Source organism: Lathamus discolor, chromosome 3 (genome assembly GCF_037157495.1).
Source record: "Lathamus discolor isolate bLatDis1 chromosome 3, bLatDis1.hap1, whole genome shotgun sequence".
Taxonomy (NCBI): Eukaryota; Metazoa; Chordata; class Aves; order Psittaciformes; family Psittacidae; genus Lathamus; species Lathamus discolor.
Window position 1 is genome coordinate 20,566,996 of NC_088886.1, and position 135,615 is coordinate 20,702,610.

At 52.0% G+C, this 135,615-nt stretch overlaps 9 protein-coding genes and 1 pseudogene across 14 annotated transcripts; 4 read left to right on the forward strand and 6 right to left on the reverse strand.

Moving 5' to 3' along the window:
• Positions 1-2,589: 2,589 nt before the first annotated feature.
• Positions 2,590-32,146, forward strand: PDE4DIP (phosphodiesterase 4D interacting protein). Of its 2 annotated transcripts, XM_065673922.1 has the most exons (38): positions 5,738-7,213; positions 10,403-10,522; positions 12,251-12,370; positions 12,606-12,698; positions 12,809-13,024; positions 13,549-13,707; positions 14,078-14,191; positions 14,416-14,553; positions 14,868-15,047; positions 15,326-15,520; positions 16,410-16,553; positions 17,619-17,697; positions 18,232-18,320; positions 18,502-18,618; positions 19,052-19,189; positions 19,527-19,639; positions 20,399-20,526; positions 24,393-24,484; positions 24,607-24,764; positions 24,866-25,181; positions 25,278-25,446; positions 25,572-25,688; positions 25,773-26,229; positions 26,464-26,699; positions 26,923-26,974; positions 27,287-27,504; positions 27,882-28,076; positions 28,608-28,817; positions 28,995-29,126; positions 29,240-29,359; positions 29,450-29,627; positions 29,710-29,834; positions 30,059-30,160; positions 30,341-30,528; positions 30,775-30,912; positions 30,986-31,124; positions 31,247-31,293; positions 31,587-32,146. In XM_065673922.1, exons 1-38 carry the CDS (start codon positions 6,065-6,067, stop codon positions 31,617-31,619), a joined length of 6,714 nt encoding a protein of 2,237 aa, XP_065529994.1. In that variant the 5' UTR covers positions 5,738-6,064; the 3' UTR covers positions 31,620-32,146. The 2 variants fall into 2 exon arrangements, with proteins under 2 accessions (XP_065529993.1, XP_065529994.1); XM_065673921.1 differs by lacking the exons at positions 5,738-7,213; positions 27,882-28,076; positions 28,608-28,817; ... (8 more) ...; positions 31,247-31,293; positions 31,587-32,146 and adding exons at positions 2,590-2,850; positions 3,308-3,384; positions 4,018-4,159; positions 4,234-4,388; positions 4,665-4,782 and having other exon boundaries at positions 27,287-27,620.
• A 167-nt stretch (positions 32,147-32,313) lies between these two features.
• Positions 32,314-40,442, reverse strand: PRKAB2 (protein kinase AMP-activated non-catalytic subunit beta 2). Of its 3 annotated transcripts, none has more exons than XM_065673926.1 (9): positions 40,379-40,441; positions 38,891-39,107; positions 37,448-37,624; positions 37,077-37,243; positions 36,140-36,233; positions 35,438-35,552; positions 34,087-34,220; positions 33,708-33,776; positions 32,314-33,235 (listed from the first exon to the last, which is right to left on the reverse strand). In XM_065673926.1, exons 3-9 carry the CDS (start codon positions 37,607-37,609, stop codon positions 33,158-33,160), a joined length of 819 nt encoding a protein of 272 aa, XP_065529998.1. In that variant the 5' UTR covers positions 37,610-37,624; positions 38,891-39,107; positions 40,379-40,441; the 3' UTR covers positions 32,314-33,157. The 3 variants fall into 3 exon arrangements, with proteins under 3 accessions (XP_065529998.1, XP_065529996.1, XP_065529997.1); XM_065673924.1 differs by having other exon boundaries at positions 35,432-35,552; XM_065673925.1 differs by lacking the exon at positions 38,891-39,107 and having other exon boundaries at positions 35,432-35,552; positions 40,379-40,442.
• Positions 40,443-40,825: 383 nt separating this feature from the next.
• On the reverse strand, positions 40,826-44,365 carry LOC136011724 (flavin-containing monooxygenase 5-like; annotated as a pseudogene).
• Positions 44,366-46,102: 1,737 nt separating this feature from the next.
• LOC136011712 (flavin-containing monooxygenase 5-like) lies at positions 46,103-50,458 on the reverse strand. The gene is made up of 9 exons (XM_065673962.1): positions 50,312-50,458; positions 49,717-49,873; positions 49,315-49,503; positions 49,070-49,232; positions 48,683-48,825; positions 48,073-48,272; positions 47,372-47,721; positions 47,111-47,183; positions 46,103-46,867 (listed from the first exon to the last, which is right to left on the reverse strand). The coding sequence occupies exons 2-9, from the start codon at positions 49,846-49,848 to the stop codon at positions 46,522-46,524; spliced, it is 1,596 nt and encodes a 531-aa protein (XP_065530034.1). The 5' UTR covers positions 49,849-49,873; positions 50,312-50,458; the 3' UTR covers positions 46,103-46,521.
• Positions 50,459-52,170: 1,712 nt separating this feature from the next.
• Positions 52,171-57,377, reverse strand: LOC136011351 (flavin-containing monooxygenase 5-like). The gene is made up of 2 exons (XM_065672994.1): positions 53,552-57,377; positions 52,171-53,177 (listed from the first exon to the last, which is right to left on the reverse strand). Exons 1-2 carry the CDS (start codon positions 54,228-54,230, stop codon positions 52,594-52,596), a joined length of 1,263 nt encoding a protein of 420 aa, XP_065529066.1. The 5' UTR covers positions 54,231-57,377; the 3' UTR covers positions 52,171-52,593.
• Positions 57,378-57,513: 136 nt separating this feature from the next.
• Positions 57,514-60,917, reverse strand: PLPP6 (phospholipid phosphatase 6). Its single transcript, XM_065673970.1, has 2 exons — positions 60,198-60,917; positions 57,514-58,274 (listed from the first exon to the last, which is right to left on the reverse strand). Exons 1-2 carry the CDS (start codon positions 60,604-60,606, stop codon positions 57,904-57,906), a joined length of 780 nt encoding a protein of 259 aa, XP_065530042.1. The 5' UTR covers positions 60,607-60,917; the 3' UTR covers positions 57,514-57,903.
• Positions 60,918-61,151: 234 nt separating this feature from the next.
• On the forward strand, positions 61,152-67,376 carry FAM78B (family with sequence similarity 78 member B). Of its 2 annotated transcripts, none has more exons than XM_065673968.1 (2): positions 61,152-61,485; positions 62,908-67,376. In XM_065673968.1, exons 1-2 carry the CDS (start codon positions 61,223-61,225, stop codon positions 63,428-63,430), a joined length of 786 nt encoding a protein of 261 aa, XP_065530040.1. In that variant the 5' UTR covers positions 61,152-61,222; the 3' UTR covers positions 63,431-67,376. The 2 variants fall into 2 exon arrangements, with proteins under 2 accessions (XP_065530040.1, XP_065530041.1); XM_065673969.1 differs by lacking the exon at positions 61,152-61,485 and adding an exon at positions 61,492-61,706.
• On the reverse strand, positions 65,207-77,143 carry PRDX6 (peroxiredoxin 6). 2 transcript variants are annotated; one of them, XM_065673972.1, is made up of 6 exons: positions 76,981-77,143; positions 75,620-75,776; positions 71,084-71,230; positions 70,384-70,530; positions 69,465-69,600; positions 65,207-66,225 (listed from the first exon to the last, which is right to left on the reverse strand). In XM_065673972.1, the coding sequence occupies exons 1-5, from the start codon at positions 77,070-77,072 to the stop codon at positions 69,469-69,471; spliced, it is 675 nt and encodes a 224-aa protein (XP_065530044.1). In that variant the 5' UTR covers positions 77,073-77,143; the 3' UTR covers positions 65,207-66,225; positions 69,465-69,468. The 2 variants fall into 2 exon arrangements, with proteins under 2 accessions (XP_065530044.1, XP_065530045.1); XM_065673973.1 differs by lacking the exon at positions 65,207-66,225 and having other exon boundaries at positions 68,886-69,600; positions 76,981-77,133.
• A 101-nt stretch (positions 77,144-77,244) lies between these two features.
• On the forward strand, positions 77,245-93,865 carry TADA1 (transcriptional adaptor 1). The gene is made up of 8 exons (XM_065673965.1): positions 77,245-77,333; positions 77,539-77,630; positions 78,748-78,813; positions 84,919-85,016; positions 90,431-90,640; positions 91,681-91,832; positions 92,823-92,985; positions 93,363-93,865. The coding sequence occupies exons 1-8, from the start codon at positions 77,260-77,262 to the stop codon at positions 93,513-93,515; spliced, it is 1,008 nt and encodes a 335-aa protein (XP_065530037.1). The 5' UTR covers positions 77,245-77,259; the 3' UTR covers positions 93,516-93,865.
• A 28,069-nt stretch (positions 93,866-121,934) lies between these two features.
• On the forward strand, positions 121,935-127,990 carry TNFSF4 (TNF superfamily member 4). Its single transcript, XM_065673974.1, has 3 exons — positions 121,935-122,259; positions 126,085-126,139; positions 127,580-127,990. The coding sequence occupies exons 1-3, from the start codon at positions 122,062-122,064 to the stop codon at positions 127,948-127,950; spliced, it is 624 nt and encodes a 207-aa protein (XP_065530046.1). The 5' UTR covers positions 121,935-122,061; the 3' UTR covers positions 127,951-127,990.
• Positions 127,991-135,615: the final 7,625 nt, after the last annotated feature.

Sequence of the window (135,615 nt, forward strand, 5' to 3'; positions counted from 1 at the left end):
CTCAGATGTTGTACCTCCTTCGGTAATGCACTCCCTCAGGTGTTGCACCCTCAGGTATTGCACCTCCTTGGTATTGAACTGTGTCTTATGGGTCTTGTGCTTCTGGGTATTGCATCTCCTTGGGTGTCAGGCATTTGGCTGTCATGCCTCCTTGCTTGTTGTGTCTCCAGGTATTATGCTTCTGGGTGTCATGCCTCCTTGGATGTAATGTCACTGGATATTGTGCTGCTTTGGGTATTTTGCCTCCTGGGATATCATGCCTTGCGATATTGTGTCACTGGGTACTGTGCTTCCTTGAGTACTGTGCATCTTTGTGCATCTTAAGTCTGGGTATCTTGGCTCTAGAGATCATGCCTTCTTGGATATGGTGTGTCTGGGTGTTGAGTCTCCTCAAGCATCAAGCTTCTGGTTATTATACCTCTGGGTAACTTCGGGTATTATGCCTCTGTGTACTGCACCTCTGAATACTGTGTCTCTGGGTACTCTCCCGTTGGGTACCGTGCTGAGCACTGTGCTTCTGGGCACTGTGCTGGTTATGGTGCCTGCAGGGCCATGCCTGGCCAGTGCTGGCGTGTTTAAAGCCGTTACGCCTCAGTTTTCCCTTGCGATGGGTTGTTGCTGCAGCGGCCGTGGCACCTGGGAGCTGCCTCCTCTTGCTCCCTCCCAGGCAGAGAGTGCTGTGTCCCTTGCCTGCAGAGTGCTAGCGTGGCGTGCCTCGCTCTGGGGACATGGGCCTAGGACCCCTATTATGGGCTGTGCGCATGAATGTGCTGGGTCGGACAGTCCACTGGGGGTCAGCCTCATGCATATGGGCAGGGCACCATGGTGCTGGGGCCCTGCGGCTCATGGGGCCCCACCAAAAAACTGTCATGCTGAGATTAGAAAAAACATACTCTGATTTCTTTTCTTTTCTTTTCTTTTCTTTTCTTTTCTTTTCTTTTCTTTTCTTTTCTTTTCTTTTCTTTTCTTTTCTTTTCTTTTCTTTTCTTTTCTTTTCTTTTCTTTTCTTTCTTTTCTCTTCTCTTCTCTTCTCTTCTCTTCTCTTCTCTTCTCTTCTCTTCTCTTCTCTTCTCTTCTCTTTTTTCTTTCTTTTCTTTTTTAAGGACTTTATCTTTTAAATTATTATTTGTGATTTGGCGCTTTTTTTTCCTTCTGTTTCTTTAAAGTCATGAAATGACTCACACATCTCAGTTGAAATTAAACCTGATTGCGGCTGCGGTGGGGAGGTGGTGAGCTGTGATAGCATGGAGGTATGGGGCCTCTTGGAGAGCAGCCAGGCAACCTTAGACAGCTTTAAGCAGTCCCTGCTTGCTGCCAGCACCCAGATCCCCTCCCTTGGTTTCCCGGAGGCTGCTGCAGAGGCTCAGGTGGCCCTGCCAGAGCTGCTAATGGGGCTAAAGTGTTCCTAGGGGGGCTCTGCCATCTGCACGGCCCCCAGGGCCTTGTGCATTTACACTTAGAGAGGATGCCTCAAGGCTGCGGAGAGCACACACGTGCACCCCCACGTGTGTAGGGACACCAGTGTGCCCCTGTGCACACATGCACAGACACACACCCCTGTCCCCCACATGCACCCTCATGGATGCACAAGGGTGCATCCCTTGCCTGGAGTTCACCCAGCACCCTAGAAACGCTTTTGCATTACTGTGACCATTTGATGTCAGGAGCTCACCTCTGCTGACACCCCAGTGCCCACCACCTGCTTGCAAAGCCCCCAGGGTGGGGGAGATGCAGCAGCCTCCTTCCCCTACAGAGCTTTGGTAAAATCCCCTCCCTCCAACCCTCCTTGGCCTCTCTGGCACAACAGCTGAGTGGCGCATGGGGGGCCCTGGGGGCTGGACCCCTGATGCTGTGCGTGACATGGCCATGTGCTCCTCTCTGCAGGGACCCCTGCAGCAGTGACAGGCCAGCCATGCTCCCAGGAGCCAGCCGCACAGCGGGTAAGACACCCCGAGAGTCCCCACCGTACCCCACTCTCCCATGCCCTGCTGAGGGGGATGCTCCAGCACCCCGGCAGCATGCATCACCCCAGGGGACAGCCAGCAGCTGGCTGGGCCCTGAGGCGTCCCCTCGTCCCTCACGGTGACATCTCAGAGGCAGGTGGTGTGTGGAGCAGCCGCTTTGCTGGTCTAACCGCTGCTCGCCCTCGCTCCCTCCCAGCTTCCCAAGACGGGCCGTGGGGTGAGGGCGACGAGGACACTGCGCCAGCTGAGCCGGGGGGCTTCCATGGGCCCCCGGGTGCTCAGCCCCAGCCTGGCCCTTTGGTGCAAGCGTGTCTGCTCCGGGACCTGGAGATGGGTCCCCTCGCCCAGACGCAGACGCTGCGGGACTTTGAGCAGGTGAGACCGCGGGGTGCCGGGACCCCCCAGCACTGCCAGCACATGCGGGATACATGATGGGCGCGACGGTGGGGTGCGGAGGGCGGGAGGGGGCCGGGAGAGTGGTCATTGCCACCGGCCGCCGCGGCCCCCCACGGCCGCCCCCCGGCCGAGGAGCGCGGGGGCCGCCGGGGCTCGGGTTTCACCGCCCGTCCCCGTCGCGGCCCGTCCCGCTCCGGCGATTCCTCAAATAGCTCCGGGAGGCGAAAAAAGCCCCACGAGCGGGCCGGAGTCGGGGCCGGCGGTGGGAGCTGCGGGCGGGCACGGCCCCGGGCTGCGTCCCCGCGGCGCCATGTGAGGGGTGCCGGAATGCCCCCCCCATGGAGCGGCCATGGCTAACGGGTACCGCACGCTCTCCCAGCACCTCAACGACCTCAAGAAGGAGAATTTCAGCCTCAAGTTGCGCATCTACTTTCTGGAGGAGCGCGTCCAACAGAAAGGCGAGGAAAGCCGGGACGATGTCTACCGGCGGGTGAGAGCCCGAGGGGGACGCTCGGCGCGGGGTTCCCTCCCAGTGATCTTGCTTTGCCGAGAGGGAGTGGGGCAAGGGGAGTGCAGCTCTCCCAGCAGTGGGAATGCCGGGGGGACACTGGGCACAGCACTGGGGTGAGGGAGCTGCTGTGTGGGAGTTTGCCCCTTGCCTTTGACGGGGGCACAGAGAGGGTACAGGAGGGTCCCCCCAGCCCGGTGGGATGCCCAGGGTAGGTGGTGGTGCCAGTTTGGGTGCAGACATATGGAACAGGTACACCCCACAGTAGCACAGGTGGGCTAAAATACCGCACGTTCCACTCAGTGCCAGGAGCACCTGAAGCTTTGCCATGGGGTGGGGGACCTCCTTGCCACCTCTGATGCATTAGCACCGGCATGGGCACATGGGGTTGTCCAGGCAAGTACGGGGGCATCCTACCCACCTCCATCCCACCCTACAGAACATTGAGCTGAAGGTGGAGGTGGAAAGCCTGAAGCGAGAACTGCAGGAGAAACAACAAGCCCTCAACAACACATGGTGAGTGTGTCCAGCCAAGCCCCTCACCCTGGGACACAGCACGCACCCACTGTCAGCAGTGCTTGTGTGCATATGGGGTACAGGGGTTGTCTGCCTGCACCCTGCCCGCAGTGGACGGCGGAGGGGTTTGCAATGGGACTGGAGGGGGTTGCAACGGGACCAGGCACCTGCAGAGCTCCTCTTACAGCCCCAAGGCCAGCCAAAAATAAATGGCAGCACCTGTCTGGTGTGGGATAGCAGTGCTATACCCAGGGGCCATGGCATGGGTGTTCCACAGTGGGACACTGCTGGAAAGGGGAGCCAGGGGCATGGTGTCTGGGAAGCCCCTGGTTTGGGGAGTGTGGGGGGACTGCTTTGGTGGTTCAGAGCCTGAGCATGATCATGTGCCACCCGAGGAGCAGTGTCCCCAGGGCAGCACTGGGAGGTTATAGTACACCCTGCCCAGGGTCCTGCAGAAACAGCACCCACAGCATGGGGGAGGCTGGGCTGCCGGCACTCAGGGTGGCATGGTTCATCATGTGCCATGCCATGTCATAGCGTGCTGTGCCATACTGTGTAGTGCTGTGCCACATCATGTGAGATGCCATGTCATACCGTGCTGTGCCACATTGTTCTGTGCCGTGCCTTGCCAAGCCGTTCTGTGCCTGGCAGTGTGGCTGCGGAGAACCAGACGACCCGCAGCCAGGCAGCACTCCAGCAGCAGTATGAGGAGCAGCAGCGGGAGTCAGAGCATGTCTATGAGCTCCTGGAAAATAAGATCCAGCTCCTGCAAGAGGTGAGCCCAGGGATTGTAGGGGCTGGGGGGAGGCCAGGGGCCAGTGCCTGTGGGCTCACTCCACTGCCATGTAGGAGGCCAGACTGGCACGGAGTGAGGCTGAGCAGGCCACGGCACTGGCCAGAGCCGAGGCAGAGCGGTGCCAGGAGCTGGCAGGGAAGCTGAAGGAAGCTGCGAGGACAAAGGAGGTGGACAAGAGCAATGATGGCTGCGACACCATTGCCCAGAGGTGGGTGTTCAGGACCCATCCCCTCTATGCTGCCAGCCTGTGCTGTGTGCCTGGCCTTGGGAACTATCAAGAGGTTGCTGTTGTGTGGGACTGGAGAGCTGTGGGCATCTTGGGGGGTTGAATGGTCATCCTAAGGGGAGAGAGGGCTGTGGGGAAGAGGGAGCAGCCCCAAGGCTGCTCTGCTTTGCCCAAGAGATTGCGACCCCCAACTGTCTCCAGTGCCATCCTGGAGCCATCCCAGTCCCTGAGCATCCCCTGCCCTTCCATCATTTTCAGGAGGATCGAAGAGCTGACCCAAGAGCTGGCTGCCACCAACCGGCTTGTGGAAATGCTGTCAGCTGAGAAGCAGGACCTGCAGCAGCGCCTGGAGGAGCCCCCGGCCATGGTGGGGAAGGTCGGTGGCCAAAGCACGGGGGGGCCCCAGCTCGGCCTCCTGGGGAGGAGCGCACCAGCCCAGGGCTCGGCTGGCAGTTGTCATCCCTGTCCCTTTCTGGGGCTGTGGCCAGGGCTGGGCCACGTCCAGCGCGGCAGCATCGGGTGTTTGTACAGCTGTGCCGCGGTGCTGGGGCAGGGGGCCCGGAGGTCCTGGTGCGCGGTGTCAGGGGAGGGACCACCCCCTGGAGTCCTTCGGCGGGTGTTGGTGCTGCCTGCGCCTGTCTGCCATTTAAATCCCAGGTCTTAAAATACCCTCAGCAGCCTGGCACGGTGCCAGGCAGGATCGGGGGGCTGTGAGGGATCAGAGCAGCATGTTCCTGGCAGCCGCACAGCTCGTGTTTGTGCTGTGTCTTGGTGGCACAGCACTGTCCCCAGCAGCCATGGGACATCAGTGCGTGAGCTGCCTGCACAGTGGTCCTGCCAGAGGACACCGGTGTGTGCCCACTGCGTGGCACGGGCCGCCGTGCAGGTACTGGTGCGTGGGTGCGACACGTCCCCCTGCGCTGCCTGCTGGGGCTGGGCATTGGCACTGGCATTGGGACTGGAGCCCGGCTCTGATATTCGGGTGGGGACCCGGCGGTGGCACTGGGATAGACACTGGCACTGGGGCTGGGTCCCGGCAGTGGCCCTGCACTGTCGCCGGCACTGCCGCCGTCCCCAGCAGCGGCAACCTCACGCGTGCCCGGGGCTGGCCGCGGGCAGACGTGGCACATGAGCAACACCCGGGCCTGCCGCCTACAGATCCCGGCAGGCGCAGCGACTGCTGCGCACGCGTGGGGCTGTCATCCGCCGCCATCTTGAAATCTGAGCCAGAAGCTGGGCGCCGCCGTGGCAGGAGCATCGGCGGCTGCGGCGGGAGGAGCGGCGGGGCCTGTGGGGCAGGGGCAGCGGCAGCGGGGCAGCCCGGGGTGAGGGGCAGCCCCGGGGAAGGGGAGTCGTGAGGAGAGAGGGGCAGCCTCGGAGGGTGGGGAGCTGTGAGGAGAGGTAGGCAGCGAAGGGAGGGGCAGCCTGAAGAATGAGCAGCCGTGATGTGGCTGAGCTGAGATAGGAACGAGATGTCGCAGGGTGGGATGTGTCTGTGGCAGCAGGAGTCCCGGCCTGTCACCCACCCTAAAAGGGGGGGGTTGATGGGTTGAGGAAGGAGCTGTACCCTAGGAGATGCACTGAGTGATCAGTTAGAGGCCTTAGGAGGGTCTCTTGGGAGCCCCAGAAGTAGGTTTGAGTGCTGGGAAGGAGGGAGGATGAAGGAAACGTGCCGGATCTGTGCCCGGGAGCTGTGTGGCAACCAGCGGCGATGGATCTTCCACACGGCGGCCAAGCTGAACCTCCAGGTGCTGCTCTCCCACGTCCTGGGCAGGGAGCTGTGCCGGGATGGCAAATCCGAGTTCGCTTGCAGCAAGTGTGCCTTCATGCTGGACCGCATCTACAGGTTCGACACCGTCATTGCGCGCATCGAAGCCCTCTCCATCGAGCGGCTGCAGAAACTGCTGCTGGAGAAAGACCGCCTGAAGTTCTGCATCGCAAGCATGTACCGCAGGAACAATGAAGACTCTAGCACAGATGACAGAGCTGGGGATGGGACTGTGGACCTTTCTAACCTGCCTGATGCACGGTATGCTGCCCTCCTCCAGGAGGACTTTGCTTATTCTGGGTATGAATACTGGACGGATCAAGAAGAGCACAGCTTGGAGCCACACAGCTGCCATGCTTCAGAGGGAGTGAGCAGTCGCCCGCGGCGCTGCCGTGGCTGTGCTGCGCTACGGGTGGCTGATGCTGACTACGAAGCAATTTGCAAAGTGCCACGAAAGGTGGCCAGAAGCATCTCCTGCGGGCTGTCCAGCCGGTGGTCAGCCAGCATGGGCAACGAGGAGTCATCTGTGTGTGATGTGGCGGAATCTGCCAGTGCCAGAGTGCCCGTGGATGGGGAGAGCATGGAGGAAGGCACACCTGCATCCTCTGTTGAGTCCCTGGACACGACTGTGGAGGCAAGCCTTCCACAGCAGAAGGATGAAGATGTGGATAAGGGGGTGAAAGGGAATGGGAAGTGTGATGACTTCTCAGATGACCGCATGACCCCAAACTCCTCACAGAGTGGGAACAGGCTGGAGCTTGCCCTCAGTTTGATCAAGGCTTTGGACTACAAACCTCTTCAGAGTCCTCGAGGCAGCAGGCTACCTATTCCTGTGAAGTCCAGCTTGTCCTCTGCCAAGCTCAGCCGTGATTTGGCAGATGGCAGTGCTTCTGCTGGCTTAGCATGCACTGGATCTGCCTTCCTGAATGCAGACAGAAAATCCTTTTCCAGAGCTCCTTTGGGTGGTTCCCTGGAGATTTCTGAACTGCAGGAGCTGTGGGATGACCTCTGTGAGGATTATATGCCGCTGCGGGTACAGGTAGAGGTTATTGTGCTGCTGTTCTGTTGAGCAGCATCCATGTGGCCTGACACTGAGCCCACTGGGGATTGTTCTGTGCTGAGATAATACAGATAGCCACTTGTGGCTGAACCCAGGGCTAAGAATAGGCAGCTCCGTCCTTTTTAGGTGTGCTGCTCTCTGTCATTCTCCTGTCATCTGTTTCCTCCTTGTGTTCTGGGAAATTACACCCTCCCCTCTCCTATCAGCTCTCGCTGTCAGTACCACCTGCTCTAAGGTGGGTCTAAGGTCTTTGTGTGCTTTGTCATCTTTCTGCTGTGAAAACACCAGTTTCAGTTCAGCTTTCTCTTTAAGAAGTCAGTGTGACTTTTGCCCACAACCAGAGGGAGTGTTTTAAGCTCCTGGGCATGTGTTTTCCAGCAAATGTGTTTTCTTTGTGCCTGGGTAATGGTTCAGCGTGAGGAGTGCCTGCCTCCAGAGCCCTGTCTCTGCACATCAGGCCTCCAACCTGCCTAACGTGCAGATCCACACAGGGACCTGTGGCACATGCCCTGAGGAAAAGGTGTTTTCCCTGCAGGTGGATTTGTGCCAGAGGATTTGTGCCAGTCTGATAATGACTTTAGGGTTGGTATTCTAGATAATGGATTTATTTTCTCATCCTTTGAGAAGACTCATCAGTCGGTGGCAGGTGTTGCTGAGAGGCGATGAAAGCTCATGCTTCCAAGGGACTTCCTGGTGCTGTTATCCACCTTGATGCAGCTCCAGATTGCCTCTGCTTTGCTGGCTTTAATGAAATTTTCATTAGCATGCAGTCAAAAAGCTGAACTTGTAACTCCTTTTACCACTTTCCTTAATGAATAGAAGGCCTTAGTCAGCTTCAATTCAGGAATATCCATGTCAGCCTAATTGCATTCCCATTAGCAGCCTTAGTGCTATCTAATGCTGTAGGTAGCCTGGGGGATTAGAAAAATGCTTGTTTATTGCTATGGCAACTGTGGCTGTACTGAATTATGTTTCCTGTTCAGGCAGCACTGCTTGCTGTCCTGTCTGCCTGGGCGTTTCCCAGAGCTGTGTGCTGTTTCCACAAGCCTGCTCAAGAAATGATGCTGGGAGGCAATGTAGAAAACCTAATTTTCAGCTGGTACACAAAGGCGTGGTGCTGGCAGGTGGCGGCTGAGGATGTGGAGCAGGGTGTTGGTGCTGCTCCTGTGATCTGTGTCACCTGCTACTAATTTTCACTGCTAGGGATATATTTACAGCATAAAAATAGGTTTTCTCCTGGCAGCGTGGTGTGTTCATGGCTTAGCTCTGTGTCACGCACTGCCACCCTCACATGGGAATGGTGATGGAGGAGTTTCTGCAGTCTCTAGCCTCTTGCTATCGGACCATCCATGCCATGAATTCATCCTGCAGCATTTTGTACTGCCTGCTTCTTGCTGTGGCAGCAGCAACTGTGGTCTTCGGTGCAGGTTCTGGCTGAACGGTGAAAGGGCTTAATACTTTGGATGGCTTTAACAGCAAAAGTAAGAAGTCAGATGCAGCTACTAGACTCAATAGTTCTTGTATAAATGATTCTTCTTTCTCTCTGTACAAACAGCACTCTTTCTAAAAGTCAGGTCCTGCTGTCCAGTGATACATACGCATCAGCACCTTTTAATAGTGTGAAAGGAATATATAGGACTACAGTTCCCTTACTGCTTTTGAGAAACTGCAGTTCCTTAATCTTACTGCTGAAAGCTACAATGACTGAGAGCAGTCTGGTGTTGGGGAATCTGATCTTGTAGGTACTGTCATCTTGGGCATTTTCTTGAACCGATGGTTCTTCCCCATCTCCACTGCAGCTGCAGGAACATGCCACCAGACCAAGCCTTTGTCAGGCACACTCTTGCAGCTGCCTGCAATGCCATGTTGGCAGCAAGGGAGGCATTGTTGCACCGACAGCCAGCCTTTTACCCACTCTTCTGGGTAAACGGTGTTTGGCAAGCTTAGAAAATGCCATGAATATTATTTTTAAAGGGATGTTCTGTGTAGGTTAGTGTGTGCTTGCATTTGCTGGAGCTGTGCTGAGGAGACACTGCCAGTAAAATGCTGATGTAGGAGAAACCGCTGGGGAGCCGTGCTCCTGATATGGCTGCAGGGAAGCAAGGGAGGCAGCTTGTGCTTTAGAACTTTGGACTCTGGAGCTGGCTTTGCCTTTCTTTTCCGTGCTCTTAGTTTTTTGCAGGCTTTCTGCTTATTTTTCTTTGGAATGTGCAAATTGTGAGGGAAGGTGTATTTTCCTTTCTTCTTTTTTCCTTTCTTATTACTATTCTGTTTTCTTTTCATCAACCATTCGTGTGCCAGATTCCAGCAGCTCTCCCTGTCTCATCCAAAGCCTCCTGGGTGGGCATATTTGAAATTACCTGCTGTGACTGTTCAGGTTTTCACTAAAATCTTAACAAAACATCAGGGTAAAGAGAAGCATTGCTTCTGCATGAGAGGCTGTGCACAGCCCTGGGGGAGCTCCCCTGCACTGCCTTTCCTAGAGACAGTGTTTCTGTGGCTGCTAAAGATGAGGATTCAGTCTGATGGGGATAATCAGAGCTGGCTGTTGTTCTCCCTGTGCTCTGCTGCCTGGAGCTGGTGCTCCTGTGTGAGCTCTGAAAAGCTCTGCTGTGTTCTCATAGCCTCTGCACTGCAGCCCTGTGTTTGCTAGGACTCCCACTTATAAGAGACACCAGCACAATTGATCAGTTGATCTTGTGTGGCTAATGGTATTTGGCAGTATCGAGCCCTGTGAGATCTGGGGTGGGTGGCTGGGTTTGGATGTTGCTTTAAGGAGTTAACAGCAGGAGGGAGCAAAATAGTAAGAGGGGATGACAAGGGATTAGTGTGTGCTCAGCCAGCAGGGTCTGGCAGGCCACGCATCAGGAAGTAATCTGCTTCCATTTCCAATAAATGGGTATGTGTCATGAAACAAACCTCAGCTGTGGCACTGAAATGGCTATGATTTGTGGAGCTGCAGGGAATTGCACATGGTATGAGTGCTGCTCCCAGCTGCATGGGGAGATACAAAGGAAAGCCCAGCCTTCCACCCAGGTGAAGGGAGGTATGGGCATCATCACGTTTTGGAGACATTCAGAAAAGCACTGTGGGGTCTGTGAAGACTGGTATCTGAACAGAAGAAGCCAATGCAAGAATTGAGCCATTTCTTGCTCTTTTTCCTTTCAGAATTTGCAGGATGAACATCAGCAGCTGGCTCCAGGTGACCCTGCAGCAGGGGAGCACGTATCCCATCTGCGTGCTGCAGAGCTGCAGGGCAAGATCCAGCAAGTTGAAGCTGCCAACAAGGTATTTCTTCATGAACAGCAAATTCAGTGCCTAGTGAATCTGTTGTAGTTAGTATTGGAGGGTGCCTCCTAGCCTGGCCAGAGGCAGGCATCTGCACCTCTGTTACAGCAAGGGTGTGTGCTGACACATGATTCTCAGCGTTGTCTGCCTCCTTGAGTTAAGGGCATTTGCCTTTTTTCTGCAGCTGGGCTGTGTAAGTTTTCCATGTTTATTTTTGCAAACCATTATTTTGGTAGAACTTACCACTTGTCTGGTGAGCCTTCTGAAGGAGAGATACAGCTATTTCTCTGTCTCTTAGATTTGCATGGATTGAGCCTGGTGCAGGAGAGAAGGGCACCTGCCTTCTGAGACAGCTGCTGCCTTTTTTGAAGGAGTATGGGAGATCAATTGCAGGGGCAGGGGCGTGTTTTCATTTTGATTTAAAAGCTTTCTTGGGAAAGAAACATGAATCTGAGTTGTCTTGAGGCAAATCAGATTTAATGTGTTACAAGGCGTAGATGTTCTTAGTTATGCTCTTAAACTCTAAGGTAAGTTATACCGACTGGGAAAAGAGAGGGGTTAAATGGGGAAAAAAACCCATCAGGATGGGATTTTTATTTAAATCTGGAGATGGCTGTAAGCTGTTGGAGCTGTCTGGACCACAATGGTTAACAGGGAAATAGAAGCTCAAGACCCAGTAAATGCAGTTGGGAGTGTTTATACAGGTTAGGGGGAGCGTCTTGTAGAGAAGAGATAACAGGACAGGTGTGTAAACTAATGAGCTACAAGAGTAAATTATGTGGCAGCCCCAACTGCTTAAGAAATTGAGGCTTGAGTAACTTTTGAGGAGGATGTGTATCATGTAAGATTAAGAACAGATTTAGTAATGCTAACTAGGAGTTGTTTAAATGCACAACGTGTGCTGCTTCCTGAACATTATGGAGAGAGCAGAGAACTGTCCTAAACCTGCTTGAGGTGGTAGTCTCTTTAGGGTGAAAATGTCAAAGGCAGGAGTTTCTTGGGTTGTAAACCAGCCACAGAGACTAGTGAGATGTTCCCGTTTGCTTTGCAGCTGTGCTGTTGGCATTCTGGCACTGGCTAGATTCTGTTGTGCTGCAGCCAGAACTTGAGGCTAAACAAGCCACTGATCTGATCCAATGTCGAATTCCCTAGACTTGCAGGTGCTGCGAGAGTGCCTGAGTGGTCAAAGAAGGCAGTAAGAGAGGGGGGAGGAAGACTGTAAAGGGCCATCTGCAATGCTCAGGAGGACTTCAGAAGTAAAGGGGACAGTTTTTTAGCATGTGTAGCTTCTTCATGTTGAAGATCTCTTGGGAAGTTTTTGGGCTGAAGCAGTCCCTTTCCTTTTAAAGGAAAAGAAACAAATGACAGAAGCTGGGAAGGCTGCTGGGCAATCCCAGCAAGACTCCTGGAGTATGTGGGAGGCAGTATGGTACATGAACCTAAGCCTGGAACCTCTGCCCTGAATGGGGGAGCTGCCCTGGGGGGACCAGAGCACTGAAAAAGTCTTGTGGAGGGACTGAAGGCTTTGTGTTTGCTCCCTGGTCCCCACCCAGCTCGCACAATATTTACATACTCTAGAGGGAGCCACGTTAATCTTGATCTAGTGAACGCCTGGGCTGTATGGACTTGAGTAAGGAGTAGAAGCATGCCTAAGGGTATTTATGTGGAGCACTAGGCAGGATTAAAAAAACCCAAAGAACAAAACCCCAAACATATTTCTGTCTTCAGTTGTTACAGGAAAAGCTGAATGGATTGAATTTTCAATTAAAATCTGTCCAAGAAACATCGCAGAGGCAAGATCGTACAATCCAGAGTCTGAATGAGGCCCTGAAGAGCAAAGAGAGCAAGGTGATAGTTCTGGGTGGACATGGTGGTGCTCACTGAAAGAGGAAAGTGTGTTAGCCCTGTGGGTAGCGGCTGAAAAGGAATGCTTAAGCAACTGCTGGGTATCCTGGTGCTCATGAAATTATTTCTTGCAAAGCTCTTCTGTGTGATGCTCCTGTCAATCCCCATTGGAGGCTTGGGACAGGAGGGTTTGTGCTTGGTTTGCCAATGACTCTGCTTCCTATCCTTTCGTTTTTAGACAGAAGAACTTTACCAAATCATTGAAGGGCAGAATGAGACAATGGCCAAGCTGCAGGACATGTTACACAGAAGTCATCTGGGACAGTTGCAGGTATGTCCCTGGAAACCCTCAAATATATCAGGTTTTGTTCTGCAGGGATCCTGATTTTTAAATCCCTCTTGAGAAATGGACCTTTGAGTTTCTCTGCTTCTTCTTGTTAGATGTCGGAGAGCCCACTCTCACTGCAGGAGCAGCAAATGTCGCTGCTAGATCTTCAGAACATGCTTTTCTGCACCAAGTTGGAGGTGCAGAGACTGAAAAGAGCTCAGCGCCAGAAAGAGCATCAATTGGCTGAAGCCAAGAGAGCAGCCCAGCTCCTAGAGACCATGGTGCGTGAGGAAGAACAGCAGAAAGAGGCAACCTGGAAACACAACCAGGTAATAAGGCAAGCACTTAGCCTGGAAGTCTCTGGGCTTACATGACTTAAGAAGCACTAAAGTAGTCAGTACTCTGTTCTCATTCATCACTTCTACCTACAGCAGCCTGGGCAGACATGGCCAGCCCCTTGTGACATGTGGCAGAGAGAATTCTCCAGCCTTCTTAGCTACATATCTAGGGATTTAGAATTGGCAATGTATGGCAAATCTGAGTATGTTGTCACTTGTATGTCTTCAGCTGATGCAAATGTCCCATCTCTCTTTGTGATGTTGCAAATATCCACTGCTGCACAAGTTAGCTGTGATTGACTGTAAAGTTCTGCTGTGGCCTGAGCAAGGTGTTTAGATGGAGGGATATTCTGGGAAATGAAAAAAAAAAGAAATCAAACTTACTATGGATGCGTGTTTTGAGATGTGAAAGCTGCGATGTTGCAGAACAGCTTTGGCTATTTCAACAGCCCCTGTTGGCTGCTGTTTACAGGTTTGTGAGGGCTGACTGCAAGGTGTATGCTTTTCCCTTGCAGGAGCTGCGTGCTGTGGTACAGCAGCTGCAGGCAGAGCTTCAGAACAAGGCTCAGCAGCTCCAGACCATGGAGTGGGAGAAGTGCCGTGAGCTGCAGGCCCAGGAGCAGAGAGTTCAGCATTTGAGTCAGCGCCTGGCTCGCAAGGAACAGCTTCTCCAGGTGAGATGCAGAAAGATTCAAGTTGAGCATAACTAACCAGGGCCCCTGCTCCTCCTTTCATATTTGGTGATGCAAGAGTGAGTCTATAGTCTTCACATGTGCCCTTTGAAGATGGCAAGAGATACTTCTGGGCTCCTGATATGTGGAAAAAGGCACAAGTATCTGAGTACCTCAGCCCACAGTGATGCCTGGTGAGCCCTGGTAGGCACTAGTCAACCAGGCCCAGGTGCTGGGACTCTACCACCCCATAATGTGGGATTAGAGCAAGTGTAGGGTGGAGGTAGTTAGCTGTGATTCTCCTGTGCTGCTCTCTGGGGGTTTCTGGCCCGACAGTTGTGTTAGGGTGTGTGTGTGTGTGTGTCACATATAGGAATCAAGGCAGCTTCTGCAATGCCAGCAAAGCTTGGACAAGAGCCCTGCAGCCATGAATGCCATGCTGGAGAAACTGCAGCAGCGAGTCAGTGACAGAGATGCTGCTCTGGAGGTGAGCACAGTGTGCTGGCGATGTCTCAATTTTCCCTGATGCTCAGGCTTGGGGCTACCATCAGTGGTGCAGCCCCAGGGATGACCATGTCTTCTATGTGCTCTTTGTGGCTCAGCCTTTCAGAGGAGCCCTCTGAAAGGGAGAGCTGAGGTGTCCCACCCAGTGAGTGGTGGGCTGCAGTGCCCTACTACCCCATTCTGAACAATCGCCTTCTCTCACCCTAGCGAGCAGTAGATGAGAAATTCTGTGCCCTGGAGAAGAAAGAGCAAGAACTGCAACAGCTCCATCTCTCGATGCGGGAGCGTGGAACTGACCTGGAGAGGCTGCGCAGTGTCTTGTCTAGCAACGAGGCCACCATTCATGTGAGTGCTTGTACCAGGGCATGCAGAGTCCAGCCTGGCTGTGGTGTGGTGCTAGACAGACCTTCCTGTGAATCCTCTGGTTGTTGCTGGGATGAGCTGCTGCAGGGTGTTGGCCTTCCTCTGGCCTTGTGTGCAGGGCAAGTTCCTGTGTCACTCATGTTTTTAGGTTGGGTGTAGAAGGTGAGTGTAGTGTCTGGAGAGGATGAGGTGAATCTGTGTGACTCCACTAGCAGGAGGCACTGGTATTTCCAGTTTTGCTTAATTCAGGATAAAGCCTCTGTCTCTGGTTGAGCTGCTTCTCTTGTGGTCCCCAGAGCCTGGAGAGCCTCCTGAAAGCGAAAACCCTGGAATTAGAGCAGGTCTCAACAACCTGCCAAAACCTCCGCTGGCTCAAGGAAGAGATAGAGGCCAGATCCTGCAGCAGGCAGAAGGAGCAGGAGGGAATTATCCAGCAGCTGCAGACCTGCCTGCATGACAGGAACAAGGAAGTGGAGGTAAGGCCTTATCTTGGCTTCCTGAGCCTTCAGCCAGTTTGCCTGCAAAGAGAGTGATCCCAAACCAGAGATTCCTGGCTGCTTGCCTCTTAGGAGGACACTTCAGCCTGTGCCTAGTGCTTTGGAAGCTGGCTGCTTTTGACACCTGTAAATACCTGTGTTTGCTGGGATACTTCTCTCTGGGCTACACCCAGGCTGAAGGGCTGTTTGTCCTTGAACAGCTGGTAGTTTGATGGTAACAGTGTCTCTCCATCTCTTCCTTCTTCCCCCTTGTTCAGGAGCTTACAGCAACTCTGCTGTGCAAGCTGGGCCCAGGACAGAGTGAGGTAGCAGAAGAGCTGTGCTTGCGTCTGCAGCAGAAGGAGAAAATGCTGCAAGATCTTCTCAGTGACAGGAACCGTCAGACCATGGAGCATGATGCTGAAATCCGCGAGCTGCTACAAGCTGTGAGCACCAAGGAGCAGCAGAGCAGAGTGAGTTGTGTGCTGTGCTGCAGTGAGGAAGCTGGGGTGGATAACCCTGCCTTGCATTAAGCAAATAGAATCTGCTCTCTGGCTGCTGTTGGTGTAGCCTGCTGGAACTGCTTAATATTGAAGAACCATGTGAGATGCCATGAGCCATTTCTAGGTTGGTCCTAACCCATTGCATTAGAGTAGTTATGAAGCAGCAGCTTTTGTAGTGTCAGGATTCTGTCATTAGGTGGATGAGGCAGGGTTTGTGTGTGTGGTGAGGAAGGAGGTGCAGACCCTTCTAGATAGCCACGCTACTGGGCTTGGGGCAGCAGAGGGGCTGTGGGAGGGTTGCTGCTACATGTCTGTGTCACCAAAATAGGAAGGAAGACACTTGGCTCTTCCTTGTGTAGTGCAGAAGTCTGAGGAAGTTCTGCTCATTGCCTCTTAACTTAAATATTAATCTAAGTAGTGCATGGACCTGGGCATGTAAATGCCACTTAAAGAGCCGCAGTTCCTGCCCTGCCTACTCTTACACAGTGGATGCAGTTCAGTGTTACCCAAGATACGTTGTATTGAGTTTCCTTTCATTAAAAGGGGGCTAAAAGGCCAGGCACTGCCTCCTCTTCATTGTTTGTCCTCTATCTTTCTCCCTCCTAAACTGAGAGAAACTGAGGAGCTCATTCCCCTGTAGGCAGAGGAGATGAGCCTTGCTGCAGCTGTCTGGCAGGTAGAGATGGGAGGGCTGCAGTGGAGTCACTGTGAGTGGCCTGGAGCAGTAGCTCCCAAGTTGATTTACAGAGCATTTCTACTCTCAAGTGACAGATAAACACAGAGATGGTTTTTCTTAGTCTCTAAGGAAGGTGAGGGACAGAGATCCTACCCTTTCCCTGATTTTTTTCTGCTCAATCAGGTGGCTGCTGAGAAGATGGTGCACGCTTTGACTGAAAGGGGCTCTGAGTTACAGCTCCTGCGCCAGCATGTATTGGGGAAGGAGCCTGTTGGGACCCAGTCAGCTGGTGCCAGCCTGTTGAAGCAGGACAAACAGCCCATACAAGTAAGAACTGTGCACTGTGTTTCTTTGCCTGTGACCTCGGGGCTCCAGAGAGAACTGATTGCCCTAGAGAATCTCTACTGATTGGTAGAGAGTGGAGCACCACAGAGAATGATAGAAATCAAAGTGGATCAGGAAAGAGAGTTTCTGTAGGAGAAAAAGAAATTCAGGAGCAGAAATGCTGCCTGAATGTTCTGATCTTGATACCACCAGCCTTTGTCACTCAGTGTCTCTTTTCATTTTGATTAGGTAGTGTTTGAGTCCTTAGGGCACGTGAGAGTATGAAAGAAATCCACCCTCTGACCTTCCAGCATTGACCCAGTCCTTCCTTGGGCTGGGCTGCCTTGCTGTATTGTAATCCCCTCCCTGACACTGTCACATTCTAGAGGGGACAAGCAAGCTAATTTTAGGTCCCACTAATTCTTGGCAGAGCCTGTTGGCTGTTCGCTGTCTCTTCCACAATTGGAGTGATATTTTTAAAGCAGCTTTGCTAAAAACCCCTTTGAGGGTGAACACAGCTCCAAGGCTATACATATGCCACGCTCCTACTTGAGCAGCTGTTAATGGTTTATTGGTGAGCTGACGCGTTGAACATTTTTAAGCAGCTGTAAACAGGTTGCTCATTTCTATTCCCAGGGTCACAGTAAGCTCTAGAGACTTCCAGAGGCGTGTATATGGGCCAAGCTCTGTGTTTTCCTTCCTGCATGGTCCCTCTGGAACACATCCTTGGAGAAAGGGATGGGTCTTTATAGAGTCTCGGTTGAAAGATGGGCTTGCTGCATTTGTGTGAAACCTGGTTAATCCTTACTATGAAGGCAGACACTGCCAGCAACTTTCCAGTGCCAAGTAAAACAAGGCCAGTGCCCTTTTGCCCACACCCACAGCTTCTAGATTGGGTGCAGTTCACTTGTCCCCACTGCTTGGCTAGATCCCCTTCACTGGTTTCTCACATTTCAGAGGTGTCAACAAAGCAGCCAGTAGCTGTGCTTGAAGTCCTGGAGCTCTGGGGAATCTGCAATTGGCAGCTTTCCCATAAAGGTGCAAGCCTAGAGGTTTTTGTGTTTTCAGGAAATGCTTCAAGGAGCTTGTGGAGCCACAGCCATTGCTGGACCCCCACAGGGAGACAGCAGCTGCAGGACACAGGGGGGTGAGTGTGTTGGCAGCTTCCTTCAATGTCCCCAAACATGACCAGGGCTTTTTGGTGTGTGGGAATCATGGTTACATAAAACTGTGAGAGATTAAAGACCTCTGAGCAAAAGTGAGTATACTGAAATAAAGCTGTGCCTCCCCTTTGGGTAGTGGTTCAGGGATGTCTAGGGATGGAAGCATGGGAAAGGCTAGTGTTGGGTTTGAGGTGAGATGCTTCTACTCAAGAGTTGATGCCATCCGGTGAAAGGCTTTTGACTTTATGGTTCAGGCTGGGTGAGACAAGTGCAACCGGTTTGGGTTTTGCCTTTGGGGCCATGACACCCGAATTTGCCAGGGGTGGGACAGCAGGCCTGGGACGTTGCTGTTGCTTGGGGCTGCTGTTTAAGGATCAAGCAGGGAAGAAAAGTGTTTACCAAGAGTGCCATGGGCAGCACAAGCATTGTGGACCTGTCATGCTGAAGAGGGATTCTGTCTGATCCTGGGGTCAGATCTGATGCATGCTATCCCTGCTGTAACCAATCTGTCTTTGCAGTTACAGTGTCAGCAGCAGAGCTGGAGAAGGATCTTGTTAATGCCAAAGAGGAGCTGGAGCTAATGACAAAGAAGGAAAGAGAAAGCAGGGTGAGCTTGTTAATGGAACCTGTGTTGATCTCTCATGCTTACAGAAGATCATTGGGCTGCCTGTCACTGCAGGTTTTAGATCCCCTTCTATTGTGAGGGTACCCCCAGTGAGAGAAATGGGGCAGCAGCTCGCAGTGGGGTGTTTACTGTCAAGTCTCACGGACTTCTCTTCCTCCCCTAGCGAGAGCTCACTGCTCTCCAGTCTGTTGTGGCCACACAGGAGGAAGAGCTGCAGGTGCAGGCCTCAGATATAGAGTCCTTGTCCAGGACCATTCAGATCAAAGAGGACCTCATCAAGGTGAGATAATGTGCTGTGCTGGGTCAGTTCTGTCTGGGAAGGCTGCAGAGGAGTCCCTTCTTTCTCCACGTTCTGAGAGTAACGTGGCTGGCTCTGTCCATGGATGGTATTGCTGCCTACAACTGTCTGTGTTACTTTGGCCAGAAGACAAAGGCTGCAGACCTCCAGAGTGTCGTTATTTGGTTCTTTGTGTACCAAACACCCTTCTTTGAGAGTCCTTTACACAGAGTGCATGTCCCTTCTCAGTTCCTGCTCCAGGCTGTTGGCTGTGCCTAATACACCCTGGGTGCTTTGGCATTTCTTTCTTAGGAGACCTGGGTCTTTCCAAACACTGGAAACTTTTGGTAGTTACGTTCCAGGGAGGGTTACAAGGGTCCAACTGTCCTTGTAACTGATTCTTTCTTCACTGAACTCTCCTGCTGCTGGTTTTTAGGATCTTCAGATGCAGCTGGTGGATCCTGAAGAAATTCCAGCTATGGAAAGGCTGACACAAGAAGTGCTAGTGCTTCGGGAGAAAGTGGCCATAGCAGAGTCACGAGGACAGGAGGCTACTGGAAACAGAAGGCAGCAGGTAGTGTGCCATGTGGGGTGAGCATGGGTGTGTTTGCATTTCTGCTGGTGCTGTTATGAGGCTTTGTTTTCAGCCTTTGGCTATGCTGAGATGTGCTTGGTTTTGGAAGCTGGCTGTGTGTGATAGGGGGAGTACAGAGGAGAAGATTGGTTCACTTTAGCACTTGTTTCAAGGGAAGTCTTTTGGGAGTCCGGGGGTGACACTGATCAACTTCATCTCTTGGACACAAGCAAGAGAGGAAGAGAAGCTCCTGTTTCACGGGGGCAGCCAGATGCCTCTTTTGGTTTCTGTCTCTTTTTTTCTAAAGTGTTGCATCTTGTCTTTTCTCTCCAACCAGTTGTTACTGATGCTGGAAGGGTTGGTGGCTGAGAGGAATCGGTTAAATGAGGCTCTCCAGGCAGAGAGACAGCTCTATGGCAGCCTGGTAAAGTTTCACACACACCCAGACAGGTAAGTAGGGCTGCCGTAGCTCCACGCTGCTCTGCTCTGCTGCTGGAACAGGCTGGGGTCGTCCAGGGGGGCAGTCCCCCAAGCGGTGATCATTCTGTGAGTCTGAGAGCCTTCACTGGAAAAGAGGGAGTCTAGGCAAAGAGCCAGACAAATGCAGTTTTGGGAGTTCAGGTTTATGTCTGCCTTCCTCCCTTGAAAAGGCTGCAGTGGCCAGCTTTAAATGCTGCATAAACTCTCTCCATTGCCATCTCTTGTTCAGGCCCTGAGATTTCCGTCTCTGTTCCCTAGTTTATCTCTTCCCAGCTCAGTTTCCCACCCACACTTGGCCACCTTTCAGAGGCTGCTGTCAAATTCCCAACCAACTGTTGGGTTGATAAGGATCTATCTAGGTGCTTATCCAGGCTGCAGCCGCACAGGGCATTCTCTGTCCTCTGAACTAATCCCCTGCCTTGCATGGAGCTGCAGCCTCTGGGATATTTGAGCTACCTGATAGCAAGAGAGCACATAAGTGGGGTGCTTGGGTAAGTATTGAAGAACAGCTGTGACTAGGAGTCCCTTACCATGGGCTGAAGCCTTTTTTGGGGGTGGCTGTGCTCTGTGGGGGGTTTAGAGGTGAGGCAAGAGCTGGCTGAGCGGGCTGGGGAGCATGCAGGGCCTGTGCCTGGAGTAAGTGCCAGTCCTGGATGGAGGGGCTGGTTTCGTTTGTGCTTGCTACAGCCTGTCTAACCCTCTTCCCTTCTGTGCAACATGTCTGGTTAGCGCTGCGAGAGACCACACTCTCCAGGTGGAGCTGGAGGGGGTCTGTGAGCTCCGGGGACAGCTGGAAGAAGCTCTTGGAAGAAGCTTGGAGTGTTTGAGCAGGCTGGAGACACAGGGCGCCATAGGAGGTGGGGAACAGGAGCGTGTGAGAGTCCTACCCCAGCATGCCTTCTGAGCACTGGCGCTCGCCTGCCTGCCACGGAAACGGTTCACTAACTGAGCGCCTGTCTCACTGACTCTGGGAGGGTGGCTGTGATACTTAGTCATGGTACGATAGAACTGGTGCAGGGCTTCTTTGTTTTAGATTTGAGCTGCTTCGGAAACGGCAATCAGTGCAATCCACCTGTGTCTCGTGTACGTTCCTGTCTGATCCACCCTGGTGGCCACTAATGTATTTGCACATTCGAATCATTCCATTTTAGCTTATTTCCCTCTTACCTCCCTTCTCCTCCCATCCCAATGGGCCAAATAAAGATTCCCTTTCTCTGAAGAAAGTACCAGATGTTCTCTATCATCTCCCAAGTGCATGAGTGTGAGTTTTTGTATTCCCCTACAATTTTTTTTACCCAGTGACATCCCCCTCTGGGTTGATGGTGGCTGGTCCAGGAGGAGAAGGTGTATATGGAAAAGTGGGCTCCAGAGCCAGAGAACTTGAGAAGGGCCACAAGACCTGGTGCCACTTGCCTGTGCCTCTTGCACAAGCCTTGAGCGTGGAACTAACAATTCATTTGATGCTTAAACCAAATCCTACTTCAGTATTGATGATTTTTACTGATTCTTTTTTCCCCTAACTGTAAGCAGTCTCAGCTCAGCCTGTGAGTGCCTTCAAGGGAGAGCTCCCTCCTCTTCTCGACAGAAGTTTTGGCATGACCGAGACCTGTCCGTGCTCCCACAATCTGGGCTGGGTCTGCTCCCTCTCTTGTATGCACACATCTTGCCTATAGGCTCCACATGCCCCTTGGCCAATGGGCAAGACCCTGTTTCTGCTTTGCTGGGGACAGTCCTGCTTGGCAGCACTACATACCTTGTCTAGGGTATCTTTCACCTCCTCTGGGAGTGTTGGGACTGGTGTGAGAGCTGAAAAACGATAGCAGCAGCTTTCCAGTGACCAGTGCTTCCCGTGTGCAATGGGCTGTGGGTTAGCTGTCTTACTCAGTCACTTCTCAAGGTAGCAGGAGTGTATTTTGTACTTCCGAGTATCTGTTTCTCCCTGATGGGGAAGCTGAACTAAGAGGTGATAGAGCAGAAGAGCTCTGTCTCGCTGGGCTGTGTTACCTGGACCTGTGACTGCTTCACATGGCACCACCTACCCCATGCCTTGCAGCTGTGCTGAGGTCTCTTCCATGCATCAGGTGGGGATAAGAGGCAGCACGGCTCTCCCTTCACACACAGCAGGTCAGCACTGCTCCTCTGGGTCTGCATCTAGCTGCATGGTGAGTTCAGCAGTTCTCATGGCCTGGAGAGATGCAGCTGGTGGCTGCTGGGCAGCTCTGGTACTTGATTACCTTTTCCTTTCTTGTATTTCATCTAATTCCTTTTGTCTCGCTTCTCTGTTTAGTATCATCTCATTCTTCTTCTGCCTGTGACTTCGTAGGAGCCTTTGTGTCTCTGTCCTTAACCTTTCCACCTTCCGTTCTCCATCCTGGCTCTGATGCCCAGCTGACTGCCTGGTCCCTTAGGTACCACAGGGCCCAGGACTCAGCACAGACTCAGCAGGGCATGAGGGAAATTTTGGCTGGTGCTCCAGCAGCTCTCATCTCTTCTTGTGTGTGTGTTTTGTGGCAGATCTGCCCCTGGCCTCTGTCAGCATCACTGCTGCAAAGTGCCCTGGAGGGAAGCGTTATCCTAGGCAAAGGTGTTCCAACTGCTCTGCTCTGTTCCTTAGGGCCTTCTTTCATCCCTGATGTTGCTGGCTGTGCACTCCTCCCTGTGGGAGGACCAGCCTGAGAGCATCCTCTGTCAAACTGTGCAGTGCTTTATTTCTGTCTCAGCTCTTTGTGGAGGTCTTGCCTTCCTCTCTCTATTTCCCTGTGGGCCCTGTTTCTCTTCCCTTGTTCCCAACAGCACGAAGACTTCCAGTGCAGCCAGTGCACCTGGGTGGTCTGTGCCTGTGGGCCTTATGCAATTCTTAAGCCATGCAGCTAATTCTCTTTGCCTTTAGGCTTGATGTGAAAGGCAGAGGAGACTGTGAAAAATAGTTCTGGGGTTGCATCTCCTGCCTCCTTTGCTGGTAATATTCAGAGAGCAGAGCAGCCCCTGAGTTTGCACCTGCCCTCCTGTACTGCTGTTGTGATGGCGGGTTCAAGCACTTGGTGAGCAGTAGCCTGCGCACAGACTGCCCAATGTGTCCACTTCTCTGCTCCCCCAGCATCAGCTTTCTCATCTCCTCCTCTTCTTCACCTGTTGTTATTTTTCCTTGGGCTTTGCTCTCCCTTTTTCTGCCGCAGCCCTGGGAGCCTTTCAGAGCTGCAGGTGAGCAGAAGGGTGCTGTGTCGTGGCACAAGAGGTGGTTCTCCCATGTCCCCAGAGCAGTGGTGCAGACTGTGAGCCATCCTGCTCTGGTCTCAGCTATGGAGACCCAGCTTGAGCACCATGTCCATGTGGCCCTCAGCCCCCAGCAACGCCTGCAGCTGAGGGGCCGCATCCACTCCCTCTTCAGGGCTCTGCAGGCGTTGAGCTGTAGCCCTCGATCTTTTGCTGCCCAGCAGGTTGTGTCCCTGGGGGCTCACAGGGCTGTGCTTTGTGTATGCCGAATGCCACCCTTGGGCGCTGCTCCTTCGCTGTGGTGCTGCTGTGGTGCTGCTGCCAGACAGCTTCCAGCTGTCTCAGCATTTTTCTCCTGGCACAGCGCTTCTCTGTGGTGTCTGTCCTTGCTCCGTGGGGCATGGGTACTGTGGTGCACAGGCTCCACTGCACAGAGTAATGTCTGCCCAGGCCCAGCTCTGATTTTTGGAGCCTCCAGGCAGTTGCTTGTCACGAGTGGATCTTCTGAGGGTGCCATTGTCTGTGTGCACAATGTGCTGTGCAGCCGCCTGCGCTGCTGCTGCTGTGCTCCTAGCTGGTACTCATCTCTCCCTCCCAGGAGCTGTGTGCATCCCTGCTGGTTTCTCCTTCAGCAGCAATGCTTGGCATCTCCTGCCAGCATTTCTCTGTATTCCCCTGCTCTGTGTTCAGCCTTTCCTGGGAGCTCCAGACCTGCCACATCCAAAGCAGCTGTATCTCCAACAGGCTACAGGCTGTGAAACTTGGTCCTGCACAGCCCCAGGGGATGGTCTTGGGCTCTGTGCGAGCTCCCCTCTCCATGGGGAGAAGAGGGATTGGGGATACACCCAGGTCAAAGAGCAGATGGGGCCCTGCAGCTGGCTGGGAGGAAAGCTGCCCAGACAAGGGGCACAAGGCTCTGCATAAAGGGGCCAGGAGCAGAGCTGTGTGCAAGCAGAAGCACATGACCTCAACTCAGCTCTGTGGGGCAGGGTGGGCCTGAATCCTCCATGTGCTGGGGTATGGAATGCAAGTGTCCCTTCAGCTCTGCTGCAGTTCTGCAGTACCAGTGCAGGGCTTGCAAAGATCTCAGTGCTGTGCATGACAGCAGAGTGTGAGTGACATGGGCAGGGTGGCTGTTCTTGCCCTCCCTGAGCTGCCCCTGAAGGTGATCATGTGAGGTGTACCCCGCGCTTCTGCCAGGTTAGTGCCTGACCAAGTGCATGCTGCTGCTGGTTGTGGCTTATGAAGTGTCTGCAGGATGGGTGGCATGTATGCACGTGTGTTGGGCCAGCACAAGGTGCTGGGTTGGAGCTCCAGCATGCAGAGGAGGAATGGCAGGGCACACAGACAGTGGAGAGACCTCAGTCCTGCCCCAGCACCAGTCACGTATGAGAGCCGGCACTTGCCCTGGGGCTGCCCACCGTGGCCATGGGCATCACCAGGAGGAGAGGACAGAGGCAGTGCTGCCACTGCCACTGCTTTGAGTGCCTTGTGCTGTGCTATCCCCTAGGTCAGGCCACAGGCACAGACACTGATGACGACAGCACCAACTTTACCCACAACATCAAGGAGGAGGCAGCCCATGGCGTGGCAACCCAGCACGTGAGTTAGGGCAGTGGGAGCATGGGGGGCAGAGTGCGGCACGGTTGGCACTGCACCAGGGCTGGATGGTGTCCTAGCACCTTCCGAAACAACCCTGTCACCCTCTGCCTTTGTCCCTCTAGAGCAGCTTCCAGACTCGCAAGGAAAGCGGGGGCACTGAAAGGACTCTGGGGACCACAGCATCCACTGTGCCAGAGCAGGAGCTGCGGGCAGAAGAGGAGCTGCGGGAGCTGAAGGCACAGCTGGAGGAAGCCGGCTTCTCCTCTGTCTCCCACATCAGGCAAGAGCCCTGGAATATTTGAGCCATCAGGTGTCAGCAGTTTGAAGGGGTATCCTGCGTCCCTCCTGCTGCCTGCCCTTCACAGTGCCTTGTGCCCCCAGGAAGGCGATGCTGAGCCTTTACCTAGAGAACGCAGAGCTGAAGGAGCGGATGGGTGAAGCCACGTCTCTGCTGGAGAATGGGGAGCAGGAGGAGGCTGGGCTTGGTTGCCCCCTGGCCCCTGAGCCCCGCAGGCTGCCGAGGAAGAGCCGCAGTGCCCTCGGGGACTGCCCAGCTGGCGTCAGCGGGGATGGACAGGGGGGTCTAGCAGAGAGGGGAGCTGTGCCAGCCAAACGTCCAGCGCTGGAGGCACGATCCCAGGATGACATGGCCAAGAGACCCTGCCCTGGCACCCAAGGCAGAGGGGACAGGAGTTCTGTAAGTGCCCTGGGCACAGGGAACAGAGATGGGGATGAAGATAGAGATGGGGATGGAAAGGGAGAGGTCACAGTCTATCTATCTCCCCTCTTGAAGGTGGAGGGCACAGTCCCTGGTGGGAGCTGGCCAGGGCTAGGCTCAGAGCTTCGCTCCCAGGTGGCGCAGGGACAGAGGCAGTGCCAGGAGCTGAAGGACAAGCTTGCTGCCTCGGAGGCCATGGTGCGGGCACAAGCCGAGCAGCTGGAGAAGTACCATGTCCTGCTCCGTGAGTTAAAACCCCAGGCGGGGCAGTGGGTCTGTGCTCTGCACACCGTGCTGTACCCGGGGCAGGGATGGTGAATCCTGTTGGGGGGCGGGGGGGGAACCTGAGCTGATGGTGCTGCCCAGCAGGTGAACCCCACGCCCAGCAGCTCAGCAAGCAAGTGCAGGTGGACTTCCAGGACCTGGGCTATGAGACATGTGGGCGAAGTGAGACCGAGGCCGACCGGGATGAGACCACCAGCCCTGGTAAGGAAAGCCGAGGCTCTGGGGATCCCTGTGCTTTGTTCACCCAGTGTAGAGAAGTGACACTGTGCCCTGTCCCCTCTGCAGAGTGCGAGGAGCCAGATGTGTTCAGTGAGCCTAGCCTGGCTGAGGAGCTGGGGGTGCCCAGAGCGAGCAAGGCTGCCCAGAAAGCCATGGCTTTGGCCGACGTGGGCGCCCTGCACCAGCACATCCAGGACCTCAAGGCACAGCTGCTCAATGCCAACAAGGTGATCCAGAGCCTACAGCGTCGCACCCGCTCCATCTCCGTCACCAGTGGCTATACCTCGGGGGCCGAGCGGCCCCCGCCGGGTCCCGCAGCCCTGGGCTCCCCGGAGCACAGCCTCACCGACGAGGACGAGGGCTGGCAGTCCGACGGCCACAACGCCCTCTGCCCGCCCGCCCTGCGGGCACACCGCGACCTGCAGCACCTGGTGCACCGCGTTGCCCTCCTCGAGGCGCAGCTGCCCGCAGCCAAGGCCGGTGGCGTTTTGCCCAAGGAGCTGCAATCTGCCACTTGGCCGGGGTACGGCCGCGGGGAGCGGGACCAGACGGGGGGCTGCGGGCGTCTCCAGGGGTTCCCCAAGCTTGGTGACTTCTTGCTGCACGCTTTGCCTGCAGCCAGGCTCCCGGGGTGTTTGCGCGGCAGGGCAGAGCCCCAGTGGCGGGTGGTGCACGGGCTCCCCCCACAGCACCGTCCATGCCGTGCTCTCCGGGGCCTGGCAGCCCTGTGAACCTCCCTCTCGCTGATCCCTCCTAGGAAGTACAATTCGTTGATCCAAGCGCAGGCCCGGGAGCTCTCCCATCTGCGGCAGACACTGCGGGAGGGCCGCGGGGTGAGCCGCAGCCTGGCCCAGCACCTGCGCGATGCCCTGCGGTCCTTTGAGGACCTCCTCCGTGGCACCGACATTGACTACTACCAGGGCCAGGGCTTTCGGGAGCAGCTGGCTCAGGGCAGGCAGCTGGCTGAGAGGCTCAGTGACAAGCTGGGCACCAGTAAGTGCCTTTGCGGGGTGGCACCGAGCGCTGGACATCACGGGGCATGGTGGGCTGGGAAGAGATGCTTTGATGTTGAAGGGTTTGGGAAGTTTGGGCACCTTGTGTCATGTGGGCTACCCACTTTGAGCTGGGCTGTCCTGTCTTGCTATAGCTTTGCTTGGGAATAGGCAGCCTGGGTCACAGAGACACTGACTAGCTTGTCTCTGGCTTGTTTTTTCAGGAGATCGACGTGATGGAGAGGATAAAACCAGTCACGAACTCCTGGCACTGAGGTACCTGTTCATAGGAAGGGCTTGGGAGACCTGTTCTGTGTGTGCAGCACAGGCTGTCACTGCTTTTGGGGTGGGGATCTGGTGTACCCTTGGGGTCTCTCCTCCAGATAGATGTTCTGGGGCTGCTCTGCTCTGGGGATGGGGAGGGGAGCCCCAGGCTTGGTCTGGGCACCCGATGATTCAGGGCACCCTTGCAGCAGAGGTGGGATGCGGTGTGTGGGGTGTCATACTGGAGTGTGCACAGCACAGACGGGAAGAGGTGTGGGATGGGGGTTACTGCCCTGCCAACTCTGGCAAGGCTCACCTCCATAGGCTTAGCCGGGAGCTCCAGGAGAAGGAGAAGGTGATTGAGAGCCTGGAGGTGAAGCTGCAGGAGCGCTGCGAGTCTCCAGGCAGCAGCCACTCGCCCTCCGAGTCATCCCGCTCTGCCACCAGCTCCTCCTTTGTGTCCGAGGGGCTGGAACCCTGCTCTGATGGTGACACGGCCAGCGAGTGCAGCCAGTGCCATGAAGAGCCTGCCAGACACACAGGTACTGCAGGGTGCCCAGGGGCCACAGCTGTGGGCTGGGGACACTCAGTACCTCTGTAGCATGTGGTCCCTGCAGCAATGGGTGCACATCAGGCCTGGGCAGGGGCTGCCTGTGTGGCACCTCATCTCTGTGCCAGCCTGGGGGGGGGTTACACAGCACCTGGAGCTGCAGGGCAGCATCTCGGGGTGGGGGGGGTGTCATAGCCCTGCAAGGCTGGGACCTGACTGACCTCGCATGGACTGTCCCATCCTGCAGGGCCTCCAGGTATGGGGACTCAGCTGCTTGGGGTGTGCCAGTGTCCCCTGAGCAGGAGGGGTCCCTGCCAGGCTGAGCCAGAGCTGTGCTAACTTCTATCTCCATCTCTCTCCTGTCTCTAGGCCTTCACGTTGACTCCTTGTCCAAACCCATTAGTGCCCCCCTGCCTGCAGTGGCCCCTGGGCTGCCCCCATTCCTGCCTGCTGGGCCTCCCCTCCCTACGGTCCCCCTGCTCCTGGGCTGCTGTGGGAACCCCGTCTGCTCCCTGGCTGAGGCACAGCAGGAGCTGCAGGTGCTCCAGAGGCAGCTGGGAGAAAGTGAGCGTGTGCCTCCAGAGTGGGGTCGGTGCTGCCTGCCCTGCATGCCGTGCTGCGCCACATGGCCCCGCGCCCTCCCTGACCTCCCTTTCCTGCCCCGGGCTTTCTCCTGATTCCCAGGGCCACTGCTTTGTGGTTTGGTCCCATCACTCTGGGAGTTTGTGGCTCTCATGTAAAGAGGGCCTGGTGGGGGGGATGGACACAGCCTAAGGCAGCACTAGCCCTTGGAGTGGGCAGTTGCGTATCCTGGGGCCCCTGGAGAAGGACTTGTTTGGTTAGTTGTTGCATAGCAGTGGGACTGACACCCTCCAATTCGTATCATGCAAGCAGCAAGCAGAGCAGTCTGCTCTTCAAGGGGAATGGGTTTGACCAAGGTGGGGGATGAGTGATGGGGGATCACCATGGGGGGAGCATTGGGCTGCACTGTTAGGCAGAGAAGGGGGCAACAAGCACATGGCGCGAGTGTGTTATTCCCATTCTTTTCCCGTCCACTGCCCTCCTGCTCTTCACCGCTTTCCCTTGTGCATGCAGGTGTGATGCTACCCATGGCACCAGCAAAACCCACAGCCCCACTGGGCCCCTTCAGAGAGAGCAGCAAAGTCCCGGCAGCACCCTGCCGACACAGTGCACTGCCGAGCCCCAGGGCCACCGAGGCCCCCACCCTCTGGGACGTACCCCCTCCTGGCCAGCCACTTTACAGGACCCTCCCATCAGGGTATCCCTCCAGCCAGAAGCTCACAGGTAAGGTCCATGTTGGAGAGCATGGGGGCATCCTGCCTGGGTGTAGGTAAATGGGGAGGAGACCCAGCACCAGAATAGCTGTGAGACATGGCTCAGATATGGGGCAGGTTAGAGGGGATGGTGTGAGGCAGGTGGCACAGCTATCCCTGCCCTGAGCCATCTCCTCGGCTGTGGCAGGGGCAGATCTGCTGGAGGAACACTTGGTGGAGATCCGCAGCCTGCGCCAGCGGCTCGAGGAGTCCATCTGCACCAACGACCGGCTCCGCGAGCAGCTCGAGCGCCGCCTGGCCTCTACGGGCAAGGCCAGTGGTACGGTGCTGCCCTGGGGCCAGGGCTTTGCACACCCCATTGCCTGGGGAGGGTGCTCACTGTGCATGGCTGGGTACTGGGGAAAGAGAATAAGCACTGGTCCCCCTTGGCAGGATTGTCCAGCGATGTCTATGCCCAGTCACCGGAGCTGGGGCTGCAGTTGAGCGGGGAGAACAAGGCTCTGCGCGACGACAACCGGACCCTGCGGCTCCAGCGTGACCACATCTCCCAAGGTAGGGCTGGGCTACCGGCATCCCGGGGCTGTGTCCCAGAGAGCACTAATGAGTGTGGTGGCAGTGACACTCCGTGGTCTCTGTCCCAAGAGCTGGCGCGGGTGCAGGAGGCACTCGTGGCTGCTTGCTCCCGAGCCCGGGAGGCTGAAGCAGAGCTGGAACAGAGTCGCGGGAAGCAGCGGAGGCTGGCTGAGGAGCTCGCTGAGCAGCAAGAGAATGTCCGGCAGCTCCGGGACGAGCGGCGCTCTCTGCAGGAGGACAGCAACAGGTAAGGTCTGGGGCACTGTGGCCGTGGGGCCGGCAGGGCTGGTGGCGTGGCTGGCACGGGATCCGTGTGTCACCCCTTGCAGGCTGCAGCACACGGTGACGCTCCTGCAGCAGCAGTGTGAGGAGCACCGCCTGCTGCTGCAGACCCTGCGCGCAGAGCTGCACGTCTATGAGAGCCTTCCTGGCCCCTCTGCAGAGACCCGTGCAGGTACAGGACTCACACAGCCTCCACCACCAGCCCTCTGCCCAGCTACTAGTCTTGGGGTGCCTGGCCCCTCTGCAGTCCTGGGGCAAGCCCAAGCACTTCTCCTGCAGCAGCAGCAGGAGAGACATGGTGGCCCTGCTGGCAAGCAGAGAGGGCGGGCAAGACCCCAGCAGCCCTAGGCACAGAGCCACGACTGTCTGCAGGGGCTCAGATACTTCTTATTCTAGGCTGCTTCCCATCTCCTCCAGTGCGGGATGTTGGCACAAGTTCAGCAGCACCCCTCTTCTCCCCACTGTCCTCTGACATGTCTGTGACCCGGCAGATGGATGGTAGGTCCCAGAGCCTGCCCATGCCTGTGCCTCAGGAGCTGCTGAGACCTGACAAACTCATGGCAGCACCCTTGCTGAGCAAGGGTGAGAAGCCCAGGGCAGAGCTAAGCCTCGGGATGGAGCAGGGAGGGCCACAGGGGGAGCGGGCAGTGGTCCTACCTAGCCCTGCTTGTTCCACAGGGCCACGTAGGGCAGACCCACTGGTGAAGAAGAGTGAGGGCCCAACGAGGGCTCATGTAATTGGCTGCCTGGACACCTACCGGGCCCTGGAGCAGCACATCCTGGAGGGGAAGGCGCTGGCCTGTGAGCTGATGTGTCTCACACGCCCTGCACTTGGGCTGCCCAACTGCCTGCTCCCGGGAAAGGAGGTAAAGTGTGGGCAGGACAGGGCTGGCAGTGGCTGGGGGCCAGACACTCCGAAGACCATGTGTAAAGTGGCCCCTGCGCCCAATATCAGCCCTGAAGCTTGCAGGGCTGTCAAGCAGCTGTCAGCCTCCAGCTTGGGGGCTGCTGCCAGTACTGCCCTGCAGTGGTGGGCTGGCCAGGGTGCGTCCCTGGGTGCAGTGGGATGCAGGTGCCCTGGCAGCGCCTGGTCCCGTACCCCTTTCCTGCAGGCTCTGCAGTGGACAGGCACAGGGCACCTCTGGGGCAGTGCCAGCACCCTGCACGGCATCCTGGAGCAGTGCGTGTCCCTCCTCACTGCCTTCTGGAGCACTGTGCTGCCCCTCAGCCCAGCCCAGCCCCAGGGCAAGGTGAGTACACGGTTGGGGCTGGTGGGGTGGTGGCACTGGATGCTCGCTGCTCATCATGCCCATGGTGTCTTAGGAGCAGGTGCTACAGGGTGAGATCGCAGCGCTGCGGGCACAGCTCTCTGAAAGGGAGGATGCTCTGCAGAGCACAGCGAAGCGGCTGCGCAGCACGGCGCAGCTCAAGGACAGCATGGAGCAGTTCATTGTTAGCCAGTGTATGTGGCCCGGGTGATACCCTGCTGTGGGATGGCAGGGCCAAGCCGGCCTTGTCCTCACGTGCCTGGGGTGGCTCTACAGCGCAGGAACCTCACTGACCACATCTCTCTTCCCCTCACAGTGAGCAGGACCCACACTGTGTTGCGCAAGGCTAGGACGAACCTGGAGGTGAGTTTGCCCTGGCAGATAGGGTGGGATAGGGGCAGGTGCCCCTGCCCTGGTGAGCCCTGATGGCCTGAGGATGGGCACAGATGGCAGACACCCCATGCTCTGCAAGCAGAGTGGTGGATGGCAAGGGGTGCTGAGGGGCCCAGTTGGGTGTAATGTGTGTGTGTGGGACAGGGGGACCTATTTTCCTTGACTGTCCTTGGCTGCTCCATCCCCAGGGCACAGCAGTCCTTCAGTGCAGGCCTGCTCTGACACCACTCCCTCTTACTGCCATGTGTGCTCTCTCTTGCCAGGTGAAGGCCCAGCAGGCCCTGCCCGTCGCTTGAGCAGGGCTGGGAGCAATGCCTCTGCTCACGGAACAGCCTCCTGGCTGCTGAGCCGTGCCAGGCCAGAGGGCTGGAGAGGACCCTCTCCCTGCTACTCCAGGGGGTGGGGTGGACAGGGGTCTGGGCTGTCCAGTGCTACATCGCTAGTGGGCTTGGGCTGCTGTGGTGGTTGCATGCCCTCCACCTGTCTTTGCTTGGTATTGCAGCAGCAGCTGCTGGCTTGGGCTTTGCCTGCCCCATGCTCGCCCCTTTCCACCCACAGTACTTAAGAGTGGGGTGTACAGCCCCCCACATCAAGCACCTCTCGCCCTGGGAGTTGGTCCCATTTGTAACCCTGCTGCATACCCGTCCCTGCTATTGGATGTATGTATATGTATATGTATATAGACAAGTATCAGAGTCGCATTCTGGGGCCTCTCCAGGCATGTTGGGGGCCCAGTGTGGGAGGATGTAAGAAATGCCACATTCTGTTCAGTGGCTGGAGAGTCCCCAATAAAGGTTTCCTGCAGGTTGTGGTGTTTCTGGCACACAGGTCTCTGCAGCTGTGCTCCCCAGGCTATCCACAGAACAAGGTGCAATAGGCACTGAATGGCCCCACCCCAAAGGCAGCTCTGCGCCCCACTGGGCGCCTGCTCCCTTTTCCCCTCTCCCTGCCCCAGAGCCCCCCTCCAACATCAGGCCAGCAGCACCAAGATCAATAAATACTGTAATAAATACAGAAAACCCTGTTGCATGGCACTGCGCTGGCAGCAGGCAGTGTAGCCGGGGTCCTGGGATAGGTGCCCTGCTCCGCTTTTCCCAGGCCCCTCCAGCGTGGCGTGCACAGTGTCCCTCTGGCTGTGACGAAGTCAGCCATTCCCCGCAGAAGCACTCGATGTTGGGGACTGGGCGTTCAGTCCTTGACGGCACTGTCCCAGTGGCAGGTAAGCGTGGCTGCATCCGGTCCAGCTGCACCCTCCCTCCTGCTGGCTCGATGCTGAACCTGGCAGAGGGCTGGGGCTGCAGCCAGGGCTGAGAGCCCTTCCTCAAAGCTAGTGAGCACAAGGAGGGGGGCAGCACCATAGCCAGGGCTGCAGGATGGGGCAGGCTGCATTGTCCCACAGCCTGTAGGGATCAAGGTAGCCTTGGAGGCTCACCACCACGACAACACAGCAACCTTCAGCAGACAGGACATGTTCCTGGAGGCACTGCCAGGACCACCTTGGGGCCTGTGCAGGCTGGAGAAGACGGGCAGGTGAAGCCTTTTCCATGCTGGGCACAAGGAAAAGGTGTTCTGGTGAGCAGCAAAAGTAGCCCCAGAGACTCAGAGAAGCCAAGGGGAGCTGTAGGTGGGCGGAAACTAAGGGTTAAATCAAACCACACCAGTAGGATGGGACAGTGTCACAAGCCCCAGTGGCCCTGGGCTCATTGCCAGGGCTCAAGTCCCTGCCAGGTTCGAGGCTGGAGCCAGCAGTCAGTTCTCGCACAGTCCTGTGGCCCAGTGTGTGCAGACAAAGCGGCGTTTGGTGTCCTGCGTGGAGGGCGCATGAGGCCCCAGCTCAGATGGGCTTGTAGAGCAGCGTGGTGACATACTTCTTCTTGTAGCGGTGTGTGGCACTGAGCACCATCACGCCATCCTGCGAGAGGCACAGTGTCAGTGGGAGCAGGAGGGGGACAGCCCAGTGCAGCCTGGCTGTGCCAACTTGGGAGTGGGGCACCCCACAGCCACCATCAGGAAGAGGGCTCTGCAAGCCTGAGGAGCCGCCCCAGCCTGTCCCTGTTGTCCTGAGTCTCACAGCCAGCAAGACATGTACAACACCCGTGACAAGGAGTGCAAGGGAAGGGTCTGGTACACAGCAGGATTGCCCAGGGCTGCCCAGTTCCATCAGGCTGCAGGGAGGCAGCTAAAGAGAACTGTAAGGAAGCCACAGCCTACACCCCTGCACGTACCACGCTTCACCACGCAGCTAAGCTGTCCTTGCGTGGGTCCTTTGATCCCTGCACCACCTCCACCCCCCTGCTATCTGCTCCCTGCAAGTGCTGCAGGCTCCTGGGAGCTACAGCAGCTCCACTTCCCTCACCCAGCAGCCTCAGGGGACCTGCCCTTACCTTGATGGACAGTGCGTAGAGGTGATTGAGCATGACATGGTTGGGTTCAGGCAGCAGTGCTGGGTCACACTAGGAGAAGAGGAGTGTCACAGAGGAACAGCAGAGCCCTGACCCCCCAGCTCCAGCCATCGCAGGGAGCTGCCATCTCAGGCAATCTGAGCTGCTGGTGTCTCTGGCTGTTCTGAACAGGAACAGAACTCAGCTAAGCACCAGGCCGAGTAAGGAGCCAAACCAGCGTTGTTAATGGAAAAGTGATGCTTTTCCCAGGAAATGCCAAGGGTGAGGCTCCACCCAAGGGGAGAACAGGGTCCTTGCAGACAGGACTCCCCTTCTAACCCCACTGTGGCTCCCTGTGTGTGGGCAATATGATGGTACCCACCGAGATATTGGTGTCCTTGTTCAGGATGACCTGGAGGAGGTGAGGTGGGAGGATGGGTGGGGATTTGAAGCGCTCCTCAGGCCGGTATACGTACAATTCTTGGCCATAAGGTCCAGGTGGTGAGCTCGACAAGTCTAAAGAGAAGAGAAAGAAGGAGACATGAAATGGCTGAAGCAGGCCTGGCTTCCCAAGAAGCTAAGAAGGATCCAGCAAGGTCTTTCAGGCACAAACATCTTCCATGAGCCATGCCCATGTATCCTACAGTAACAGCTCAGCCTTTTCACAATGGAAAAAGCAGCCTGCTGAGTCCTGGGCATTTCCAAGCAGGACTGTAAGCTGGTACGTGCATTGACACAAAGCAAGCACTCTGTGGAAGCCACCCCAAGACCCCTGCACACAGCCCTCAGCACAGCTGGGTCCCTCTACCTGTAGCAAGCAGCCAGCTTGGCCCAGAACTGTAGCTTGTGCAGCAGTGCACAGCAAGCAGCACGCCTGCATGCTCTCAGTGCTGTAGGACTGCCTGATTAGGAGGTCCTAGAAAGGGCAAATGGGAGGTCTAGACGGAGCAGCTGCTCAATCCATGTGAGGAACCATGGGAGATTGTGGTCACTGGAGGCTGGACTGGATGTACCTCCCAACCACATCTGACCTGATCATTTTGGAACAACAAGCATCCAAGAAGGGCTCCACCTCCCTGGAGGTGCTACTGCTTGCTGGCTTCAATGAAGTATCTCCTGTCCAGGCTGGGAAAAGCTGTGGAGCTGAGCTCTATCTGGAACAGGGTTTATACCAGGGATGACAGGCAGCAGAGGGCCCTGGACTGGAACACAACTGAGCTACCTGCTAGCATTACACACCAAGCCAGCAGTGCCGGTGTCTGCATGGTAACCTAACCTGCTGCTGTAACACAAGTGGAGAGGGAGGTTTGAGATGAGCTAGCACCAGTACAAATTACCTTGGCATGAAAACCAAGAGTAGCTGCTGAAAATAACCCGGATCCTGCTCTCACCTAGCTTGCACCCCGGATCAGATGACTTACAGTTGAGCAGACAGAACGGGCTGATGTTCCCAGAGTTCACCAGTCTGAAACAGCTGCGTCAGCCACGCACAGGCACAGACCCTGCTCTGGGATGGTGCTAGCACAGAACAAGTTACACCAGCACAGTCCCTCTACAGAGACAAGGACTCAGCTGTGGGCTGCTGAGGACACACTGCCAAACACTGTTCTTCCCAGGTGCAGGCCCCCACCTCTGCTCAGGGGGTGTGTTCACCCCCAGAGCAGGGAGTCTCAGCACAGAGGACATGGAAAATAGCACATGCAAAGCTCTAATGTATAAAAACTCACCCCGACCTGAGGTTTCTGAGCTCTCCAAGGAATCCACCTTCAAAGCATCGAACACCTCAAAGTCAGACTTCTTGACGTGAATCAGGTTGTTAATCGTCCCCATCTGGCTGGTGACCACAGGCTGGAGAGAACTGAGGTAAGAGTCTTCCTATGTTCATCTCCCACCAAAGAACACTCAATGCTTCCTAGATCCTCCCACTCAAGCTGTCTTTGCTGCACCATTACCTCAGAGCACAGACAGCCAGTATCTAGCTCTGCTCTACGCTTGCAGATCTCTGTTGTTTACACTGGGAGGATTTCCCTTTACTCCCATGCTCCTACATCATGTCCTATTTTCATCCTCCATCCTGCTACATGCCAATGGGTAAGTAAGCGTCCTCTCCTTCCCCTGCTGCTACCACGATTCAGTTTGGAGAAGAACCTCCAGGTGAGTGCTGACCCCATAGCCCATCTTCCCATGCAGCTAGTTCTTATTGGGAATTGAAGGCTTTCTGGTGTTTTCCTGCCCCTCAGCACCTCCCTAAAACTCCCCTATATGGCATGTCTAAGCCCAGAGGAGCCAGCCTCTGAAAGGACTCATGGGATTGAGTTATCCCTTTTGTTTCAGCAGATACCTTCTGCTATTCCTGTTCCCCCTCTGCTGCAGATAAATCATGTCTAGTATCCTGCAGACATCAAGGTCTGCAGGGATAAAGCTTTGAGCATTACCTCAGATGGGTCATGGACCCACTGGCCATCCACAAAAAATTTGTACTGGTGTTCTCCTTCTGGGAGGTCCAGGATAGCAACAAAGTCATTGTGGCTGCGCAAAGAGAACAGAGGTGCAACAGCATTACCCTGTTGATGCTCTGGATGGTGCTCTTCCATGGGGTCCCAGAAAACATGCACTGTCCAGCCCCTCTACCCCCACACCTTCATGCAGGGTTAGGATTGCTCGTTGTCAGTGATGGGAGGCACAACACAACAAGTGCAAGCATTCAGAGCACCAGCGTGGCTCAGCCCCTCAGAAGCCCAGCTGGAAGGAGTGCACAGGAGGCAGTCCAGCCCCACATGTCCAGAGAAAGTTGATGTTACAGACAGCCTCTGCAAGACACATCTTGGAGGATGCATGGGAAAAGCATCTAACCCTGTGCTGGCACTGCAGGATGAGGACAGCAAGTGCAGCAGCTCTGTCTGTAAAATCCACAATTGAGATAAACCCATTTCAGGCAATTTGCTGGGATTATGCCCAGGGTCATGTACTGTGGAATGACAAGAACATCATTAGGGCAGGAAGATATGTGAGGGACAAACAAACAACCCCCGCTGGCAACAACACAAGTAGGCAGGGGGTAAGGCCACAGCCAAAGCAAAGAGTTGACAGCTTCCAGAAGATAACTGCATAGGGCTCTGCTGCTGGGACAAGCTGCTGTGTAACATCAAGCTGGGCAAGCAAAGTGGCCCATCCTGTCCTGTCCCTCTGTTGTACAACTTATCAGCACCACCCAGGGAAGAAGCTGAATACATATCTGTGCTCAGACCCTCCAGCTTGGGTGAATATAGACAAGACAGGTGAGCGAAGGGAACAGCCACCAGCACAGAGAAGGGGAAACACTTCCCATGATGGAGCAGAGGAGAATTAAGAGTGACCCGAGGGACAGGCTACCTCTTGATGAGTGGGATCTTGGTGCTCCAGTTGTTGAAAGATCCAGAGATGAAGACCTCTTTGCCTCCGTCAGCCCAGCGGATGACAGTGGGACGAGCCTGTTGGGACGGTTTCACTGACTCCTCCAGATCCGGCTGCCATGACACAAACTCCTTATCCCCAGGAATCTGAGGTAAGAAAAACAGAGCCTGAGACACAGAAACAATGGGGACCACATTCACTCCCTCCTGGCCTCTACCAGCCCAGCTGCACATCCCAGACAAGAGCATTGCAGAGCACCTCTAGCCTCCCAACTCTCCATAGGCCCCTCACGTGGCTGGGAGCACAGAGCCCCAAAGGGCAGGACAAGGAAGGCAGTGGCTAGCCCCTACCTTGGAATCATGGGAGCTGAAAACACTGGGGTCGTCAGTGCTGCCCACCATGATCTTGTGTGGGTGCTCCTTGGCAGGGTGGGTGGCACCGGAGCCATCTGAGCGGTGGGACTTGGAGCCGTGGCGCTCCCCTGACACTCGCTCACTGGTGGTGTTCCCCATGGCAGTTCAGCTCCCCTGTGAGAGAGAGAAGACGGCAGTGTGCCTGTGCCCACAGGCTGTGGCAGCGAGGTGAGGAGCAAGGATGTCATTCCCAATGTTCTTTGCCAGAGGAGACTGACAGCAATCCTAAAAAAGGCCCCAAGCTCATTTCCACTGCCAAGTTTGGGAGCTGAATGGGAATTTAACAAACAAGACAGCTTGACCTAATTATAGCCATATCCTTATGAACCATCACTCTAGTTACATTGGTAACTGTTATACTCCAAAACACATACTAGTTACACTGTACCCCATACAAGCCCTCAGCAGCCAGCATAGTAGAGGGGCTGATGGGCAAAATAAAGCAACCTTTACTGGCAAATAAACTGCTTGGTGTTAACAGAGCCTCTTTCACAGTCTTACAGTCAAGCTCCACATACAAATCCCCTACATACAGCAGGAAAACAGACAAAGAGTGAAAGTAACAGCTGTTTAACAGATCCCAAGCCTCCAAGAGCTTGCAGGCAGAAGAGCAGAGCCTTGTGCCTGGCAGTGGTGACAGGGAGCAGTTGAAGTGTCCGAATGGAATCGCCCAAGCTGGAGCTTGGCCAAGGTGTGGGGTTAATGCCGTGGTGTCTGAAAAAAAGCTCATCTCTCGACAGAATTCACTTATGATTCACCAGGCAAGCCACCATGTCAGCTGCAGCACAGTGAGTTCTGCTTGCGAACCTAACCAGTGGCACCACCCTGCCCCTTCTGGCATCTGCCTGGCCACCTGGAGCCCCAGGATGAGAGAAGGGCCACCCAGCTGCCTTAGTGCCACTGTGCAGCTGGAGATGGGCTGTCATCCCCAGTATCACCCAGCTCAGAGAAGGCAAAAGAGGAGAACCGGTCATATAGCACAAAGCCAAGAACAACTACACACCTCTTGGGACAAACAACAAAGCCACTGCAAGCTGCATGGGTCGCCTCAAGCCTTACCCAGTTTCCAGCAGCTGAAATGGATTGTGATTCTTGCCCCTTCACAGGCTAATTTTTCAGCTTACCACACTGATCATGGGTGCTGCAGGGCAAGGCAAGAGGACAGCCAGCATTGCTTCATGCACTTAGCTGCGACATTTAGGGATTTGTTTAGAAGATCAAGTTATATGAAAGGTGCCAGGCAAGGCTGCCAGCCAAAGCCAGGCTTTAGAACATTACAGAGCAATTACTAAAGTATTTCTTAAATCCTGAGGGCTAAAAGTCAGTCTGAGAGGACAGCTAACCCGTACCACCCCCCTTCTCAGTGAGGATCAAGCGTACCTGAAGATCCAGGTCAGATGAGCTGCACCACTTGCTCTGACATCTTCCCCCTGTGCCCTGGAGGAGGCTCAGCCAGCTTCTCATAAAATCTATCCCTGTGCCACTAGACCTGCTGTTGAGGAGCTTCTTCCCCAGTATCTCCACTAAGGCTCCCTTACTTCTCATCTACAGGGAGGAAGGTAGGAAATGCTGAACATCCTCTTCTACCAAGACAGACCTGAGAGATACATGCAGGTGTTAACAGATGTGAAAGCTTTCCTTTCTTGTCTCTAAAAGGAATTCATTCCCTCTGGCTGTCCCTTGCGGGTTACGCTATCCTAATGTTTCCTAAGGTTCCTCCCAAGCGCTGGCTTCTTTCTGGTGCATGGTATTGGAAGCCCCATGCAGACAAGCCCACCCCACCTCCTGCATCACACACACAGGCACCCTGCTGCGCTGGGACAGTGAGCTCTCTGAGCATAGCCTGCGGCACTTGGCTTTACTGAATTAACTTCTACAGCCCCTGCATTCAAACAAGCCCTTGTAGCACAGCATGCTCTGACGGTGTGACACAAGTACGTTCAAGTCACTGATGGCAACACTGCCCATACCAAAACCCAAGCAAACCTCCACAGCGTCTCAGCGCGTCTGCTCCCAGTCTGGCAGCAAGCTGCTGCCAGCTACAGTCTGCAATAAGGTGGGTGCCTGCCTGCTGGATCACAAAGGCCCTTCGGTTTCAACCAGCCCCGCCTCCCCACTTTGCTTCTGACCTGGACACACAAAATACACCAGTTCTCCCTGAGCTGTGTCACACTTGCTGCCTCTCCCACCCAGCCAGTGACCTGGACTGGGAAACACCAGCAGCCAGCCTGAGGTTTATTTTGGAGAGATGGGGGTCTCTGTCCAGCGCTCTCAGTTGCCCACAGCCTGCTTGGCAGACACCTCTTGGTGCTGAAGGTACCCAGGGAAGCCTGATTTGCCCAGACTCTCCTGCCTCCCTCATTCAGAGAAGGGAACCAGAGCTCAGCCGAGGTTGCCATAAGGTTAAGGGAATGAGCTGGGAAACCGGGGATGAGAAAGCCTCCCTCCTCCGGATCGTGCCAAGCAGGCGTGACTGGGATGAAGGCTCTGCGAAGCAGTGGCGTTGGCAGGGCTGTCATGAGGGCTCCGCGAAGCGCTGTTAGGGCTGTCACGGCATGCAGGGCCGCCACCCGCTCCCCTTCCCTGCTGGGTGCCTGCCACGGCCCTTAGGAGAAGCTGGCCGCACCGGCTAGAGACAGGGTGCTCCTGAGGTGCTCCGAGCCGGCTGCAGGCCACGGCCAACAGTGAGGGGTCCAGGCCACCGTTACCCACCGCGCTGTCACCCGCGGGGACGCCCAGCCAAGCCTCACCCGCCGTCTCCCGCAGCAGCACCCGGGAAGCAGCGCCCGGCCAGGTGCCCCCCGCCCACCCTCAGCGCGGCCCGCCGGGACACCCGCCGGCAGCGCCCGGCCCGGCCCGCAGCCCCACCTGGCCACCGCTGCCCCGCTCTCCGCCTCCGTCCAAAATGGCGACACCCCCCGCCGCCGCCGCCAGCCTCTGCGAGGCGCTCTGGCCCGCCCCCGCGCGCCGCTCTATGGCCGCGCCCCCCCCCGCCCTCCAGCAGACCCGCTTTCCCGCTGCCGGGCAGCCGCCATGTTTGTTGAGGGCGGCCTCGCTCGTTGCTGTGAAGGGCGGCCGGCCCGGCGCGCTGGGGGCTGCGCGGCTTCACCTGCGCCGCAGCCGGCGGGTGGCCATATTGGTTGAGGGCAGGGCTGTGGCCCTGAGGTGGAGGGCTCGGGGGTGGCTGCGGTGCTGGGCAGGCTGGCTGAGGGGTGCAATGGCCAGGTTGCTGCCTGCGAGCTGGACAGGCCCTGTGTGGACAGGACAGATGCCTTGGGACGGACAGCAGCGACAGAGACAGCCCACGCAGCATGGTCCCTAGGCCCCTCTGCGGGCGGAGTAGCTTTATTGCCCGTTTCCCGAAGTGTCGAAGTGTCGTTGCCGAGCAAATTCCCTGTTTCCCCATCACCTCTCTGCCGACCAACCCACGGGCAGAGCTTGCGGAGTGATTCCTGTCCTCGGAGCTCCGCTGACAAGACCTGTTGTGGCCCTGGTACAGCAGGAAGGCGAGACAGACCAGGCTGTCTGCTCTGTTTTGCCTTCAAGGAACCAAAGGTTTGGTTCTTTGAACCTCTCGTCTCAAGGAGCCAAGCCTCTTTGTGCCTCTTCATGTGGTGGCAGCCCTAGCAAGAGACTACAGAAGCACTGTAGCCCAAAGAAAAGGAAGCAGATTGCCAGGAGAACCCAGTGTCTCTTTCATTTTAGGTTAAGAAGAGAGCGAGGCACGCACAAAGGCGGCCACAATCAACCCAATGCTGAAAAAGACCTTGAAGATGTGGGGTGTGGTTCTGGAGTGGGCAAGGGGTCCCCAGTGTTGCCTTGCAGGGGCCTGAGCACACGCTTGTCACTAGGTGAGGATGGCCTCCCTGGCACCGGCCCGCTTGCCTGGGCCCCGCAGGCGGTACTGGTATGGTGTGCAGGGCCCGAAGGCAACCTCCAGTGCCGGCTTGGGGTCGGTGAGGAAGAGGGTGGGCACGTTGGGCTTGACCCCCACCTGGCAGGCGAGCTCATCCATGTAGGGGATGTAATCCACCTGGATGGTGTGCCGCTGGCTCTTCACGTACCTGTGGACATGCAGGGAGACTGGGCAGGCTTGGCAGGTGGGCACAAGGGTGACAGTGGCAGGGCTGATGCCTGCACAGCTTCCTTACCGCTTGGCCATTTTCTCCTTGGCTTGCACAATGTCAGCCAGCATGTCAGCGGATGGCAGCAGGTCCTGCAGCCCTGGGGAAGAGGAGGCTGTAGCTGGGAGGAAGGGCTGTGCTCCTATCACCGTCTGGCTGGCTCTGCAGCCCAGCCTGGCCTTTGCTTGCACATGGAAACCCCTGAGGCTTCAGGGACATGCCACCACATCAGAAGCAAAGTGTGAGGCATGGGCGAAGAAAGTAACAGCAGAAAAAGAAAGGGAGAAGGTGATTTGCAGGCAATGGGACCTGTTAGTGGCTCCCACAAGAGAAGATCAGTGTTAGGCTTGTTGCAAAATGCAATGCTAGTTTTTGTCTCCAAGAAGAAGCAAAATGAAGATCAAAAGGTGATTGGGGGAAAGCAGTGTGTGAAGGGATGCCACCAACTGAACAACTTAGCCTTGCCATGTCTGGGGGAGCCCATCTGCATTCCCCCCAGACTGTCTTGCCTACCCTTGAAGACACAGTTGGCCCAGCGACACTGGAGCTCAGAGATGGGCGTGATGGCACCCAGGGGCTGAATGAGGCCAATGAAAGCCAGTGTTGGCATCTCCAGGTCAGGGGGGAGCATGAATTTGTATAGTGGGATCTGGTTCTCCACCACCTTCACGCAGCCTTCGAGGAAGGGGAAGGAAAAGCTGTATCCCATGGCAAAGACCACAATGTCAATGTCTTCCCTGGTACCATCTTCAAAGATGACAGACGTCTCTGTGAACTCCTGGATGTTTGGCTTCACCAGCACCCTGCCCAAAATGTTGCGGTTGGGCAGGTCGTTGTTGATGGTCAGGTGTTGGTCAAGGACCCTGGAAAGAACAGGCAGACCTTGTGTGTGCCCCAGCAGTGGGACAGGCAGCAGGATGGACTGCATGGAGCAGGCAGCTGGGGTGCTGCCAAGGCACTCACTGGTGGTGGAGCTGCAGGCCATAGAGCTCATGGTCAAAGCAGGCATTCAGCTGCTTCTCCAAGAGAAAACTGATGGCTTTTCAAGGCAGCAGGCTTTGGAAGAGCTGTATGAAGTGGCTGAGATAGGAAAAGTCAACGGGATACCCCCATCTGCTACCCGGTGCAGCACTCAGTCCCACACTTGGTGCTGAGGAAGACCTGGAAGGAAGGAGAGGTAGTGATGTGGCAGTACCCTCAGGACAGGGTTGGAGTCTCACCATGTTCCTTGGACAGGGATACCAGCAAAGCTTCTGGGACCACAACAGCCATCCCCATCGAGAGGGGGTGGGTGCTTGTGGCTGGGTGCTAGAGGGCGTGGATCCTGCAGGGGATGGCAAGGGGTTGCTCAGTCCTTGATGGCTCTCACAGCACACCTGCTCAGCTGCATGGCTCAGCTCCACCACGATGTTGATGCCTGAATTCCCACTGCCAACCACGGTTACCTGCTTCCCTGAGAAGGACTGCGGGCTCTTGTAGTCCTGGCTGTGCAGGTACCAGCCCTCAAACTTTTCCAGCCCTGGGAGAGATAGAGAAGCCATTCTACGCAGGGATGTGGGGTAGGGGGTGGCTGTCCCCCTGCTCAGACTGGTGGTGTGTTTTGAGAACAGGTTGGGACCAGAGTGACCAACAGCAGTGGTGTGGCCCTGGAATGATGCCCAGAGAGGTGATGGCATCTCCAGCCTGGGAGATGCTCAGTGTGGCCCTGAGTATCCTGCTCTGGCTTTGGGGCTAGCCTGGCTTGCAGCAGGGCTTGGACTGAAGACCTCCATGCTCCCATCCCAGAATTGTCCTGCAGTTCCTGCCTGGTGCTAGGTGTTGGGGCAGAGGAGCAGCTGTGATCTGTGCCATCCTGCCAGACCGTGGTAACGGTGTGCTCCAGTCTGTTCCCCAGCCAGATAGGGTCTTCATGGCTGAAAGCCCTCTAGGCATTTTTGCCTGGCACCAACAGTAAAAGGCCAACACCAGCACCAAGCTCTCAAGCCTTGTCACAGAGCTGGAGAGCCCAGCGGGTTCATGGCCAGCAGCTCGGGGAGCAAGTTGCTGATGGGAGAGATGAGCTGGCAGAAGTGACCCTTGCCAGCAGGGCACTTTGGTCAGGTGCTGATGGCACAGCAAGGGGCACCTAGGACAGACCACCAAGACAGGTGGGACAGCAGCATGCTTGTGCAATCCCGCCTGGTGTGTTACTCTGTGGGAGCATTTTGGCAGTAGCCAGGGTGGAGTGGGGACTAAGCTAGAGAGGAGGGTGGTCCCAGGGGTGTCAAGGACTAAGCAAGCAGTCCACAGGGCAGTACCTGGGAAGGTGCTCAGCGGGCGGTGGGCCTTGGTGTGGTGCCCAGTGCACACCAGCACAGCATCAAAGACGGCTGCCTCCTGCTTCCCCTCGCTCTCCATCACCACCTCCCACTGGCCCGTGGCGGCAAAGTCGGGGCGCTTGGACACGTGGCACACGCTGGTCTGGGTGCAGGGGGAACGGGCGTCAGGCACCCTGTGCCCCAGCCGTGTTTCGCCGCTCACCCCAGCCCCTGGCGGCTCTCACCCTGAATCGGATGTGGCGGAGCAGGTCGAAGTGCTGGGCGTACATGCGTAAATACTCCATGGTCTTGGAGTTGTGCATGTAGTTGGGGAAGTCTTCTGGGATGGGGAAGTCACTGAAGCACATCATCTCCTTGGAGGTGTTTATGATGACAGAGCGGTAGATGCTGGCGTGGCCCTCCTTGGGGTGCTCCTGCGGGAGTGGGGCACAGCTTGGCACTGGCCAGGGACCCCAGGGCTGCCTGCCTGGTGCCTCACTGTGCCTGTGGGTGCAGGGTTAAGCCACAGGTGATTGCACCTACCCCCGCACTTAGCACTCTCCTATGCGTGTGACTGCCCACCCCACATGAAAGGGAAGAGGGCCATGAGTGGTAACAGTGTGTGGTGGGGTCTTGTGCCTCAGTTTCCCTACTCCCACCCCTGTCCCTGATGAGGCAGGGCGTTCCTGAAGCTGTCCATGATGTCATTGCCCCAACTGCCACATCAGGTCTCACCAGCTCCTGAGCCAGCTCCTGCTCTTCCAGCTAAGTAGCCAATCCTGCGTGATGAATCTCTGCCCCAGCAGCTGGGTGCTGCTGCCCTAGCTCTGCTTCCCCAGCCCAGTTTCTGACCCACCACGGGCAGAACCAGTGGACTGTAACTGGGCCACCCCAAACTCCATTCTGGCTTGGTGTGGTGTGTCCCCCTCCTAGGCTTTCCCACTGCGTTTCAGGACATTGTGAAAGGCTTGTCGTCTTGGTGGGTTTCCAGGGGAAAAGTCAACAAACAGTGTCATTAGGTGGGGACAGAAATGAGCTCTGGGGTTTCCCCTGATGGAGAGCCAAAGCGCACAGGAGGAAGTGCTCGGTACATCTGCATGGGTGAGTGCCACAGAAGCAGGAAGAGGAACAAGTGGGACTTCCAGACAAGGGCTTGTCAGGACAAGGACTGGGACTGGGATAGACAATGGGGTCAGTTGGGACAAGAATGGGTAGGGAAGGAATGGAGGAGACGAAGAACACACCAGCAGGGAAGGAGTGGATGAGACTGGGAAGAAAGGATTTGTGAAATGACACCAGCATCCCGCTGTCACAACAAATTGTCTTTCCTGTGGTTTTCCTGGGAAACCCGACTGCCACATATATGCAAAGGAGGGGAGAGGTGCTTCATTACCTGCCAATAATAAACCCCAGTGCTGGCTATGCTGCTGCTGTGGGGCAGGCTGGCACATAGCAAGGCTTACCTCGAAGTGCCAGAGACCCCCTATGTCTCTGTGTCTCTCAAAGCAGCTGGGTACCAGCCCCTCATCCAGGCAACATTTCAGGGCACATAGGTCACGTGTGCGTCACAGAGTGGGTGCACGGTGCCACTTGGTTGGGGATGGCTCTTCGGGTGCTTCCCCAGCCTGAGATCAGCTGGGCTGTCATAAAATGTGTTTCTTGCCAATATGATCTACAGGTTCTCCCTGCTGCCCTGCCACACCTCCTGCCTACGCCTGCTCCCGCAAAGGGCTCATGAAAACCTGTAAGTGCATAACAACGCTGACACTGCTGTGGGAATTCCTGGGCTCAGGCTGAGATGTGGCCATGCTGCAGATTTTGACAGGTCATGGCGCTGAAAACAAAAGCTTGTGGATGCTGAGTTCACTGACAGCCGGCAGCTGTGCGGCCCTGGCATGTAGTGGCCAGGAACCCCATCACCTCTGCATGTCCCCAACTACACAGCAGTGGGGCCTGCGTGCAGGAGATGAGGGTGACACTGAGCTGTGCCACTGTGACTCCCGTGGCAGGACACACCCTGAGCTAGGTTGTTTTGCTGTGGATGCATGCATGTGCATGTGTGCAGCCTGTGCTGTTGTAGGATGTTGTCATGATGCTGATCTCAAACCCATGTGAGACTCACAGGAATGCAGGGGATCATGGAGGTGCAAATAATGGGAAAGACAACTGTCTCTGTTTAATGCATTTATCCAGTTAGGAAGTCTGCTGTGCCTTTGCCGCTCAGCTCTTGCGTGAGTGTGCCAGTGGTGGCATGGCTGGGTTAGAGGTGTCAGAAAAGCCTGGTGTGTCCCTACTGGATTGAAAGAGCAGGCTGAGAGGGACTGGATTTTACTGTGTGCGTGAGCAGGTTTCCTCTTCTGTCCCTGGCTGTGGCTTCCTGGGGAAAGGCGGCGACCGGGCACTGGGGAGTTATTTCACGAGCTGGGGAGGCTCTGTGCATCCTGAGCTTGTGGTGTGGCCACAGGGGGGCCATGTGGGGCAGGAGGAGGGGTCCTGCCAGGACTGGGGTGCACTGGGGTGCCCCCTAGTAGGGGGCAGGGGATGAACAGCCCGCACAACCGACACATCCCTTCCCACTCTTGTGGGTCACCTACAAGTAAGCCAAACCGATAGCGAGGATGGCTACTGCTCCAACCAGCTTGAAGAAGAGGGGCATGGTGGGAGCTGATGGGTGCTCCTCCACGAGCCGCGTCTGCAGGGGCTTGGTGATGCGCTGTCGCTGGGTGAGGATGGCCTCCCTGGCACCGGCCCACTTGCCTGGGCCCCGCAGGCGGTACTGGTATGGTGTGCAGGGCCCGAAGAAAACCTCCAGTGCCAGCTTGGGGTCGGTGAGGAAGAGGGTGAGCACGTTGGGCTTGACCCCCACCTGGCAGGCGAGCTCATCCATGTAGGGGATGTAATCCACCTGGATGGTGTGCCGCTGGCTCTTCACGTACCTGTGGACATGCAGGGTGAGCGGGTGGTAGAGGCAGAAATGGCAGATGCCTTGCACGCCAGCAAGGTGGTACGGAATGGGCCACCATTAGGAAGGATCAGAAGGGTGGGGTTAGAGCAGCTGAGCACATCCCTGCCATTTTTCGGCAATACCAAGTGTGCCTGGAAGCAGCACAGCACAGGAAGGATGCCCAACGTCAGCTGTACCCAAAACAGTGCCCTCCCTCTTCCCAGGGGGATCTTACTGTTTTGCCATTGCTTCTCTCTTCTGCTTGATGTCCGCCTCCATGCAGTGTCGTGGGGGAAGCTTGTTCAACCCTAGGGAGTTTAAGCCACAGCATGGCAGTGCTGGCAGCAATGGCTGGGATGTACATTGGCCATGCCATTGGCTACTGCCAGGATGGCACAGCCAGCTGCTGCCTCCCAGCCATGGCTGTGCACCTTTTAACCCAGCTCCAGGGGTGCTGGCTTAGGCTGCAGCCACAGGGGAGATTTGTTTCTCTTACCCTTGAAGATGCTGGTGGCCCAGCGACACTGGAGCTCAGAGATGGGCATGATGGCACCCAGGGGCTGGATGAGGCCAATGAAAGCCAGTGTTGGCATCTCTAGGTCAGGGGGGAACATGAATTTGTATAGTGGGATCTGGTTCTCCACCACCTTCACGCAGCCTTCGAGGAAGGGGAAGGAAAAGCTGTATCCTGTGGCAAAGACCACAGCATCAATGTCTTCCCTGGTACCATCTTCAAAGATGACAGACGTCTCTGTGAACTCCTGGATGTTTGGCTTCACCAGCACCCTGCCCGAAATGATGCGGTTGGGTAGGTCGTCGTTGATGGTTGGGTGTTGGTCAAGGACCCTGAAAGTACAAGGAGCCATGAGGGTGCTGCGGTGGGTGTCTCTGCTCCGTGTTGTGCTCCAGCCATGGCTCCCTGCTCTGTGGGTGCTGGTCCCCAGGGATGCTCATTTCCGGTGGGACTGTTCCCACAAGGATGCTTGGCAGGTGCCACTGCACTGCACCAAGGTTCCCTGGAAGGGGACCTTGGTGGCTCCCCAGAGCATTGCCTGGGCACCAGACAGCTATTAACCAGGTTTCCAGGGCTGGTGCCTTGGCCCAGCTCTGGCACACAGAGCATGGGAATGGCTGAGCAGTGCTGGACACGCGGGAGGCAGAGGGTCCCTCCTGGGAAGGGGGAGCATTTACTGGCACCTGTGCTTTGGCTTCAGGCCGTAGAGTGAGTGGTTGAACCTGGCGTTCAGCTGCTTCTCCAGAGAGTTGCTCACCATGGACTGGCTCAGCAGCTTCTTCAGGAAGGCATTGGTGCGGGTGGTGATGATAGTGTCAATGGGGTAGCCCTGATCTCCGACACGGTTGAAGATCCAAGCTCCACGGCGAGTGCTGAGGAAGACCTAGGCAAAGAAGTAAGTGTTGCCTCCTGCAGGCTTTGCAGGTCCTGAGGGGCTGCATGGGGGAGACACGTCCCTGCCCCAGGGTAGGTCCTCTTCCTGCTGGCCAAGCACTCAGCAAAGACCAGGAGGGATGAGAGAGCTGGTGGTCAGCACCTAGCAGGGTCAGGGAAGTAGGGAGCGGCCCAGGGGAAGCCCCATTCCAGGGCTCAGAGATGGAGATTGGGGTATCCATACAGGACCGAGGCTCAGCTGACGAAGGCTGGGATAATGGGAGCCAGCACCGCCAGCTGCAGTGAGTACCAGGACAGAGCAGTGGCTGTTCCAGCACGTTGGTGCCGCTGTCCTTGTGGAGCTGGCAGTGTCCCACGAGGCGCTGCCCTGGCCACCGGGACCCCAATCCTGCTGCTCACCTGCTTGGCTGTTTGGCTAATCTCCACAGCCAGGTCTGCCCCTGAATTCCCGATGCCAACGACAACGACCCTCTTGTCTGTGAAGTCCCGAGTGTCCTTGTAGTCTCGGCTATGGATGTAGTGGCCCTTGAAGTTGTTGATTCCTGTGGGCAGGGAGGAGGGATGCTTGGCTTCCTGGGCACTGGGCTGGAGGGTCACCTCCTGAAACACTGAGTTGGGGGTGTCTCCGGCCCTGGCAGACCCTTTCCTGGGCAGCATGGGAGCTCTCCTGGAGCTGTCTCAAGGCAGGGAAATGCTGAGGCCAGAAGGAAGAGCAAAAGGGAGAATAGGGACTGCCACAGCCAAGTTTTCTGGGGTCTCTTCTCATACCTGGGTGTGGGGCAGTACCTGGGAAGGTGCTCAGCGGGAGGTGGGCCTCAGTGTGGTGCCCGGTGCACACCAGCACAGCATCAAAGACGGCTGCCTCCTGCTTCCCCTCGCTCTCCGTCACCACCTCCCACTGGCCCGTGGCGGCGAAGTCGGGGCGCTTGGACACGCGGCACACGCTGGTCTGGGTGCAGGGGGAACGGGCGTCAGGCACCCTGTGCCCCAGCCGTGTTTCGCCGCTCACCCCAGCCCCTGGCGGCTCTCACCCTGAATCGGATGTGGCGGAGCAGGTCGAAGTGCTGGGCGTACATGCGGAAGTACTCCATGATCTTGGAGTTGTGCATGTAGTTGGGGAAGTCCTCAGGTATAGGGAAGTCACTGAAGCACATCATCTCCTTGGAGGTGTTTATGATGACAGAGCGGTAGATGCTGGCGCGGCCCTCCTCGGGGTGCTCCTGCAGGAGCGGACCATGGCCTTATGTGGTGAAGCACCATGATGGGGACGGATGGCTGGGGCTGATGTGGTGGCTCTTCACGTGGAGGCCCTGCCCTCAGCTTGCCCTCAGGACTCTGACACAGCTGGCTGCATGCCACCCCACCAGCAGCCACTGATGCCCCAGCTGCTGCGGTACTGACCCCCAGTAAGACACGTGGCCAGCAGGGTTTACCTCAAACCTCCAGAGCCCTCCAATGTCCTCGCTCCTCTCGAAGCAGATAGGCTCCAGTGACTCCTGCAGGCAGGCTTTGATTGCGCACAGCCCGCTGCTGCCCCCTCCAATGATGGCCACCCTCTTTGCCATGCTGCCCTCCACCTCTGGTCTCTGCCTGGAGACGGTGTCGGAGAAGGGTGTTTAGGAACACGGGTTGCAGCTGTGCAGTTTGGTCCTGTGCTCCAAAATTGTCACAATGTTAGGGGCAGCCCCCAAAGTTTTGTCTGGGACTGTGAGAGTACAGCTATCCCCCCGCACCAGAAGGAATCTGGTCACTGTTGAGGTTTTTCACCACTGCAGTGCTTATATCCAGACACCTGGAAGAAGTGCTATCAGGAGATATGGATTCTTGAAATCTCTCCCCTCATGGCATGTCCACACAATGGAGGCATGCTGGAGTGCTGTGCCCTCCCACGAGGACCCATGGCTCCCACCCTGGTGGACACAGCCCCTGCATCTGCACTTTGCCCTCCACCTTCCCCAGGGTAAATGCTGATGGTTCCACACCAGTACCTGCTGTGTGCTGGCACCCACCAGCACCCCCTCCACTGACCTGCAGCTGTGGGTTCAGCAGCCCGGGAAAGGCAAGCGCGGTTGGTAGGGAGTCAGTGACGATCTGTGTGCAGTTGTCCCAAATTTGGATACCTGACGCTGTCTTGGCTTTATGGTGCACGTCAGCGGTGATTGGGGCCTCCCACTTGGTCACTCCTCCCACATAGGGTAGAGGAAGCCAGCAACTGGTTGGCCCCGGATGCCTGCTTCACTTTTCCGGCAGCGTCGTTTGCCAGAGGTTCAGAAGGGAGAGGTAAGGAACTGTACCAGGCACCTTTCCAGGAACCGCAGTGCAGGGACACTGCAGGGACATGGGGTTACAGGACAGGCAGAGATGCAGCAGGTCCCCATGGTGAGAATACCAAGTAAACAAATGCTGCTCTGTACTTTTAACTCTGTAATTATCAACATGTCCTGTCCATGCAGGTGCCACGGGGCAGGCTGACACAGTGCAGGGCTTACCTTGAAGAGCCAGAGACCCCTGATATATCTGCTCCTCTCAAAGCAGGTGGGTACCAGCCCCTCATCCGGGCAGCATTTCAGGGCACATAGGCCAGGGGCACTAGCACCAATGATGGCTACTTTCCGGGCAGCCATGTCCTGCAGGACACAGTGGTGGCAGGGATGCTGGAGAGTCTTGTCTGGGGGCAAAACACACTTGGGGGTGTGCGGAGCCTGGTGGGTCACAGAGTGGGTGCACGGTGCCACTTGGTTGGGGATGGCTCTTCGGGTGCTTCCCCAGCCTGAGATCAGCTGGGCTGTCATAAAATGTGTTTCTTGCTGATATGATCTGCAGGTTCTCCCTGCTGCCCTGCCACACCTCCTGCCTACGCCTGCTCCTGCAAAGGGCTCATGAAAACCTGTAAGTGCATAACAACGCTGACACTGCCGTGGGAATTCCTGGGCTCAGGCTGAGATGTGGCCATGCTGCAGATTTTGACAGGTCATGGCGCTGAAAACAAAAGCTTGTGGATGCTGAGTTCACTGACAGCCGGCAGCTGTGCGGCCCTGGCATGTAGTGGCCAGGAACCCCATCACCTCTGCATGTCCCCAACTACACAGCAGTGGGGCCTGCGTGCAGGAGATGAGGGTGACACTGAGCTGTGCCACTGTGACTCCCGTGGCAGGACACACCCTGAGCTAGGTTGTTTTGCTGTGGATGCATGCATGTGCATGTGTGCAGCCTGTGCTGTTGTAGGATGTTGTCATGATGCTGATCTCAAACCCATGTGAGACTCACAGGAATGCAGGGGATCATGGAGGTGCAAATAATGGGAAAGACAACTGTCTCTGTTTAATGCATTTATCCAGTTAGGAAGTCTGCTGTGCCTTTGCCGCTCAGCTCTTGTGTGAGTGTGCCAGTGGTGGCATGGCTGGGTTAGAGGTGTCAGAAAAGCCTGGTGTGTCCCTACTGGATTGAAAGAGCAGGCTGAGAGGGACTGGATTTTACTGTGTGCGTGAGCAGGTTTCCTCTTCTGTCCCTGGCTGTGGCTTCCTGGGGAAAGGCGGCGACCGGGCACTGGGGAGTTATTTCACGAGCTGGGGAGGCTCTGTGCATCCTGAGCTTGTGGTGTGGCCACAGCGGGGCTATGTGGGGCAGGAGGAGGGGTCCTGCCAGGACTGGGGTTACTAGGGGGCAGGGGATGAACAGCCCGCACCCCCTGGCACATCCCTTCCCACTCTTGTGGTTCACCTACTGTCATGGTTTAAACCCAACCACAAAGCTCATTCTCTCACTCCCCTCCCCCTTTTGCCGTCCCCCTACACCCAGAGGGATGGAGAGGAGAATTGAAAAGAATGCAAGTCCCACGGGTTGAGATAAGAACAGTTTAGTAACTAAGGTATAACACAAATCACTGCTGCTGCCACCAATAATCATAATGATAAAGGAAATAACAAGAGGAAAGAATACAACACCTCAGCACCAGCCAACCAATAACTCACCCCACTCCTCCCATCCGAGCACTGACCCATACCTCATCCAACCCTGCAGTCCCCAGCCCTTCTGGGTAACTCCCCGTTACATCCTGGGCATGACGTGCTGTGGTATGGAATACCTCTTTGACTAGCTTGGGTCAGGTGTCCTGTCTCTGCTTCCTCCCCGCTTCCCCTCCTCCCTAGCAGAGCATGAGGCTCAGAAAGTCCTTGGCCAGAGCAAACATTTGAGCAGCAACTGAAAACATCGGTGTTATCAGCACTGTTCCCAGGCCAAAAAATCAAAACACAGCACCCACTAGCTACTAAGAAGGAGAAAAATAACTGCTACTGCTGAACCCAGGACACCTACAAGTAAGCCAAACCGATGGCGAGGATGGCTACTGCTCCAACCAGCTTGAAGAAGAGGAGCATGGTGGAAGCTGATGGGTGCTCTTCCATGAGCCGCGTCTGCAGGGGCTTGGTGATGCGCTGCCGCTGGGTGAGGATGGCCTCCCTGGCACCGGCCCACTTGCCTGGGCCCCGCAGGCGGTACTGGTATGGTGTGCAGGGCCCAAAGGCAACCTCCAGTGCCAGCTTGGGGTCGGTGAGGAAGAGGGTGGGCACGTTGGGCTTGACCCCCACCTGGCAGGCGAGCTCATCCATGTAGGGGATGTAATCCACCTGGATGGCGTATTGCCGGCTCTTCATGTATCTGTGGGCAGGGAGGGTGAGCGGGTGGTAGAGGCAGAACCAGCAGATGCCCTGCATGCCCAGAGGGTGGTATTTTATTGACCACCACTGGGAAGGATCAGAAGGGTGGGTTTTGAGCATCTGAGCACATCCCTGCCATTTTTCGGCAATACCAAGTGTGCCTGGAAGCAGCACAGCACAGGAAGGATGCCCAACGTCAGCTGTACCCAAAACAGTGCCCTCTCTGTTTTTGGGGGATTCTTACTGTTTTTCTGTTGCTTCTCTCTTCTGCCTGATGTCCGTCTCCATGTAGTGCTGTGGGGGAAGCTTGTTTAGCCCTGTGGAGAATGAGCCACAGCATGAGAGTGCAGCACCACACTGGCAACAGTGACCACTGCGGTGCTGCCCTTGCCCGGGTGGCGTACCCCAGCCAGCATCACTGTGGTGGACAGTCTGGCACCTGAAGCATGGCCAAACTCCTTGAAATATGAAGGAGCAGCCCAGGGGGCTCAGGATCTAGATGCCCCTGAGCCACTCAGGCAAAAGCCAGTCTGTAAAGTGGCCATGCCATCACCCACTGTGAGGATGGCACAGCCAGCTGCTGCCTCCCAGCCATGGCTGTGTGTCTTTTAACCCAGGGGTGCTGGCTTAGGCTGCAGCCACAGGGGAGATTTGTCTCTCTTACCCTTGAAGATGCTGGTGGCCCAGCGACACTGGAGCTCGGAGATGGGCATGATGGCACCCAGGGGCTGGATGAGGCCAATGAAAGCCAGTGTTGGTATCTCTAGGTCAGGGGGGAACATGAATTTGTAGAGGGAAATCTCGTTCTCCACCACCTTCACGCAGCCTTTGAGGAAGGGGAAGGAAAAGCTGTATCCTGTGGCAAAGACCACAGCATCAATGTCTTCCCTGGTACCATCTTCAAAGATGACAGACGTCTCTGTGAACTCCTGGATGTTTGGCTTCACCAGCACCCTGCCCGAAATGATGCGGATAGGCAGGTCATCATTGATGGTTGGGAGTGTCTGATTAACCCTGAAAGTACAAGGAGCGCACAGCCCGCTGCTGCCCCTCCAATGATGGCCACCCTCTTTGCCATGCTGCCCTCCGCCTCTGGTCTCTGCCTGGAGACAGTGTTGGAGAAGGGTGTTTAGGAGCACGGGTTGCAGCTGTGCAGTTTGGTTCCTGTGCTCCACAATCTTCACAATCTTAGGGGCAGCCCCCAAAGTTTTGTCTGGGACAACAGCAGTGATGTTGTGGGGACATGGGGTTACAGGAAAGGTGGAGATGTGGCCAGTCCCTTTGGTGTGCATCTTTAGTAAACCAACACTGCTCTGAATTTGTACCTCTTATTACCTGGGGTCAGGTGGGATAGGGTTAATTTTCTTCTTAGTAACTTGTGTAGTGCTGTGTTTTGCATTTAGTCTGAGAATAATGCTGATAACACACCAATTTTTTACTTGTTTCTAAGTAGTGATTACCTTTGAGGACTTCTAGTCTCTCATGCTTTGCAAGTGAGGAGATGCAGAAGAAGCCAGGAGGGAGCAGATAGAGGACACCTGACCCAGACTAGCCAAAGGGTATTCCATACCACAGCATGTCATGTGCAGTATATAAACTTAGGGGAGTCACCCAGAACGGACTAATTGCTGCTCAGGTCAGGCTGGCTATCAGCCAGCAGGTGCTGAACAATTATATTGTTCATCGGTTGTCTCTCTTGGATTTTCTTCGCGTTTCTTTTTTCCCTTTCATTATTTTTTTTTCATTTCAATTGTTGAACTGTTTTTATCTCAACCCATGGGTTTTATCTTTTTCTCATTCTCCTCCTCATCCCATGGGGTGTGAGGAGCGAACAATCAGCTGGGTAGTACTTAGTTGCTGTCTGGGTTTAAACCATGACAGAGAATCATCCCAGCCATGGTACCTGGGGACACACATGGTTCCAGCTGCTCTGCTGGCACCAGGTACCACATTGCCTATGTCCCCCCTGCCCCTGGGCTCGGCATGTTTGCACAGTGTCCCTGGAGCCATAGCTCACTCCTGGGCCATTGGAGTCACAGGTGGGGCCAGCGGGACCTGGGTGCGAGGAGCACTGTGCTTCTGGGGTGTCGCTGGTACCAGGGTGGTTGGGGTGGTTGGGCCTGTTAGGAAAAGGCTTTCCCTGGCAGCAGGAGTCACAGACCAGGTGGCTCTGGAGCACACCACTGGCTCCTGGCACACCTGCAGCTGGACAGCCGCTGGGGGCTGCAGGGGAAATTTGCTCTCCCGTGTCAGGGGAACTTTGCCCCAGAGCAGGGTTGTGGAGAGGTCAAGCTCCGCAGCTGAGAGGTTTTTAACCTTCTAAAAGTCATAGTATGTTTGCAGTAAATAAAGCTGTGATAAAGGTGTAATAAAGCTCTTTCTGTCACTTGCGTTGACAAGGCTGACCTCTGTCTGGTCAGAGGCACCAAGCTGCCAATCCACACTCTGCCTGTCTGTTGAAAAGCATCAGAAGCATCTCCTACCGGGCTGGCGGATCGGCAAGTGGATCAGCACGGGAAAGGCAAGCAGGCAGCATTGGCAGTACTTCTCTCCCTGTTCCACTTGCAGCTGGCTCTGGCTCTTTCAGGCTCTGCAGGAATGGCCAAGGTGACAGGTACAGGGGACTTCCAGCTTTCAACCCCACCGCTGTGCTATGAAATCTCTGTGCAGGTTGCGTTTGAATTTGCCCTTCTTCCTTGGCAGCTATAAGAGATGGACTGTGGCCCCACCTGTGCTTGGGCTCATTACCTGGCTGAACTTCACCATGAAGCAGAGGTGACTGTGGGAGTGCATCATGGACAAACCATGGCATTTCAGTCAAGATCAGCTTGTTGATGTCAGCAGGAAAGCCACTGTCCCCATGCCTGGCCAGGATGTAGTGTGTGTTGGGCAGTGCATGCAGACACATCTGCTCAGGTCTTCCACAGTGGGCAGAAGTACTATGGGGCAAACCGAGCAGAAAGCACCAGTCTCTTGTCACCAGCAGTTACAAGTGATTATCACAAGAGGAGACCAAAGGTCTCGCTGGGGAAGGTGGAAAGAAACAGAGCAGAGGTGACAGGGTGGCTGGGCAGCCCATGACAAAGTGGGGCTGTGCACTGGAGATAGCGGGTGCCATCAAGCAGCTTGTGGAGGGTCCTTCAAGTGAGCTTGGAGCAACTTTTGGCATGGACATGTACGTAGGAACAAACCACATATGCAGAGGGTTGCTGCCGTACTCCTTCTGGCTGGAGAGGAAGATCCCAATGGCTCTAAGAACACTTGGACAAAAAGCACCCTGTGTTTGGGAAAGAGTAGAGCTAGGATGTTTTGGCACAGCTCAGTAACCCCTGATCACCCCAAACTCTGACCACACTGGTTTGTGCTGCATGCCCGCGATCTGCAGCCACCAGAGAACTCATCTCTGCCTTGAGGTGGGAGGGCTGGTGGAGTGGCTGTGTGCTGCTGTGCACACTCTGGACTGGCCCAGCCTGCTGCCAGGCATGCGGTGCAAGCGGGTGATCGGTTGTTTTGGTTGCTGGAGTGCCAACCCCCAGCTGTTAGCTCAGGGCTCAGCTCTGGGGGAACCTTGCCGTGTCAAGTGCTTTCATTGCAGCCCCTGTATAATTGACGGTGGGTGACAGACAGAAATAGGATGCTTGGACCAGTGGCCCTCAGGCTGCTCCTGCACACTTCACCCAGAGAAACAGCATGCATAAAACACTGACTAGTTTTAGTATAACTTAATTCATGCTTTCCAGGCATTGAGTGTGCTAATGGACCCAAATGGTCATGATGAGCCTTACCTGGGCCCAAACCCCTCCCTCCCCGTGCCACGAGCACTATTTAAGTCCAGTCCAGAGCCCTCACGCTCTACCTGGCTGTGGTTCTTGCTGGTGTGGATGCTGTGCTTTTCTGGCTTAGTTTCAGCACTGGCTTATTACAGAAGTGCCTCATGGCGCTCTTCTGCCAAAGACAAGCAGTTTTCTGTGAAATACAGGCTGCCAGGACTAATGGTGCCAGGGTAGGAGAGCCAGCCCACCAGCCAGCATGGGGAGCTGTGGTGGTGGTTGGCAGAGCCAGAGCCTCTTGCTACAGGAGGTGCAGGTAAGACTCAGCTCCTGGGGCTGCCCAGCAGCCTGGGTGAGTGTGAGCTGCTGGGCTATGGGGAAGGGGCTCGTGCTGCAGTAGGCTGTCAGCAGCACTGGTAGCATGCTGGCAAGCAGGAACTACTGTGAATGTGCTGTACCCCCTTGTAGACTAAAAGCCCTGTGGAGGGGATAAGCAGTTATGAAGTTCTGCACAAGGTCTTCAGGAGGAGGCTGCTGTTAGCAGATGCTTCCCCCATTACCTGCTGTCTTGGAGATGGCACAGATGGACCAAACCTTTGGTTGCACCTTTTCTCTCCATGACACTGGGAGCCAGGTGCCTCTGTCCTCACTGCTTTAAGATCTGTTCTCTGTGTAGTACTTAAATCTAGAGCAATGGAAGAGATGCACTGCTTAGGATGGCAGAGTCCTTCATAAACTTGAGGAGAGACCCTAGAGAGTGCCCTTCAGGCATATTTTATACACCAGGCTGTGCAGGGCACACTCATAATTGTAACATGATCAGTGTATTTTCAGAGAAGCCACAGCTACCACATACATCATGGGCTAATGCAGCAGGTGCCCAGCAACAGCATGCAGATTCACAGTACCAGTTGAGAGCTGCCATATGAATGTGCTGACCCCTCCCTGGGCTCTGCAGGGACTGTTTGTTTTTTTCATGGGACAGCAGTCCGTGCAGCTGCTTGGCCCATGCACACCCTGCCCAACAGGGTAAGACAGCACCAAAGTGCAGGCCCAGGAGCCTGCAGTGCCGCTAGTGTTGAAGTCTTGGTGGGATAGATGGGGTCCAATGTATGAGCTCAAGTCCCAGTATCCCCTCCTTGTGCATGCTTAGAAAACCAGATGCATGTCTCTTCCTTTGGGAGGGACTCAGTCATCAATGGCTCCACAGTGCAAAGAGGGCAGGTGCGCTGAGCGGGGATAACCAGCAGTACTCCACCACACTGTACAGCATGTAGCCCAGCAGCAGACCAAAGAGCACGTCTGTCATGTTGTGCCTGCCCAGCATGACCCTTGAAACGCTGACAATGAGAACCCAGAGCACCATGAGGACCCGCAATGGGATGGCTAGTACCAGGTGGCGCAGAACGAAGCGGCAGACCAGGGCAGCTCTGGTAGCATGGCCTGATGGGAAGGAGTACTTGTCCACTGAGATGGTGACAAACATGTCCATCTTGTTGTGGGTGGGCCGTGGCCGTTTGACAATCCCTTTCACCACTGCCACCATCACGAGATCCAGCAGCAATGCTAGGAAACAGTAACAGTGAGTGAGCAAGGTTTGGGTTTTGGTTTTGTGTTTGTTCATTTTGAGTTTGTTCATTTTAAGTTGGTTTTTTTTCTTCCCTCCATGGAAAACAAAGCAAGAATCAAAGCAAAGCCATTAGCTAAGGAGAAAGCACTTGGCTACCAAAACAAGCTAAGAGAAGGCAGTGTTTCCCATGGTTACAATACCGAAGCAGGGGGAGCATCCCAATGCTTGGCCTTCTCCAGCATGAGCATATCTTCAATCTTTCCTCTTGTTGAATGCAGCCTTGCATGCCAGACATCTGCCTGCCACAGCCAACAACAGGTCTCTGTCTGGCTTGTACCCAAGGGCTTTTGTGTGTAAAATCTGATCTTGACAAGACTTGGGGCTCAAACCAACCCTTAACCTGAAGGCAATAGAGGAGTTAATAGACCCCACAACTCCCTGACAGCCTGTGCTGAGTCAGCATCGCTTTGCTTACCCTGGTGAGTAGGTGTCAAATAGATGTGCACGAATGACCAACCCATTTCAAGCACTCAGCCACAACTCAGTGTGAGGGGCTCTGAGCTTGTGTGGTGCCAGGGCTCCTGCAGTCTAAATTCTCCCTGCTACTGGGGTGAATGATGCCAGAAAGTTAACCACGCTTTGGTTTTCAATATCTTAATAAAGGATGATTTTAAAAAATGGTGGCTTGCCCCCAGAGAGCTAAAGGCTGTTACAGTAAAAGTCTGAGGTAAAGCATCTGTGAGGAGTGTTGAGTGAGTATTTGGCAAGAGCGGCTTCTCCTGTAGGGGAGAGTGCCTTCTCCATCCCTGTTAGCTTTGTTGGCACAGTGCTCAGAGCCAGGGGTACTTCCTCCAAGGAAGTCTTGTGAGAAAAACCAACTTCTGCTTGTCCTAAGGCTTGTTTCTTGGACAACAAATCTGATGGTCACTTCAGTTCATTTACTTTGGTTAATCATTTAACAATCTCCCCTCCATGTAAACCTTGTTCAGTTGCTTTTTCTATATATGGTTCTTGGGTATGTTGGACATTAGGGAACACTCCTTTCCCATGTGAGTGTTGCAGTCCCGGGACAGGGCCCCAGAAAGGTGGGTGGCTCTGACCAGGAGGGTTGAGGGCTGGACAAAGCCCGGGTACTGGAACAGACCTCCTCGGAGCAGACATCAAGTTGGAGGCTTCCAGGTCCCTTCCCTCTGCTCTGCTTTGGGACTGTAATTTAACCGTGTGCTGCTAAATGAAAAAGATACACAAAACCGTGTTTCCTACCAAGCAAATTTCAATTCAAATTACAGATGTGAGACACTAATCATCTGCAACTTAAAGAGTAAGAACTAGGAATCTGAAAAGGTCTGTTTGCTCTGGAGCTCCTAGTTTCTAAATGAGCAAAAAAGAGTAAGTAGACCTAGTAGGACAGAACACTGGCAGAGGGGGGAATGGGGGGTGGGGATATTACACCACACAAGATTAAAACGCATGCTTTAAATCAAGTATCCTCACTGGCTGATACAGAACAATCCATGCAGGCACTACCTGCAGGGAGTCCAAGGGTGTAGACATCTGTGTGGCAGAGCAGCTTTTCAGGGAGTGGGCTGGTGTCTCAATACTAGGTAGCTGCACCCCGAATGTGCTGTGCTGATAAGCTGAAGAGGTAAAAGCGAGTTCAGTTCCCTGAAGGCTTTGCGCAGCTGCAGGAGCAGTTTACCTGTCAGGAATTTCACTGTGTGTGGTTGCAGCTGTGACGGATGAGCCATACCCGTGCCACCAGGCACCCCAGATGGGCCTGCACCAGTTACCCAATATCCTCAAGGCTACAGGAAGACTGAGGTTTGCTCAGTTCTGCCCCATCCTTCAGGTCCCATCCTCCCCCCTCGGCTGCAGGCAGCCCCTGCCTGCAGTGCCCCTTCCTGAGTCCCCAGCCTCACCGAAGAGCAGGTTGAGCAGCACCTCTCTGGCTGCTGAACTGTCGCTTTGGCAGAGCCCGTAGAAGGTGCCAAGCAGCCAGGGGATGCCGTGCCCCGAAATCTCGATGACCTTCATGAGAGGGCGGGCGCTGCCCCAGGTCGAGCCCTCTCCGGCGCAGACGCCCAGGCGCTTGGATGCCCAAAGGTCAATGGCCAGCAGAGAGCTGAGGGCGATGCCCAGGAAGGAAGGGTTCAGTTTCATGCAGTCCTCCTCGGGCATGGGGGCTGCCGCGGAGCTGCCCGACTCCTTGCGACGTGACGGGCTGTCGGGGGAGACGGGGCTGCGCTGGCTCACGAGAGACAAGAACTCGGGGCGGCCGCTGCTGCTGCAGCCGGCGCGTCGCTCGCGGCTGCTCCGGGGGCTCGGCATGGCGAGAGGAGGCGGCTTGGGACAGGTGGGGGGGCTGGTCAGCGGCTGCCAGGCCTGTTCTGCAGAAGGGGCCCGGGCGAGGAGCTTGCCTGTCACCCCTGCCCGGGCCTACGTCTCCGTGTCCCGCTACCGGCCCCGCACTCCGCTCGGCCCCGTGGCCTCCCGGTAGCGCAGCGCCGGGGCCCAGTTCCCCCTCCCGCTGTGCCGCGGGACGCCGCTCCCCGGTACCAGGCGGACCCGGCGCGGTCCCGCTTCCTCTTTCACCGCCCACCGTGACGCACCCTGTTGCCATGGAGACAAAGGACCCCGCGGAAGGACTGAGGCGCCCCCTGGCGGCGGGGAGGTCGCTCTTCTCCGCCTTGCTCCGGGGCGGGGAGCCCGCGGGCTCGCCCCGCCTCCCCGCCGCGCACGTGCCCGCCCCGGCCGGCGTACGGCAGCCGGCGAGGGCCGCAAGAGCTGCGGCGGCGGCGCTTTCGCCCTGCCGGCGCCGGTGCGGGCGCCGGTGCGCGGGCGGCGATGCGCGGCGGCTGCGGGCGTGCGGCGGCGGCGGGGGGACGGGCCGCCCCCCCGGCCCCGCGGCTCGGCGGCGGCGGGTGACGACGGCTCGGCGGCGGCGATGGGGTGCCTGCAGAGCGTGGCCTGCAAGGCGCGGGTGCGTCGGGAGCAGATCGTGGTGTCGGACGTGTCGGCTACCATCGAGCCGGCGGCCACCGCCATCGAGGAGAGCTCGCCGGTGGTGCTGCGGTACCGCACGCCCTACTTCCGCGCCTCGGCCCGCGTCCTCATGCCCCCCATCGCCCGGCGGCACACCTGGGTGGTGGGCTGGATCCAGGCCTGCAACCACATGGAGTTCTACAACACCTACAGCGACCTCGGCGTGTGAGCACCGGCACCGCCACTGGCACCGCCGCAGCGCGCTGGGTTGGGGGGACGGGATCTGGCACCGGGCATGGCGCCCCGGCTGCACTGGGCGGGAGCGGGGATGCAGAGGCCCCACGGTGTGCCCCGGGTTGGGTATGGCATGGGCCCCCCAGCACCCAGCGTGGGCAGCACCCCTGCGCGCCGCCTGTTGCACCTGCACCCCATGTCTGCACCCACAGGTATGCACGGGTGTTACCTTCACCCCAGCACCTGCTCTCGGCACCGTCCCTGCCCCGTCAGGCCGGACCTCGCAGTGCCCTGGCCCTCACACTCCTCTCGCCCTGCAGCTGGCTCCCGCACCAGCTGGGTGGCCAGAAGCTCACTCGTTTGGTGGCCACTGTCCCTGACAAGTGGCTGGTTTTCGTGGGGCTGTGTCATGTGTGTGGGTGTGCTGGGGGAGTTGCCCCCTGGGCCTGTTGAAAGGGGGAACCTGTGCAGTGCTGTGCAGAAATGGCTGCTGGAAACCAACTTTTCCCAAGGCTGGGCGTGCGGGGGACTCGGGACAAAGCTGTTGGCTCTGCCATTGTGTCTTTTGCTGTTTGAAAGGGTGATGCAACGTGGATCTGGAGATGGCTGGAGGGTCCATTCTGCAGCTTGCCCAGGGCAGCAGGCAGAGCAGCGTGTGCAGGCATTAGGGGTGCTGCCTGCCCATGTCCTTGCGTTGTGGCAGATTCGTTTGTGTTGGCACTAGAGCACCTGGGGACACGGGAGATGGCAGAGGCTGTCATTTGTCAGGGGGATGGTGGCCACTTGCAGGCAGTTCTAGATACATCTGGAGCTGGAACCTGGACTCAGCCGGAGGTTTCACCAGAGCTCCCTGTTTGTAATTGCCACGTGGTGATTGTCTCCCCGGCTGTAGCCCCGCAGTGTTGCTAACATGGTTGTCAGCCAAGATTTGGGCTGGAATTTCCCCCCCAGCCATACTGCAGGGATTTCACTGCACCAGCAGCAGGCGTAATTGTGGTATCTAATTATTGTGTGTGCCTCTGTGCTTTACAGGCGTAAAGATCACAGACTTTTATTGCAGGAAGGGGCTAGTGCTGCGGCCACAGTGCTGCAGCTGGTGGATGGAGAAGGCTGTTCTCCAGCCCAGGAGCTGATTAAGGAGAGGGTGACCCCAGAGAGACCCAGCAATGAGTTTTGGCCCAGTTGGTTTGATTGCAGGTTAATTAAAATAGTGTTGTGCTGGCAGAACAAAGGCTTCAGCTGGCCCTGAAGGCTCAGTGAAGGAACTGAAGCCAAATTTGTTCTTAAGTGAGGTCCTTGAAAGCTAGCTGCAGGTGGGGGGACAGTCCCCATACTGCTTGCCTCCATGTTGCTTGCTGGGCACTGTTGCTGTTGTTTCCCTGCTGACCTGGCTTTTCCCTTCCCGTTCACTAGGTCAAGCTGGGAACTGCCTGACCTGCGAGAAGGAAGAGTAAAAGCCATCAGCGATTCGGATGGTGTGAGCTACCCCTGGTACGGAAACACCACAGAAACTGTAACCCTGGTCGGGCCCACTAACAAGATCTCCAGGTTCTCAGTGAGCATGAATGACAATTTCTACCCCAGCGTGACATGGGCTGTCCCTGTAAGTAACAGTAACGTGCCGCTGCTGACCAGGATTAAAAGGGACCAGAGCTTTACCACATGGCTGGTGGCCATGAACACCACCACCAAGGAAAAGATCATCTTGCAGACTATAAAGTGGAGGATGAGAGTGGACATTGAGGTTGATCCCATGCAGCTGCTGGGGCAGAGGGCACGGCTGGTGGGAAGGACTCAGCAGGAGCAGCCCCGGATCCTCAGCAGGATGGAGCCCATCCCACCAAATGCACTAGTGAAACCCAATGCCAACGATGCCCAAGTCCTGATGTGGAGACCCAAGCGAGGCCAGCCTATAGTTGTGATACCTCCCAAGTAGATCAGCGCCAGGGCGCGCATGTGAGGACCTGGGAGCTGTCGGCTTGCTGCAAATGAATGGGGTTCCTGAGCCAAAGCAGACCTCTTGGGTTCTCCTGCCTTTGTAGCTGTGGTTGGAAATGCACCTCCTTCTTAGTCAGAAAGAGAGCCTGGCTGGCACGGGCATGTGGAAGAGGGATCACTGAGCTGGAGGATTTCCCAGGAAGCAGAATCAAGTACTTCTAGGGGCTTGCGGCTGGCAAAGAGGCTGTCTGACCTAAATGAGTCATCTTTCCTTGAAGGGCAATGCAAGGAGCATGAGGGCGATCAAACCATGCCGCTGGCAAATGTTGCTTTCCACCCAGCTGGAGGTAGAAGCGGAGACCATGTCTGCTGGACGTGGAGGGCTCCTGTGGTGACCCTTCCTGCTGGATCATGGGTGCCCCCGCGGTGTCTATACCTATGCATTTGGATCGATAATCGAGCCCTGGTCCTGCCCCCTGGGGCTGGGCAGGGGATCTGGGAGTGGAATGGGAGCTGGCAGTGCCAGCTGCTGGGCTGGAGCCTGGTGCTGGCCAGTACCACTGCCCAGGATGGGTTTTCCACAGCTGAGGGGAAGTGGGACATGTTTTGCATGCGTCTGGGTGTGTTTGGAGTAGTTGTGAGTGTAGGAGATGCCATAGCTCTTTTCTGTCTTGGAGTGAGATCTAAGGGCAGGTTAGATGTCCTTTCGTTTTAAGGTGCACTAATCCTTTGCAGTTCCTCTGCCCCCCCAAATCCTGCTGACCCTTTTCTTACAGGAGCAAAATTGATTCTCAGCTGAATGAGAAATCGGGAGCAGTGCCCATTCACCCTGCCCAGGTACTCACTGACTGTATGTGGGGTGCCCAGACCAGCTTGGAGGTGCCCTGGGACTCACACTCTTCCACTGCAGACCCAAGTCCTTTGCAAGAAGTTGGGTGCTTGCTCATTTTCCATACAAATGCTGGCTCATGTGGAGACTCCTTCTCAGCCACCCACAGAGCAGGATGGCTACTGGCAGGGACACTGATGGAGAGGATGGCACGCCTTGCAGTAACTCCCCAGGCTCTGCAGGGATGGAGATCTCCTTTCCATGGGTTGGAGGCAGGGATGTGAGCAGAGGCTGTGCAAGGCAGGCCTGGGTTTGCGTGGGAAGGAGGTGAGCATTCTGCCTGGGCATTGCCTCCTGCTGCTGCAGGTGCTTGGAGGGTAACAGGGTTTTATTTGTCTTTCCTGTTGCCCCTCACTGCCTGGATCACTGGCGTCCTCTGGGGTGGTGTGGTGCTATGGGCTGCCACCTGCAGCTCCCACTACCTTGCCCTCGAGATGCAGCAGAGGCATAAACCATTGCTGCCCTGCCTGTGCCACAGGCACCCCATTGCTCCTGGGCAGATGGTTATGACTTTCGCTGCTTTCTCTGCTCTGTCCTCTGCCCCAGCATGAGCCCTGTGGCTCCTCCAGCTCATGTCCCTGCCTTCATGCCATGGGAGGTTTGACCTGCCCTGGGGATGTGGATAATTCCCACTGGGAGGGTTCCATCTTCTGCCCCACTGCCAGGAGAACCTGGGGAGGGTCACTGTGTTCGGCACTTCCATGCAAAGCCTTTTGTGTGGTATTAGTAGCACTGCCCTCAGCGTTGCTTTGCTTCCTGTGGTGTGCTGGCACATCTCTGGCATCGCTCTGCAGAGCTTCGGCCATGGCTTGTGCTTTTCCAGGGCGGGATGTGCACCCTGGTCCCTTCCAGCAAAGGAGCTCCCCAGGCATCTTAGACCAAAAATCCATGTGAAATCCCTGTGCTATTTATTATTCTCAGTAGTGTTTGCTGCTGATTGGATTCTTATTTATTTTTCCCTTTGGGAGTATTGCATTTTGACGCCTTGACGCACAGTTTCCCATGCTGAGGCCGGTGGTCCTACTCCTCCTGCTTGGCCTCACTGTGGGCTGGGAATCTGCTGCTTTTGGTGCCTACACCTGGATTTTGCTGGGGGCTATAGCCTTGTGGTGAGAGAGGTTTGGAGGGAGAGGGGGCTCTAAGTCTTGGTTTGCTTGTTTTCTGGAGCAAAAGTTCCACTGGGAGCTTGCCAGTGTGGGAAGATGTCCCACTCTTATGAGACTCTGCCCATGGTTTTGTTCTGATATGGGACTGATGGCAGCTTTTGCTGTCACTGATGTTTTGTTTCTCAAAAAGCATGTGTGGAGAAGGGTTAGAAACTTTAAATACAATTTTCTGTAGTCTTTGAGAAAAGAGGAGGGATAAGTACCTTTTGGTTTGAAATAAGGCAGATGGGTACTTTTGACCCAGTGGGACAGAAATGTCTCTAGCAGCATCAGAGCTAAAAAGCCAGTGGAAGGGGTTCCCCAACAGACGGGAACTCGAAGGCTGCGTGCAGCCGTCAGACTGGGGAGATGCTGTGGCAGCACTGTGGTGCCTGCTGGCTGGGAGAGCGAGGATGCTGGTGAGGGGTGCTGTTGAATTTATTGGGATGTGCTGGCTGGCCACACTGGGACAGCAGTGTCTGCCATTTCTGTCCATGTATATCTGCAGTGTCCCCAGGGCTTGGTGCTGCCTGGTGCTGGTGTCGGGCTCCGTGCCCGGCCATAGCCTTGTGCCTGAGCTCCCAGGACTGCCCCAGCCTGCAGGCAGGCTCTGGATGAGCCCTGGGGCCATGCCTGTGCTCACCCCTCTGGGCTTCTGCTGGGCTGCTGTGCCTGCTCCTCTGATGGCTGGATTTGATGCGCTTAACTCTGATGCACTTCACTCAGTTTGATGTGTGGGTTGTCTACATGGGCATTTCCCTGTTTAAAAGGAGAAAAAAAATTACGAAAGTAGTGTGCAGAAACATGCAATTCACATGTTCACAAAAGGTGCATGTTCACTTTGGCTGGAGGTGCTGGGTGAGCTCAGTAGCACCCACCGGTAGAGCCCAGGCACAGGGCTCTATGTTCGAGTGAAGGGGAGGAGAGGGAGGGAGGCAACAGGGGAGAGCTCCAGTGTGTGAGCTGGGGTTTTGCTTACGTCCCTGTGGCCTGCAGCTGTACTGATGGGGGCCTGAAGCTGGAGCCCCAGCTGCAGAGCCCATGCCAGGAATGAGTACCCAGAACCCTGGGTTCAGTTGCCCAACCGCACTATGGGATGCCTTCCCTGCACCCCCCTTTTGCAGTAGCACCCTGTTATCTCAGGGAGGAGCAGGTCATGGAAATGCCCACTTGCACGTTCCACTTGCCCTGAGCCTCGGGGTGCCCCTTCCCCTCTATCCTGTCCTTGGGTCACTTATTTATTTATCTAGCTATCTACCTACCTATTTATTTATTTATTTACTTGAGGTTTAAGTTATTTATTGTTATTTATTGACGGCTGGAAGTTGGGGGGTTCATTTCTGCTGCACGGTGGGGGCAGCTGGGTTCCCCCCCCCCAGCCCCCTGCATTTTGGGGTGCTGCTGCATGTTTGGGAGCACTGCTGGGGAGGGATGATTGAGGGCCCCCCTACTCCCATTTCCTTTTGGAGCCGGGGGAGAAAAGGAAGGGAATCACATCAGTGCTTGCAGGGAGGACACCCAGTGCCTGTCCCTTTCCTGCAGAAGCTTGACCTGTGCCCCCTCCCTGGGCACTGTGCTCCTTCCCATGCCCATCTGTATTCACTGATCCAGCCTCCTGGCATTTCTCTGATGGCTCCTGCTGGATTTGCTGTTGCCAGTTTCTGGAGATGGTGAGAAGAGCCAGGACGCGTGGATATCACTATGGAGAAAAGACCAAACCAGGTATTCTGCTGCCACGTGGGGAAAATCGGAAGAAGAGGAAAGCTGGTTTTGCAGAGTGCCTTAAACACAAATGACTTTACTGATGAGGGGGCTTGGACTTCTGTCTCTGGATGTTATTACCAACTCAAATGTTGCATTTTACTTCTCTGGGATTAAAAGAAAACCACTTGACCTGTACTGGAACCAAACCCTGTGTTTGCTTGAGTCCGTCTGGCGGGCTTGCACCTCTGAGGCCACGGTAGTGTGGGGGAACAGGCAAGAATTCATGGGCTGCCTCAGCAGTGGGACCAGTGTCTGCCCCTGCCAGCTTTAAGCCCCTGGGTACGGTGGGAAGACTCATTCCCCCTTGTCCTGACTTGCAGGTGGCTTCTCTGGTGTCCCAGAGAGGTTGTGCTTACATTGCAGTGTCCCTTCCCAAGGGATGCTCAGAGCAGCCTGTTTACACAAAGCTTGCTGTGGGGATGTGTCCTCAAGCTTCCAGAAAATTGGGCAGTCAGCTGGAGAGCTCCGGGCAGGAAGCAGGCAGCCCTTTTTCCCTTAGGAAACCAGATCAAGAAGAGGACTGTGTGCTGAGGGAACAGCAAGGAACCAGGAGCTCATGCAGCCCAGCTGTGGGTAACCAGGGAAGCTGCCAAGCTCAATAAGGCTGAAAACTACACAGAAGAGAGATGTTTCCCCTTAAATTGCAGTTCCCCCTTCCACTTTTCGTACAGTGCAAGAGGGGGAACAAAATTCAATCCAGCTGTTTTTATCTTCTAGTAAAAATAATACATAGGGATAATGCAGAATTTCCTAATGAAGGTTCATTTTAAAGCTATTGGGGAAAAAAATACCAATCTTCAATGTATAGTTCTTGAAGGTAATTAAATATTAATATAACCACTTCTTTTTTGTAATGGAAGGGGGAGCTCTCTGAAATGCAGCCGTGTTTGGAGAAGGATGTGCTCAGGGTGGCCTGGTCTGTAGGCTGGTACGAAAAGAGGACAGTGATGGCTGGCAGGAAGAGCTGGTGGCTCTGATTGTTTTCCAAGGACTGATGGGCCACATCCCAGGTGCTGCCCCAGGATTCGGGTCTGCAGAATGCTGGAGGGTATCTCATTGCATCCAGTGTGTTGCTCACATGATCATCACCACTACTAGTCCTCACTTGCTGTGGGGTAAATTTGTGCCTTGAGCCAGCCAATTTCTTTAAGAGTGTGCTGGGCACTGAGAGATGCTGGCAGATAGCCTATGTGCTTTTCAGTGAGCAGGTTTCTTCTGTAGTGTTCTATTAAGCCATTGCTCACCTCTTGACAAATCCCAGAGATGTAGGCATGGAAGAGCAGGGAGGAGTTCACATGGCTTCTATCATGCCTGCTCATGCCCTGGAATCAGTGCAGGATGCCCCCCCAACCCAGCTTCTTACGCAGGCCAGGCTGAGGCACATTCCTGGAGTAGGTCTCGCCTCCTTCTCACCACTGAGTCTCTGCTGTAAAGCAGGGGCAGCACAACTGCCCTGGGCCCCCTGCCTTGTCTGAGACTCTGTCATGGGACAACCTGTGTTTCCTGAGTATCTTATTTACAGAGCAAGAACAAGGTCAGTCAGTGCCGCTGTCACCCACTCAGGAACATGTGCACACATTCCAGTGGCACAGCCACAAAGGAACAAAGCAGGTGGTGCAGGGGTGCCATGGATGCCAGCAGAGGCAGACAGGGGATACTGCAGGCAGTACTGAAGATCAGTTTATTTGCTCTACTCCCTCTTCCCTAAAACCTGAAAACAACTTCCAGCAAGATATGAGAAAGCCATAAGAAGTGAGAGATTTGGCTCTGCAGCTTCTCCCCTACGCACAGGACCAGATAAAGGTGTTAATGCATTAGTGACAGCTGCTCTGAAAGGCACACAGCAGTTTGGAACCCCCCAAAACTCCCTAATGGGAAGTGCGTGAACTGAGCAGGACACCCCTCTGGGGCCTGGCTGCTAACACTGCACTTCTTACTGTGCCTCCAGGAAAATCTCATCTGGTTCTGAAACAGGAGACTCCACAGCACAAGCCCCAGAGCCCCCACTGGTCTGCTAACCTCTTCCTTGTGGGGCTGATTCAAGGCAAGAACACTGGGGGTTTTAGTTTTGAGAAGATGTGGAGGGTGAAAGGGATGGGGAGGACTGGTTTAGTATTGCAATGCATCATCAGTGTAACAGTACGAGGCTGCTGGTTGCACAGTGTTAGAGAGGCAGGAGCTGGACACAAGAAAGGCTCCTGATGCCAAACGATGTGCAGGATGGTTGGTCAGACCTGCTCACTCTGGCTGTGGGGTGTAACGCAGGTACTTCTTGCCCGATGGGAGGTCCTTCGTGAAGACTCCTTTGGGAAAGAGCTTCTTGGCTTCCTCATCAGGTAAGGTGGGCACGACCATGACACTGTCACCAGGCTGGGGAGCAAATGGAAACAGTGAGAGCAGCAGAGGAGCTGCTGGATAGAGGAGCAGGCCTTGATAGAGCTGGCACATTCCTGCCTCTCCAGGAATGCTCAGCCCCAGTGTCCCAGGCATATCCCCTGCAGCTCTGCCTGGAGCTGACAGTGAGGACTGAGTGGGAGCTATGTAAGGAGGTATGAGTGACGTCAAAAGGGAGAACTGCGCCTTCTGCCAGCCCTGCCAATGGGATCCCACAGGCCAGCTCTTTCCCACAGCACTCCCACGGGAACAGGGAGTAACAAGAGGGGAATCTGGGTATCTCTTAAGATGCAGGAGGGACCACAACTAAGCAACTTCAACTAGTAACCTTCTATGAGGATAAGTCTCTACTGTGTACATGCTACGGAAATTTCTGTGCCCACAACGGCCCTTCCTGGCTCAAAGGAAGGAGAGCAGTGTGTGGGCCTGGGAAGGGTGCGCCACACCTGCTGCTGTGCTGGCTTTGAGCAGACTTGAGCACGCTGACACCTGGTAGTACCCTTCCTTATCACAGGGCAGGACCTGCCTTGGCACAAAGCTTAAGTACTGATAGCCAGAAAGGGCAAGCTGAGTATTTGCTGGCACTGGGCGCTGAGGGCTGGGAAGGGAGGTTCTTAAGGCTGATTCCAGACTGCAGCAACCCATATCCCACAGTCTCATCAGCTTTCCCCACTCCATGAGTCACCCTCCAAAGGAGGCTGGTTGACATTTCAATGCATGTTTTCAGTGGACAGTTGTGAGCTTTGCACCCCTCCTCACCTTCCAGTCCACAGGGGTAGCAACTTTCTTGTATGCCGTCAGCTGCAGGGAGTCCACCACTCTCAGGATCTCATCAAAGTTTCTCCCAGTGGTGGCTGGGTACAGTATGGAGAGTTTCAGCTTCTTATCCGGGCCAAAAACAAACACCTGAGTACAGAGAGACAGGATCAGGGCCTGGGTAAAATCCAACTGGTCTGCTGCATCTGCTCAGCCCTGCTGCTCCTCCCTTTCCTGGAAGGTAGTATACTTGATCGAAGGTGTTGGGACAGGGGAGATGCCATGGTGGGGATCTAGAGCAACAAATGATGCCCAGAGAACACAGTGTATGCTTTGAGTGCCCCTGTATCTAATGCCAGATTGGTTTGCTACTTGAAATGTTTCTTCCCCTTGACCTGTGCCTTTCTAATGCAAGCACTGGAGTCCAGCAGATCAAGCTCTTTTGTCCCCTCTGTGCTAGGACAGGCACAGCCAGGATGAGCTGGTGGATGGAGCTGCTCCCAGCAGGCCAGCGTTACACCAGACTCTTCTTGCAGCACAACCCATGGATCTAGCCCAAGGAAGTCAACCTAGCTCTTGAGGATGGTCATGCCCATCCAGGTAAGCTGTGCCCATTTTCAAACCCAGCCCCACAGACACAGCGCAGGACAAGTGAAGCCTACTGCTGAGAAGGCTGCTGCACAGCAGTGCTCCAGGTACTCACCACGCGAGCAGTCAGAGGTATGCCATCCTTGTCCCGCTCATCTGGGTCCAGCATTCCAAGCTTGATGGCGAGCTCCCGGTTCGCATCAGCAATGATGGGGAAGGGCAGTTTCTCCTCTGGTTGTCCTCCATTGTATGCATTGATGTCCTGCAGACAAAACATGGCATGCTCGTGCTCATTGTTGAGGGTACCACCACAGGAGGCAGAGGCCAGACAGAGAGATCTCCACACAGGCTTTATGTGTGTGGGGCAAGCTCCTGCAAGGGGCCATGCCGAAATGTGTTCAGCAGCTACTCTACAGGAGCTTGTGACTTACTTGGTCCCAAGTTTGTGACTTACTTGGCCCCTTACTTGCAAGCTGGGACAGCACAGCCTTCCATGAAGTTTCTCTGCTTCCAGAAACTAGGTGACAAACCAGAAACCTGCCAGTGCCAGGCTGCACTTTGCCTCACTCTTAGAGGTTAGTTGTTAGGTTGTCTATGCTCACATCCTGTGGCTCACCTCTGCAACTGCCTGTGGACCAGCTATTTCACCCAGGCAGTGCATATGGAGAAATAGGGAAGTCCTGCCCATGCTACTGACAAGGGGTGATTTAACCACCTTTTCCTGAGAACAGAGGTGTTCCTCCTCTGACCCTCTCCAAGTAATCTAGCACTACTGACAGATGTGTTGGTGTCACACCTGAACTGAACTGTGCTCTTAAGGTACAGTTTCTCTAGTGACAGACCAAACCAGCAACTCTAAAGCTAACAAACGTACTGTGTCGAACACTTCACAGGTCTTGTATGAGGAACTAGTTCCACGGAGCAAGTCACTCCTAGCTTGCTTAAACAAACACTTCTGAAAATAGAGTGAAAGTCTGAGTGCAGGTGAAGCATGGCTGGGACAGAAAACAGTCCCCTTCCACATCTTTGCAGGCACTCCCTTGTGACCATAGTTTATGAGGTTGTTCCTTGTGCTAGTCCCAGCTTGACTCGCTTCACAGCGAAACTGTATTTTGAGCGTCTCTGAATCTGGTCTGGACTTGGCCAAAGCAGTCGAGTTACTCTTGTAGTTTGCAGTACCACCCATACAGGTCATGCTGAGCCACAGCAGGGCTGGGAGGAGCCTGCTCAAGGCAGCACAAGCAGATCAGCTGCCAACATTAAAGCAAGTTTAATCTGCAGTTTCTGCCCCAGAACAGAGCTGCCTATTCCCTCTGTTCTCTTTATGCTACAAGGAGACAAAACTGACTCCAGCATTGACAAAAGCTTCCCATGCACCACTGTGGTGCATTATCAGCTGAGCTGGTAATTTGAATGTACAAATCTCCCTCCCTTCCCCAGGCTTTGAACGCAGGGGAAAAGGCTGAGTCCTGCTTAGAGGGAACTCAAGGACGGCAGGGTTAGAAATGCTGCCTCTTGGCACTGCCCACTGCTGCTTGGCATGGCAGAGGAAGCAAGAGCAGGCAGAAGGGGCTGTAACGCTGCCCCCGGCAAGCCTTATCAAAAACAGAGTACAGAAGGAAAGCAAAGCTGGAGAGGCCAGCCCATATGAAATACCCCCCAGTGTCACAGGAGGCTGTAGATAAAGGTAAGACAGTGACATGCCCCCCCTCCTCTCTTCAGAATGGATGCTGCAGGATGAAGAAAGTTTCTGAGAAGCAATACCTGAATCCTATGTACTGTAACTTGTTCCAAAATGCACATAATTTCATGACCTGGGGATCTCTGTACAAAACAGCATAACAAACCCCACCCTATTTTGCAATAAAACACTCAAGACTTGCTTACTCCCCAGCAAATCATTTTCTTTCCAGCATCCAAGCTGAAACCAGACATCACTGCAGTGCTTTATTCACTCTTGACTCACCAAGGTGAAGGCATCAGTAGCCAAAGAGAACACCGAAGCTTCCTCCAACACGCATAGCACATGCCAGTCAATGCTGCTTACGGAGCTCATGCATTCAGCCAACCTTTGGAGAAGCACTGCACAGACTGGGGAAGTAGGACAGTGGGTTCAAACCCTGGCTGAGCTACAGGCTTGCTCTGAGTCCTGGAGCAAGCCTCTGGGTCTTGGCTAGAGATGCCCAAGAACAGCAGTGACATCTTTGACTGGGAAAGCAGAGCTGAGCAGTGACATGAGAATTATTTGGTATACTCTGGTCTAACCTTTCAGGCCCCATCTGCCCACTGAAATTTGGCAGCAAAGCAAGCAGAAGTTTGTTTTTTCATGCAGAATTTCAGCCATCTCTCCTGCCCACTTTATTCCTCGCAGGCTGCACTCCAGATAAAAGCAGTTTCATCCTCTCACTACTGCTAGAAGCTTCATCCAAAAAGAATGCATAGGCATGTAAAGGAACACTGCACAGAGAGGCCTGCCTGAAGTTTTGCTCACGCTCACCCCTAGGATTTCTAAGATCTAGTGAAGGAAACTGCAGTTTCTAGATTTCAGTCTAGCATTTAATGAAGTCTGCTTCTGTCCAGACAGTCAGCTTCTGCCAAGGCTCTGTATGTCTGTTAAGCTCTTTTTTAACATGTGGCTGGGCAGGAGAACCCTTAGGGCACTGCCCCCACTCTCAACCTTGTGGTAGGCCCAAACGCTTTCCCTGTTTAGCTCTCCACGTTATCTGAAGTTCTTTTAAGCTTTGTCAAGGACAAAATAAAAAGGATCATGTGTATAGGCAAGGCCTAGGAGCAAAGCAATCACATTCCTGTCCTCTCTTATACCCTCCATGATGCATGCATGGAGGTTCATCACTCCTCTATGCTCCCCATACTGCTCACAGTGCTGCAGCCTGACATGTCCTCCTGTTCCCAGGCTAAAGAGCTCCAGTTGCTCTGCACTGAAGCAGACCTGCCCAAATCTGAGGCAGTCATGTTCCCCCTCTGCACCTTTTCTTAATCCATCTCACAGGCTACAGGCGAACATTTCAAACACAGACTACATGGAAGGCTCCAGTCTGCTATGGATTTGTCCTCACCAGCTGGATCTTTGCTCTGGTAGACAAATGGTGCTGAGCTGTCATGTCCAAACCACTGCCTGTGAGGCCTCTCCCAGCCTGACAGAAAGCTCTCTGCAGCTTGGACTACTGCCCTTTGCCCTTCTCCGTGCTTGTTCTGGACGATTTTCTAAACGTTTCTAAACTCTTGTCTCCCATTAGATAGTGTCAACTGACTGTTCTGCAACTTCTGATTTTACCTTGAGGTTGTGCTAAATAATTCCATAATATCAGCAAAGTCAGCTCATTGTTCATATGTTCACACGTTGTTCATATACTCATATCTCTTCCAGATCATCTGAGTGTGCTGAACCCCAAACATCCCTGCAGACCCTCAAGGGGGCTCACTGCTTCCCTTCTTTGACACAACTTACCACCTCGTCCTGTCGCCCTCCAGAAAAGAGCCTGCCCTTCACAAAGCTGCTTTTGTCAAAAGCTTCTTGGAAATTTTAAGACTTCGTAAAAGTCAGCAGTAACTTCACATGGCTTTAGTCAGCCATGAGATGAGACTCCCTTACAAAAGCACAAATTTTCTGCTATATTTAATAGGATGTTATCTGCTAATTTGACTGGTGGTTTCAGCCAGTTTGACTGGCATGGAAATCTTATTTACCGGAGTGGGATTTGTACACCAGTTTTCCCAGGCCATTCTGGAGCCTGGAGCGACATCAGCCATGCACCCCTCAGGAAAGAAGGTCAATTTAAGCAAAAGGTAATTAAGTAATTTCTAAAGCCAGTCAGTAATGAAACAATGTTGGAGTGTGGATATTTCTCACTTTTACTACCTCTTATTGCATGCATGTCTTACTCCTGGAAAGTGTGAAAATATTCTCAATGTTAAGAGCAAATTAAAAAGCAGGTAATTCACCCAGCAATTTCTGTCCTCTGGCCGTATCCCTCTGAAATGCTGATTTTACACCCCTGCCACCTATGAGGCCTGGAATGTTACTCCCTGGCAGCACACCACTGCTGAGGCTGCATCTGAAGTTGTTAATAAGTTTCTTTTATGTTCTTTCAGCAAGCTATTTAGTTCCCATCTTTTTATATATTCCTTTTATGGTGGTTTTATATTTAACGTTCTCCTACTTGTGGTTTCAAGTTTAACATGTCCCTCTTTGTTCTCTGTTTTCTTTTCCGTGTCTGGGCATGAACTGTATCCTTTGAAGACTGCATGTTCACTTCTGATGCCTCCTTTCCTTTCCTGTTTTATTACAGAACTTTTTGAAGGTCTATGGAGAGACTGCTTTCCTTCAAGTTTTGGCACCACCTTCACTTATGTGTTACTCTTTCAGGTGTTGGTGGGAGAGCAGTAATACTATTTTCCTCTTATTTCAAAGTGTTAGTACCTAGAGTGCCCTGGACTTTGTGGAGTGCTCCAAGAAGACGGAGCAGACCTCCTGTTCCTGCTCTGAATTTTAGCCACTCCTATCCTACATGCTTTGGGATTTGAGATATGTAATGCTGAGCCTCTGCTTTGTTCTGTGTGGAATCTTCCTCTAGCCTTCAGAGCAAAGGCAGCAGTGCAAGCTCCCCTTGTGCCTCCTCATGCCCCATACCTTGCTCCAGCACATGTGATCTTGGACGCTGTCAATGGAGAGGGCAATCATCTTCACATTGCGCTTGCTGAACTCGGAGGCCAACTTTGCTGCCCGGCCAAGCTCTGTGGTGCAGACGGGTGTGAAGTCCCGCGGGTGGGAGAAGAGGATGCCCCATCTGAAAGAAGAGAGCAGGAGATGGCATTAGGGTGAGATGTTGTTTCGGTTTGTACCACAGACAAAAAGCTGTATAGATTGCACTGTACAGAGACTACTGCGGGAACAGCTCATCTCTGGTCTGTCTTAGAGAAATGGGAACAGAGCTGGAGGGCTACAGTAAGGCACCCTGCAGATGGCTCACCAACAGAGCTTACAGGGCAGTGACCCGGCTAGTGATGCTACAAGTCTCTTTATACAATATGTGTACTACTTGAAAAAAAGGCAGCAAACCCCCATATAGAAGCTGCCCAAGAAAGCTATCATGTGGGTGGCTCAGGCTGGAACATACAGTTTTAAGAAGCAATGCATCTTATTTTCTCACTAAGAGGGTTCTTTTCTCCCCATTTGCCCAAGCTCACAACACTGACAGAAGCGGACTCAAACACCGATTCAACCTTGCCAAGCACTGCAGGAAGCGAGTCCTAAATGTGCTGTGCCAGCACTCTCCTGCTCCAGCCAGAAATGGAGCAACTCTTTTTTTTGTTTTGGAAATAGAACCTACAGGCAAGTGGCTTTCCACTTTCAACAAGCGGCTCCCACAGGACCAGACCCCTATGCTACTGCTCGAATATACACCTTCGCAAGCCCAGGCTCACTCCCCAGGGACGTACGGGACATACGTGACACGCGAGCTGATCTCTGGGGCTGCCCCGGACTGAGCTGTGCCCTGGCAAGCCTGGCTTTGCCCTTGTCCGGGCTCTGCGGTTTCCAGAGCCCGTCTTTGCTCTCCTTGGGCTCGGCTCGCCCCTGGCGAGCTCTGCCGGCCCCCTGGCTGCGCAGCCCGCAGGAAGGATGGGGAGAGGCGGCTCCCCACGCTCGGCGGGGCCTGCGCGCCCCTCGCCACCGCGCTCCCCCGGCACATCGCGGCCCCGGCCCGTGTCGCACACAGCGCGGCGGCCCCACGAGGGGAACACGAACGTTTCTGGGAGAAGCCGGCCAGGCGCCCACCCGGGGGCGGGCATGACCGGCCGGGCCCGTCCGGAAATAACGCCCCGCTCTCGGCGCCCGACGCGGAAGGCGATCGGCCCGCGGGACCCTGCGCCAGCCTGCAGCGCGGTGAGCGGCCCCTTTCCCGCGGGCCGGCCCCGGGGCCATCCCCCGACCCTGACGCCCCCCCCACCCCGAGGTGCCCCGCTCCCGATCCTCCTTCCCGCGGCGCTCACGAGTCTCCCAGGAAGTCGTGGAAGCGGATTCGCCCCTGCGTGGTGTCCGCCTCAAAGTCGGGCGCCTCGTCGCCAAGCAGCAAGCCCGGCATGGCTGAACCCGCGACTGCGGCTCCGTGCGCTGCCGCCTCTGCACATGCGCGCGGGCACCGCCCCCTCCGGTGGCGAGGGCCCTGGGCTGTCACATGATGGGTGGTCGCTGTGCTTTACGGCTGCCGTCGCACTTTGTGGCTTGGGAGGGGAGGGGGGTTTTGCTGTCTTTCTCAGGTGGCGGCGGTGATGGCGACCTACGTGAGCGAGCTGGAGGCGGCCAAGAAGAGCCTCAGCGAGGCGCTGGGCGAGAACGTGAAGCAGTGAGTGCGGTGGGGGAGGGGAGCGGAGCCGGCTGGAGGGTGAGGCCGGGCGGCAGTGGGGCCTGGGCGCGCGTTTGTACCGTGTCCGTGCGGAAGCCTCAGCGCTGGCCTGGGATCCGGACCCCTCTGTGCTGGAGCTGGGAAGGAGGGCGTTTAGGAGCAGCGCCTTTTGCTTGGTGTCTCTACCTTTCCCGCTGTCCCCTAGGTACTGGGCCAATTTGAAGCTCTGGTTCAAGCAGAAGATCAGTAAGGAGGAGTTTGACCTGGAAGCGCGCAGGCTTCTCACGCAAGACAATGGTAAAAAGCCATGTCGTGTTTGTGTTTCTGTGGCTCTGATGCTGGTTTGCCAGGCCTGGGAGGAGCTCCTCTCTGCTGCACACTGCTTCCCGGACAGGGGAATTGCTGTAAGGGAAATAAGAGTAGCTGGGGCTCCTGTAGCCCTAGGTGCGAGGTGCCCTGAGCTGCTGGGGAAAAGTCCCTGTGTGGCCTTAGCACTGACAGGCAATTTGGTCTTGTGAGAATATGGTAAGATACGGTGTCCCAGCAAACAAAAAGCCATTTTGTTATGTCACTGTAGAAACCCAGTCCTTTCCATGCTGTGCTCTTCCTGTGGCTGGGACTGAACTGGTGTGGTTGAAATGGGGAAGGGAACCCCAAACTCACCTAGGCAGTTCTGCAGCAGGCAGGTGCTTTTCCTGTTCTTCGGGGTGGCAGGTGGGAGTGCTGGAGGGTGAAAGTCTCTTGTCATTGCCTCTCTGTAGATCTGTGAACAGTGGTGGGTATTGCTGAGATTATTGTTGGGGCTCCTGACCTCCATGTTTGTGATCTCTGTGGGAAAGAGCAGGGAGTGTTAGTGCTTGTGTTCAAAAGCTGAAGAGGATCCTTTCACCCTCTGACCCTGCTTATGAAGTACATCTTTGCTTTTTCTGATGCGTAGTTACTTATTTTGTGTTCCAGTAACCTTTCTGCAAGGAAGTTGCATTTATCTAGAATCTGTTTGACTTAATTTTCCTTCTCTGGGTGTGGCTCTTACTGGTCCTTTCCTAGCAAACTAAAAGCTCTGTATCATAAGTCTATATGGCAGGAGGGACATTGGATCCTTCTCTGGCTGGCTGAATGCACCAGATGTTTCATGTTGCATGCTTTAGGGCTGGATTTTTATGTGTAGCACACTGAGAAGTGACAAAATTTATTTTCGTATCGTGTAATGTCCTTTTTGTTAGTGTAGTAGTAGCAGTTTCTGGGTCTAGAAGAAGAAAGCTCTCAAAAAAACTTAAATTGAGAGTTGTGCCTGTGTAGCTAAGCATGTTGGCAATGTGTGCCTGGAAGGGCATTGTGAGCTACTGTAAGATCGATTTGAGGGAGTGCCTCTGGGCATTGATATATTGCTAATGAACTGTCTGTCTTTACACAGTCCACTCTCACAACGATTTCCTCCTGGCCATTCTTACCCGATGCCAGATCTTGGTTTCTGCACCAGGTAAGTCCTGAGAAGCCTTATTAAAACAACCAGGTAGCAATGCTTTGCCATGTGTACTTTGTACAAAGTACGCCAGTTTTCTGAGCCTTAATATCTGTGTTCTTTTTACCACGCAGGCTAAAGGGTAGCAAAATAGTGATCCAGCTGACTTCAGCAGAGATGCTTTTCTGAACAAGCTGCCTGTGCTTGGTTAGAGGCTGGCACTGGATTGCTGTGTGTGATAAACTGGTTTGATTCCTGGACTGGGTGTGTGCTGAAATGTAAAGGCTTCTACTGGGAATGTCTACAGTGAGTCTTGGTTGAGCAGTGGCTGGTTAACCGAGCCTTCTTCTGATGGTTCACCTTTTAGCTCTGTGAGCATTTTCAATGGCTGTTGTCAGGGTTGTGAGATATGTCTTTTTTGGTCTTCAGAAGAGCTCTCAATTGGAGATTTGGTAGGAAGGACAGCTGAACTGCAATCCAGAATATGAGACTGCTGTGTAGTAAGGGAGAAAAAATTGTTACAGCTCTGGGCTGAGAGTAGAGAGGCAAGATTTTGAGGAGAGAGGATCTCTGTTACTGGTGTACCTGATGTATCTAGAGGAATGAAAAAAAAATATGCATTTTTGGATACCCACAGCTTTTTGTGTTGCAGCTGGTCTTTAACTATACCAGCTGTGCTAATTAAATGCTAACCTCTCCCACCTTGCTTTGTTTGCTCTTGAACTTTATGAATGCCCTTTGAGTCTCAGGCTTTTCCTCTTTATATTAATCTTGCTGCTCCTTGCTTTTGACTTAGTTGTTGCTTTTGGCTTGCAGCTGGATTATAAAAAGAAAGTACAAGCACAGCAATTCCCCTGTGGGTGTTACCTGAAGTATCTGAGTGTAAATTATGAGACAGAGGGAGAGCGTGCCTGTGTTCCCTGAGCTCAGCACTGACATGCAAGTGTTGGAGTAGAGATCAAAGCTCATAGGTCTTGCCTCTGAGTGACAGTAGTCAGCTTAGAGCCCATTGCTGTGTGACTAAAGCTGGGGTTGTTTGTTTCTGTGTGCATTACTCTGTTCTTAACTATTGAATTTCATTTGTTTCTTTATCCAGTCACATAGTCTTCTGCAGCTTTTTTGCAGCCCTTCAGTCAGGCTTCATCTTCCCCGGGCTTGAGTAGTTCAGATTTGCCAGCGAACTCTACCAGCCCCTCCAGTGCCCCTCTTTTCAAGGCTATCTAGGATTGTTTTAAAACTGCAAGCTCCATCACAAAGCAATGTGGTGCTCCACAGGTGTCTTCCACATGCTTGTTATGTCCTGCCTGACCTTTTTTCATTTCAAGTCCTTGCAAGGACTTTCCCTCTTGTCCCATTGAAGCTTACTGTCTTTAAAAGCCCTTGAAGGACCCTTCATGGTAGTGCTTCAGCAGCTTGGTGACAGCATGTAATGGAATGATAGCTGACCAGCTGGTGGTCACCTCCAGTGCTTTCAGGCAGGCTTTAGTTGGCTCTAGCCACACATCTGCGTAAGCCAGCTTGAAAAGAAACAGCCACTGCAGTTTAATCATGTGTATGTTCCTGAGGACATGGTTTAGTGCTTTGCAGGTACATGCTGCTAGTCCCTTCTAGAGTCTGTTTTGCTCTCCTCAGATTGGTGCAGTCTCCCAATGATTTTTGAGCCAATCTGTGCTGAGATACCTCTTTCTGGGCAACTGCCTGGTAGACACACATTTTACTTGCCAGTCTGCTGTGTGTGGTGCAGCTGATTACACGTGCAAGCCAAGGAAAGTTCAGTACAAGTGGAATACTAGATGCTATGTCTAGACTTGTTTTTTTTTCCTTCTAGATATGTTTGATACCTGCAAGGTTGTTTTTTTCTTCCTTTTTTCTTTTTCCCAATGTGAGAATGGAAAGCTAACAGGCTTTTGTCTCCGCCACTGTCTTTTGGGCAGAAGGTGGAGATGTAAGCATCATGATTCACGGAAACAAGTAACTTTAAAGAAATGTGCTTGATGCAGTTGGCATGTCATGAGGGTTACTGGTGCATGTACTTTCCACCTTCACGTGAGAGACACAATGGAAAAAGAACTATCTTAAAATGCTATTTTGTATTAATGCGTGGTCAGTGTTAAAAGTGTACTTGATATTGTAGCATTTGGAATAGGCAGCTTTGGGGAAGGTATTTTTAAGACGTGATTATCATATATGTTGGACCATGCAAACTGATCTGATCCAGATTTTGCTGTCTCTGGCAGTAGTGGTTCCACTTGGACTTGTAAGGGACACTGGGGGAACCTAACCCTTTGTGGGGACACTTCCTATTTCCCCGTCTCATCTGCTTAGGGTGTTGATCACACAAACTTCAAATCCCAGTTCAACAGCCTGTGTGGCATAGGATGTTTAGGAGTTGGTGGTGGAGAGGGAAGGAAGTTCATACCTATTTCAATGTGAAGAATGACCAGTTTCTTCAATTCCTGCTGAGTTCCCACTGAGGGCACAGCAGGATCCTGAGGAACCCTGAATGTGGCTTCTCTGCCCTTTTTAAAAATGGATGTTTTTACCTCTGCTAGCCATATTTGTGAAGACACCCATAAATACTTGAGTGGCACCCAGCTGTAACATATCTGGGAAGCTGTGAAAGTGCCAGAAGAGAGGACACTTCCCAGATATATGCTATCCAAAATACTATAGTGTTCCTTACTGGTAATTTTAGGTTGGCTGTGCCAGTCTTCCCATTATAAGAAAATTGTTTTCTTTGGTATTCTCTTTCTACCAATATTTTTGTAAGTACTTTTCTGAATTTTTATATCATTTCTCCATCAAAAAGAACTCAAATGTAAAGCCTTTTTTAATCTTGCTCACTAAGCTTATTTGTTGCAATCAAGTCAGCAAAGTTTCTTGAGGTAATACTTAACCTCACTTGAGCTGTTACCTCCCTCCTTAGCTAAATGTTAATAAACCTGAGACAATTGCATTCACTTGATTTGGTGTTGTAAGGGTTTATTTGCTAGTAATCTGGAGCCATCTAAGAGATGGTTCAGCAAATTGGAACTCATGCCAGGACAGCAGGAGCATTTTATTCTATCAGCATTACCCACAGGCTGTGCTTGAAGGGCTGCCACCTGTGAGATGGGTGCAGGTTGCGTTGAGTTCTCTTCTCTCCAGACCTGGGAAGGGAGGAAAGGAAGAAAATGGAAGTGTGAATTCTTGACAGAGGAGGGTCATCAGAATATATTTGACTAAAAAATAATTTTCCTGTCTCTGCAGTAAAACAAAATCCAAAACAGCTGAAGATTGAATAAATGAGGGTGGAAAATTGCATGTTTCCTGTGCCTGGCTGCTTTTCTCTGTCGTGACTTTCTCTGTTTGTATCTTTGACCTTTCCTCCTATCTGGTGCTAGTGCAGCACGTCAGGAAAACCTGACGCGCTCTGTCTGGACCGGCTGGTGCCATCACTGCAGATGTGTGGCAGCTCTTAGAAAAACATTCTTATCTGTTGCTCATCTTTGAAGGCCTATCAGCAGCCATTGCTGTGGCTTGTTAATATCTCATTCTCTCGCTAGCAAGATTTAAAGAAAAGCTGCTAACATCTCTGAAGTTTCATGCCTGGGACAGCCCAGCCTTGTCACTTGTGGCCAGGAATGCAAGTACTGGTTTTCTTAGAATACTAGAGGGAAATTTTGCTTACTTTTCCTATTACCAAGCCTGTCTTGCATTAGACAAATCTGGAAAAGGAGACAGAAAAATTCTGCATTGGCCTCATTATAATGGACAATAGGAGACAGTGTCTCTCTTTTTCCTTATTCTAAGCTAAGTCTGGCTAAATTTGTTTTTTTTTAATGCACAGGCTGAGATTCAGTTAAGTTGCATCTTTCAGATCCGCTGTCAAAGCCTTGAAAATCAGTTGCCATTTGGTTTAAAGGTCTCTATAATATATTTTTAAATAAGACATTTAAAAAAATCTGACCCTGCTGTAACCTGTTAATGTGTAATACATTATTAGACAAAAGGATGGTTTGTTTCTGTCTCCATCTGTTCCAGTTTCTCTGTCTCCACCACCTGTCATGTAGCTAGTTGTTAAGGAAACTGTCACAAGTGAGGATGAGGAGCTGTATGTGATGACTCATAAGGCAGAAGGGTCTGGGGTGGGGTGGTATTGCAAGCTAAAGATGTGTTTTTATTGGAAGATGTGAAATGGACCAGGTAATTTCTGTGTCCATAACACACATAATCCCCCCTGCCTAGAAGGGGTCTGACCTGCTGTGGAGGAGAGGAGGAGGGGCAAGAAAGGACTCATCTGTAAAGAGCCAAGAATCTTGTGAGAGAAGTAGAGTTATTTTGATAGATTCTAAGATGTAAGCCCTGAGATCTTGATGAAGGGCAGTAGCGGTCCTTGAGATGGTTGCCCTCATGGTGCTTTCCAACACCCACTCATGAGGGCCTCTCCTGTGATGTAGTGATGAGTAGTGACACCACCTTTAAAATTTTTGGAGGGGATTTATTATCTTTTTATTTCCTATAATTGACTGGTGGATTTGGACAGCAGGGCTTATTGTAGACTATTGGTTTTCACCTCACCATTAGGATGTAGCTTAACTTTTTAGTAAACTACTTTTTATAGGAGCAATATATCATCTCTGTGTGTGTAGTTTGTTTCTAACTCCTTCTTAGCAGCTGTGGTTTGAAAACTTCACCTGGTTTCTTCTGCTTTAACCTGACCCCTAAAGTCATATTTAAAAGTTGTTTTTCTTTCATGGCAGAGAACACTGCTCATGCTTCAGCCGGGAGAGTGGGAAGCTCCACATAGCTAAGGACCTTTGGCCAGCCTCATTCCCTATAAGCAGGGCTGCAGTATAATTGTATTTATGAATTCCTGATTACAGCAAATTAAACATAGTTTTGAGAGCTGGAGGTAAACACACAGGTTGATGTAAAGCTGGTGTTGAGCTGTGGCCACCTGCAGTAACAGGAGGGAACCAGAATGGTTGGTTGTTGGTACTCAGTGAGTGTGCTTGAGGCTGGCCAAGCTGTGGATGCTGAGTTGTGGGTTGGCTGCTGTCTTTTCTTGTAATGGCAAATGCTGTTCTCAGGCAAGAGAACATCTGAAATGTCAGTGCTGTCAGCACTGCCTGGCAGTAGAGCTCCAGCCTCCACTTTGGAGCTGAGTGAAATACTTTCGGAGCTCAGTTGTCTGGCATCTCTGGAGGTGGGAGGTAGGCAAGGACTCAAAAAGGGTGCTCAGGTGCTATGCAAAACTGAGGGAGGAGGATACTGGTGGTGCAGAGCAGAGACTGCCACAGTAGCCACGAGAGGGCTGTCCAGTCTTTGAGTTGTACTTTTTGTTCACTATCAGCAAGTGCATATGCATCCAAACCAACACTGTCTTAGTGCTAATGTACCTGAAGGAATTGTGCATGGATCCTGTAAACTCGTCAGTGGTAAGTCTGCTAGGCTGTCCTTGCCGAGAGCTCTGTGATTGTCAGAATGTGGTTTGACCTACTATAGGCATAGCTGTCAGACAGCATACTGTGGACTTCTGATGTGGCCAAATGTATTTATTGGTATTACGTGGTGATAGCTTTCTCAGCTGCCTGCCAGTTCTGGTCAGTCACAAGCTCACTGCTTGCTTTGGTGTCATCCTGCTCCTGAGCTCAGTGGCCTTTGCAGTTCTTCCGTCTCCCCTCAGCGCAGCAAGAATGATCAGCTGTGATGTTTAACAAGGGTGTGAGACAAAGCTGGCTAAAGCTGATGGGGAACTACCTGTAAAGGCAAGTCAGACTGCTTGATCCTTTTGCTTGTCATCTGATCCAGGAGTCGGTGGGAGGGAAATCCTCCCCGTGGGCAAGGTCCTGTCATCTTCCTGATGGAATAAATGGCTTGTGTCTTCCTTGTGGCTTTCCTGGTGGTTGTGCTCTTCTCCGTCCTTCCACCATGGATTTTTGTGTGGAATGCTGACAAGTTTGTACTAAAGTAATGGGACATGAGTAAGTCAAGCTTGCAGGGGGCTGGTGAAGAAAGGAAAGGGCTGCCAAAAGCATTCTCCTCAGAGAAGTCCTTCCTTTGGGCCATGGCTGTTGATTTTGGGTTAAGGGGTTTTGATGCTTGTTTTTTTGTTGTTTTTTTTACCTTTTCAATTTGTAGAAGGTGCTGGAACTCTGCCATGGCCGGGTGGCTCTGCAACTAAACCTGGAAAACCCAAAGGAAAGAAAAAGATATCTTCTGTTCGACAAAAGTTTGATGTAAGTGTGATCAAATGGTCATGGCTCTCTGACATTCTTTCATGGGTGGAGAGCTCTGCACATGCATGCAGCTTTTCTTGCTTCCAGGGATGATGGAAGTCCAACATGTGCAGTGATGTATGTCTTATTTGTTTTGAGTTCTGGATTGGAATAAGAGCTGGGGGGTTAGTGGCTGCTGTCTGTCTTGTGGAAGCGAAGTGGTGACGGTCAATGGCAGCCTTGGCTGCAGTGACCATGAGATGGTGGAGTTTAGGATCCTGTGTGGGAGGAATAGAATACCTAGCAAAGCCACAGTTCTGGATTTCCGAAGGGCCAACTTTGGCCTCTTCAGTCAACTGCTAAGGGAAGTCTCATGGGAAAGTGTACTAGGCGGTAAAGGGGCTCAAGATAGTTGGTTAGCATTCAAGGACCGCTTCTTCCAAGCTCAGGATCGGAGCGTCCCAATAAGTAGGAAGTCAAGTAAGGGATCTAGGAGACCGGCGTGGTTAAACAAGGAGCTGCTGGGCAAACTCAAGTGGAAAAAGAGAATCTATGGATTATGGAAGGAGGGGCTGGCCGCTTGGGAGGAATATAGGACAGTTGTTAGAGGATGTAGGGAGGCAATTAGGACAGCTAAGGCCTCCTTGGAAATCAATCTTGCTAGTCGGGTTAAAGACAATAGAAAGGGCTTCTTCAAATACATAGCAAATAAAACTAACACAAGAGGCAATATAGGCCCACTGCTGAACGAAGTGGGTACCCTGGAGACAGAGGATATAAAGAAGGCAGAGGTGCTGAATGCCTTCTTTGCCTCTGTCTTTACTCCTGCAGACTCTCCCCGAGGGCCCCGGATTTCTATAGCCCCAGAAGGAGTCAGGACAAAGGAGGAGTTTGCTTTGGTAGATGAGGATTGGGTTAGGGATCAGCTATGCAATCTGGACATCTGTAAATCGATGGGTCCGGATGGAATGCACCCACGGGTGCTGAGGGAGCTGGCGGAGGTCATTGCTAGGCCACTTTCCATCATCTTTGGTAAGTCGTGGGAAACGGGCGAGGTGCCTGAGGATTGGCGGATGGCAAAGGTCACACCAATCTATAAGAAGGGCAAGAAGGAGGACCCGGGTAATTATAGACCGGTCAGCCTTACCTCCATCCCTGGAAAGGTGATGGAACAACTTATTCTTGACTCCATCACTAGGCATATCAAGGATGAGGGGGTCATTAAGAACAGCCAACATGGTTTTATGAGGGGGAAGTCATGTATGACCAACCTTATAGCCTTCTATGAGGAAGTGACTAGGTGGAGGGATGATGGTAGAGCGGTAGATGTAGTTTTTCTTGATTTCAGTAAGGCATTTGATACTGTCTCCCACAGCATCCTCATAGATAAGCTAAGGAAGTGTGGGCTTGACGATCAAGTAGTGAGGTGGATCGAGAACTGGTTGAAAGGAAGAAGGCAGAGAGTTGTGGTCAATGGCGCAGAATCTAGCTGGAGGTCTGTGACTAGTGGAGTTCCTCAGGGGTCGGTGCTGGGACCGGTGCTGTTTAATATTTTCATCAATGACCTGGATGAGGGAACTGAGTGCACCCTCAGCAAGTTTGCTGATGACACAAAACTGGGAGGAGTGGCTGACACACCAGAGGACTGTGCTGCCATTCAGCGAGACCTGGACAGGCTGGAGAGTTGGGCGGGGAGAAACTTGATGAAATTTAACAAGGGCAAGTGTAGAGTCTTGCATCTGGGGAAGAACAACCCCATGTACCAGTACAGGTTGGGGGTTGACCTGCTGGAAAGTAGTGAAGGGGAAAGGGACCTGGGGGTCCTGGTGGATAGGAGGATGACCATGAGCCAGCAATGTGCTCTTGTGGCCAAGAAGGCAAATGGCATCTTAGGGTGCATTAGAAAGGGAGTGGTTAGTAGGTCAAGAGAGGTTCTCCTCCCCCTCTACTCAGCCTTGGTGAGGCCGCATCTGGAATATTGTGTCCAGTTCTGGGCCCCTCAATTCAAGAAGGACAGGGAATTGCTTGAAGGAGTCCAGCGCAGAGCCACAAAGATGATTAAGGGAGTGGAACATCTCCCTTATGTGGAGAGGCTGAGGGAGCTGGGTCTCTTTAGCTTGGAGAAGAGGAGACTGAGGGGTGACCTCATCAATGTTTACAAATATGTAAAGGGTAGGTGTCAGGATGATGGAGCTAGGCTTTTTTCAGTGATATCCAGTGATAGGACAAGGGGCAATGGGTGTAAACTGGAGCATAGGAAGTTCCACGTTAACATCAGGAAGAACTTCTTTACTGTAAGAGTGACAGAGCACTGGAACAGGTTGCCCAGGGGGGTTGTGGAGTCTCCTACACTGGAGATATTCAAGGCCCACCTGGACAAGTTCCTGTGTGATGTACTGTAGGTTACCCTGCTCTTGCAGGGGGGTTGGACTAGATGATCTTTTTAGGTCCCTTCCAACCCTTGGGATTCTGTGATTCTGTGAAAGGCTACAGTGTGACCTGGCTTTGTTAGACACCAGAGAATCCATGGAAGGCCACCTAAATGTTGAAGTTGCAAAACCTCGTATTCCAGGAACCAGTGAGGAATAACTGAAGATCTATGGTCACTGCAGTTATGCTTGGGCAGGTCTTTCATAGTCTCATTCACCTCTCACATTCTGTGTAATATCTTGTTCACTTCATACATCTGTGAGATACTTGAAACAAAAGGGATTTCCTATTTATTCAGGAGTCAGGCAGAACTCGGTGATTGTGTGGTCTGCTCTACAGGACTCTGCAATCAGAAGTGGTAGAAGTAAGATGTTTGTTGTTTAAGAGGGTCAAGTTGTTTCAGAACATGTTTTGCAAAGATGCTGTCTTCTGGTAGGTGGCAGGTAAACATGCAAGATCCATTTCACTTGGCAGCAAGGGCTCTGTACCTCCATCTGGTACTGCCTATATTTGTTCTACAGTTGTATTGGCACTGCCAGACCAGTGTGGAGGGGGCCTGGTATGAAAGAGGATTGGGATGGGGCACTGTCTTCAGCAGGCAGGGTTTGATGAGACAAGTCTGAGCACATGATGGGGGCCTACAAGACATCTGGAGAGGGACTTTTTGCAAGGGCATGTAGTGATAGGACAAGGGGAAATGGCTTTAAACTGACAGAGGGGAGGTTAGACGCTAGGAAAAATTCTTCAATGTGAGAGTGGTGAGGCATGGAACAGGTTGTCCAGAGAAGCTGTGGATGTCTCATCCTTGGAAGAATTCAAGGCCTGGCTGGACGGTGCTTTGAGCAACCTGGTCTAGTGGAAGGTGTCCCTGCCTGTGGCAGGGGGGTTGGAACGAGGTGATCTTTAAAGTCCTTCCAGCCCAAACTGTCCTATGGTTGGTTCTGTGATTCTGTGATCATGATCCAGTTCAGTTTTCTGACAAGGCAGAAAACAAACCACACAAAAAAAGACCACAAACCCCAAGTTTTTCTTGTTGGTTTGTTCAGCTGGATCAGTGTTCTTTGTGGTTGGATAAAAGGCAGTGAAAAGAAAGAAGGAGCTGGGGATAGGGGAGAACGGACATGTAGAACTTCCTGGTCTTAGGCATTGAGGGGTTAGGTTGGCTTAGCTGAAGTGCATACTGCACTTCTGGGGACTATAGTTAGGCACCACATGTGTGCTTCAGTGACTGGTGTTTGAGGGATGTGTCCGGCTGAAGGCTTGTTGCATTTGAAAACTGCTGAAGTATTCTGCAGCATTCACAGCCACAACCTGAATTCTTAGGGCAGTCTGTCATCTTTTTGTTCCAAAACGTCACCATGACTTCTCAGTAGCAAGTGGAGGGGGAGGTTGAGAAACAAGTTGTGATGTAGTGGAAGCCTTGGAATTTGGTTACTCCGATCCCCCTGTGTTACAACACACCTAGTGTGTGTTTATTCATGTATTCCTGTAATGCTTGGTAGTAAGTACTGTATGTTGTGATTAATGGGCTTGTCTACTACTAGTGGAATTCCTGAGCAGTGTGAACTTGAAGTGCCTTGGTATTTCCTGATGTTTCCCTCATTGGTCAGAGTAATAGCAGTGAATGACTGCAGGTTCATTCCATTGGCTTCTGCTCTGCTAAACCACATTCTCCTTTGGAGTTGCTTACATTTGAAAGTCTTTTTTTCCAGGCATACAGATATGTAGCTTTCCTGTAATGAAAGCGTAAGTCTTCAGAATTACGGGGAGGGAAACCTGCTTTCACATAACTGGTGGGTGGATTGGTTTTTCACTCTTGAGTTAAATGCCACACTGTACTTTGAGTAAAGCAGCTGCCCTTCTTCTCCTGAAACCAAGATGTGAAAGATCCACTTAGCTGCATATTCGTTGTTTATATTTAAAGAATGTGTTTGTCTTGATGCCCTGAGAACCTTGCAGCCATTGTCATTCCAGAGCCACTGGATTTGTGGCTTGGATGCTTGTGGGAGTATTCCATCAGCTTGTTCCCTTGTGGGCTGGGTCAAGCACATGTCTGGGCTCAAGTATCAGTTGTTCTCATCTGCTTTTTTTCCCCCGCTTTACCTGGGGCCCAAAACTTCCCAGGAGCCACCACAACCACTTGGAGCTTGAGGCACCAGCTCTGCAAGGGCATTGTGCTGGAATATGTGTGGCTGGGAAAATGGGGGTTGCCGTCTTGTGGTACAGATTCCTGTTCTGTGATGTCTTTTTTTTTGTTTGTTTTTTTTTCCTGAATAACTGAGGCAGTTCTGAAAAGTATCCGTAATCCATCTCTGAATCAGTGGCTGCTCAGTAACACAGCTCTGCTTGGAGTATTGTAAGTGCATGGGGAGACTGGAGTATGAAATTCAAACCTGGAATTTGCCTAAGTTGTTCCATTTGAAGCTTTAAATAAACGCGAGTCAATCACACAAGCTTAAGATGATGGTTTTGATGTTGATGGAAACTGTATAGTTAGTAAGTAAACCACACCCTTCTGTACAAGAAATAGGTAAATAGACAAGAACCCTTCAGCATGGAAAGAGGTGACCGTGAAATATGGAAGTCCATAAAATTAGCACTGGCCTGGATAGCATTTGAGCCTTACAGGAGAATCAAAAGAATCTAGCAGGTGGGGGAGGTACAGAGCAAACCAGAGAAGGTGACTCTTTATGTGGTATGTTGTTACACCATAGAATTCCTTGCTGTAGGATGTGGGTACCCAAAGTTTGGGTGGTTCAGGGCGCTGCTGAACAAGTTCTTGGGTTGCTTAATAGAAGGACACCAACTCTGGCTCAAATTTCTTCAGTCACAAATCATTGGGGATTGGGAGAGTGTCCTGGGGAAGAATATCACTCTGCTTGTCCTACTGTGATACACTTTTGCAGGCATTTGCTTTCCAGCTGGAGAAGCGATGTTTAGTGTGATGAACCAAAGGGTCTGCTGGGTATTTTTCTTCTTACGGTCTAATGTTGTGTTCGTAACAGCATCGGTTCCAACCTCAGAATCCGCTGTCTGGAGCCCAGCAATTTGTGGCAAAGGATCCTCAAGAAGATGATGATTTGAAGCTGTGTTCTCATACCATGATGCTTCCTACACGTGGCCAGTTAGAAGGAAGGATGATCGTAACAGCGTATGAGCATGGGCTAGACAATGTTACAGAGGAGGCAGTGACGGCAGTTGTTTATGCTGTGGAGGTGAGAGGCTGGGCTGGGCAGCAGTGGTGGTCTCATTATGCCAGCAGCAAAATGCTTTGTGTGCAGTAGGGAGTAGTGCCCTTCAGTGTGTGGAGGAAACCTGCTTCTCTAACTGCCAGTTTTCCTTGGGAAGAGTAATGTGAAACTCAGAGGTCTTCCAGACTTGTGGCATCATAGATGTAAAGTCTTGGATTTCTGCCTGCAAGTGTTAATTTTGAAGTGCTTTCATATGAGGAACTCTGGGCATGCTTAAATAGCTGTTTTGGAAAATGCTGTTTGTGTCAGTTAAAAGCAGGGACAGAATGGGAGCTCCAGTTTAAACACTTCTATAAAAAGAAAAGTCCCAAAACCTCTGTTACAGGTGTAAGTATCTGGCATGGTAGTGAAGTGACAGATTGGGGAACACCTGCAGGTGAAGTGCCTGCTCTTGCTGGTTTTCGCTTGCCTGATGTACCCCAGGACTGATACAGCTGTTACTTGGAGCACTGGTGTGTGGATGGTTTTCTGGAGTCAGGATGTGGAGGCCAACCTGAATTCCCCATCTGGGACTGAGGCCAGACTAAGAAGCAGTTGTCTGGTTGTCTTCTCAGACAATACTACTCCAACGCTTTCCAGGCAACTGAACAGTCTGAAAATGAGGAGTGTGTGGCTTTTCGCTGTAGTTTTAGGGACAATATTTCAGTACAAATGCAACATCTACTGCCAGTGATGAAATCTCTTAACTCTTTATCAAAGGGGTCAGATGTTGGGAATTTCCTAGCATTTAAGAAGCCTCTTTGCCATTTAAAGCAGTACATCATGTATTTAAGTACAGTTCACAGGCTAATGCCTCCAGTACTCGCACAGTGCTGTGTTCTCTGTATCCAGCTCTGTCAGTGAAAACGTACTGTAACTTGTCCAGATCCTGGTTCCAGATCTTTAGGTCCTTGTGGTCATAGCAGCACTACTTCTGTCTTGCCAATTCATGAGGCACTTCTCATAGCCATGGCTTGGTACAGTAGATGAATCAGCATGAGTAATAAGATTGTTTTTCATTGCAGAACCATCTTAAGGATATTCTGACATCTGTGATATCCCGGCGGAAAGCCTATCGTCTGAGAGATGGCCATTTTAAATATGCTTTTGGAAGCAACGTTAACCCTCAGCCGTATCTGAAGAACAGTGTTGTTGCTTATAACAATTTAATTGAGTGGTAAGGAGCTCTCAGCACCCTGCTAATTTCAAGTGCAAGTTGGTAGTTGTGAAGTTACTCCATGGTTCAGTTTCCCTTTTTACTTAGTAGAATCTATTAATAATGGTGTTTAGCTTTCACACTAGGAGGGTATCAGTATGGAGGACTGTAGGGCTAAACAGAGAGGGAGAACATGGAGATTTCCCAGCAGTGGAGTTTAGAACAGTTTTAAGTCCCTTTTTCTCACTTGTGCTTGTCCACAAATTTAAGAAGGTGACCCCTGGCCCTCTGAATGTCCTTAATAATTATTGCTTTTTGGAAACTAGTGAGTGAGACAGGAATTCTGCTGTTCTCAGGGCGGAAGAGCCTGGGCAGAAGAGCCATGCCTTTGTGGGGCATCGCTGCGGTGCCATAGGAGTGAAATGCTGGTGAGGGCACCCTGCTGTTTCCTGCATCCAAATGTATTTATGGCTCCTTGGCATGCCTTTCCAGTTAGCAGAGCTTCAAGGTCATCTTGTTTTCCAAAGTCTCAATGTCAAGCAACTTGTGCTGTGCATCTGGCAACCTGTGTGTATGAGAAGGCAGCTGTGTTTGTCTGTGACAGCTTCTAGGAGTTGACAGGAGGTCGTGGGTGTTTTAAGGTTTGATTACAGCACTACAAGCACTACAGGGCAATCCAAACAGCTCTGCCTAACGACTTTTGTCTTTCAGTTTTATGTTGTGAGTGCCTTAAGTCTTGTGCTGAGTAGAAGCAATTGGCTGTAAATAAAAAGTTGCCCAATTGAGATCAGTTAAGCAGGTTTGAAGCATGTTGAGGATCAGTTTGTGCTATTTTTATTATACTGGAATTTTAAAGATATTCGTAATTACAACTGAAATAATTTTACGTATGTTAGGGCTAAGTCAGCTGATAGGGCAAAGCAAACCGTGGGGCCAAACTGCTACTGTGTGACTTCCAAAGCTAGTGCTGTTGTCTTGACTGGAAGGTTTTACTGCTTGCTCTCTTTACAGCCCTCCAACCTGTGCGGTGCCTTCTGCTGGTCAGAGTCTAGCTCCACAGCCCCCTCCCGATGATGCCGAGCAGCAGGCAGCATTGCTCCTGGCGTGCTCTGGAGACACCTTACCAGCATCTCTCCCACCAGTGAACATGTATGACCTTTTTGAGGCACTGCAGGTAAGCTGTTCATGTTACACATGATGCAGCAAAATGACTTAGCCTGGCATGTCCTTTCTTACTGCTCTTGTTCTGCCTGGGTACTTAAAGGAATATTTGGTTCTGGTGTGCAAACTGCTGCAGTAGGTTACCTGTGATCAGATGCCAGTGCTGGGGAGGTGTCTAAGCAAAAATGATTATTTTCTTACCTTGCCACTCGCTTAGAAGATGGCGTAACAGTTGGTTGCTCTGTGCTGACTGGGGTGGCAGTGCTGGCAAGTTGCAGTTGTCATGTGTGACAGCCTGCTGGGCTCATGCACAGGGGGAGGTTATTCCATGGGCGGCATGGGAAAATGTGTATGAAAACATGAAATTTGCTTTCTAATGTGTATGTCCAGGTGCACAAAGAAGTTATTCCTGCGCACACTGTCTATGCTCTAAACATTGAGAGAATTGTCATGAAGCTCTGGCATCCAAACCATGAGGAGCTGCAGCAGGATAAAATCCATCGCGAGCGTCTGGCAGCAAAGGAGGGCCTTCTACTCTGCTAGAGCTAGGAGCCATGTCAGGCCTCAGATGGCTACAATGCTGTTCCTTGGACTTGACACTTGGATGCTTCTTGCCAACCTCTGTTAGCATTTCAAGGATGGTGTAAGTTATGGGTCAGCTTTTCCTATGGAAATATGACTGAGTTGCAGTACACTTTCTCTGCACCCCACAGTCAGGTGTCATGGAGTGCTTGCAGCAATCCCACTGAACTGGGAAGGAGAAACGAGATTTGTTTGCAGAGACTGGTTTGGGCTATTTTTTTTTTTGTTTGTTTGGGGTTTTTGGTAATTTTTTATTTATTTTTTTTTTTTTTTAATAAATGTGAGGGTAGAAAGAGTTGATTTAAAAAGAAGGTGTATTTGTGTTGTCTTTTGTGAGCATGGAGAATCTGCTTTCTCATCTTCCCATCTTGAGTAGTTTTCATTCTGAGCAGGGGCCTTGTCCAGCTCCTTCTGCGGTTGTTGGGGTCCTCTTCCATTCATTTAAATGGAGCAGGGTGGGCTCTTCTGAAGATGAGCAATTCTGTAAGCTGACGTTGTTCCTCTTCTGCCAGGGAAACTTTCAGAAACTGAGAAAACACAGCGAAAAGGGAAAGGTCCTTCCTAGCCTGTCATTTGTGATGCAAAACAGTTCAAACTATGAAGGTGCACACTGTCATAGGAATCTCTCTCCAGTCCAGTGTCATTTTACGCACAATAAAATCAGGTTGTGAGTAGTGTTTTCTTATCAGCCTCTTCCTTCACTCACCTCTGTCTTGCAGTAGTGATGATCAGATGCTCCAGGAGTTGTTGGACCTATGATAAGAGGCAGCTTTGGTGTCTGTCAGTACAGCTAATGGTTTCGCCCCCCCAGCAGGCAGCTTGACCGTCCCTGAGGTGGGACAGAAGCTCCTGAATACATATACCAGTGCACTGTCAGCATTGAGGCTCATTGGATTTGCAGTGTAAGCAAGATGTCTCATATTTACTTAATCAGAAAAATATGGAGCCACAGCTCTCCACATGGGAGGATGCATATCACTGTGTGTGAAAAGAGGAATTCCACCTGCTGTGCTTTTAAAACATGAGAATTCCATTAAAATATTTTTGTCAATATACTACCTGTTTTTTAACTACATGTATGGAGATACCTGCTGAAGGACGACTTGGCTTATTGTGCCACAGATAGTGGAATTGAAATGGTTTCCTCTGAGGGATATGAAAGGGAAAGTTCATCATCCCCCTCTACTCTAGCGTTCTCGTTTGGGAAGTGTTTAGATAGGAGATCTTTCACTTTTCTTGCACAGTTTCCTTAGCTGCTGTGCCCCCAGGACTAAAGAAGGTGCAGGTCGCTGATGTTTCTTCCCATTGATCTTTTTAATAACATCTGGGTTTGACCCCTGTGGCTGTTCATTTTGGACCAGACTTGTAGCAAGGGGCTGTGCAGTTGTCTCTGTGCTCCTGGCTTTTCTGCAGCACCCTGTGGGATGTGCTGTGGAGTTGGGCATAGCAAGAGGGGATGCCCATGCAGATATTGGTGGCTCTCCTCATGAGAAGACCATTTAAGGGTTGCAAAGAAGCTGGGAAAGGCAACAGCAGAGACCTATGGCAGGGTCTGGCAGGATGAGAGCAGTTGTACTTGGCAGGTCATGTCTCTTAAAGTATAGCAGTGTGTGGTTAAGAGAGGAGTGGGAGAGAGGAGATGGAAGTTTGCTTTTGGTTCCTTTCTCTCAACTGCCATTTTTTCTGTATTTAAACATACATACCTTTTCCAAGTGAGCCTTAGCTTAAAAGTTGACCCTAGTGGCTTTACATGACAGTTTTTAAAAGCAACATTGAACCTGAGTAACTCTGTGAGATCATCACATCACCCAAAGTATGGACTCTGGGGTGTGGGAGGGGAATTTTCCTGATAACTGTTATGTTTCTGGTGTAAAATGAAAGCATTAATTTTGTTTGCTAGAAACTTTGGGGCAGCTTTGAGGATTTCAGATCTGAAGAAAGCATACAGCCTCTAAACTGCATCACAAGCGAGTTCTGAAACAAAACACTAAGCATGGCATAGTGTGCCTCCCTCTCCTGTTTGCATGTGCTGGGAGAAGGCTCTGCAGATAGAACCTCATGTTCTGAAGAGCTGAGTCATCTATTCCACACTGTTGTTTGGGTTATTTGGTACACCTGCTAGACAACAAAGGCTGGAATAAGGAAATCCTGTCAGCCCAATTTCACAAATCAGAAAACTGAAAGGCACATGTTCTCAATGCACTTTCCCACAAAGTGAGAGGTCTTGAGGGAAGTGATGCTTCTGGGGTAGTTTCTGGAAAGTATATCTGGAGGCTGCTTTGTCCACTCCCTGCTGAAAGAAGGGCTAAGTTCAAAGTTGGTGCAGGTTGACTGTCCAATGATGAGACCAGAGAAATAGTGGCATTTACCATTGCAGTTGTCTGACCAAGATGACAGCGAAGGTTTTTCCTTGCATCTTATTTGGATTTCTCATGTTGTGCTTGTTGCCTTTCAGCTTTTCCTGTGTGTCTTTGTGGGTCTCCATGAGTGATAGCAGATAATAGGAAGATTTCCCTTTGCCTTCTCTCCAGGCTGAACAAACCTGGCACTTTCAGCTTCTGCTTATACGTTGTATGCTGCAGCCCATCTTCATAGCCTCCACTGAAGATGCTCTGGTGTGTCACTGTCCTTGTGCTGTTGATCCCATACTGGACCCAGCTCTCCAGATCGTCCTGTGGGTGCTGAGCAGAGATGAGGATCCTTGTCCTTGCCCTACTAGCTGTGCTCCTGCTAGTGGTTGGCCGTTGCTGCACAGGTACACTGAGGAGCCCTGGGTTGCTTGTTCACCCACACTTCAGGTCCTTTCCTGCAAAGCTGTGTTCCTGCCTATTGTCTCCTATTGTCTCCAGTTTCAGTCTGTTCTGCTGCAGATTACTCCGTAACAGTGGCCGGGCTGTGTATTTGCCATTGAACTTCTTGAGGTTCCTTTCAGCCTCTTTCTCCAGCCTGTCTAGGTCCGTCTGAATAGCAGCTCTGGCCTTCCGTATGTGAAACCACTCCTCCCAGTTCAGTGCCTGTATGCTCTATCCTGTCATCAAGGTCAGTAGCAAACATGGGAAGCATAAGAAACTCCAGTGTTGACTCCTGAGTGTTCATCCCAATATTGAGTGCCACTAGTAACCAGCAGCCAGCTGGAGTCTTAGTTGCTGACTACTGCTGTTGGAGACCTGCCCTGAAAGCAGGGTGATATGTGTCACTGTTAAGCTGATGGCTTTCACTGTGACATGACATATGTCTGCACTGCAGTAATCAGCCCTCTAAAATGAGTAAGATTGAACTTAAAAGGCATACCTCAGAGTAGCACTGAAATTAGTTTGGAAGGGTTTGTCTTCTGCCCCAGGATCCACCAAGAGCCTGCCAGTTCTACGGCAAGTTCTGCCAAAAAACTTGTAATGGAAGCTTTTCAGGGTTGTCTTAGGCAACCTGCAATGCTGTTCAGTGGCCTTCACCACTGAAGGGTTTTTTCTGCAGTCCTGTGCCTCTTGCTGCAGTTTAGCTCTAGAACTTGTGTTCGCCCCAGAGTATTGTATAGCAAGACAGAAGGGAAGGAATGTGACATTATCTGTCACATCATCAGTAGTGAGAGTTGCATCCTATGTTCTTAATGCTCTAGGAACTGTGCAGTGTACTGAAAGTAGCTATTTGGGAGCTGCTAGTGCTTCTAGCAGCTCATTTCTAGATTTACAGTGGAAAACCATTAGCTACCACATGAAGAGGGAGAAAAAGTGCTTGAGAGCTTCATCATGCTCACTTCATGGCCTCAGGCTGGGTGAAGGTATCCATCTGATCTCAAGATGTGGTCAATGCCTCTGAGAATGTAGGATGCAGAAAGAAAATACTTTAATTTTTCAGACAGTTCCAGCTGCCAGACCTGACTTCATTCTGACAAAGCCTTTCCACCTGGGCGCCGAGGTGGATCCTAGAGCTGTGAATGTAGCCTTCCTCAGCACCCCAAATAGTCTTGCTTCTGAGACTGGTGACCAGGAAAGCTGTTTTTCATCTCTAGTTCACAGCAGAAACCTGGACCATAGCACTTGATGTCAGATATGCACTGTACTGCCTTTCTCTTAGCTTAACTGCTAATATATCCCCTCCCAGGCTTCCCACTTTTTCTTCTGCAGCTCCGATGGATGTTTTTGGTTGTTGCCCCAGTTCTTTCTTGTAGCTGAAATCCCCCTGTTGTGGAAAGCTGGGGTATGGCTTGATGCAAACAGTGACTCTGAGGGCCAGAAACCGTATGCCAGCAGTGCCTAAAAACATGGACTCTGGTGAGTTTGTATCACCTTCCCGCTACTTGACCTTAAGGCAACTTCAGGCAAAGAGAAAAATGAGGAAATGAGACTGCTTACATTTAAGAAGAAACCACATGCACCACACTTGTGTCCTAAACTATCAATGCCCAAGAGCCCCAAATAAGGGTAGCAGAAACACTCTGCTCTGCAGCCAGATGAAAACAATACCAAGAAAGAAGACCACCTTTTGTGCTTCTGGGGTAGAAGGAAGCATGTGACTTGTTGCTGCAGTACAATGTCATCAAAGAAGAAAGTCTCCACAGAAGAGGGGCTGCCTCCCCAGTGCCCAGAAGGGAGCTGCAGAGAGGTGGGGTGGTGGCTGATCTGTGTCAGAGACTTGTAGGTGATGATGGATGTTTCTTGCTGGCCTGAAATGATGTGCAGAAGGGTTTGCAGCAGTGCTGTAGGAGTAGCGTGATGCCAACAGCTCCTCTCCCAGTGAGAGGCCCAGCTCCTGCTGCTAGGGGAGGGCTTTAACAGCATAACTTCAGCAGGCTCCTAGAAGGAAACAGTTTCTCAGAGCTGAAAGGTTTATTCACTAGTGTGGCTGCTGGTGTGGTCTCTTTGGTAGAAGAGGAAGAATTCACCAGCCTGCCTCACAGTAACTGCAGGACAAAAACTTAATGTTGTAGCTGTGGCCTGGGGCAGGCTGGGAAGCCAGGCTATGTTAGGCATGTGCACCTTTGTTGTCCCCAAGGTCAGTGTGTGCCAAAACTTGAGGCAAGCCAAGCTCTGTGTGCTCTGGACACTGTGGGCTGAAGGGACTGTAATGGGCTTGGAACCCCTTGAGGTTGTTTGAAGAGCAGCAGAGTTAACAAAGAGTGCAAAGCCAGGGCACAGACACTGGTTTCTGCCTTCCTTGGTTGTACAGAGACATTAGTTCATGCTGAGATGAGGGCACCTCAGCTGCTTCCAAGACATTGCATCTTCTGAGGAGTCCTGATAAGTGTCCTGGGCATCCCTGTGCAGAGTCAGCTCTGGCTGGGGATGTGTGGCAGTGACGGGAACACAGAGCTGATTTCTTCTGGGTCAAGAGCAGGGGCTGGCCAGCACTGAGCTGCTGCTGTAACCTGCCTCCAGCCTTGATTTTGGTTATGGTCCAAGGTCCTGAATAGATGATGGTTTCCTCTCTTCTAAATCATGAAAAGTGTAGGCAGCATTGAGTTATAACTGGACAGAAAACTTGGGTGTAAGAATTATTTTCGCCAAGAAGTGCATCCAAGTGAAGTTTTTTTCAGCACTTTTTATTCATTTCCTGCCAGGAAATGAATTTGTGTCTCCAGATAACATCTGGCCCATGGGGGTTTTACAACTGCCGAATACCTGCCTGAGGACACCCAGGTGGAGTACTGGAGGCTTGGACTTGGGCTCTTGTTCTGCTGAGGGCTATTAAAGATCCTGCATTAGCGCAGTACAAGCTGCCCATGGGGCACTGCTTAGAGCCTTGACCTCCTTGCAGTGGGTACAGGGTCTGAAAAAGAACTTGAAACTGCTGCAGCAGTGAGTGTTTGTGGCCCCTTTGCCAGCTCAGGTGTGCTTAGCAGAGCCATTGCCATCACATAGCCCCTTTGACACATGTCTAGCCCTTACCCTTTCCCTGTGGGCCAGCTGCTGGGAGGTGTGTCCAGGAGCAGGGCTGGTTACCCACCTTGCTCTGCTCCATCTGGATCTGGTGCCTGGATAAGCCCTGGAGGAATCATCTCTGAAGAGAGTTTCCTCAGAAAGATGTCAGGCATCAGCTCAGTGACTGCCTTGCTGGGGCTGTGGTGTTGGTTATCATTAAAAAGTATTGTTTCCATTTGAATTTCTGAAACCAGTTTCCCGTTGGTGGGTTTTGTTATGTCTTTGTTAAATTTAAAAGCTCCCACAATCAGATATCTGCTTCTTTGCAATGACAGCCGCTTCTGAAACTCCACTTCGGTAACAAGAAAGAAAGGAGCTGGTGTTGCTTTTGTCTCACAGGAAGGGCTGCTGGCCTTGCCATCACAATCTCTTTAAACCCTCTGAAGGTTTTCAGACCTTGTTTTGGAGTGCTCAGGCATTTTAGCGTCCCTGCCCATGGCAGGGGGTTGGAACTAGATGATCTTAAGGTCCTTTCCAGCCCTAACTATTCTATGATTCTATGATTGCTCCTGTCCAAGTCCTGGTAGCAGTGCATGCAGGCAAAGCCCTGTTCCCCTTTTCCTTCTGAGCTCCTCTCTCCATATGCATGGCTGGCCAGGTTGCCCTCACATCCTGGGACTGGATGGAGGAGACTTCCCCAGCAGTTCTTGAAGTTGTCATCCTGCCACAGGTAATTACAGAAGAGATTCCTTTAGGTCCTACTGTTTCAGTGGGATGGACTGCATCAGTAAAGACACTGGAAGTTTTCTGTATCTCTTGGAAGCCGGTGCTCCAATGGGGTTTGGCAGAGCCAGCAGCAGGTGCTTGTCTGTGGACTGTAGGAGGTTGGTGCACAGCCTTTCTGTGAACTGTAGGTTTGGTTTTCAGATACTTACTTTGTTGTTAGACTATATGAGATGCTGATGGTAGCAGATACTCTATGTTGCTCTAGGAACAAGCAAAGATTTCGGATGTTTTTTCCACTGAAACTTTCATTTCTCACTAAAATGCATGTTCCCATCAGAAAAATCACGAAGTAACTCTGCTTAATTTTCACCTCTACCCCCAACCTCTGTAATATTCACCAGAAGATTGTTCCAAATTGTCAAATCTGGTTTTTAACTATTTATTACAGAGTTAATGAATAGTTCCATAACAGTGGCTTCAAAATAATGCCTATCTGCTACCTTCCCCTCTGTCCTCATGCATTCTCTACTGTGCTTCTTAAAGATAGGAAAAAGGGTATAAGAGTATGACAGTCTATCAGCTTTATTCCCTTGCCCTGGGAGCACAGAAGAGGTGCCTTGCTCTTTTGCAGATGGCTGATGGTGCTTGCACCAGAGGGTTGGTGCTGCAGGGGTGTGAGCAGGATTTCTCCCTTTTCAAGTGGTAGATATTCATCTGTATTAGTGCCTCTTGCCTTGCAAAATGTCACAGCTGGACCCCCTGGTTTTTCCTGGAGCCTGTGAGCAAGGTATATGTGAGAGCTGGGGCTGGACCTCAGTCATAGGCAGCAGACACCACACAGCATGGCGGCCCTTGTTCTTCCAGGGTAGTCCATCCAGAGAGAAGGGAGTCAAGGTCTGTCTGTCCCTGAGCCAGGGGCATGGAGCAGAGCTTTGCTTGGTGTCTTTCTCAGAGCTGCTACAGGCACTGCTCGCTGCCCTGGAAGCCATCCTGGGGGTCAGGAGCTGCAGTTCAGAAAACTTTGTGTTGTGGTGCTGAAAAAATGGGGGAGCCCTCGGGCCAAAAAAGGCCAAGTATATACTCTCCTGCCCAAACCCAGCTTGTACACACTAATGCAGTGAGTCAGACAGCCATGTCCTTGCCTCTCGGGCAGCAGGGCCGATGTGGCAAACTGCTGTTGTGCTTGTGCTGGCTGCTGCTGGCCAGCTGCCCTTGCCTCATGTGTGGTTGTGAGCTCTTGCCAGCATGGCTGAGTGTGAGGCTTGTGCCCCCACCACTCTTTGCCTTACTGCGGCATGGCTCGTGCACTGGCCCACATTTCAATGGCAAGGGACTGCTACTGCTGCTCCCTGTGCGGCTGAGCTGTGCATCCTGGGGCTGTTCATACACTGGCTGCGGATCCCTTTTCTTCAACTTTCTCACTTTCGCTCCTGTTGGCTGCAAAAGCCAGTGGTACTGATGCATTCACAGAATCACAGAATCCCAAGGGTTGGAAGGGACCTAAAAAGATCATCTAGTCCAACCCCCCTGCAAGAGCAGGGTAACCTACAGTACATCACACAGGAACTTGTCCAGGCGGGCCTTGAATATCTCCAGTGTAGGAGACTCCACAACCCCCCTGGGCAACCTGTTCCAGTGCTCTGTCACTCTTACAGTAAAGAAGTTCTTCCTGATGTTAACGTGGAACTTCCTATGCTCCAGTTTACACCCATTGCCCCTTGTCCTATCACTGGATATCACTGAAAAAAGCCTAGCTCCATCATCCTGACACCTACCCTTTACAGACATCATTGTGCCATACAGACATCCTGTTTCCGAAACAGCTCCTGTCACGCTGTAGTCTTTAGCATGATTTTTCCCAGGGGAAAAACAGGGGAAGCTCAAGAGCTGGGGCAGAAGGGGAGAGAGCAGGAAGGTGGAAATATCCCCTCCCTGCCTTTTTTTTTTTTTCTGAGAGTGTTGAAAAGCCTGATTTGGGAAGCGGAGAAGCACAAATGGTAGAACCTGGCCTGTGAAGCCCAAGAGGTTTTGGGGGCAGCCTTTGCTCAGATGTCTGGGTGCAGGAAAATGTGTGGTTGTGTTGTACTCACATGTGAACCACACGTGGTTTCCTAGCTCCGTGAGCCCGCCTCAGAGGGTGTAGGAATCACTGGGAAGCCCATTACTACTGCCAAATCTTTATGCACGCACATTCCAGAACAGCTCTCCTGCCTTTTTCTGGATCTTCCCAGTAAAATGCAACATGCAAGATTTGGTTTAGGGCTTTTTTCAGGTGGGATCCCTTGGGCCAGCCTCATAGAGTGGGTGCAGGCTTCTCCAGAGGGATGTGTCAGGGCAGCTGAACCCTCTGCCCTTGTGTGAGCCCTGAGGTTTTGTGGGCTCCAGCGCCCCTCTCCCCACTCGGATAGTGACGGGGGTGATTTGCATTGTTTGACTCCTCAGGACGCCCACGGGTGGAAAAAACCAAAAGAGGCAAAGATAAACATATGGTAGCTTGTGCGCACACACACACCCCCCTCACGTCACCTGAGCACTGCTGAGCTGCTGCTGGTCACTGGTGACAAACAGCCATGATGCTAACCCTGGGAGCTGCCACCCTGGAGTGGTACATTTTGCAGGCTGTTGCTCAGACTGGTTGTGCCCTCTTTGTGGTGGGTGTTATGGTTCATCTCAGTCACCTGTTTCCAGCCCAAGGTCTTGGTGTGCGAGCACTGGGTATGTTGGCAGCTTTGGTATTATAGAGAATGGTCCTGGGTTGTCTAAACTGGACTCCTCCACTTCAGTGCCCAAGAGCTGATCCCATGAAACCTCTGCATCCACAGCCAAAAAAGAAAGAAATCAAACAAACAAAGGCTGAAGAGCAATGTTAATATAGAGCAGACACAGCCACCTGGAGATCATCTCTTTAAATACCAGTAAGCAGCTGCTGGGGCTGGCTTGAACCTAACAGCATCTGCAGCAGCCCAGAGGGACAGACCTCCAGTCTGGCAGTTGTTTGGGGCCCATCGAGGTCAGCTCTGTCTCTCTCTCCCCTAGAGAGGTATTGGCAGTGCTGGCATCACCCCCCTTGGGCCTGCCTTGCCCTTATGTGCAGCAGGCACCTGAGCAGCCCCCCAGGTGGTGGCTCCTTCTTCACCCCATGTGCCACCAGGCCTGAGCAGCCGGAGCCCGCCTCGCCAGTGCTGGGCGAGCTCCAAAAGATGCCTGTTGCAGCTTGCCGCTTTTGATGGTACAGGGGCTGCCAAGGGGTGGCACTGACCGTGTAGCACACAGGGACAGGCCCCATTGTGCAGAAATGACACAAAGGCATAGCCCAAGGAAGGAGCAGCCTCCCCCGTGCCTGAGGAGCTGCAGGCGCTTCCTGGCCTGTGCCTTTGCCCCCTCCCAAGCCCTCACTGGCCTCTGGGAAGGCGGCGATGGGTGAGTGGGGCCGGGTCACCTGGGTGCCACACTGCTGCTGGCTCCGCTGGCCACGGTGGGGACAGGGAGGGAGCAGGCAAGAGCCCACAGCCAACCAGGCTGCCTGGATGGCAGTGGCTGTGCTCACCAGAGAGTAGCATGGGCATACCTGCCTCCCTGGGGTAAACGGGAGCTCCAGGCACCCTGGGCACTGTAACCTCACGTGCGACATCAAAGCAGCTGAGGAAAGCACACGATGCAAATGAGCAATACCTCAGAGCTGGTGCTTAACCACAGCCGTGCTTCTGCGTGTGCTGTGGGAATGACAGTTCCCCTTTAGAAGCCTTTTGCGTGAGCTCAGAGCTCAGAGGTGCTTGTGGTCTACGCCATGGCTTTGGTCCCACTGTCAGGGCAAGAGGCATCATGTCAGGCATGGGCCCAGCACTGTGGAAGCATGTCCTCTGTGGTCTTGAGGCATCACTGGGGAGGAGCAGGCAGAGCATGGCTCCCATGGGCACCTTTACTGGCATCACCCTCCTGGTGCCCCTAACAGGCCTGCTCCCCGGGGCACTTAATGCCTGTTGCTTTTGCTACTACTAAAAGAGAGTATGTAAAAAGTAAGAGCATGGGCCCTTATGGAGCAGAGGCTGTCCAAGTACTAGATTGCCCAGGCAATGGAGGAGCAGCTTGGCACTCTCCCAGTGAGACCTGCCTGGTCTCATTTCTATTCCTGTAATCGTTTATTGCCCTGGCTTCTATTTGCTGGGCTTTGAATGATTTATTCATCCATGTTTTCTGAAAATAGCAACCACAGGGAAAAAAGGGGTCCCCAGCCAGAGGCTGAAATGGAGCAGCTGGGATGACCCTGGCCATCACAGTTTTTATAAGAACAAAATTTCTAGTCCCTATAGAAACAGATCCTCAGTCTCATGCTCCCCTCTCTGCTGGGCTAATGTCAGTGCTGCGGCGTCAGGCTTGCCTAGTCCTCTGCGCCTGGCACCCTGGGCATAAGCATGACCTGGCCACAGGTCTGTGTTTCCTGTCGGTGTCACAGGCAAGAGGAGCTGTGGCTGCTTTTCATAGAATCAGGCATAGAATGGTTTGGGTTGGAAGGGGTTTAAAAGATCATCTAGTTCCAGCTAGAATGGCTATGGTGGTGTGGGCCAGGCGTGGGACCAGGCCATGGTGCACTGCTGCGGGAGGCTCTGTGTTTCTATGCATTGCTTTAGGTCTTTCAGAAATCCCCTGGTGCCTTGGCTAATCCATGGTGGCTGCATGGGGCTGGCAGAGCCTACAGCTGGGCTACAGCTGGGCTACAGCTGGGCTATCAGCCCTCCCTGATCTCCTTCCTGATCAGGGGGCTGAGGCTTCTGCCGTGGCTTGCTCTGTCTGGGGAATTCCTTGTCTGTTTAGCCACATCCTTGAACCATCTTTATAGCTTTCTGCTCACTTCAGGAGTGAGTTTTCTGTTTAAAGGACATAATCTAAAGTCTGATTTCTTCCTGGGATCACCAGGCAGAAGACCATTGCTCTTCAAGCACAAAGGCTGGTATGTGTCCTTGGTGTGTCCCAGTCACCACTGGCCCCTGGCTAAGAGCTCACCAGGGGAGGGGATTCAGGCTCTCACTTAGCACAAAGGTGCTGCTTTTTCCCTATTATGGGCTGGGCCCAGTGAATTATGTGTCCATGAAAAACTAGAGAGAGTTCGGTGGTGTCTGGGTAAATGATATTTTGATCTTTGCATGCTTCCTTGCCACATAGGAAAAGTAACCCACATAGAAGCCCGTGATGAGAGGCACAATCTGAGCACAACAGTACGGTGTGGTCCTCAGCCCCTTGCTGCTGGTTAGGGAACACGATGCTCCTTCCAGGAACAGGGGAGTGTAGGAAGGGGTATCTACCCCAGGCTGCTTTTGGAGCACCTTCACTGACCTGACTTACATGAATATCGTCCATAAGAGACCTCACCAGGCAGATGCGTGACAAAGCAGTTGCCATCCCACCGCTGCCTCTCTGTGCACTCATTTTGTGTAGTTTATCCTCTCCTGGACAACCTGTGTGCTGTAAATGAGAACATGAATCTTGGAGAAAGAGCCAGTAACTCAAATGAATTAATGTTGGAAATTAATGCTGTAGGAAGATGCAGGCAGGCAGGCAGGCAGCCCAGCAAGCCATTCAGCCCTCCCATGGCTAAGGCTTCCCAATGACTGGTGATGCTTTGCGGCATTTAGCTTTGATTCATTTGCTTACAGTGATCATCTGCTGGATTAACTGGCAGCCAGCAGGTTGCTAAGAAGGGGTTTTTTGAGCCCAGAAGGTGTCAGCTTGAAAAGAGGTCTGAAAGAGGCACAAAAAGCTGTACTGGTGAGGAGGAGAGGAGGAGATGGGCAGTGGTCAGAGTGGGCCCACAGTACTGCACCGCCAGGTTGTGGTGAGGCAGACGGATCAGCTCACAAGGCTCACTCCAGTGGTTTCAGCCTTGACTTAGCTGTTTTGCTCTTGGATGCATCACCGAGATATGACTCCAGGGGAACACCTCCATGCTTCCTATCAGCATGGCAAAACTGACAGTCATGGAAATCATCTCATTCTCCTCCCAACAGCTCTCCGCAAAGCCAGCATGGAGACAGAGGGACTGTCACTCCCTGCAGAGGCAAGAAATGCTAGAAAATAAGAACCACCCAAGCAATTTGCAATTAGGGGCACACCAGCTGCCCGTGGTGCCACAGAGCTGTACCTCAGGTGCTCTTGGCTCTCTGATCCTCTGCGGCAGCTCCAGCTGGGCACAGACACACAAGTAAGTCTCTCAGCTGCTTGGCTCCTTTCTGGAGCCTCAGAGCAGTGTTGGGGTTTCTAGCCAGGATTTGAAGCTGCCCTTGAGTGGCTCCTGAAGTGAGGGCAGGATGGAGAATGGCAGCCCAGGGACGAGGCTGTGTCCCTTCTCTGCAGGTGGTGCTCCTCTCAAGTGTCCGGCACTGAGTGAAACCCTCATCCCCAGGAGCCTGTCTGCCTCTGACAGCTGAGACTTTGGTTTTCCATATTTAAAGATGTCTAGGAGAGCTACGAAAGTCTTGGTGTGCAAACATTGGATTGCTTTGACCCTGGAACAATCACAGTGTTAAGTAGTACATTTTTATTCCACCTATGACTACATACATACTGTAGTATTAAAAGTCTACACAGGGCTCTGGATGGTGTGGAGAAGTGCCACCAGCCCACTATACCCAGCATCGAACACCCCTGCTCAGCTTGAGGGACCCTGTGCCAAGACGACAAAGACTATGCAGCACCCACTAGCTCTGGGGTGTTTGCCTTAGGGAAGCAATGCTCCAAGCTTGAGATGTCAGGTGTAGGGGTTCCCAGGTTCATACTATGTGCCTAAGTCAACCCAGGTCAGTAATTTCAGTGAGAAGGAAGCTCTGCACAGGAATGTGCATTGAGCCTCCTGCAGCTGTAGTTATCTGGACACTGACAAAGCTCCTGCCCTGCATCAGGAGACCTGCCCACAAACCCCTAGTTCAGCATGACGTATGGCTGAAGAGAACCAGCCTGGAGCAGCCCCTCCACTTCTGCTTTGTCCATGCCAGGGTCACTGTGTGAGGGCTGGGGCTCTCTCGCTGCCGGGGCAGTGTGTCTCTCAGACAGGAGCTGGTGGTGGTGGTGGTCTCCAGGAGCAGGGTGCTGCCTGCAGACACACAGCCCACCTCAGAATTTCCAGCAGCCTCAAGCACTTTCGTTTTTTCCAGCCTATATTCTGCACAAGTCATAGCAGTATTGATGATATCGCTGCGAGGAGAGACATGACTGGGCGTGCTCCTGGCGCTATGCAGATGACTGCACTGTGTTATCAGCTGAACTTCGCTGGGATTTTTTTGTTTAGTTGTTTGGTTTGTTGTTTTTTTTCATCAGCCACAAAATACCAGAAGTCTTTTTCCAGCAATAGTGCTGATTTCTCTGCAGCTAAAGTGCAACAAAATGGATCAAAAGGCAGCTCTTCAAATGCTCCTGCTGGCCGGGTGAAATGCTATGGGACAGTGGCTTTAAACAGTCCCCCTTTACTCCAGAGTCAGTGTAGCAGAGTCAGTGTAGCTCACCAGGCAGGGCTAGTGTGTCACAACCCTGGGTGCTATATAAACCATGGGGGCTTTGCTTTCCAGCACTAAGCAGCCTCTCTACCCAGATCTACACTGATTTTGTAGATGGTAATGGTGCAACTGATGAGTCATAGCCACAAATACTAATTCTCTATTAGCACACTTACAGTGCTAAGCCTGTCTGGAGTAACACAACCATAGAGCAATTAGCAGAGGAAGTAGAAAAATGACTGAGAGAAACTTTGACTGAAAGATAGGAAAGTGGGCATGAAACCTAGCAAAACACAGCACAAAACATTAGAGATTTGATGATAGCCGGGTCTTTTACTGGTATACTCTACCATCAAAGCAGGATGGGGCATCAGCTTGGAAGCAGTGGCCTGCCTGGCAAGCTGGTGGGCTCTCTCCCATCTGGGCTCACAGGAGTTATGGTGCCCATAGGGAGCTGCTAAGGATACGTGCAAGAGTGGACCTAAGTGTGGACAGACTTCCCATCACTCATGTCTTCAAATCAAGCCTGGAAAATGTCCCAGATTGATGAGAGTCTGTGGTATTAAGAGAAGAGAAAACCCCGCTTGCACCACGGCTGCCTCCTTGCTCGGTCACTGCCTGCCTTCGGTTGACCTACTTGAGTCATGTGGAGACAACAAGTGAGAAGACATCCTGCACTGTGGTTGGCACTGACTCTGCCTGGGGAGAAAAAGGTGCTTCTCCCGGGGTCGCTCCCTGTCCCACATCGGTGGGGGGAGCAGGAGCACAAGGAGACCACCCTGAGGCAGGGCCAGTGGAAGAGACTGGCTTTTGCTTACATCCATGTGTCACACCAGCCTGGCCCTTGTCCCTGTGCTGCAGTGTGAAGTGAAAAGCTGGTTTCTCTTCTTCTGGCCAGAGCAAGTGACACAACTCTCCCAGCTGATGTGTGGGAGAGATGGTGCAAACTGAAGGAACAGGCTGGGTGGTGGGCAAAGGAGCTGTGCTCTGGGTAAACTGCTGCAGAGACCGGGCTGGGTGCTAAATCCCAGTTCAGACACACTAAGTATGTTCAGACGTGTTTGCTGCTTGTCAGTGTTTGTCTTGCTTGGGTTTCAAAGGAAATACATCCACCTGTTGAGTCATTGCTTGGTGTGTCTTATCTGATCATTGCCCCTCCATGGGACACATCCCAGGCATCCCCGGGGAGGTCTGCAGGGGCAGGATGTGTGTCTGACCCTCTCCCAAGGCTGCTGAACCTGGAACAGTGGAAAGCAGGAAGTGCTGCCACTGGCCTGCATCCCCAGGCAGGCATGAGCACTAAAGGTTGCTCAGAACTGGGACAGAAAGGAGAGGCAGGCTTTTCTTGTTGCTTTGGTTTGTACTGAAAAATCTTTTTCTTGGTTGTGTAAACATTTTTTATTTTTATTTTTTTGCAGGTAAGGGGATCAAAACCAAAAACTCCACACACAGGAGAGCTGGATTTGTGTTTGGTGTGTCTTGGGCTGGGAAAGAGCATTAGGAGCTGGACCTGCATGGAATAGCTGCAGGGACAGGCTGAGCTCATTACACATCAGGGGAGCAACCCTGGGGCCAGCTGAGGCTGTCTCCAGCTATAAAGGGAGCAGGGCTGGAGCTGGGGTCTCTGTGACTGGGGGTTTGCTCAGAGCAGAGCTGGGACAGCGAGGCTTTGCTTCACCTACTGAAGTGCTATGGATGGGATGCAGGGGAACCCCAGCAGCTGTGCCCCAACACTGATGTGGATTTGCACGTGAGCTGGTGGATCCAGCCACTGCAGCTCCCTCCCTGCCCAGGGCAGGTACCATGAAAGGAGAAGAAATGCTGCAAAAACCAAGGTAATTTGAGATCTTTTCCCCAGCCCCAGCCTTGAAAGGAGCTGTGGAAAAGTGGCTCTTGCTTACATCCATGTCATGCCAGCCTGACCATTGTCCCCATGCTGCATTTAGGGGAAAATAGGAGTCTTAGTGGAATAAACTTTCTTCCTTGCTCAGGTCTGTTACTTGTTGTACATGTACTGCAGATGCATCTGAAGAAAAGTGTTTTAAGATTCTAAAAAACCTGTGTGCACCAAAAAGGTAAAGGATACCTAAAACACTGGATGAGAAAGAGATGGTTTAACAAGAAAAAGATGTCACCAAGTTCCTGAACTGTAAATTACTACTTGTGCAGTCTTGCTGTGAAAGTGTTTCACAGTTGCTAATGTCAGTGTGGAGCCTGTCTGAAGAGTTGTACCTATCTCTCTGAAAGAAAATGGAGTGCAACAAATACTCCAAGTATTTGTTTAACATGTGAGTTCTGGTGACATTGGGGAAGGGGGGCAGGTGGTCATACACCCCCTGGGTTACTGCATCTGCCTTGGTAAGGAACTGGGAAACTCTTCTCAGCAAAGAGGGCAATTGCCCACAGGCATATGGGATGCTGGGAAGAGTCTTCTGAGACTGTATAGGGCTTACTGTGTGATGTCTAGGGGAAGGAGCAAATGGGAAACAGGGAAGAATCAAGATGGCTTGGGGAGGAACCAGTGTGGGGAAAAAGGGGACAAAAGGGTCTGCTCAAATGCTTATATAGAATCATAGAATCATAGAATAGTTAGGGTTGGAAAGGACCTCAAGATCAGCTAGTTCCAACCCCCCTGCCATGGGCAGGGACACCTCACACTAAACCATCCAACACAAGGCTTCATCCAACCTGGCCTTGAACACCGCCAGGGATGGAGCACTCACAACCTCCCTGGGCAACCGATTCCAGTGCCTCACCACCCTAACAGGAAAGAATTTCCTCCTTATATCCAATCTAAACTTCCCCTGTTTAAGTTTTATCTGGTTACCCTTTGTCCTGTCACTACAGTCCCTGATGAAGAGTCCCTCCCCAGCATCCCTATAGGCCCCCTTCAGATACTGGAAGGCTGCTATGAGGTCTCCACGCAGCCTTCTCTTCTCCAGGCTGAACAGCCCCAACTTCCTCAGCCTATCTTCATATGGGAGGTGCTCCAGTCCCCTGATCATCCTCGTGGCCCTCCTCTGGACTTGTTCTGTGCCTGGTCACTGTGGTGCAACCTGTGAGACTGCGGTACAGGTGAGTATGTTGGCAAGTACAACTGCTAGCAAATAGCAAGCCAGGCCAGCTGAAAACTAGGATAAAAGGTTCAGGAGACACTATATGTCTAAGACCAGCAGCTGAAGGAATCTAGATTGTGTGAATGTATGTGTGTTTATATATACATACACACACACACACGTATGTATATATACAGTCTTCCAATACCCAAAGGGGGGCAAAAGGAAGGTGGAGAGGGACTATTAAATAAGGGCATGTAGTGATAGGACAAAGGGAATGGATTTAAGCTGAAAGAAGGTATATTTAGATTAGATATTAGGAAAAAAATATCTTTACTGTGAGGGTGGTGAGACACTGGCACAGGGTGCCCACAGAAACTGTGGCTGCCCCATCCCTGGCAGTGTTCAAGACCAGGTTGGATGGGGCTTTGAGCAAACTGGTCTAGTGGAAGCTGTCCCTGGCTGCGTCAGGCAGTTAGAATTGAATGATCTTTCAGGTTCCTTCCAACCCAAAACATTCTACGATTCTATGATATTTTCTGCTAATGGACTTTAGTCCTGATGAGCCAGAGAGAGTAATAGGATGAGGACACTGCTTCTGTTTGTATGAGGACTGCATTTTCTGCCTGCACTGATCTGCGTAGCTCTGTGTATATGTGTGTATATATATGTATTGTGGGGTATGGATGGATGTGCTGTGTGCATGCATACTCAGCCTTGCTGCTGTCTGGACCCAGGGAGGCAGAACTGCAGCAGACCTTCTTCTATTTGCTGCCAGATATGGCAAACCCAACGCAAACCAACCTCAGCACAGGCTTCCCCACCAGGATTCTGGTAGGAACCCATACCTGCGTGCCTGCCTGCAGAGAACTGTCCCCTTTCAAGCCTGTCCAGGGTGGCTGGGTGTGGGGTATGCTAGAGCAGGCAAGCGAGGCCAAAATGTGCCCCTGAAGTCCAGTTGTGTTCATGTCTCTAGGGAAGAAACTAGGCAGGGCTGCTTATAGTTCACCTAGGGACTAATGAATGTGGCATGTGAAGAAAACAAACACAGGTCAACTTCGAACACTGGTGGTGAGGGGCTGACTGCTTGGCTCACCCTTGTTTCATACTGCTGCGCCCCTTGTACTACTTGCGTGTGTCCCTCGGGGCCAGCAATGTGGTGGCTGCATGGAAAGGGCAGGGAGGCAGAATATCTGGGGGCTCTGGCTGCGACCACAGCCTTTGTGCTGTCCCACGCTTTAAAGCCCACTGGGGCATGAATGCTGCTATGTGTAATTCAGAAAAAACCTCCAGCCAGGGTTAGTCATTTTTGGCTCTCGAAACTGCCTTGCAGCCCTCTGAACCGGCGCTGCGGAGGGACTGCGCGTGCTCCTCTGTAGAGCTCCAGTGCATACCGAAATACATATGATGGTTGTGGGTACCCATGTCCACAGCACCCACAGGCTGCTCCTGCCAGTGCACATGGCCTCCTGCCTGCTACCCGACATGGGCCTTGGCTGCTTGTTTCATTGTTGTAGGGGAATTATAGAGCAGCTGGAAAATACTTCCTGCCCATGCCGTGTTACTGGCTTTTGTCATGAAGATGGTACACTTTGCATTAGACGAGCCTGAAAGCCTCAAGGGCTATTCGCTTGGGGCACCTAGGGAAGAAGGGGCCAAAGACAACTTGCTTTTTGGAGATATGGGCCTTTTCTCACCCCAAAGTAGAAGTTTAAACCTATCGTAATAGGGACTTTTTGATCAGTCATTCAAACTACATCAAGACAATTCAGTCTATTGCAAATAAAAGGAATAAATAATAAAAAGAGAAACTGAGAGCAGGTTGTTTCTGTCTGCCATGTTAAAGCAGAGATTGGCACCAGGTCCCAGCAACCTCCCTCTTACAGGGTCCAGAGAAGGAAACGGTGAAGCTGTGGGGAAGATCTGTCAGGACTTATCATGACCAAAGTGAGTTTCCAAAGGTTTCAGATGATAGACATTTCCTAGTATAGAAATAATTAAGCTGGGCACAAGTGCTATAGTTGGTGGGGTTTACAGTGTGTAAAGATCATTTAATTGCTGAAAAAGTGGTCAGGGCTTAAGTAGTAGTGACCATGATCTGTTTACTGTCACAATGAGCAAACAGAGGGCAGCCCCAGCCAGTAATACAGCTACCAGATGTTTTAAAAGGGCTAAGGTAAATCGGGGGTAATTGAGCAAAACTGACCAGGTGGAAAAAACAGTAACTAAATGACAGTGAATGGAAAGTTAAAGAGCTCTTTAAGATGTGTTTAAGAACCAGCAAAAGAAACAATTTAGCCAGAAGTTTAGCCTGACAGCTGTTAAAAATCAGAAAACAATACTCAGGAAAAGGAAAGAGTTCATATTGTCCATGAGGGAGATGATATGAAGCATCATGCTGGTCAACATGCTTTGGTTGACACCAGATATTGACTCAGTTTCTGGAGTTTGATTTTGTGTCCCCCTTGACTCAAGTTCTATAAATGATCAATAAATGTTTGCTGATGAAACTGGTGGTGACAGGCAGATGAGGCAGTGTTGCATGTATCCTGATTAGACAAGGGTGAGCATTTCATCCCAGTGAAACGTCTGCAGAGGGATGAATTGACTCATGTCATCAAGTAGGAAATGGCACCGCACATGGATCTTTCTCACTGGGCTTGACTGGGGCAGGAGTGTTGTCTAACACTTCTCAACCTTTTTATTGCAACAGTTTGAAGTAAATGTAAGGCCATCACCACTGATTAAAAAGTGCAAGTGACACATGGTAAAGGCTGGGGTTTGAAAACAAAGCTGGTGTAATTGCCAGCCTCTGTCCTAGAAAGATCACCAGGTCTTAAACCCCCGTCTCCTTACTGCAGTCTCTGCTTGCCCAGCATCCACCTGCTCCTAGAATCATAGAATAGCTGGGGTTGAAAAGGACCTTAAGATCATCAAGTTCCAATCCCCCTGTCATGGGCAGGGACACCTCACACTAAACCATGTCACTCAAGGCTCTGCCCAACCTGGCTTTGAACACCGCCAGGGATGGAGCATTCACAACCTCCCTGGGCAACCCATTCCAGTGTCTCACCACCCTAACAGTAAAGAATTTCCTCCTTATATCCAGTCTAAACTGATTAAGTTTTAACCCGTTGCCCCTTGTCCTGTCACTACAGTCCCTGACAAAGAGTCCCTCCCCAGTGTCGTTATAGCCCCCCTTCAGATACTGGAAGGCTGCTATGAGGTCCCCACGCAGCCTTCTCTTCTCCAGGCTGAACAGCCCCAACTTCCTCAGCCTGTCTTCATACGGGAGGTGCTCCAGTCCCCTGATCATCTTCGTGGCCCTCCTCTGGACTTGTTCCAGCAGTTCCATGTCCTTTTCATGTTGAGGACACCAGAACTGCACACAATACTCCAGGTGAAGTCTCACAAGAGCAGAGTAGATGGGCAGGATCACCTCCTTCGACCTGCTGGTCTCGCTCCTTTTGATGCAGCCCAGGATACGGTTGGCTTTCTGGGCTGCAAGCACACACTGCAGCCGGCTCATGTTCATTTTCTCATCATCCTTCTCTGCAGGGCTGCTCTGAATCTCTTCTCTGCCCAACCTGTAGCTGTGCCTGGGATTGCTGCGACCCAAGTGTAGGACCTTGCACTTGTCATGGCTGAACTTCATAAGGTTGGTATCAGCCCACCTCACAAGCATGTTGAGGTCCCTCTGGATGCCATTCCTTCCCTCCAGCGTATCAACCGGACCACACAACTTGATGTCATCGGCAAACTTGCTGAGGGCTCACTCAATCCCACTGTCCATGTCAGCAATAAAGATGTTGAACAAGACCGGTCCCAGCACTGATCCCTAAGGGACACCACTTGTTACTGGTCTCCAGCCGGACACTGAGCCACTGACCACAACTCTTTGTGTGTGGCCATCCAGCCAGTTCTTTATCCACTGGGTGGTCCATCTATCAAACTGATGTCTCTCCAATTTAGAGACAAGGCTGTCATGTGGGACAGTGTCGAATTCTCTGCACAGGTCCAGGTAGATGATGTCAACTGGTCTACCCCATCCATCAGTTCCGTAGCCCCATCATAGAAGGCCACCAAATTGGTCAGGCAGGATTTCCCCTTAAGGAAGCCATGCTGACTGTCACCAGCACCTTGGTGTTTTTCATGTGCCTTAGCATGCCTTCCAGGAGAATCTGCTCCAAGATTTTGCCAGGCACAGAGGTGAGACTGACTGGTCTGTAATTCCCCGCGTCTTCCATTTTCCCCTTCTTGAAAATGGGGGTTATATTTCCCTTTTTCCAGTCGTCGGGAACTTCACCTGGCTGCCATTACTTTTCAAATATGATGGACGGTGTCTTAGCAACTTCATTCGCCAGCTCCTTCAGGACCCGCAAATGGATTTCATCAAGTCCCATGGACTTGTGCACGTTCAGGTTCTTAAGATGGTCTCGAACCAGATCCTCTCCTATAGTGGGCCTAAGGTCTTCATTCCCACAGTCCCTGTGTCTGCCTTCCAAGGCTTGGGTGGTGTAGTCAGAGCCTTTGCCAGTGAAGACTGAGGCAAAGGAGTCATTCAGAACCTCAGGCTTCTCCAAATCCAGGGTAGCCAGTTCTCCTGATAGCTTCCAGAGAGGTCCTACGTTGTCTCTAGTCTGTCTTTTATTGGCAATGTACTTACAGAATCCCTTCCTGTTATCCTTAACATCCGTAGCCAAGTTTAATTCTAACTGGGCCTTAGCTTTCCTAACCTGGTCCCTAGCTTCCTAGACAACATCCCTGTATTCCTCCCAGGCTGCCTGTCCTTGCTTCCACCTTTTATAAGCCTCTTCTTTCCCTCGAATTTTCCTCAACAGCTCTTTCTACATCCAAGGAGGTCTCCTGGCCCTCCTGCTGCACTTCCTTCTAGCTGGGATGCAGCACTCCTGAGCCTGTAGCAGGTGATCCTTGAATATCAACCAACACTCTTGGGCCCCCCTGCCCTCTAGGGCTATATCCCATGGAACCTTACTAAGCAGGTTCCTGAAGAAGCCAAAGTCTGCTCTCTTTAAGTCCAGGGCAGTGAGCTTGCTGCACACTCTTTTCGCTGCACGCTCTTTTCACTGCCCTGAGGATCTCGAATTCGACCATCTTGTGATCACTGCAACCAAGGCTGCCCTGGAGCATCACATTTCCAACAAGCCCTTCCCTGTTGCTGAGCACGAGGTCAAGCATGGCACCTCTCCTTGTCGGCTTCTCTATTACTTGCAGAAGGAAGTTGTCTTCCACACAATCGAGGAACCTCCTGGATTGCTTGTGCCAGGCTGTACTGTTCCTCTAGTAGATATCAGGGTGGTTGAAGTCCCCTGTGAGGACAAAGGCCTGTGAGCGTGAGGCTGTTCCTATCTGTCTGCAGAGCGCTTCATCCACAGAGTCCTCTTCATCAGGTGGTCTGTAACAGATCCCCACAGTAATGTCCCCCATCGCTGCCCTCCCTTTGACCGTGACCCACAAACTTTCTGTTGACTGCTCACCTGTCCCCAGACAGTTCCATACTCTCCAGCCTATCCCTAACATAAAGGGCAACTCCCCCTCCCTGTCTGCTGGGCCTGTCTTTTCTTAGAAAAGAGCCTGTAACTTTTAATTCCAATGCTCCAGTCATAGGAGCCATCCCACCATGTTTCAGTGCTACCTAATGCATCATTGCAGCTATTTCAAGGTGCTAATAAGGCTAGTAAGAGGTAGTATCTGTGCCTGAATGTCTTCCCCAAAATCCTGTTTGCAATTCCTAGCATGTTTAAAAGAAGTGAATAGGTTAGAGACCCATAGGGAAAATCAAGAGCTGGGATAAAACCTCATTTTCAGGAGCAACAACTTTGGGAGTATCTTTGTTAGTCAAAAAACTCCCATCGAGGTAATGAGGGGAAGCAGAAAGATCAGTGATGACAGCTCCAGGCAGGCCAAGAGAAACCACTTCCTTCTCCCAGAGCCAAGCCATCACTGGCTTCATATCCTTCCTGGGGTTTTCTAGCACCACAGGAATAACTGAGCTGGTTGTGCCAGGGAGCTGTGCATTTCTGAATGTCAGTTACAGAATTCAGAATTATTTCATTTTTTTTCATAGACGGGTATTTCTCTTTACCACCCAAAAAAAAAAAAAAAGTGTTTTCTTTTCTCACCTCATATCTTGTGGTGTGATGGTATGGTGGGATTTCTGACTGAAGCAGCTACTGAGGAAAAGGAAGGGAGATTGGTGTGATGAAGTTCACTTTGACCTTTTAAAGGTGCCACAGTGGACGCTTAGTTCCTACCCACTCAGCTGATACTGTGGTAAATGAAGTTCACGCTGAGGAATAGAAGAGTACAGTCCACAGGGGTTCACTGCAAAGAGATAATGCTCAGGGCAAAGATCACTGCCAGCAATGGAAAATCTCATGTCAAAATGGGGCAGCAGCTGACCTTTGGAAACCTAACAACTCTAGAGTGCAATGCGGTGGCTGCTGGCTGAGGGAACACCAGCTTGAGTTTGCTTGGAGGTCTGCACTGCTGCACATTGGTGGCTGTGCTGAACACCATGACACTGCTGCTAAAAACTGCCGTGAAACAAGCACATGGCTCTTCCTCAGTTACTGTACCTGCTCACAGATGCCACTAGCATGTCCCAGGGTGCTAGGCACACCGCAGCCCCTAAGCACCAAGAAAAGCTGCCATCACTGTCTGAGGTGCAGGTCCTTAATCCTGCCTGGCTTTGCTATGCCCAGTTCAGCTGGAGCTCAGCATCAGATCCTCTTGGAAAAAGGCTGCCTGTTGGCCCAAGGGCTGTGACAGCCAGGGAAAATGACTCAGCAAGCCAGTGAAGAACCAGCAGCTGCTGGAGGTATGCCGCTGGGAACCCATCTACGGCTTCCCCCACTGCTCCCATGAGACAGCTCGCTTGTTAAAATCCCAGTGCAGCACTCTGGGATGAGGCACAGAGGAATTTATCTCAGTGCCAATGCCTCTCCTTTGGAATCTCCCCATAAAATCCTGGATCCACATGAATTTCAATATTTTTATTTGTGATTTCACAGCATTTTCACCATTTCCATCTGTATTTTACAATGCCAAAAGTAGCCTTACTAACATAAACTCCTTTCTACTGGCTCAGTGCCTCTGCTACTTGAATATGTAAGTCAGCCAAGGAGTGGCTATAAACCAGGAACAAGAAAAAGCCACCTGGAGGTGAAATCAAGGAGAGCTGGTTCACGTGGTTCAGAGACATTGGAGCAGGAGCCCATAGACATTTTAGGAAAAAGCTCTGACTTTGATAAATAAATATGGCAGAGTTAGAGAATACTTTCTTTCTGGAGTGCGCTGAAACATTAAAGGGCAATAGCTGGGGCACATGCTTAGAAGCAGGACCTGGATAAAAATCTTGCCTTTGTAAGCTTCTTTCCCCTTCCTATATAACTGCGAGTTAGAACTATTTCTGAAAGCATAATGAGTACCCACAGCTACCCAAGAGGCTTTCTTGCCCCACAACAGGACATCAGCTTTTGTTCTTGGAAACCCATGCTGGTTGGTACTCATTTCCTTTTTCCTTCTAGATGTTTACAAACAATTCGATAGGTTGTTCCACTGTTTTTCTGAGAAGTAAAGTTAAACTCTAATTCCCCAATTTCTCTTGGGGTAGTGAGAGTACTTTCCTGGGAAATGGGAGCTAAATCAAGGAGGGTGCCAGCAAGGGCTCCCACCCTGTGATTCCCACATATGGGGCACTCCCCACACGGCAGGGGCTGTGGTCTGCGGTGAGGATGGTCACTACCTTCTTCTGGTGGTTGGAGCACAGCAGCTTTGTGGTATGAGAGCACTGCCAGGCCAGGGCACCGAGCTGCATCTGAGATACAGGATATAGCCTTGACTGTGACCAACACTTTAGCTAAGGTTTTAGAACAATCTGGTATGCAGCCTGTGAAAGCCCAGAACAGTGCAAGAGACACTGTGAAAAAAAACCCAACCCAGCAAGCCGTACTGCCAACTAACTCTGGTTTCCTTCAGTCCTTCCTGGAATATCATTGCTGAATGTGCCACGGAGAGTCATTTCTTTGGAAAACTACTGAGATGACCAAGTATTTGCTGCAGAGTGCCAACAGGCTCATGGAGCCCCAGAGCCACCTCAGCCTGCCTCCTTGTCCCACCATTAGAATGTCATGATGGCTGGAAAGGGCTAAGAAAGCCCCAGAAACTCCAGCTTTAGAGTGCCTGTGAAAGAGGGACCGAAATAATTCTAATCAATGCAGCAAATTTCGGCAACTGCTGGGTATGTGCAGTTCCGAAGACCAGGAAGGTTTCCCCTAGGAGGGAGAGGAAGGGCTCTGACAGCACATGTGTACTGACAGCACTGAATTTGCATGCATTTGGGTATTCATATGCAAAGCAGGAGGACAAGCTGAAGACAATTAAAAACATGAAAGACAGTCTGTGCACAGGTGTTTATGATGCCTCTGAATGAGCTGTCATCTTTTCTGTTTCAGACACAGTGCTAGATAGATTACTTGAAATGTAGCTTTCAATCCTCAGTGCTACCAGGGTTGTTAACACAGGCTGCGCGACACTTGCACTGAGGAGTACAGACATGACGGGGCAATTTCAGAAATACATATGCACAACCTCCGCCCACATTTTTTTAGGGTTTTAGAAACAAAACCAGTACAACATCCCGAGTCGGGGAGGAAAGAGATGAAGATGGGTGAGAGCTTGCTTCTGGTTCAAACGCATGTACCCAAAATGTGAGAATTATGGGAGCACATGAGTTTGGAACATTTTAGCTCAGCATTCTGGCATTTTTGCAGAAACAAAGCAGCAAATGGCAAAACCTTTTCTGGAGGGAGCAGAGAGGGAGCCTGCAGGGCAGAATAGCCCAGGCTGGCTGCGCCCAGCAGAGCTGCTCTGATACAGAGCAATGCCTGCTCTTCCAGGAAGGTAGCTGTGGTGTGATGACCATGTGCTCTTGTTCTGCGGCTCCCCACTGAAACACGGGTGGGTTCGTTGGTGGGCTGTCCCAGACCTGCAGCTGACTACCTCTGCAGTCACTGGCTGGCAGCTTTTGCTACAGGTCGGATCGAAGGGACGGGGCAGCCCTGGCTGCAGAGCCCTCCTCCTTGCCTGTCTGCTTCAGCTGCAGCTTCAGCTGTGGGACTGCAAAGCCATGGGGGTCTGGGGACACTGCCCCTGACACATCTCCAGAGCAGCATGGACTTCTGGACATGAGGAGGCACTTGCTCAGGTGTTGTGCAGCTCAGACAGCCCCCCTGAGCCTATTTTGCGTTTCCTGTGGGACTGTGAGAGCTGGATCCCAGCTTCCCAGCCATCACTGCCTTCCATCTGCACTGCAGGAAGCCAAAACCCCCCACTCATGGGGAAAAGATCCAGTGCTGGATCTGTTGCCCACAAGGAAGCTGCTCTGAAGCCAAATCTGAGATTTCATCAACTCCAGAGTCTCTGTGGGCTCCCCCCACACCACCAACCCCCTTATGGTTGGACACCAGAGCTGCGAGTAGGGTGATTGTTTTTCTGGGGATCTTTTAAGCAAGCACCTAGACATATCAGGACACTGCAGATCCACTGGAGCAAACAATCTCCTTCTCCACTTTCTCCCAGCTTTAGCAGGACTCTGGAGCATCCCAAGGTATTGCTTCACTCCTCTGCAGAGCTTAGACATGGCTGATGCTGAACTCGGTGCAGGGCCACTTGGGCTCCCAGGCACTGCTAGGTGTCAAAGTCCTTCCTGCCTCCAAACTCACACTCTAAATGAGAGGGAACTGCTCAGAGGCAGCACAAACTTTCTTTGTTGTAGCTCCAGTCATGTTTCTGGACAATTAAGAAGGGTCAGGCTTGTTCCCTGGGCCTCTTCTTGGGCCAGCATGCCCTGGTAAGTGACTGCTGCTGAAAGTGGGGTGAGGGTTTCCACACACTCAAGAGCCAGTGGAAAATGTGAAAACTGAACCTTCCTCAGCAAGGTTCTGTGGCTTCTGGTTTGCCCTCGAGACACCGGAGTGTGTTCCTGACTCAATTTACCAGCTACCAGCAACTCAAGGTTATTTTTTAAGAGCAAGGGTGGCCAGCATGGGACATCCTCAGGATAGGTTGCTTGCTCAGCTGCTGTACTCCCCCTTTCATTTGGTTTATATTTATAGGAAATATCCCTGCCTAGATGGAAAACCACATGAAAGAACTTTACTCTTGCTTCTTCTGCTTGCAGAATACATTCTTGTCAGGACATGTGCCTTGTGACAGGTTGAGAGAGCACATTTTGGGGAAGGGAAACTTTCTGACAACTCATCCGTCAAAGACAGACAATGACACTCCCAGTGGGCTCAATCCTCACCAGGAGGAGGCAGCGCCTGACTTCAGTCATGATGTGCTAATTTACAACAGAAAAAAATCCGGCTAAAAGAGCAATGGAAAGAGCAGTACTGGACTGCCCCTCAAAAGCATGCAAAGCCTGTCACCCAAAATAACCCAGGAGATGGTCCCTGCTGCAGATAACTGACATTTAGTAGCTCCGTGTGTCGCAAGCAAATGTCACAAAGAGACCAAGTGAAGGGGGAGGTGCTGGTGTGGCAAGAGACAGGCAATCCTCTTCCAGGGGGAAGCCTGGATGGCTGAGGGGGTCCTCTCCAAGTGCCTTCTTTGGACTATAGGTTTCAGTGTGTGCAGAAAGGGATGTTCCCTGAGCAGTTCTCCATTTTTCCCCCTTAGGCTTCATGCAGCATCCCCTGGCTTTAAAGCCAGATGAAGAGAAATGGAGAAATGGAGAAATGGAAAGGACATACTTTCTCTCCAATTCTTTATGCAGGCCACCTGTCCCACATCCCTTCTGATTGCTTCTTTAGAAAAAAGAGATTTCAGCCACATCATATTCTGCTAACAAGGGAGGGAGCCAGCTCTGTAAACCTTCCACTCAAGGCTGAACAGAGAGGTGAGAGCTTCTACTGACAAAAGACTGAGTAAAGACAAGCACCGTTTACCCAACTCGTTGCTATTGTTGGAAGCATCACATATCAGGACATCCACAGCTGAAGCTATGAAAGACATAAACACATCTACTTCAAAGGCCCTTAGTCAAAACTGAACTGGGATGCAATAAATCAGCCCCCACATTCACACCAAAAAAAAAAAAAAAAAAAAAAAAAAAGAAAAAAAAAGAAAAAAAATAGAAGAAAGAAAGAAAGGAAGGAAGGAGGAAGGGGAAAGTCAGATTAGTCACAAAGAAGTTTCCCCGCCTGTTTCTCTGTGCACTTAAAGCAGCCTCCTGAAGGCAGAGTCTTCACCTCATCTCTGTCCCTGGGACAGGAGCACATAGCTCATTTGCCCACTACTCTTCCAGACTCCTGCTGTGATCTTGGCCCCTTCCCCAGCAGTTGCCGGCAGTGCAGCTGAGATGGAAGGGCAGACAAATGTACAGCCGAGAAACCAAAACCAGATGGATCAGGAAAGGAAGCCTGCAGAGAATGAGTGGAAGAGTTGGCAAAGAGGGCACGTTAGGAACACGTTACACCTTGTGTCTGCGACTGCTCAGTGGATTTTACTGCTAGCCTGCTTGATTTACCTTGCTATAGGTTCTCTGCAACCCTCAACGGTAAGAGCTCATGTTCAACCCATTGTCTGCCGGCCTGTAAAGCTTTGTATGGACTTTATTTAATGCTGTCTTCTTTTATTTTTTTTTTAAGAAAACAAAAACCCAAACCATTTAGGTTTATCCCTATTTAACCCACAAGTTTTTAACCCTTTCCTTAATGATTTCAGCTCTTTCTTTTACATTTCCTCTCCTCAGAACAACACCCAATATTCCCCAGTGCAGGGCTTGGTGAAGGTGTCTGGAAGGGGGATTGTTCCAGGAATGCTCTTTGCTCTGACCCCTGGGGGAGGGAAGTCTGCTTCCCTCTTGCTCCCCCCACTGCTTGCAGTGGCTATTGTGTATTTCCATTTAATGATGGAAATCTGGGTGGATGGTTCACTTTCAGCAAGTGCATGTGGAAGAACCAGGATTTTATGACCCTGAATTTTTTAAATATACTATATGTACAGGCATGATACTTGAAACCCAGAATGCTTTAGCAAAAACTGCAGCAAACACATTTGCTTTTTTCATGTGTTTGCAGGCTGCTGGATTGACAACCATTCACCCCTATTTCAGTGCCACTTATGCACTAGCTACTCCTCCTACATTTTCTCCAGGAGCTATATACCACTTTAAAGTTTGTCCTTTTTCTTACCAGACTTTGTTCTTTCCTGCAACTTAGAGTTGTCAGAGAAGCAAGCCAAACACGTAACTGTGCAAGGGAGGGATGGCCTCATGCTCTGGGTTCTCTGCTATTTAATGAAAACCCTTGTGCTCTGCACAAGTTTCAGTGACCTGAAACTCACAGTGGTTATTAAGCTACAGAATGATGACCCTGATAACGCTGAAAGACAGCACTTTTCTTTCAGCTTAGTCCTCCTTCTACTACTTTGGAAGACAGAAGTTGCACTGGAAGCCAATGGAGAAGGTCAAGCTATCAGATTGCTCAAGATGCAGAAACCTCTCCTGGTGTGTCAATCTTCATCCCGCTGCATCTCTCTTTTCTGTAAAAATGTTAACTCAAATCTTCCTTTGAGAGGAAGATGGCAGGGGCTGGCATTGCTGCCTGCAAACATTACAAACCCAAGAGAGCTGCGGCTGAGGAGGGGCCATGCCTTAAGTTTCCCTTCCTCAACACAACCAACCAAAAGAGGGTGCTTGAGGAGCACTGACTGCAGCACATGAAAAGTCCAGCCCTGGGACTGTTGACAGTTCCTGGACTTTGTAATTGTAAACACGTGCTAGCTGCGGGCTCAGAACTGGTTACTATTATTTTAAGCAGATGACCATGGTGTCCTGTTTTGACTGCACTGTGCTGTGCAGGAGTGGTCTCGCAGGCTGTACACAGGAGGATTTCATTGCACTGCAATTACTGAGCTCAGTAGGACAACCATGAACCACCCATATGCATGTCTGTAGAACAGGCAGCAGTACTAATCTGACTTGACTCTCATGGCAGTTTAGGGTGATAGACTTTATGGAAGTAAGGACACAGCAGCATCAGAGCGGAAGGTTGGGAGCCCAGACCATGCTTAACCAAAAGGGACAGTGATTTGGATTGTGTCATGATGCTGCCTGGTGAGCAAGCCTCAGCTGTGATTTCCAAACAAGCAAGTTAAAAAAAAGGTAGTGATAGTCTGCTCTTGCATCTGCAAGGCTTTGTGAGTTCTCATCTGTGCTGGAGTTACCTCTTCTTGCCACACCAGCTGAGATCAGGCATGGCAAGCCACTCACAGGTGTGATCAGGGGTGTGAAATCTCCCCCAGTGACAAATGCATGGGAGGTAAAAGCCTTAAGCAGCTGTTGGGAATTCAAAAACTTCTGATGATCTGTTGCAGGGTGGTTTTGCCTAAACAGGAAAAGGTGCAGGAGGAGTAACAGTGTAGAGGTTTGGTGTAGATAAGTAAGATATGGCCATAATCCTAATATCTCATGGCATGAAAAAGGTACAAGCCACTTCCAGTGCACAGTCATCTGCAATCTGTGTGACTTTCAGTCAGCACATATTGCTACAGTCCCCCAAGATCTGCGCTTTGTGCAGTACAAACGTATTCCTGAAACTTCTGCCATGTGGCAAAGCTCTAAATACAGTGTCCAAGATAGGAGAAAGTCTCATGTTTGTGTACCCAGAACAGGCAAAAATGATGTGGAAACTCTTTGTGTAAATGATACGGGGAAATCTGAAGCAGTTAGCAAGGTGCACCTATGTGCCCTTGACCCTTGTGGCATCCTTTCCTGCATACTATAAGAAGACAGAACAGGGAAAGAGGGGCAGCTAACCTTATTACTAGTTCATGGATGTCCTCCCAGTCCTACAGATACGTTCTCTCCTCAGCAGAATTTACCAGTAGACAATTGCAAAGTGCTTTGAGCTCTCACAGTAGCTGGCAGATTGTAAACCAGTTATGTGCATTATTGACAATGGGGCTGATATTCTTAAAATTACTGCAAGTTGGTCACCCAGCCTGCCTGTGTTTAATACACCCTGTCCATCAGTGTCCAGATCGGACAGGTTGTGGTGGGTGTTTTTTGACCTCAGAAGCTCAGCAGTCCTGTGCTTAGCTACCATCTTCCTGGGAAACTACCTGGAAATCCCAGCTGCCTGAGCCAGAGTGAAATGCTCATGCACTTAGGTGACTAGAAAAAAAGTGTAAGACTCAAGCTGCTGAGGCAATGAATATGACCAGTAATACTGAGGAGATAGTTCCTCCGAAGCCAGCGTGCAGTTAAAACTTGTATTTGGTAGCTGAATCCAGCCTTGCTAGTGGAGCAAGCCGCGAGCACCAGTTGTGGGAACACTAGAGGGTGCCAGAGCAGATCTTTTCCACCACCAGCGCCCAGCATCCACCTCACCCTCCGACACAAGGCAGCCTGATTCCAAACTCATTTCCTGCTGCTTGCCTTTACCGGGGCACAGCACTGAACCTTCAGGGCTGCATGACAGTGCTCACTCTCTATCTATTCCAACACTTTTCCAGTACTTAGAGTGAAAGAACTGCTCTGCTCTGTAACAAACGAGGCCAAATACATGAAAGCCCAACACATCTTACTAGCTCACTCTCTCAGTTAGGAAACGTAACACAGGTAAAGAGAACACAGAGCAGCAACGCCTAAATCTTTCACTCTTTAATCAGGCAAAATGCTGAAGACTTGTGGTTGTGAAGAGACTGCAGATTTGGGTCTCCTGTGGTTAAGATGAGAGATGGGTTTGAGATGCAAGTTCAGATTTAAGAAATCTAATTCAGAAGCTTGGTGTTTTGAGTATCTGATCAGGAAGATACGCACTTCTGAATTTGCATTCACATTTTCTGTTATACTCATAAAATGCAAGTCAATTTTAAATGCCTTAGTGCACTTCTAAGGGATCCACTAAGAGACAACAGCCTGATCCAAAGTACAGGAGCCACGAAGGCAGACTCACCTCTTGGTGCCCTGCTGGAGGAGGGTGAGGCAACAGGGGCACATCTAGGTCCCAGCTCTGTAAACAGGCACCCATGGCTGTATGTCAGACTCAAGGGGGTCGTTGAGAAGAGGCTTTGCACCCCAAGGTCCTTCCTTGCTGTTTGGTCTGGATTGATGAAGTTCACTGGGATGTTTTTCTAAACAGGAGCAACACTACCTGATGTGCTCTGGAGGGCTCAGCACTGGCTGTAAGTAGGGCTGGCTATGAACCCCTCTAAAATCGTGCTTTATAATGATGATATAAGGACAAGTACAAAGCAGGTGCCAGGAGAGGCTGCACGCAGCACTCAGAGGCATGGCTCTGGTCAGGAAACAAAAGTGGCAGCGGCAAGGGGCCTCTCGCATGGTGCTCTAACAGGGATTCCTCTTCTTTCTTTTCAGCCTTGGAGTCACCTTCACTTGGACAAACTGCCGTGGACCCACATCCGGTACTCAGGTGGGTGGCTGTCATGGCAGGGCCATCCACGAGGGCTCCCAAAGCACTTCCTGTGAAAGGTTCCCCAGGACCTGGGGCGGCTCCTGGCTTCCCACTCTGCCCCACACTGACCCGCTGTCCCCAGGCATCACTGGTGGCCCCTCAAATGCTGGAGGCTGCTAAGTGCTTTTTATCACAGCAGAGGCTGTTTCTTCTGATGGAGGAAGGTGTCAGGAGAGCTGTCTCAGGGGTGAGGGGCTAAATGTGACCTGGTGCTGCAAGGTGCCAAAACCAAACAAAAGGGTTTTCCCAGAGTAGAAGAAAAGACTGAACGTCGGGTGTGGATTTCTGCAGTCCTTACCTACCTACCGAAACAAGCTTTACTCTGGGAAAGAACGAGAACAGTCGTTTTGAGAATTTTCTGAGCACACACAGCGTGCTTTTGGGGTATTTCTGACACAAATCAATGACTTCCTGGTTTATGAAAGTTGCAAATGATTTCCTGGGAAGAGGGAGCGAGCATACACATGGTAGCAGAAACAGCAGTGCTCTGTGTGCAACTACATGGGATGCTCTGTATGATGACACACCTCTAAGATAAAAGAAGATACTACAGTTTCTAAATGGTACTAAAAAAATTGCTGATATTGTTAATGTTGGAAGGTACCAGTGGGTCTAACCGAATAAAACCCAGGTTCTTAGAGAAATTTGCTCTCCGCTCAGAGGGGCTGTGCTGCCCACCAGACATTCTGGCTCCCCTGGCCCCTGAGGTTTCAGCTGAAAGCCCAAGAGCACAGCAGGGAAACATTTCCAGCATAGTCCTGGGAACTGTTACTGAGCATTCCAAGAGAAAACCTTTCATGCTAAGTTTGGTTTAATTTCTCCTGACTCTGCTCTGTATCCATTTCTTCCATATCTGTCTCTACACTTCTCTTTTATCCTGTCTTCCATTAAAAAAAAACCAAAGCAAAAAAACCCAGGGAAATGTTTGTTGTGTTATGTTACCAGCATCTCCACAGAAAGCACTTTTTCTCATCCTTCCAGTTCTGAACACTTGCCACTCTTCTTATTTACTGTTTATTTACTTATTTACTTTCTTTGTTTTCAGTTCTTTTTAGGAGTCTGTGCTTCCTAAACTCACAGAGATGCTTTCCTTACATTTTAATTAAGACATACAGTAAATAAACATGCATTAATATAAACTTGGAGGAATAATTCGTATAAATTAGAGTTGTAGTCTGAAGAGCCCAGCTTGCTCAGGGTTGGAATCTGGAAATTTCCACTGTAGATGATGCCTGTCTAGAGCAGATGATACTTCACCTTTGGTCTGCCCTATTCTCTAGTTCATTCTCTTCCTTTCCTATATTTTTCCACCCTTCCTGCAGTCAGTCTGTATAAAACAACCTATTTCCAAGAAGGCATTTGTCATCATGGGACCATCTTTACTTTCTTATGTTCCAGGAGAAAGCATCAAAGGAGTAGCCATGAATTTCACTGCTCACGTAGGCACTATTCAGATCAAAAATGGTTCCATCATGATCAGCTGTGACGGCCTCTACTTAGTGTCCTTGAAGGGCTTTATCTTTTTTGCTGACTTGGAAGAGGGGGACTTGCGGAAGCTGACACTACAGAAGACAGACAGGAGAACCAGCAGGGCCCTCTGGGAGCAAACGGTACAGAAAAGGGACAATACAGTAAATCTCACCACGGTGCTCTTCTTGTTTGAGAAAGATTACATCACCCTGTGGACCAACTCCAGCGCCACCATTGTGGATTTGTCATTTAGCCTTGTGTTACAAAGTCCCTTCAATTGCTCTCATCTTCAATCATAGGAGATGAGAAGATATGAAATGTAACATGTAAAGTACAGCATTTCCTACCAATCTATTTGCCTGTGGGAGGTTTGCTCTCACTGGCTGTACTTGTGCAGGCAGACAGCTCTAGCCTCCCTCCTTAGGGCTGCAGAAAGCCTCAGCTGGAGTGCAGATAAATCACAGTGCAAATGGGGTTTATATAGTGCATGCTGTGCTCATCTCTTTGGAGCAATGTGCAGCCGTTTTGCTACCCAGGATGGATCTTTCTAGCTCTGGCGAAAGGACTATGCAGAGCCCTTGAGGAGAACAGAAATGAAAGCTGAAGAAAGTCACCTAAGCTTAGCTCATATTCAGAGAAATCCTGTGTTTCTATTTACCTGACAGTATCTGTATATAGTACAAAAGCACTGTATATTTCCTAAAATAAAAGGCTGGTAAATCAGGAAGACACCTCAAGTGTCTTGAAGCCATTTGGAGAAGGAAGAGAACAGATCTGCTCAACAGCTCTTTGCCTGGCAAGGCAGGAGACGGGCAAGAGGCAGCAAAGGACTTCCTTTGCAGTCATCCAGATAAATCCTCTCTGGCAGGTAAAGGACATGAATGGAAGGTGTTATTTTGAAATGAGCTGACAGGACTGCATTGGACAGCAGAAATGCAGCTCCTGCAGTGACGATGAGGCTTTTAGGAGCAGCTTTTAAGAGTGGAGGCCCACTGGCTGTTCCAGCTATGCAGACTACTGAAACCTGAGACAAGGGAATTCTGGTGGGACATTTACATCTTGAAACCAGCTCTCAGAGCTGTTAAGTTGAAGAAGAATCTCCTTTGAGCACACACACACAGACTGGCTTGACTCAAAAGTGATCCAGGCACATAAAAACTTGGAAAAATATGACAACTCCGGATTTGATGGGTTCTCTCTAATGAGCCAAGTGAAACCTGCAGCTCTGCTCACCCTTTCCTTTGGGAGGGCTCAGATTGCTCCTGGGAGCTTCACAGTAGGCCTTGTCATATAGATATGCACCACAGAAAGATTCACAGGCACAACCTCCATGATGTGCCTGTGCACCCACGTGCACCCTGCCTTAGCTTCTGCTGAAGTCAGACTGCTGTCACTGATCCTGCGCTGCACAGCTCTTGTTAGTGCTTGTGGCTGCTGAGAACAACTCCTGCTCTGCCCTGTGCTTCAGCCAGCACATGAGCTGAGCACTGCCAGTGACTTCCATTTTTGGTTGACGTGGGGCAGGTTTCAAGTTGACTACCTTGCTCCCAGTGAACTCCAGCAACATTTCAGCATCTCGCTGCTGGCTGGACAATCCAAAGTATTTTGTAAAAAATATTTATAATGTAAAAAATGTATTTATACTATAGGAATAAGAACATTACTTCAGATTTCTTAGAAACACTGGAAAGGATTCAGACTTTGGGTTGTCAGCACTAAGCTCTTCTTTGCAGATGCTCCCGATGCCCGGGAGTGGAGCGTTGCTGCTGCACAGGCACCCTGCTGCTGCCCGCCTCAGCTCCCAGCCAGCCCACTCCTGGCTGAGCACTCCTGCAGGATAAGGTGCCAAAGGCAGCTAAGGCAATCTTCCAAGGCTTGGTGAGCTTTTCTGCATGCTTTATGCTATTGTTGGCAGGTTTTATGAACATCCCTTCCTGTGGCCAGACAGCAGCCCCAGGGGAAGCCTCCACTGACTGACAGTCAGTGTTCATGCTGTGCCAAGTAACAGCTTTTTCTCAGGACTGAGAAGCTGTGGGCTGACTTTCACCTGTGGGATGTATCTTCCCAGCTACAAGTGGCATTTTGGGCTTTTACCTCTGGCCATTCTGCCCACCACTGGCACCAAAGGCAGTTGCAGCCTGCTCCCAAGGTGGGGATTGTCACACTCCCCAGCTGAAGTAAGAATGTGTTTCCCCTCCTAAAATCTGATAAAACTTCTTTGTAATGTCTGGGCTTGCAGGGACTGGTGAACTATACATTCACTGCATTTGAGTAAACATTTTCACTCATAGGAAAACTATATGAAATCTTCACATATTTTCTTTTTTTATTGTTCAGCTACAGTTTCAGCTCTCCCCAGGGGTATGGAGTGTTTGTGCTTCTCAATGTGAGCTAACAGAGCAGGCTGTCAGTAGTGTGGACAAGGGTGCACAGAAAGAAAGGTTAAGCCTAAACAGCACAAATGGATTTGTACCTCAGAAGGGTGAACCCTTACTTCTTGTTTAGAGCAGGAGAGGGCATTTCACACACTGATTCCTCTGCTCTTTCAGGCTGAACTAGACTGACCTACATATATACATGTATATGCACGTCTTGAAATAAAGGTTGAAACAATTAAATTCCTGAGATTAGTTACTTGAGGGACTAACAACCCTCACCAGTAAGTTTCCATACCATCAGCTTCTGTTTATATTTGGTGACTCCTTCCTCCTTTTAACAAAGTTAAAAGTCTCTTTGATATAAGAAACATGAACTTTTGTTATTGGAATTAAGGCCTTATAGAAGCTTATAGACGGTGCTAAAGTCACATTTTACAGCTCTGTTCAACCAGGTCAGGGCACTGAGGTTTTAGGTCACCCCTGATGCTAATTGCAGGGTATTGAAGTGGGGGCTGGACTAGGCAGTTTCTGGAGACAATCCCTGACTCTACATGGACAGCATGTTCCCCTTCCTGTGCTTACCGCTACTGAAATGGGGACTCATGGTCTGTCCCTTACAGGGCTTTTAATGAGACCATTTCACAGAATACAGTAGGCAGCTGGGGATTACTGAGTCCTCCAGGATTTTAAAGCAATCTTCGCCACTGCTGTCTTGTGTTTAACACACACTACTGCCTAAACTACAGAGGTGGCTACTGTGTATTTCTTCCCTTCTCTCTCCTCTTTCCTACCTCCCCACTTACTTGAACAAGGGACAGGGTGACAAAGTTGATGTTAGTGCCACAGTCACTCTGGGGAAGGAGCTGGCCTCACTGCACCCATCAGAGATGTGAGGCTCTTGCTCTCCAGCAGAGAAGAAACTACTGAAGGCAGTGCAGAGATGGGAGCTGCTTCTTACTACAAGCATAAAAGAACAAATGGTGGGAAGCATTTAATTTAAAATACATTCATGTACCTTCAAAAGTAATCTCCTTTTCTACCACAAATGATTACCAGTAATGGTAGATAATGAGTCTGTGGCTTTTAGATACCACTTATATTTCATCAGCCAGCTTGAGTCACAGCAATTGCCTGTTCACTCCGCTAGTGACAGAGCACAAGAGAGCTGGAGTATGCTTAGCAAAGTGCAATCACTCCCACTACCAAAGGGCTAGCAGAAAGAACAGGAAATTAGTTTTCATATTCAAGTACCAAAACGGGAAAGTATGACACAAAATCCAACAATCTATCTCTCACAATAACTGGTTGAGAAAGTTTAACTTATTAGACTTTTCCCAGCAACATCCATAACTTCAACTGTAGAACTGTTCTCTGAGCTGTTAGTTGCTATTGTCCAAGGGATCCAGACCAGCCAAAGGAATGCTTGTTTCCAGCTATGTGGTAGTCCAAGTAAAGCAAATGGAGTAACACCCACTGAGGACTAGGAGAAGGGGAGTTTGTACCAAGCCAGAAAGGGTCAGCTGCAGAAAGATTTATCATTTGCCATTTGCAGCCTTGTATGCTCTAAGGTCAGGGAGGTTCAGAGAGCTTGTTTGCTTGGTTCTCTAACCTGATGAGGAAGGATGTAAAGAGCAAGCAACCTGTACAAGCAGAGTGGAGGCTGAAGGCACGTCTCCCCATTAAGGTGCCAAGCAGTGAGCTCACTTGGTGGCAGCTGTTCAGCATCCCAGGGTAAAACATACCCTGGCAGCACTTGTGCTGTGTGGAAGGGGCTCACTGTGCTCACCGCACTAGGGAGCAGGAGCCTGAGGACTAGAAAACTCTCAAGCCAAGGCAGGAGGGGCTGACCTGTCTCAGAGGAGCTGAGCATGAGGAAGGACACAGGGCAGGAAGCCCAGGCAACCACCGCGCTTGAGTTAGGACCAAGGAGAGTTAAGGAGAGACACAATGCTAGTAGCAGGTCCGTAGATCATACTTAGGACTTTGGGACCACAGGTTAGACAGTGCTAAAGGAGTATTCCTTCTGTGAGTCCACGCTAAGTGAACCAGACCTCTAGAAACACCTAAACACAACTGCTGCCTCCTCAAACACCCATTTCTGCCTCTTAATGTGAAGCCTTGCACAACTGCCTTTTTAAATATGACAGCTGGCACAAAGTGCTCTGTAATATTGATCACCTTTTAATGGGGCAAGGTTGTCCCCAGGAGATTACAACCTAGAGCTACTCACAAGCACAAATGGGCTACCATTCCTAGGCTTTCACTTTCTCCTCTGGTTTGCTGGGGCTGGTAGCCCATGCTGCTCTTTGGTGGCCAGCCAAGGCACCAGGATGTGGAGCTGGGCCTTGGGTGAAGGGGCTTGGTAGTGCATCAGTGTTCAGAGTAAACTGAACAAGGTCTGGGGCAAGACAAAACTTGATGTGGACACAAATGTGCACCTCAAGATATGCTTGGTTCTTTTTACAGGAAGTGTCTTTCTTAGAAACAGGGGCAGTAAGGATTCGCTTCCTTGCTGTTGTGGGTACAGTCACATCCACCCATGCCTCTTGCCTGGGTTTGTGAGAAGAACAGCATAAAAAGTAATAGCAGATGGAGTAAGATAACCCTTCACTGACCCCTCAGACTTTCACGTATTTCTGCACACAGTTTGGACCAGACAAGCTGTGGCCATCAGCAAAGACTATGCTGCAGGAGGGGATGGTCTGAGCTGAATAGCAGTCACTGGTCTCGAGAAGCACAACATAAACACTCCAAGACTTTAGGTCAGTGCAACACTGCTGCACAAAGAAAACTGTGTCAGAACTAGAGAAGAGGCTGAATCAGTAACAAAACATTGACCTTAGTGAACACAACTCTTCTGCATAATTAACATCTGCCATACCTCACGTTCCAAACACAGCTGATCGAATGAGCAGAGATAGACAAAATCACCAAAAACCAGCTCTGCAGCCACAGTCAGATGCAGAGGTAGGCAAAGCATACGAACAGCAACAGAAGGCTGGACAGCTGCCTGCAGCTAAAACCATTCACAGACAGCTAAAAGGAGGTAATTCATCAGCAGTAGCACAGGCCAAGGGCACCTAGGGGTAAAAGGTCTGAAGGGTTTTCCAAGCAGATTGTGAAGATGGCTTTGCCAAGAGACAAGCAGCTTCTCTGCATGTGTCAGGGTGCAAACTCTTGACCTCATAGCAGCTTTCCAGTATCTGCAGGGGGCCTATAGGGATGCTGGGGAGGGACTCTTCATCAGGGACTGTAGTGACAGGACAAGGGGTAATGGGTTAAAACTTAAACAGGGGAAGTTTAGATTGGATATAAGGAGGAAATTCTTTCCTGTTAGGGTGGTGAGGCACTGGAATGGATTGCCCAGGGAGGTTGTGAATGCTCCACCCCTGGCGGTGTTCAAGGCCAGGCTGAACAAAGCTGTGGGTGGGATGGTTTAGTGTGAGGCGTCCCTGCCCATGGCAGGGGGGTTGGAACTAGATGATCTTGAGGTCCTTTCCAACCCTGACTATTCTATGATTCTATGACCTGCGGTATTTTGGGTTATAAGCAAGTGACCAAGTGGTAATTCATAGTGTCAGGAGTGACTGTGTTACAAACTACTCCACAGCATACCAAGGGGTTGTAAAATCACGTAGTTTTAAATAAGAATTATTTTGATTAAAAAAAAAAAAAGTTAGATTAGTCAGACAACAGAGTGATAGTCATATAGCCATAAGGAGAAGACACACTTCTCTAAAGTAATGAAAGATGCCCAGATTCTGTATTGAGAGTCATCTGCATAAGCATGTTGATTGATGTGCTTTTCTCAGCAGTGATGCCTTTGGCACTCCATGCTCCGAATGCCAGGCTCTTGGCCTCACAAGGGCAACCTTGCTTCCCCTCTGCAAGCGATGGAGTGTTGGGTGCCTATGAAGCCCTGCAGAGGGCAATCCAGGCTGCCTTGCTCCCATGCCTCTTTCTCCCCTAGGGAGCTGGAGAAGGCCAAAAGGAAGCCATCATCTTTTCTTCCCTGCGCCAGACAGCCCCCAAGATCACCACTGTCCACATGGGCTTCAGGGTGCTTGTCCTTTACATGCCAACACCATTGGAGACCAGTGTTCAGGTCCTACTAATTTGGGGGCCAGTAATCTCCACCCCAGGCCATGGGATACTGCAGGCAAAGACACATTGAAGCCTTTCTCTTGCTGCCTCTCTTTTCTCTTGCCACCTTGCTACCTTTCTCTTACCATTGTGGCCCTAAACCAAGAGGTGTGAGTCAGGAGAGGTTAGGACTGGAGTTCAAGTCTCTGTTCCTGGACCTGGTTTTGGTGCCTATATCTAAAAAGAGCCTAAAGCAAAACTCATGAAGGAAGTCCTACCCATCACAGACTTTTGGCTTGAATTGGGGTCCCTCTGGCTTATTCTTCCTCCTGTCTCATCCCCTTTTGCCTGGTGCACAAGCTCAACAAAAACATTGCAGCTGGCTGTCATACAGCAATGAGAGAGGCCTCACACTGGATGCAAGTTTTCTCTCAGGCTGAACACAACCACGCAAAAGCAAGCACCAGCTGAATTCTGGTCGTTGCCTGATCTTTCAATCTTCCCTGGGGATAGAGGTTTAGGTGACTTCCTGCTTCTGTCTGCATCGCAACAGAACTTGAGCAGGTTGAGGAGAAATAGGTATTTTCTGAGAAACAAGGTATACTGAGTCATGTTAGGATAAGAAAATTAGCTGCCCGAGGGGCTTCAGGTTGAATAGAGAGGTTCCTAAGTACAGTATGTCCCAATGAGCTTCGGCAGTCATGCATGGAAAAGATGCATGGGATATCCCTACATTTATAAGGATTGGGTATCACCTGATGTGCTGGCAGGTGGTGTAAACACGACGAGTGGCAGCTCATATGTGTGTGGGAAATATCTGGGTCTTCGTAAACAAAACAAGCCCTATGTGAATGTGGAGGAGGAAGCTCCCAAGTGATTGCATCACAGCCGGAATGAGGGGGCATGTTGCAGCTTCTGGGCAGCTGGGATCTGTCAGCAACCTGCACAATTCTGCGAGCTTGTAAAGAACATCTCTCTTAGTCAAGAGGAACAGGAAAAGAGGTTTCTGTCCTTTTGCCAGGAGAAATCGGTAGGAGAGGCTCCTGAAGAAGGTTAATAACTACAAAGGGACACAACAGGTGCCAACTGGTGATGCCAGATCATCAGTTTCTGGGCTGGCCAGAAAACATCCCTGTGGCTACAAAACTGACTGAAGTCTTAATTTTTCTTCTGGTTGACTCTCAATCAGCTTTTCTATTCTGAAAGTAAGTGGAAAAGGCAGATAATATGTAGATAGAGAGGGTCAGCTTTCATTTTCAACACTCTGTGCACCAGTAGAGTGTGAAACATCAGGTAAGCTGTATGTGAACTGCTGGTTGTATTCCCTCATATGCTGCACAAGGCAGAATTGTCTTTGTTTTCCAGCTCCCTACTGAAGTGAACTCACTTGTGCCTGTATTGTGATAGGAGCATGCAGAAGTCAAGCCCAGGCTGCTGTGACTGCTGTCACAAGGAAAAAAAAAGGATTAATGTAAAGGTTCAACTGATCATCCATTTGACACT

Bases quoted from the DNA above. Each gene is read 5' to 3' on its own strand.
- PDE4DIP (XM_065673922.1), top strand. From the start codon at position 6,065: ATGAAGGAAACGTGCCGGATCTGTGCCCGGGAGCTGTGTGGCAACCAG. The intron at 10,523-12,250 runs GTATTTCTTCAT...TTCTGTCTTCAG, and splicing joins AAGTTGAAGCTGCCAACAAG to TTGTTACAGGAAAAGCTGAA. The intron at 29,835-30,058 runs GTACAGGACTCA...TTCTTATTCTAG, and splicing joins CTCTGCAGAGACCCGTGCAG to GCTGCTTCCCATCTCCTCCA.
- PRKAB2 (XM_065673925.1), bottom strand. From the start codon at position 37,609: ATGGGGAACACCACCAGTGAGCGAGTGTCAGGGGAGCGCCACGGCTCC. The intron at 37,244-37,447 runs GTAGGGGCTAGC...TTCTTACCTCAG, and splicing joins TCAGCTCCCATGATTCCAAG to ATTCCTGGGGATAAGGAGTT. The intron at 36,234-37,076 runs GTAGCCTGTCCC...CTCTTTGCGCAG, and splicing joins AAGATCCCACTCATCAAGAG to CCACAATGACTTTGTTGCTA.
- LOC136011712 (XM_065673962.1), bottom strand. From the start codon at position 49,848: ATGGCAAAGAGGGTGGCCATCATTGGAGGGGGCAGCAGCGGGCTGTGC. The intron at 48,826-49,069 runs GTACTGCCCCAC...CCCTGCCCACAG, and splicing joins CCCGCTGAGCACCTTCCCAG to GAATCAACAACTTCAAGGGC. The intron at 47,722-48,072 runs GTGCCAGTAAAT...TTGTACTTTCAG, and splicing joins GGCCTGAAGCCAAAGCACAG to GGTCCTTGACCAACACCCAA.
- LOC136011351 (XM_065672994.1), bottom strand. From the start codon at position 54,230: ATGCACACCAAAGGGACTGGCCACATCTCCACCTTTCCTGTAACCCCA. The intron at 53,178-53,551 runs GTTAAAAGACAC...AAAAACAGTAAG, and splicing joins GCCTAAGCCAGCACCCCTGG to AATCCCCCAAAAACAGAGAG.
- PLPP6 (XM_065673970.1), bottom strand. From the start codon at position 60,606: ATGCCGAGCCCCCGGAGCAGCCGCGAGCGACGCGCCGGCTGCAGCAGC. The intron at 58,275-60,197 runs GTGAGGCTGGGG...ACTGTTTCCTAG, and splicing joins GCTGCTCAACCTGCTCTTCG to CATTGCTGCTGGATCTCGTG.
- FAM78B (XM_065673968.1), top strand. From the start codon at position 61,223: ATGGGGTGCCTGCAGAGCGTGGCCTGCAAGGCGCGGGTGCGTCGGGAG. The intron at 61,486-62,907 runs GTGAGCACCGGC...CCCGTTCACTAG, and splicing joins ACCTACAGCGACCTCGGCGT to GTCAAGCTGGGAACTGCCTG.
- PRDX6 (XM_065673972.1), bottom strand. From the start codon at position 77,072: ATGCCGGGCTTGCTGCTTGGCGACGAGGCGCCCGACTTTGAGGCGGAC. The intron at 70,531-71,083 runs GTGAGTACCTGG...CTCTGTACTCAG, and splicing joins TACCTCTGACTGCTCGCGTG to GTGTTTGTTTTTGGCCCGGA. The intron at 69,601-70,383 runs GTGAGGAGGGGT...TTTGCTCCCCAG, and splicing joins CTACCCCTGTGGACTGGAAG to CCTGGTGACAGTGTCATGGT.
- TADA1 (XM_065673965.1), top strand. From the start codon at position 77,260: ATGGCGACCTACGTGAGCGAGCTGGAGGCGGCCAAGAAGAGCCTCAGC. The intron at 77,334-77,538 runs GTGAGTGCGGTG...GCTGTCCCCTAG, and splicing joins CTGGGCGAGAACGTGAAGCA to GTACTGGGCCAATTTGAAGC. The intron at 77,631-78,747 runs GTAAAAAGCCAT...GTCTTTACACAG, and splicing joins GCTTCTCACGCAAGACAATG to TCCACTCTCACAACGATTTC.
- TNFSF4 (XM_065673974.1), top strand. From the start codon at position 122,062: ATGGAAGGGCAGACAAATGTACAGCCGAGAAACCAAAACCAGATGGAT. The intron at 122,260-126,084 runs GTAAGAGCTCAT...CTTTCTTTTCAG, and splicing joins GTTCTCTGCAACCCTCAACG to CCTTGGAGTCACCTTCACTT. The intron at 126,140-127,579 runs GTGGGTGGCTGT...CTTATGTTCCAG, and splicing joins GACCCACATCCGGTACTCAG to GAGAAAGCATCAAAGGAGTA.